We start from the raw sequence: 130,885 nt of genomic DNA, 5'->3' as shown, positions 1-130,885 counted from the left end.
AAGTCACATACTGAATTATGCCAAGTGACAGAAGGGAAAATGTCTGCATGGAGCAGAGTCATGCTCCCACAGGGAACCGGCTTCCTTGGCACATCAGTGTTTTCAGGCGCTAGTGACCCTCTGAGTGAGAAATGGAAAGAAGAATGATGAGCCAGATTTTCAGACAGGCATGCACAATTAAACACGTTTGAATGTGCCTTATTTACACTTGTAAGGAGTTATTTGTATTTCTCTCCTGAACAGTTTGAGCCTACTGTAACCTTCCTTAATAGCCCCACAGGTTGCTGCCCTCTTCAAGGGCTTCATTAGCTTGACCTTGCTTTCATCCTTTGTAGCAGCGATGCAGCCCCTGAGTGGGTAGAACAGATTTTGGCCAGCTGTAAGGCATGCACAGTAGTCACAAGTTACTAGGGGAAAACCATGAGATAGATGTGCAATATACATACAATGCAGGATCTATGTATGAGCATGGAGCAAGAAGGTGAGAGGCTGAGTGCGTTTACTAAAGGCTTCTGGCAGCATGTGTTTTAGGCTGTGATTATGATTAGCATTTTCATATGAAGCTTCTCTCCCACTTCAAATTTGCAAGGCTGTACGCATGGCCCATTGCTTCTTAATATAACAAACATCAGTAGAAATTATATATGCTCTCATGACTTGGCGTACACTTGAATCCAGCTTTCTGGGTGGGGAATAACTGATTTTGATGCCTCGTATGACCACTGATGTTCATGACATTCTTACTCAAGCACACTTGTGGCAGAACCATGATTTTTTTATACAGGTGGAAAAGTTTTAGTCTGGTTTTGTAGTACCTAGGTTTGTACTACTGTCCAACTTCCCAGACAAGAAGGGAAGTCTACATGCATAAACATGTGTCTTACTGTAGTAGGGAAAATGGTTCATGGGTGCTTTTGCTGAGTTTGAAAACCTCAGTGAAAAGCTAAAGAGCACGGCTGTGGTAAAAAATTGCAAAAAAAAAGGCAAGAAGCAGATACAACTTTGTGGTTTATAGTTTATTTAAAAACACCTGCAAGGGGGTCAGAAATCTTTCTTCTGGATTAAAGAACCAAAACAAGAACTGGAGCAATCAGCAAAATATACCAAATTATTGGCAGAGTTCAATGAATGCAGGTAGTCCACCTGATTTCACTGTCCATCTTTCTGTGGCCAGGATACGCGATAAGATAAAGCAAATGGAAACTCCTCTTTATATAATGGAAAATGTTGATAGGTTGGTTTTTTCTGTAATACTGATTTTTCTGAGCACAACCATGTGTAAAAACCCCATCATCTCAAGAAACTCTTTGGCTGCGTACACCAGTCAATGACACTTAGTCCCATTAGTGGGAAAATGGGCATAACCACCTAGGGAGTCTCTCTTCAAGGAAACAGAAGCAGCTGTTGGAAGACCAGCTGAACAGAGTCTCACCTCTTACTCAAACTAGTTAGAGATTTTGACCAACAGTGTGTTCTCCTTAACCACAGAAAATCTACTCCAAGAGGATGTTCCCGTTATGGGGAGTTACACAAAAAATATCCTCAGTCTGACCAGAACGCTGGTGAGAGACCTGTAAAATCTCTGGTTTCACAGTTCTTTCCTCCTGGCTCACTCTGAAATGACAAAATAGTGCATTGAAGGGCAAGATGGCTATTGATAAAGTGTTAAGAGTGCAATGGAGATGATACAAAATATCTTAAAATACAATGAAATGGGGCTTAACAATAGTTAGTTTGTTAAAAACAATGAATTGTAAAGGAAATTGGTAATGTAAATAATTGATTTAGGAAATAATAAAGACTTGCTGGGCTTTGCAGCGTGACCAGTCTACTGGATCCTTAATGAAAATATGCATTTGAGAGCCACTGGGAGCTTTCTACATTGGTATGATGGAGGAAAATATCCCATGATATAACCCTAATGTGTATTAGGTTTTCATGAATCAGAGAGGTTCTGGCTGATGAAGGTACACAAGGATAGCTAATGCTAGACTAGCTTGCACTCGCTATTTTGGTAAATAGTATATTTGGAGAAGAAACATCAGAAATGTCTTAATTCTTCAGAATTAATTCCTAAACAAATGGCGTAATTTTTAGGCCCTCTGAACACAACAGAACAGATGTGTAGCCCACTGAAGATTATCCATGCAAAAAAGTTAGTACACAAGTTCTAGAAGAATGCAAGGTTGTCTTTCAAAAGCTTTTTCCTTTGATGCTTCATACTGTTAACATGCAATGGAAAGTGGGCACAAGTAGCTGAGAGCAAGCCTGTTACTCAGTGGAGAGAAGTTTTAAACAAGAAAAGATGAAGCCCACTCCCAAATTGCCTTTCCCTCAGGACAAAACAGACTCAACATTGTTTTTAAGACTTCATAGAGGCTACTTGTCAGGACTTGCAGCCAAAGTAGCTCCCTTGTTGCTTCTTTTTAGGAAAAAAAATTGAGATGGGAATGGGTGCCTGAACGCACACATGAGCAGGGTCAAGTCTCAACTTGGCATTGCTGCTAATTCACCTGGGCTTTGAAGTGCCCTTGATTCCAGAGATGGGACTAAGCACAGACAACATCAGCGTACTGCTGCTGCAGGGAAATCAGGCTAAGACACGGGCCTCTGGCATACGTCTCCTGAATGTTAGCCGAGGTAGAAAAAACGTACACCATTTCCTGCAGATTCTGACAGTATCCTGAGCAGGGACTGGCTCTGACCATTAAAGTGCAATCCAGTCATTCTAAGATATACCATCTATGTACAAAAAATACTTACTCTCTGGGGAAAAAAAACCCTCACAATGGTTCTAACAGATGTACTGCACAAAGGACCTTTAGGCTTGATGATCAACGACCTGCATGTGGAAGCTGCTACCGGTCCTCCCGCAACTTTGGATGGATCAGCAACATAAGGTGTGCCCCACTGTACATCCATTCCAACAAGCAAGAGGGTCTGAGCTATGAAGAGTCGCCACGCAGGACTGATTTGGGCTAAGCTGCTTTGTGGCTAGATCAATGTCCCCACCTGCAAGGAGTATACTGGGGTTGGATTCCAGAAATAAGTCTGTTGCATGGGAAATGTGAACCATCCTATTCAGCACAGTTTGTGAAAGTAGGAGCCATCTGTTAGAGTGTATAGAAGGCTGAGAAACACAGGATGTTTACTTGTATTCAGATGTGCAGTGGATGTGCCTTGTACGAGCAGACGTTACAATACTAATAAAACAACTGGGACATTAAGCTCAAGAGAAAAGCTTGTTTTATGTAGTAAAATTGAAGTTGAGCAAGATAGAAAGCATTACATATACACATGCACACACGCATATACATAATCATTTAAGTAAAGGTCAGCAGAAAACAGGCCAGACAGAAATTCGGAACAAATATGGCACTAACTTTGAGACTAGACCGACTGCTTTCCAAGGTGCTTTATGGAAACCACTTCCCAAAGAAATAATCTACAAAAGGTAAGATAAGGAAGGGTCTAGTTTCAAAATAAACTTGCATGGCAAAATTATGAGCTGAGAGAGATTAGTTTAGATAGACTCTCCAAAAGGGGATTTGGCATTACTGACAAAACTGAAACACGGGTGCGTACACGTGAATCCAAGACCTCTAAAAACGAGACAGAGGCATTCCCTTATTGCTGACAGTGACCACCAAGACCACATCAGACACTTGAGAGGGAACTGGGCTCAGGTGTCTTCAATTGCAGGAAAATGTCATACACAATGTGAATAACTTCACGCTCCTGTGAATGATAACCACCAAAGGGGAAAAATTCCCATGAGAGTTCAGAGGATGCAAGCAGAATTTTGCAAATGCTAGGAGAATGAATCCAAGAAGTAACCAAAGATGCAGATGGAGACGCTGGCAAACAGCATTAGCAACAGCTAAGGTTGTTTTTGCCAACAAAGGAAAAAGTTAAGTATAGTAAATCAAATAAAATTAAACATGTAGCAGCAATAGATGCCCTACTTTTTTCTGCAGATGTCTTTTACCATTTTTTTTCCCAGGAGATAATGAGTATTTTTGTAAATCTCGGTTGAAAGCAGACTACCTTACTTGTATTTCTGTCTAATGGCTTGAATAAGCAGATAACATTTCAGATGGCAAATGTTTTTGCGACTAAAATAAAATAAAGAATTCTGCATACATGGCATTCTGGTTTAAATATCCTGTAAGTGATCACCAGCAGAACCAACACACTAGATGGTAGTTTTCTTGAAGAAACAATTTGAATGGGGTGACAGGCAATGGTACCATATGAGAGCTTTGGCATGCGTATTTGTTACAATTCTGTCAATTTGTTAAAAGCAAAGCAGTGAGTCATAGTGGGGAGCAGAAGACAAGTTAAATTGCTTACATACATGTATCAAAACAGTTTCCTAAGTACAACGATACCAGGAATTATGAAAAAATCTCTAAAGCGTATTCACTGTTGTGTATTAGAATGGTAGCATGTAACTTCCTGTAACATCCCCCCAAAAATAGCTGGATCATATTGGGAAAAGGCCTGAGGTGGGCTTCAGTGGGTGTGGAATTACATTTGATGGGATCAGAACAGTTTGATTGTCAAGGAATGAAATTCTGGATCAAAAATAGTGTACATTGGAAGAAGGTTCAGTAACCCACAAAGGATGTGTTATGCAAAAGATGGAGAAAATTTCTTTTCATGTACTCCAGGATGTGGCTTAAGTAATATTTTAAGGTCCTAAATGAAGCTGCAGTGAGTTTTCAAGAAAGGAACCTAAGATCATCATATGAATTTGACCTAGGTATAAATCAGTGAAAAGAAAAAAATCACATTTTAAAATTGTACTCAGGCAGGCATTGAACAGCATTGCCCAAGAGTATTCACACTCAAGCTACAATATGGTGATAAAATTTCAAGAACTAAGCTCTACAAAGATTACAGGACTAAAAAACTGTCCCAACACCTCATCATTAAAACCCAGTAACCGCAAGACACCGGAATTATTCTACAACAAACTTGCAGGAAGAGCTTGCTTGAATTGCTCTCATTAGCCATTTGTGTACTAAACGCTCTCAATATTAGAATTTCATTGTCTACTGTATTTTTGATGGACGTCAACACATGAAGTACAGATGCACACCTACAGAATTTCCATTAGAGATGAATCTGCTCAGAGGTAGGAGCTCACCTAGAAAGAGACATATTAGAACTAAACATGACTCAGAAGTTCACAATTCCTTTAAATATTTATTTATTCAAGATGAGCGAACAGTCTATGTGATCTGATTATTTTTTATCTGTACTTGAGCTGAAATGGCTGAAGTGGGAGCCACACTTTCTTTTAATGTACTAAATATAGCTTAAGATTAATTTTCCAGAGGTGTCTGCTGGTGCGGCTTGGTGCCTTAGCAAATCATGCTTTTAACTCCTCCTTGCATCTCAAAAAGGAAAATATCAACTCTATTTTTGATCTTCTCTCATTCAAGTCTTGGCTATTGATTCTTGCTATAAATTCTTCCAGGACCCACCTGACGCCGGATGGTGTTGAAAATTCTTTAAGTGTGGGGACTGGATAGCATGTCAAAGAAGCCACTCAATAATGATAATATGCCAAATCTTATCATAACATATCACAGATTTTATATTGGCTCAAATTCTTCTATATTTACTGAGTTATCTTACCCTAAATCTGGTGTCTAGACTTCTCTATAGAACAGATTTTTAAAGTTGATAATGGTGCATTTTTATTTAGTGGCAAATAAGCTTCTAAACTCATTAATGTGTTATATATGTAATGTATGTTGCAATTGTGGTAGCCTGTTAAATTACAAGGACAATTTAATCTCCTTGGTCCCCTGGTGCATCTGGTTTTTAAAATTTTGTTTTATTTGAACCTGTTCATACCTTTTGCCTCTATAACAGGACATGAAAGCTTGTAATATTCCATCTTGCCAGATAACACAGGAACAAATAACACAAAGCAGTTTTGAAAAATAAGTCATTCGTTCACCCATCTCCATTCCATCAAAGATCTTGACAGACCTCTAGCAAACTCAGCCTGAAGTTTTTTCTTCTGAGCTCAAGATCCCCAATATATTAATCCTCTCCTTGTGCGGGAATTGTACCAAGCCATCTTACTTCTTGGCTTTCTCTATATTCTCTTTTCTAAATACAGTCTATACCGAATTACACAGTTAAAGATAAGGATGCATGACGGATTTGTGCAATGGTATAATGATGTTTCCTGTTTTATTCGCTACTCTTTTCCTAACCTTAGCATTCTTATCTCTTTTTGTCATCAAGTACTGGAGAAGCTTTAATGCCATTCTTTCCCAGTATTTCCTAAAAATCAGTTCTATCAATGTGCTCCTTGAAAGTGAGACATTCTTGTCTCTTCAACTAAGTTTTTAAACTTCCAGCACTTGCACAGAAGAACACCATTTTTGTTCTTGTTTCAGTTATCCATTTTTGTGTGGTCTGCTTAGTCAGGAGATTATTTAGGTGGTTCTTTGCTATTTTCTGTCGAAATCTAGTAAATTTCTGTCTTTTTCTAGGATTCATAGCTTTTGGATATCAACTCCAGCTCCTGTCTCATGTGAAGTCTTTTCTTACTAGTCATTTGTAGGGCACCTGTAATTCCTGTACAGGGTCATGAAAGAACTACAAGCCTCCTTACTCACATAATTTTCTCAGTGGTGAAATTATCCTGTTTAACCCTGACAGCGGATCTGGGAAGATTTTAGAAAATGCTCTTATATAGGGTAGGATGGCCCTGCAGAGGGACCTGGACAGGCTGGATCGATGGGCCGAGGCCAACTGTATGAGGTTTAACAAGGCCAAGTGCCGGCTCCTGCACTTGGGCCACAACAACCCCATGCAACGCTACAGGCTTGGGGAAGAGTGGCTGGGAAGCTGCCTGGCCAAAAAGGACCTGGGGGTGTTGGTCGTCAGCCAGCTGAACATGAGCCAGCAGTGTGCTGAGGTGGCCAAGAAGGCCAACAGCATCCTGGCTTGTATCAGGAATAGTGTGGCCAGCAGGAGCAGGGAGGTGACTGTGCCCTGTACTCGGCACTGGTGAGGCCGCACCTGGAATACTGTGTCCAGTTTTGGGCCCCTCAATACAAGAAGGACATTGAGGTGCTGGAGCGTGTTCAGAGAAGGGCAACAAAGCTGGTGAAGGGTCTGGAGCACAGGGCTTATGAGGAGCGGCTGAGGGAACTGGGGTTGTTTAGTCTGGAGAAAAGGAGGCTGAGGGGAGACCTTATCGCTCTCTACAACTCCCTGAAAGGAGGGTGTAGTGAGGTGGGTGTTGGTCTCTTCTCCCAAGTAGTTAGCGATAGGACAAGAGGAAATGGCCTCAAGCTGTGTCAGGGGAGGTTTAGATTGGATATTAGGAAAAATTTCTTCATGGAAAGAGTGGTCAAGCATTGGAACAGGCTGCCCAGAGAAGTGGTGGAGTCACCATCCCTGGAAGTGTTCAAAAAACGGGTAGATGTGGCACTTTGGGACATGGTTTAGTCCAGTCTACCCTTAATTGGTTTAGTGTGGACTTGGTAGTGTAGGTTAATGGTTGGACTGGATGATCTTAAAGGTCTTTTCCAACCTGAACGATTCTGCGATTCTATGATTCTATAACCTTTCTTTTCCTGTCCTTCCTATTTCAGCAGTATTCCTGCAGACTCCTTTCCAGTGCTCCCCTGCCGCAGCCTCTCTGCTGCCGTACCCCCGCCAGGGAACAGACAGCAGCGCCGGCGGGTGGCACCCGCACGCCTTGCGGCAGGCGCGCAGGGGACTACTTTGTTTTGCCCGGTGTGAGGGGACCCCGCTCACGCAGCGGACTCGCAGGAGGGTTTGTGTTCAGACCTGTGACTAACTCGGCCGCTTCCTTCCAAGCAGCTTTGCTCCCGACATCTCTTAACAACTTGTTCAAAAGCTCTGTGGAGGTGCCCTCGGCACCTGTACAGCCCTTCCTCTGCCCATCTTCGTACCACAAGCTTTGGAACCCGTCAGGACATATTTTAAACTTGTTTTAAGTGCTTTAAGACTCCCCCTGATGTTAAGCATTCCCTACAATACCGCGCTGAGCTACAGACTACAAAAGAACTCTTTCATTTGCCGTAATTTGAAAACTTTAAACTTAGAAGTATCTAAGAGGTTAAGGCTGTACCCTGAGATAAAGAAGATAAGGCAAGTTGAAGAAAATACAACACGAATACTTGCTTGTTCTCTTTTATAATGAAGAGAACAAGAGATCTCTGTCTCAGCCTACTCTGTCCTCAGGGTCCCTGTACTTGGGGAAAATCTCAAGTGTTTTTATCAACTGCTGCTGTAACCAGGAGAGACGCGCCGAGCGCGGGAGGGAGCTGGGGGGTACTTTGCTGGAGGTGCGCGAGAGCAGCAGTTCATACACTAAAAGCACCGCTGGACACCTTAACCACACGCTGCTATTTTACTCATTTTATTTGTTCGTTTTGGCGTGTGGTGATGTAGAAAGCTGGGCCACAGTAGAGGGTGCTCACTGGAAGAGGATGGCTTTATCCTGGCCGATCTCCAACCTTAGTGATTCTGTTCTAGCTTCACTTCCACTAAAAAATAACCCAGCCACCAAGCCAGGACACATGAAATTATTACTCGCCCCTGAAAGGGTTTAGTGGTGGACTTGGTAGTGTAGGTTAATGGTTGGACTGGATGTTCTTAAAGGTCTTTTCCAACCTAAACAATTCTATGATTCTGTGATCATAACAGCGTATACATTGGCTTATAACGCATTAGATGCGGAGACAACCGCAACGAGGAGACGTGATGGCAAAGGGAAGCAGACCTCGCTTCGCCTGAGATTTCGGACGTACCCCACCGGCACAGGGGCCACCTGACAGGCGGCGTTTCAGGCCCCGTGGGCGGCGGCCCCGTGGGCGGTGCCCGGCAGAGAAGCGGCGGCGCTCCAGAACCTTCTGCGGCGGTTGGGGAGCGGCGGTTGGGCAGCCACAGCTGCCGGGCAGAGGCTGGCTGAGCAGCGTGCTGCCAAGCCCCCCCGAAAGCGGCACAGGCAAACAGGCGGCGAGGGAAAGTTAACAAAAAATTCAGAAACTTCAGCTTAAAGGAGTGCCCGGGGCCTGAAGGCAAGTGAAGATGCTGGGGGAGGGGGACAAAGTCAGAACAGCGGAGAGAGCGGGGGAATAAGCAAAAGCAGCGTCGCGCGAGGAGGAGGCAGCTAGCCAGCTGCAGAGGCGAGCAAGCTCCTACTTATCTTGCCATATTGACTACAGAAACAGACTTCCAATGACGCGGTGTCTATAAACAGAGAGGGAGAATTAGTTCCCATTCGGGTTGTTGTGTCTATGACCCTAAAATCCTCACCCCACGCACGCATCAGGAATTCGGCTCCTGAGGGCACTGACAGCGTTATCGCACAGCTGATACAAGGAGGAGCAGCAGGCAAAGACTCCACGTAATAAGCACTTGCTTATTATTACAGAAACGCGGTACTGCGATTATAAATGTTGCCCAAAAGTTGGACATACCATTCCTCCCCAAAATGTAAAACATAGGACTCAGAAGTCAACTGCAGGGTAAACAGACTAAGTAGAATGCTTCTTTGTTACACGTTAATTTGATTCAAAAGTAAACAAAACCACTCAGATTGTGCTGTTTCAATCAAATGGATGGAGCAGGACACTTACTTTGATGCAGTATTCCACTGTGTTCATTTTTGTTAAAAGATGTATCAGAAAAGCCTTGTTCGCATGCTGATTTGCCTCTTCAAACAGCACTGCTGCTTCCTCCATAACACTTTCTCTTTCTGGTCTTTTTCCTGCTGGTCTGAATAATTAGTTCTCTGGGGAGATCAAGTCTTTTCTTGCTTACTACTATTGGAACAGGGAATATCTGAACTAATCCCATGGTACCCCTTATAATGCTCCTTTTGACATATAGGAGATGCTTTATGTAGCATTATGTGACCCTTACTATAGACAAATACATGTCAGATGTGCTACGTGAAACATTTACAAGCTCCAGCTAGACCCATTTATGTTTACCACTCAATGGAGCAGGGTTTCCACAGTGGTATCTATGTACCAATCCTGGGTGATAAGCTGCTATGTAAAGAGCAGAATGCCAATGTGGATGTGAGCTCTGTATTCCTGCCTGGGTGGCCATAACAGATGGTCCATAGTGGAACTTCAGCTACACAAAAAAAAAACCCCAAACCAAAAACCAAAAAAAACCCCACAAAAAAAGGCACAAATCTGAGTCACTGGTACAAACGCTCTGTTTTGGAGGACTGCTGACTGCTGTTCTGACTGTTCAGGTGCTAAAAAGGACAGTGCCTAACTGGTGAGGAGCTGGCCCTGAAAACTCCTTTCTAAGCAATTTTTAAAAATCCCTTTTGTAGGACGGTAAGGCAGTATATCTTTTAAAAAGGATAGCCTTGTCTTGTGCCTTTGATAGCAGTGGAGAAATACTCATCAAAAGAACTTATTATTGCCTGTAGATTGCCAGGAAGGGTTGCAGGTATTGAATGCATGCATATTTTTTTATATATATGCCTACGCACTTGTATGCAAGATGTTGGTCATGTGAACTTTATCTGATGAGAGTTAATTTTTATTCTTACGATTTGATATTCTGTATATTTATACAAACACATATATAAATATATACAAATACACATCTATGTAAAACATGTAGTATTTCTTTCTTCTCCATCTCTGCTTGGGATTCATGTAATCATTTTTAGAGTAGCGATTTTTACAAAACACAGGCTAAACAGAGAATAGGAGAAGGACAAGGAGCAGTGCCCTTTTGAAATATTACGAGTTTTACATTCAGATCTTATGTTGTGGTCTTAAATCTCCTTACAGATGGAGACTTTACAGACCACACCAGAAAAAAGAAAGCGACGTCGAAGAATATGGGAAGCCTACTCTGTAAACTTCGGTGGCCAGTTCATAAAGAAAAGGTAAGATTTCTGTTTATTCACTGACAAAGCCTGTATTTTTCTTGACTTGTTACCATACAAACATCACCTGATAAAAAACACATCATAAAAATGCTTTACACAATCAAAATGGACAAAACAAACCACATGATGCATTTTTCATATAAGAAATAGACTAGCTGAAGGCATTATTTACCAGCTTGTTCAGCTATACTGAAGAACTAATTCCATAGCTATTATACAAAGACAGAATGAAAAGTAAAAAACTCTGTGCACAGGATGGTAGACTTGGACAGCAGTCTTGATTTTTACCCCTTCTATGGCAGTTACCTTAATAAATACCCACATCCCATGCTTCAGTTTTAGATTTTTAGTGTTTCACAAAGATGGATGTCATTTCATACTGGGGAGACCAAAGTACAACCATGTAAAATGACATGCTCAACTTCACCTAAAAAGCCAGTCTCGCCATCAGACTGTGCTAGAACTTCCCTCTTGCAGAGTACGCTATCAATAACTTTCCAAGCTGCTCACTGCACTGTTCAGTCCAGATCAAAACCAGCAGAGGACAGTGAATAAATGTGAGAATTCAAGTATGTCACTGACAAATGCAACTAACAATTAAGTACATATCACAAAGCAAAACACGTGCATCTGCAGGTTCTGTCCCTCATTGATGGGGGCAAGAGGAAGTTACACTGGTTTTGCCAAATTTTACCTTATATTAGTACAGCCCCCCCGCCCCGCCCTACATTCTTTGTTATCAACCCTTGTTTGCATTTAGATTATTTTAGCTGGTTTGGTTTAAGTGAATTTAAAAGTTTTAAATATTTACAGATATGTACAAATCTCTCTTCTAAATTTAGAGTTACACAACCATTCTGTAACCGCGGCACAGTTCAATCTTAGTTAAGTTTCGTTTTTTAAATACAATTCTTCTGAGAAATGCAATCGACTTACAAAGGATGACAAATTCTACAGTTTTCTGACTTAGAATCATGTGGAATTTTATTTTAAAAGATGTCTTGACTGCTTGATTGTCCATCTGTCCAGCAATAAAAATGAAGAGAGAGCATTAGGGCTGCTGCAGTAAATAATTTCTCAAGTAGCATTCCTGTCTACTTGAGGGAGAAATAACTGGCTTGGTAGGTTAGCAGAAATGGATGCGGGGGTAAAACAGGTCAGCAAAATTGTGACTAGATCATATTGACTCAAAAGTATTTGTATTGGCACGTGTAAACAGGAATGCAGTCTGTGACAGGCATGACAGCAGATGCTGGCATTGTTGAGGCCTTAATTGTAGCACTGTGTCCAGTCTCGGGTGCTGCGGTTCAAAAAAGATGTGAATGATTTTGAGACAACACAGGGAGAAGAAATAAGCATCTTGAGAGGTTTAAAAATGTGACACACAAGGAAGGATTGAAATGAAGTGGAATTGCTTAGCCTGTAAGTAAAAAAAAATTAGGGGAGACGTATTTCTTAAGATATGCAACACTGAGAGATGAGAGGCAAAACTGTTCACATCCATTACAGTTAAACTTCAGTAGCGGGGAGCTTTTATTTTAACCAGTGTTCCAGGTTCCTCAATGCGAGCCGGACCAGGGAACTTACCTGGCTGAAAATCAGCAATTTTGAAAGTAGTTTCACAACAGCTTAAATCACCCTAAATCGAGTCTGCCACAGACCCCACCTCCTCCGTTATGCCAACGTTGGTACTCACATACCCTGAGCGGGACAAAAACCAGGTATCCTTGGTAGGATCAGCCCTGTTCAGAGGGTTCGGGCACTCACTACCTGCACAACCGGCGAGGGCGTGACTGACCCATCAAAGCAACCAGCTCTCCAACTGCCCTTGAGCTCATTTCCTAAAAAAATTACTGTACCTCAGAGGGTTTTGGTCATATCAACACAGGAGGACTGCTGCTCATCTGAGTAAATTTTTTTTTTTCTGTCAGAAATACAGGGGAAACAGTGGATAGTATTTTCAAACATAATAATCATATTAACACCATTAGTTGTATTTTTTTTGAAAAAAAAACCAAAACAAACCAACCAGCAAACAACAATCCATCAAGTAAATAAGTTTAAAACAAGATTCATGTATGATATTTAAGAGTACTATTTACAAGCACTCGTTGTGCTGGCCCCTATACATATAAATACACTTGGGGCGGGGGGGGAAGGGGCAAACCGATTCAGACAACGATCATACACTGGCTAAAGAAACCCAGGGGTAAGAGGTGCAGGGCTGCGGAAACCCTCTCACCGAGAAGCCGCTGCTTCCCGGCTCCGCTCACGGTGCAACCAAGGCAGCCGCGGGCCGTGCCCGAGGCGGTTCGGTGCCTCCGGCGGCCCCTGGCACAGCCAGGCCGGCCCCGGGCCCCGGGGGGAGGCCCCTCCCGCCCGCGGCCCTCCCCGGGAAGGGGGCTCCGGGCCCCGCGAAGAGGGCCCGGCGCGGCGGGACGGGACGGGACGGGGACTTTACCTCAGCATTAGCAGCGTTTTACCTCAGCACTACCGGGATTTTTACCTCAGCCGAGGGGCCTCGCTCTGGCGGCGGCCGGCGCTCGTCCGCCTGCCCCACGGCCCGCAGCGGGACGAGAAGGGCGATGGCGGCGATGGCGGCGATGGCGGCGATGGCGGCGATGGCGATGGCGGCGGCGGCGATGGCGGCGATGGCGGCGGCGATGGCGGCGATGGCGAGCCGCTCGCTGCCGCGCACCGCCCCGGCCCGGCCGGCACCGCCTCCTCCCCCGGCAGCGCTCCCCTTTCCCGGCTGTCCCGGCGGCGGCGGCGGGCGCCAATGAGGCGGCGCGTCCCGGCGGCAGGCTCCAGTGGGCGGGCGCGGGGGGCGGGCCGCGGGCCGGGGGGCGGTGGCAGCAGGCTCGGTTGTGAGTGAGTGAGTGTGTGTGAGTGAGTGCCATGGCCGGAGCCCGCTGAGAGTGACAATAGGAGCGAGCCGGAGCGCGACCCCGACGCCCACCGGGACCCCCCCTCTCACCTGAGCCAGCCGCCGGCGGAAGAGGCCTTCCCTGCCCGCGCAGCACCGCCGCGCCGCCCGCCCGGCCTGCCCCCCCCGGCCGCCCGCACCGCGCCCGCCGCTCCCCCTCGGCTCGGCCCGCACTCGGCTCCCCCCGCGGCCCCCCCCGCCCCCCCGCCGCCTCCTCAGGGCCCCTCCGCAGGGCTCCGCCGGGAATGTGAGTGAGGCAGCAGCCATCGCAGGCAGGGGGCCGCGCCGAGTGCATGGGACTGAGCGGAGCCCGAGCAGCCGCCCGCTCCTGAACCCGCCGCCAACGCCGCCCTGCGCTGGGGAGGCCGCCAACGCCGCCGAGGCCTACAGGCTCCTGCGCCGCCGCCGCCGCCGCCGCCGCGGCAGGGACCGAGCCCGGCGCGTACCACACTCGGGCCGCCGCCGCCAGGCATCGGCCGCGCTCCGCCAAGCCCGGCTCAGGCCGCCGCCGCCTCCCTCCCGTCTCCGGCTTCTCTACCAGGAGGGTCAAGGTAACTCCATCCCTCCGGCCCTCCGCGGGGGAGCGGCGAGGCGGCGGCGGCGGCGGTGCGGGGAGGAGGCGCGGGCGGGCCCGGGCGGCGGGGAGGAGGCGCGGGGGGCTGCGGGGAGGACATGTTCCAGCTGCGGTGCTCCGCGGCTCCCTTCTGCAAATGACAGCCGAGAGCAGCAGGCGGGAGGCGGCTAATTACACCTCTGCTTCCCCGGGCGCGGAGCGAGCCCCTGGCTCCCCTCCCCGCTGATATCCGTCGGTATTTCCACGTCCGCTCGCCTCTCCGTGCATCGCACCCCCTCCCCCCCGGGGACCAGCGCATCTGATGTGCGTGGCTTCGTATTTACCCAAATACTTCGGGGAATAAAATAAGATCCCCCGCTGAAAGGGACAAGAAGCGGTGGCTGGGTTTGCAGCTTTCCCACTCGCACACAATAAATAATCTCGGGCTTCCCCCCCCCCCCCCCCCCCGCTCGTTGAAACTGTGTTTCACTGCGATAGCGTATTCAGGGGAGCGAGTGTTCATTTGGAGAGATGAAAAAAAGATCAGTGTTTACTGTAAGGTTGTTAGGCTGGATGTAGTCTTGTTGAATTAGAATTAGATTTTAATAATTTATAAAGCAGGTTAGGGAAACTGTTACTAAATTTACAGCAGAGAAGTGTCAGTAAAGCTTCTTGCTGACACAATGATCCTGCAGTTTAAGTGATCTACTTTAGTCCCTGTCCGTTATTATTTTTTTTTTTTTTTGCTAATTTAATTTTGAGAGAGCGTGCAAACATTTCTGCAGACGTGGTTACACTTTAATGATGCACGTGATGAGGAGGTGAATCTTTTTGGTGAGATGAAATAGGGCCAACCAGTTCAGGTTTTAAGAATATATTTTTGCTGATACTTCCAGAATTTGGTTTATGTAACAGGTAACTTTGTGTTTGCGTGTTTTTTGGCGGACTGTTGAAATCTTAGAAGTGGGTTGCTAAAGTACAGGCCATTCTATTTTAGTTTATCTGACTTTTTTTATTTATTCATCTTGGCTGGGGCCTGAATGCCCTGGTGATGGTGGCATTTTTTTTTTCCCCAGATGATAAACAAGACCAGTTTAAGGTACAGGTTCATGTTGCTGACAGAATATTATATTTAGAAAGCGCAAGTTGGTAGTGAAAGAATACCTCAGGAGAAATCAAAAAGATGGAATAAGGTTCTTTCATTATCGTAATGCCAGCTGCACAGTTCTGCTTCTGGGTGCTGCACATGCTTCCTTGAAGAAGCTATGGAGTTTATACTTCCATTTTTGATAGATTTAGTGCGCGTATATGTCATTTTGCATTACATAGTCCTTATCTTTTGGAACTTGTTTACACTGTTGCAATAAATCATACTTTCTAAAGCTTTTCTTGCAAAAGGCAAACCCAAATAATGTCTGTTTCAATTGATTTAATAATTTATGAAGCATACCAGTAACGAAATATTTTAATAAAATAAGTACTCGAAAGTGTTCTCTATATTGTGGAATCAACTTCTTTTAGCGTACGAGTCACTTTGGTAATTGAAGTCAACAGACATTGAGGATGAGTAATGCTTTCCAAGGACATGTTCTAAGACCCTGATCCTGCAAATGCTTATGCCGATGCTTAACTTTGCACGAGTGCGTAGCCTTACTGAAATCATCAGAGCTGCTCTTGTTAATGATCGTGTTGTTAATGCAGACAGCTCTGTTCATTTCAGTAGAGGTGCACATGCTGGCGAAGTTAACTCTGCACAGGGCCGCTTGAAATATGTAGGCCTAAATTCCTCCTGTCTCGTTTCCCTTAAGTGTTACTCATTTATTTCACCAAGATGTGATTGGGCCTTTTTAACAGGCAGGACAAGACTGGTAAATACAATAGCTGGATGGATTAATTCCCTGTTTAAATGTTTCCTTTTGGAATTTCTTAGTAGTATGGGATCAGCTACAGGAGTACTACCAAGGCAAGTTTTATAGGAAGAAGCAATGCTTATTTCTTAGAGCAGCTGATAGAGTTGGGAAACAAACAAACTTTTGCTTGCAGAAACCTTTTTTGGCTCTCTGCCTCTCCCTGCAAACCTTGTCTGGCTTATGCCCTTAGAACAGTTATGGCTACTACACTGCTGTTCTTACAGAAATGCCAGAACGTGGAATAACTATGGGTGAAGATACTCACAAGAAAATAACTGAGCACTTCTAAAATGGAGAAAAAAAGAAGTAATATGTAAAATTTGTCAGTGTTAGTGAAATTGTGAAGCATAGCAGTACTTTTTGCTACGCTTTCTTAAATGCCTGTAAGATCTTGTAGGCAGGTGTGGCAAATAAACTGAATTTTTCTTCTGTCCTATTTTTTTTGTCCTATGCATATCGATGACTAATGCCCCCCAAAATTTGTATCTCTTTGTGTACCCATTCTTTAGCGTGCATGGTCCCTTGCAGAATGAGTTGAAATTACTTTGTCCCAAAGAATATATAGTTTACATACGTATATAGGCTACAATCCTATGTCAAGTCTACAGGTGTATGAACTTCTGTTGACGTAATGATGTTAACATTAGGTCTGAATTTTTCCTGTTGCAGGATTTTTGGCAAATGGGAGACACAGATAAAAAAGTGAGCGAGGAGAATTATCACACTGTTCCATTAAGTTTATTCCATAAAATTTGTATGTATGTTGGTGGGTTAGCTCTCTTAACAGGCTGTCTGGGTGAGTTGTCAGCAGGAGAGTGGTGCAGAAAGAAGAGGATTTTTTAAAAAATTTAGTTTAATCTTTACCCATTTCATCAGTTTGGAATATGTTTGTAACATTTGTTTTCCTTCAGTAGGGATATGTCCTCAGCACCAACTACTCCTCCATCAGTGGATAAAGTAGACGGATTTTCTCGGAAGTCCGTCAGAAAAGCCAGACAGAAGAGGTCACAAAGCTCCTCCCAGTTTAGGTCTCAGGGCAAGCCTATCGAGTTAACTCCACTGCCTCTGCTAAAAGGTAAGATCAAGAATGATTTTTAATAAATAGAACAATTTCACTCTACAGCCAACTTCTAAACTCAAAGTATTCTGTTGCCAGAAATCGCAGGGAAACTTTGCCAGCAATGAGAAATGTTTCATGCCAGAAATGTATGTATTTAAGCTCTACAAAATATTTTATCTGTGACTTGAGGGTGTGGTAATTGTTTGCAATACTTTTGAAACTTTTAAATGCTAATGTTAACCCGTACCATGACTTGAATTTTCAGGGCACTCAGACTATCTGTGAGTACTTTAGTTTGTGAATCCTCAGCAGTTGACGTAAATGAACGATACTTTTGGTAAGGGTAAATTGACTTGTGAGCAGAGGGAAATGGGTTTTTAGTATCTTTTTCCTTGACGTGTGGGTCTGCAACCTGTGACGGTGCCAAATGCAGCCCACAGGCATATTTTGAATGCCCTACAGCAAGGTATTAGTGGGGAGATGGGACCCCCTCTCATACCGTTTGTGAATGGCTAGGTCCCAGCTCCTGGCTTCTGCTGGGTTTTGAAATCAAGAGGTCCCATGAGCTGTAGCCTCCCAAGAGGAAAGATGCTGCCAGTCAGGTCTTAGGCAAGACACTACTGTTTTGAGAGCCTGCGTATCCCAGCTCCGGCTGAGTTTCTGCTGGCAGATTTAACCTCTAATTTGGGAAAGAAAATTATGATCCAGCATACTGCTCTTGAAAGGATGCCAATATCTCTGTAATATCTTGAATGCTTCCCCTAAATCCCAGTTGCCGCTGAATTTCAGTACAAATCCAGGGGCCAAAAGCACCTCTCAGAATTACATCTGTCTGGTGAGGAAGTGGGAATCGCCTTTCAAAAATGTTTCTTTTACACTGAATTCTCAAATGGTTTATTTAGTTTGGTGGATTTTTTCCATTGCTATTCTTCTTTTCTGTTATAAGTAGTGAAAATAAGCATGGTGCTGATAATTCTGGAAAATAGCAAGATTAATAGGTGTAATATTATGTCTGTCCTGTTTTTGCTTTGTGGGCAAGTGTATTTCCCACATTCCCTCCTCTACCTGTTTGACAAATTTGTTAATCAGAGTATTGAAATATGTAATAAATATGTAATTACACTTGGGTTTAGTTCTTAACCCCACTTCTTTATAAGAGAGAAGTTGCAAAAAAAACCCTAACCAAACCAGCCCCCCGCAAAAAACTCACACCTTAGTGTGTGTCTTTTAATTAAGTAGAATTCTAGGATTAGTTCTATGGAGTTGCCATTAAAATATTTGGGACTTCTTTCTGTGGGATACCTGTAAGAATGCGCGAATGGCCATACTGGGTCAAAAGGAAGGTCCATCTAGCCCCACTGCATTGTGCCTGACAGGGACCGCCTTGGAAGCACAGAGGAGCGCAGGAGTGGGAGACCTGGAGCGATGCTGTACCAGAATGCTCCCCGCCCCCAGCATTTCTCAATTTAGGGTCTGTTAGTGCCAGTGGATTGGACTTTGTAGTCTGTAGTGAGCATTATTTTATATAAATTTTTCTTGTTGTTCTGTGACAGTATGATAAAGAAACAAATGCTCCTTTAAAATAATTTTAAAGCTCAGTTTTATACTTTTGCAGGTCATTTTTGATACGCAGGTCATTTCCTTTGAAAATACTAGTTGCTACACTTTATAAGGTGAATGGAGTTTTATCCTTTGGCTTAAATGGCTAGATTACTGGAAAACATTGAGATTTGTATAAATGAAGAAATTGATGTTACAATTATTTCATTCTATTGCATTTATTCCCCATTCAGGGAATAAACTAGGCATGTGCACAAGCATAAGAAAAACGCCTTTGTCTGAGGACCTGATCTTGCAGAAACATAGGCATATGCAGGTGCTTAATTTGACTACTGTAGCTGGTCCTGTGGATTGAGATATAAAACTGTAATAAGATAAAAGAAACAGATGGGGAGCAGAGAGTGTTGGTGAGACATTTATGATTAGTGTCATAATGAGTTACAGCGGTCCAGCTTCAAATTAAGAATCTGATCCTGTGAGTTAGTTTTCCTTCTTTGACTTAATGCGGATTCCCAGAGGCACGGGGATCTACCTGCGTAGATTAATTTCCAGGATTTGGGCCTAACAATCTATCTGAAACAGGAGTGGTGTTGGTCCCTGCTGAAGGGACACTGGCAGTTAAAAATCATGCTACTGTTCAGAAATATTCTTGACCTACGTTAATATTTGTAACATTCAGGATTATTACACCTGAAAGAAGTGAGGAAACGATTGTCTCCTGCATTTTTCATACTTTTCTTGGCCAATTGCCTGAAAGTCCTAATTTTTTAAACTCTTAGGTTTACACTTCAAAGAAGTGACTAGTCCTATTACTTCAGTCCCGTAACCATATGATTTCCAATTTTATACTTATTGTTTGGGTCTTTCAAACCAAAGCAGAGAAGAGATTTAAGCAAAATACCTTTCCAAAGTCTCAGAAATATGACATCAGTTTGGAGATCTACAGTTGCTAACTTTATTTAAACTTCTTGTTTTGGGTAAATTTCAAGTTTGATTAAACCTCTTCAGAAATATTTCAGTACAGGAAATTTTTAGAGGACAGACCTCAAATTCAACCTTAGACGTATTTCATACTCACGATGGAGGGGCTTTGCTGACAAAAACATAGATGCTATGCTTCCTTCTTTTTTTTTTTTTTTTTTTTTTTATAACTACATTGCATGTTGATATTTGCAGGCTGCCTTCTCTCAAACAGCACTTCTATGGACTTTGGTATCTTCTTTGATTACAAGAATCACATATGCGGAAAACGAGATAAATGCTTAGTCCATTCTTTGCAAGTTTTTATACTATGCCTGTCACCATAATGATTTGAGCACCTTCCAGTAGTGTATTAAGTGACGTGACTACACATCTGTCACATCTTATCTGCTCTCATTCCTTTCCCTGGGGGCAGAGGCACATATAGTGAAATGGCTTATTTTGGTAGTGGTTTAATGCAGTCTGTTGCCTTCTGTGAACATACATGCCTGTATTGCAAAAACAGATAGATAAGTCAGTGGTGGTGGTGTTCATTTGGTAACAAAAATGTTTTGGGAAAGAAAAATGGATGAGACAGTATGTTTTGATGCTATGTACAAATCTGAAGCATAACCTGCGATGTAGGAAATGCAATAAAAAGAACTGGAATTTTCAGTATTGCTTATTCCTGAAAAAAAAGTATAGAGAAATTAAGTTGTTACTGTTGTCGTTTTGTTTTGTTTTGTTTTCCTGATTGACAGAAGTGTGTGTATTGTATTTTTTGTAAACAAACATTTAATGTATTTAGAAAATAAGATGTGCCTTCTGAGGTTCTGTTGGGCTGAGTTTAGGCTTTCAAAAGTCACAAGCCAAGAAGCTGCTCTGTCTGCAGTGAAGACTTAACTTTTCTGATAACGTAATTATATTTTTATTTATTGCCTTGTGACTAAATCTAATTTGGAGTTATCTCTTTTTAATATGACTAATGTCCAATTAAAACCAGCCTTTTCTCCTTTGTTTCACGTGTAGACTAATGGGAGGAGAAGTGCATATGGGAGTTGTCTTGCATTTTCAATATGTGTACTCTTACATATGTTTCAGTCTCACATGGAGTTTTTAATGTTTGCATGCTCTTGCCTGGAGTATCTTGCAGTGCATTATGGCTTTTGATTTTGGCTTCACTTTTAGAGAGGCTGTTGGTATCACCAAGGGTGGCAGGTCCCCTAGATAACTGGTTTGTGGCTGAGCAGTCCTGGTGAAGGGGCCTTTTCTGGGAACGAGTGCTTCTACCTCTGTGCCTTAGTCAAACCCAGCCCAAGTTTGTTAACCAAATTTGTGGCATGCCTCAAATCATGCTTGTTCTGTAGAGGAACATAGTGTTGTGTGTGCATTGGATAGGTGTATTATTTTTTGCAGGGTTATTTTACTTTCATTTTGCATAGATAGTCTTTTTTACTTAGAATTCTCTAAAGATAGACGGGCAGGAGTGCAGTGTTAGAAAGCAATTGGTTGGAAAAAAGTATATTGTAGTACTGGACACATGAAAACGGAGCAATTTCAGTATTGCCTGTAAAAGGGGAAGGGGGAGTTAATTTGTGTTTCTGCCAGTATCTGCAATGGTAGGGGAGCGTCCAGAGGATGAAGACATACATATAGATGACTAAAAAGATCATATGCCTTATGAATACATGTTTAGCATCTTGAGAAATTGGACAGAAAACTTGCATGTAATTCACAGTATTCTTCTCATCCCCCTCGCCCTCATTAAAAATATGTGTTAGGTAAAGCAAACCATCCAAAAGTAAGACTGTTGAATTTTAAATCAATGTGTCCCATTTTTGTAATTTCAAGGTGTGCCTATTTTTTCCTATCATCCTCCCACATTTTCCAGTGATCTAATATAATTAGTGTAGTTTACTTTCAGGTTTTCTAAAACTATCGTATATTTTTGTTGAAAACAGCTCAAAGTATGATTTCTATTTTTAGATAATTTTTCTTCATTAAAATAGGCACTCAGAACAGAAGTTCTCTGTCAACAATACCAATTGCTTTGCTACCTCAATATTATGAAATTTATTGAGCTTCTAATACATTTATCAGGTAGTTTCCATGGCATTAAAGAATTGCTGTAGTGGCAACAAAAGAGCATTGCATAGTCAAAAAGGGAAAATATCTTTTCACTTGCTGTTTGCTTTTGATCTTTATATTATTTCCGTATAGTTGAGATTTTATTATACGTTTTTCTTATGAATCCTATCTATAGGTCAAACGCTGGATTTCCTGAATAGTAAAAAAATCCTACCAACTCCAAAAGACTCTTGACTAAGTGAGAACTGCAAGATGTGCACCTCCTTTTTCAAATACAATTACTTTTGATATTTTTTTAAAATCTCCTTTATTGTAAAAAAAGTCTGGCTTTTTCAGACTTACGGATACCGCCTTCAGAACTGTACATGTGGGAAATAGTTATGATTTGAGTTGCAGAAGAAGAAAGATACAGCTTCTATTTTCTGTTGACTTCCATGGGGGTTGGCTGCTTGTCTTTTCTGTGCTGTTCTCCATTTGTGAAATTTGGAATGTTTTACAGACATCAATAAACTGTTAATTGTATACCTGAGCTAAATACTTTCTCCTAATTTATAAACAGGAATTTAGCTTATGACTATTCAAAGTAAAATTTTGCTTTATTTCCATAATTGAAAATAGATCCCAGGACTCCTAATTCATTGTGTGGAAGAAATGCTGGAACTTGGTTTCTGCTGTACATAATCAATGGTGAATCAAGCGTCAGTCTGGAACTACTTTTAGGAATTTTGTGCCCATTCTGGTTGCAATAAATCTGGACATAATGGGCCATCTCTGTGTAAGATTAGGGAACAGGGCCACAGTCCCAAAAGAGAGAGGACTTAGCCTATTTATTATTTTTTCTTAAGATGTATGAGGTTCTTGTAATATGTAATTAATTTCTTCACTTTCTCTTGTGCTCTTGGCAGTTGTTTTTTGAATATATACTTAACTTTCTTTTTAATTTTTTCAACATCTGGTGGTTGTAGAATAATTCTTACCAATAATCTTAAAAGTTTCTGGTTGTTTCTAAAAAGTATTTGTTGGATGGTGTTTAGAAAGGGCCATATACTAATTATATTCTGTCTTTTTGAATTTTTCTTCGCTTGTTATTGTCTCCCACATTTGGAATGTAGAGAACAGGCATGTGTAGAAATGCTGACTTGAAGTTAAGATCATAGTAGAAGAATATGTCCTTATCTTAACAGTGTATTAGTGAAACTGCAGTTGGTGAGAAATTCTGTCAGCTTAACCCTGATCTTCTAATGTTTCCGTTCAGTTGTCTTTATTTATTTCGAAGTCTCTTTAGGTCTGGCAATTTGGTGGGTTTTTGTTTGGGGCGTGTGTGTGTTTTGTTTTGTTTTTTTAACTTGAAGCCTTCAGTGTAATTGTTTTACTTTTGGAATTTCTCAGTCTGCCTTCTGAAACGTTAAGTGATAATCGTTCCCACCTCTTCCTTTTTTTTTTTTCTTTTCTTTTTTTTTTTTAATTTATTTTTAAAGTGAAGTAACTTGTAATCACTCTGTAAAATGTATTTCTGTACTATTCACAAGATTGAGTCTGAAATTTTCATAATTTTCTGCAGGAACGTTTAGACTTTACCATCATGAGAAACTTTTGTTTTCAGTCTGCATTTGTACAGATGTCTCTATAATATGTTTCCCAGTATTATTTATTTCTCTAATAATATTACAATTTTCTTTTCTGTGTCCAAGTGTAACCCTATGGGTTTGTAATAGAACCTCCCGTTTCTGTAATAAGTACCTCCTTTATATTCCTTTCCCAAAGTACCTTTCTTTGACAAATGTAAGTTCTGGTTTAGCCGTGCAATTATTTCTATGTAGTATACGTGATTGCTGAAGTATAGTGCTGCCTTTGTAATTGATTATGATATGGAGCTTTGCTGTTGTGAAAGGTACATTTTCCATATCTCTGGAATTAATGTGCGTATTTATAAAACCTGTGTTTGTGTATATTAAATGTGTAGAATATATACCTGTGTATATAAATAAGTTGTATATATATTTAATGTCATATATAAAGTTTAGGATTTGAGCTTATTTAATTTTGTGTTTTGTTTTTAAAATTCAATACTTATAATGGGATACTGCTACTGTTCATTGGTAGAGCTTCATAGTAAGGAAGCAGTCCCTTCACGTTCATCCGTTGTAAGCTACTGCCTGCCTGAGAGAAGAGCACTTTCATTTATGCTTTCTGGGGAGTGGGAGGAGGACAGAAGACAATTTTTAGATTCAGGGTAGCTTCCTTTCACCTACATTTTTTTTTTCATTCAAGTTATTACTCTTCTTTGGCTCAATGAGGCAAAAATCCTTAGGAGGACTCACAGTTCAGTGAGTTTTGGTACGGTTGGGCATTTATGGATTAGCGGTGGGACCGTGTAATCTTGGTAACTGGCTAAATCACAAATATCCGCAAATGGGCACACGTTACTTCATCAAAGGTTAAGGAAAATCTGTTAGAAAAATACTAGAGTCTTCTTTCAGAAGGCTATGGCAGGGCTTATCTTAGTTAAAAGCTCGCTGGTTGCCAAGTGTCAGTCTCCATTGCAGGTGCAGTTGCATGGGGGTGTTTTCTGGTGGCAAAGCTTCTTCGAGAAGTTCCCAGGCATACACCACAGTGCGCTGCCCCTCCAAGTGCCCGTGGGGCCACCATGTAAACCGGACTGTTAAAAACATTTCGCCTCTTAATTTTAGTGATGTGCTTGATCTTGTGTCCTCTCAAACGGTTAATTCAGCAGAACTGAAATAGTGCTGAACTTTTACGTAGGGTGGGTAGCTTCTGTGGTGTGGTTTTCTTCTTAAAAAAAAAAAGTAAAAAAAATTGCTGCAGCTACAGTCTGAGGATCTTTATCAAGTGTTTTCAAAAGATGAAGCAGCTGTCCAAAGAACCAGTGTAAAATACTTTTGTGCCCTTAGTTGTTGCACTTGATTGAAAAAATTGTCTGTTTTGAACAAAGTCTTGAAGTTGAGCTATAGGGGAATCGGTTTTGATCAGGAGTAATAATGATTTACAATAATGGAAGGTTTTTCACCAGTAGGTTTTTCTAATCGATAGTGATGTGTGTATAATTTTGAAAATGTATATATTCTTGCATTTGTTTAATATAACAATATTTTTTCAATCTCCTGTAGAAAGTTTATTTTTCAAGTCACAGTATGTCTGATGCTAACTCTGTTACATTGAGTTGTATTGCTTGAAAACAAAGTATGTAATGTAGTGATTTTATTTTAAAACACATTTTATTTTTTTATTAATGCATTTTTATTTAAAAGGGTCATTATTTTGCATTTATGCCCTTTATTAATTTGTACCGCTATTTTTTCCTTTCTGATCTGTAGGACAGGTTCTTAACCGTGATATTTTCCTTGCATGTAAACTGCATGGTCCTTCCCCTAGCATCTGCAAGAGTCTGGGGCAGAGAAGGAACACAGTGTAACAGAGTTGATGTACCTGGTTAAATGGGTAGAAGGCGAGAAAGTGAAAGGGATCCTTTCTGGGTAGCTTCCTAAAAGAGAAGATAGAATAGTAGATTGCTGTAAAGTCTGTTGAACATTGTTGGACATATTGCTAGCTCTTCTGTAACAGTAGCTTCTTGTGTTCCCTGATCTGAAGAGCTTGTTCTAATAACTTAATGTTGGACTTCAGAACTGACCAAGTTATAAGAGAGGTGGAGGAAAGCAGTTTGTTATTCTGATTATAAAAGTTTGTGCATAATTAGGGTTTTTTTTTGAAGATTTTTATGAATTTAAAAAGATGTATCTGCTGCAGAACATCAATTGCAGTCTTAGCTTTCCTTACTTGATGTGTATTTTGCAGAAGCTGAAGTAAATCATCAGTGGTATCTCAGGGATGATGAATAAATGCAGATAACTGTGTGTACCCAGTGGTAAAAGTATTAATTTTAGGACTTGACCCCCCACTTGGAGATAATGGTTAAGTATTCAGATACAGTAATTTTTATTCAGAAAAATCAGATACCTTCATGAAGAAAAAGGTTAAGCCGGAATTGTATGTTGACTGGAGAAGTACTTTACAGTCAGATTTTGATTAAGACAATTAAATAAATGTAACTTGCATAGTTATCCATTTTATGCTTTTTATTGTGAATAGTGGCTAGGTATAAATGTAGTTTGTATAATGGGAGAGAAGCGTTTCTTTAGGTATTCTTTTATCATAAGGTTAAGAAGAGCTATCATTAGAATTGTTATTTTTAATGGGTTTCTAACTCTTTTTGAGAAGCGTAAAAAAAGAATGTCTAGTGTCATTAAGCAGAAATAACTCTGTTTTGTGTTGGTTGTGGTCTGTGGTTTTCTGTGGGATTCCTGGAAGATTTTCAGGAAGTTTTAGGGATACACTGTGTGAGATCTCTTTATTTTTTCACCATGCTTGTGTATCTACCTGATCTGAGCTGGCCTTTTGTGGCTTGGGATTTCTGTGCCTCTTTGCAGTGTCATTAATTTAATTTAATATTATTGTGACTTTCTTGGCTTCTTTTTTGTGCGTGCTTGTACCAAACTTGAATTTTCAAGTTTTAAAATGCAGGTGGCAGTAAATTGGTTTGTTGCTTTCAAGGTTTTGAATATATTGTCATATGGATTACGCTGTAAAGGAAGATTACTGCAAGGTAAATTTCTCATATTACAAATTGTTATTGGGGATAGTCAGAAACTGAGGAAAGGATGATTCCAGACTTTGGAGGAATTAAATATTCTGATTCTTCTTTTATGTTACCCAATAGGATGTAATGCGAATGCATAAACTTCCATTAGTTTTCTTTGCCAGTTTAGCTCATGTGCTCTCCGCTTTCGCATTGCAACAGCAGGGCATAGATGTTATATGCAGATCGTTTCTAAATAAGAAAGTATCTAGTTAAGGTGTTTTCTGACTTAAGTTTTGAACAGTTAACCTTGTGTGTTTATAGAGAATGTATTTTCCCCTTTATGTGGAAACAAAAGTGCAAAAGATGGTGATTACAGCTGAGACAGTACTTGAATCACTGTAGAGAACATGACTTATTTGTTGGATATTGTCAGTGTTACCAAAGGGGAATAAATTTGGCAGCTTGTTATCTTTGGTGCTTTCAAATAAAATTCTTGGGATAGCTTTTTGAAGAAGTTGAGGTGGTACTGTGTTACTAGTCATCTTTGTTCTCCTTCACTGTCCTTTATTCCAGCCAGACCATACTTCTTTCTTCTTTGGTTGTTCTTTATCACTGCCTTCCTTACTCGCACTTTCTACTTCTTCCTGTAACCTCTGACGGATACAATTCACTTACTTTTCCACAAGAGGGTGATAAAACTCACTGGTACATATAAAAATAAGCACCCCAGGTGGAGTGGGTTGCAGAGCTTATTGAAAATCTCAATATAATAAAATTAACTATATTTATAAAGAAAAAAAAAATTGTCAGTTCATCTTCCTAGGCTCCATCAGTGTGTTACAGTAGTTGTTTGTCTGTACTTCTGGAGGCAAGACTAGACCTGTCAGGATGGAGATCCACCCTGTGAAGAGCATGCCAGCTCCATCCTGCCTCTGTTGCAGTAATTAGACCTTATTGCAAGACAGTCTTCCCTTTCTGTTATTCATGCAATAATTTTCCTTGTCCTTTCTCCTCCACGCACCCTCTTGATTTTTTTTTTTTTTCTTTTTTCCCCCCCTTCTGTTTATTACGAGCTGAAGTGGAACCTCCTTCCCCACCAATGCTAAGAAACTACAGTGGCTGAAATTTCTACTCGTCTTTTAAAAGTGCAAAAAGGGTGAAAAGGCAAGGCAAAGAGAGGGAGAAAATAGCCACCACTGTGATTTGCCTCTAATAGAGGATCTTAGTAGAAATCTGTATCTGCTTTTGGCAAAACCTAGACGTAACAGGTATTTTACGCAAGATTAAAAGCCACTCTAGTTTCTCTTTTTAGGACTAGAAAGGGTGATGGAGAGAAGTGGTTATTAGTCCTGAGAAGAGTAGCTCTAGAATTGTCTGTCTTAAGTGATGGAGATTGTGGCTGAAGTTCTGGCACCTGGGTTTGGCTCTTGGAAAAGCGGTGCAATTGTCTCGGGGTATGTTGGATGGCAAAGGCACGGGAGCAGACCTACTAGGTATGTGGGGGAGGGCTGGGATGCACTTTGAGGAAGAGGCAGCGTATGAAGGTGGTTGTTAGCCTATAGTTTGGATATCATAAACTCAAAAAAAAAGTGTCAGTTGCTGTAAACTGCTTTAGAGTATCACCTGAGCTGCCAGATTAAATCTCGTTAGCCACAAGTAAGAAGAACTATAGCGAGTCCATTAGTATTAATGAGGAAATGGGATCCATACTGTGGGTTAGGCATAAGCTAAGCAGTGAAAAGCCTCCTGGAAAAATTCTAGACACTTCGTTGTGATGAGTCAAAAGGAGTCCTGGCAAGGAAGGAGAAAGGAACAAAATGCTTGAGGTGATGTTTACGCCATCCTTCCATTAACTGTGAAATTTCAGGTCACGGAGTGAAAATTCTCACTCTTCCTTAATTTCAGGAAAAACAAATAAATGCCCCAAATAATAAACAAAAAAGATGCAGTCTGTTAAGAAGAACACAGCCACAGAGTCAGTGATCTTAATATTTTGTCTCCCTCTAATAGTAGGAAATTCCAAAGGCGGGAGAAATGTCTTGAATTTCCCAGGAAAAGTCTGTTCCTCTTCTTTCAGTGTCCTCCTCCACATCCATTCAACAAACAGCATTTGGAGTACCTTGCTTCTTGGGCAAGAAGGGCCAAGTTTAAGGTTTGGTTCAGGTATCTCTAAATCTCAAGTGGGACAGATTCTTCCAACTAACACACTTGAGGAGGACATCCCCACCTCAAAGCAGTCTTTCTACAAAAGAAAAAAGAGACCCCACAAACCCCAAATCGTTGTTAGAACTTCTGTATATGCTTCTGAGCTGGTTCTGAGGGATTGTAAGGGAATTGGAGAGTAAGAGTATTTTTCTTAAGTCTTCAGGGTATTCTCCTGAAGGAATGCCATAGTATCTAGAAACGGAAGTAAGTGACCAGAAGCAGGTTTTGAAGTATGTCTAAGCAAGTTTCTTTTATTTCTTGCTTGGTAAGAAACAGTCATTCCTGTTGCAGAAACATTCTTAATCAAGGATTTTGCAGAGAGGAGGACTAACATGCCCTTCAGAATAGATTCTGAGGTGACCCCATTTGACATGAGTGCATTGTTGGTCTCCCCTTGTTTTGCACAGTTGATCCTAGTGTGAACAGGCATTGCACCACAGCAAAAATTCATTTGAGAGCCAACATCTTCAAAGTTATTTCACTTGTGGTGAAGTGTGCCAAAACTTCATGGTCAATAAAAAGCAAATGGTTTGGAAATGAACGTATTTTCATGTTTATTTGGTTTTGGGTAAGTATTACACTTCTGGATTAAAAACCCCTGATATTTCAAATACAATGCAAAAGCTCTATGACAATACATAATATGCAATAATAAAAGACAGACTGTTCTTTCATTACAGTCGGTCTTTTTAGATAAAGCATTCAGTACTTGATAATATTTTTGCCCTTGTAGTTTTAAATCTTGAGCAACAGCACCTATCTCACGCCCAGAGCTGCAGCAAAGATCGTTGAATACAGTGCCCACCCGCGTGTGCGTTTCGTTTCGGGAGAAGAGTCAAATGGGTGGAAGGGAAGTAATTCAGCCTTGCCCCCACCCCGTTCCTGGATTCAGTGGCTAGATAGACAGTGCCTCCCCCTCTTTTGAGCTCGTGCCGCATTTGTGGTTAATGCAGTTTTTCTGCATTGTTGTTTCCCAGGTTTCTTGTCCATATTGAATATCTATATTTGGGATTATTTTTCCCACATGTATTAGTTGGTGTTTTTCCAAGCTGAATTTCACTTTGTTTTCTGGCCATGTAAGGAATTTGCTTAGGTTCCTTTGTATTATTTCTGACTTTACTGCTATTCAAAGTTGCCTATTTAATATCCTCAGAAGATGTTATCTATATGCTATTTTAATCGTATAGATCATTAAGGAAGTTATTAATGTCTGGACTAAATTGATTCTTATATCTCACTGGCATTTCTTTCCAGTTGCATACTTTGAGATTTTTATCCTTTTATTTCTAGACTTTTCAGTAGCACTGTGTTTCTCTGCCTCTCCTACCCCAAAAAATTGCAAATGGATACAAACGTAGGACTTCTGGGGAAAACAGAAGTGTGATTCATGGTGGAATGGAGTAAACTTTGTGAATCCGACCACAATCAAAATTTAAGCTGTATTATAATCATTGCATATATATCTTCACATTGATTTCAATATGCTGTCTTTGTACTTTAATTTGTACAGTAGTAGTTCTTAAATGATAAATTATTAAGTAAATATTTTCCTAGTGGAATGTGCTTTCTATTTTTGTATATCATCTTGAGAACAGAATGTGATTCCTTTCTGTAGGGTCAGCTCTTTGAAATACTTGCCTGTGTTTGTTCTAACTTCATAATCTATAATCCTCAATATGTGTTTAATCCACTTTATCTTCTACAGAACTACATCTCTGGAATAGGGAAGAATATAGTATGATAGATAGAATTTAAGGGTATGAAGTTTGGGAAGATTAAGTCAATTTCTGATGTCACTATTGATAGGCTTTGGCAAATACCAGAGGGAAGAAATGACTAGTTAAGGAAATTAAATACTACTCATATTTTCATTCCTATAGAATGAACAAATAATAAGTAACAAAGAAGTTTTACAGTATTTCGTATCTGGAAATGTGATAAAATTGAAGATGGAATTCACCACCTGGCTAATCTTAACCATCTCTTATAGTGTTAAGGGAAAGGAATGGATTTATTTTCTTCTGATTCTTTATGGTTATTATGGGAAGTCAAATTGAACTTAAAAATGTTTACCTTCCTATGTATGACTGCGATAAAAATCAGAGTGCGTTTCTTAGCACTGACCACTTGAGATTGTGTGGATACGTTAATCTGGAACAAGTTTAGCCATGGATTCAAGGAAGGGTGTATGTGTGCATGCACGCGTGTGATTTGAAGTCTGTCTTTGGGAGAATGAGTGTGTTCTGGTATTGGTTAGTGGTGGTTTTGTGCAATCCTTAATAAAACCAGCACACCAGATTGTCAAAGAGCATCTGTTGTGATTGCTTCGTTAGAATAATCGAAGTGAAAAACTTGAAAAAATTACCTGTAGCCTACATGTATTACTAGGCAAAATGTGACCCTTTAACAAAGTTATTGGTGCTGTTGGGGGGTGTCTGTTTTGATGGACTATGCATTTTGCAAGTAGGAGAATAAAGGAAGACCAGTCATCAACAATCAGCTATCAAAATTTCAGAAGATTTTTTTAATTAACCCCAAACAAACTTTATTTAAAACAACTATTTTTTTTTTTCCTGTGTGAATTTCAGGTAGAGTATTTCGTTAGGTGAGTATTGAAGTGTTAGATGCAAATAGAGTTGACTTTTTTTTTCCCAAATGTTGCTGTTGCTTTTGTATGTTTTAGTAACTGAGAGCAATTGAAGATTGTTAAATAAAACAAGTTGTCAAAGGTCAGGTTTCTGTGTTTGTCTAATACTAAGGTATTAGGTACCATTTGTCAGGGGATGATGGATTTCTCATTTTGCCTAGTGACAATCTGATTTTACAAGGTCTTTGGGTTTGGGGGTGTGGTGGGGATAGTGATCATGTTAAATGACAAACTTGCACAGCACAGGTTTTTGTTAATGATGCCACACTACCTAGCAGGCCTGGGTTCAAACAGCACCAGTACTTTTTTTTTTTTTTTTTAAAAAAGTAGTTGGTGTTAAACACAAATATTCCTGATTTTGTGTTTTAGAAGAAGATGATCAGCCATGTTAAGTAAACCTGGCACATCAGTCCTTATGTTTGTTGTTCTTACAAATCATTAGGAACATGCATAACACTGATAACCCCACATTCTTATAATACTAAACAGAAGGAAAAAGTTAGTGTGGAATTTCAGCGTTCTACATTTGTAAAACTTCTGAGAATCCTTAGAGGAGATGTAAATTGCAGGGAAGCTTATTTACATGAGTAGAGATTTCCTTTATAGAAAAAAAAGATACCATGTAAAGCAGCATGGTCCTTGTTTGTTACTTGCCCTTAAAAATGATTCCATCTAATCCATTCCCTGGAAGGGATGGGAACTGGCTAACAGGGCAGCAAGTGAATCTGAGCACAGAAATGTCTATTACTGCACCTGCATATGCCACTGCGGTAGCATCCGTGGGGCTGCAAGGAGGAAGGGCCTGCAGAACTGACCTTCCACTGCTGACAGAACTTCATTTTATTTTTTCCAGTGAGGAAATAAGTGGGAATTTGCATTTTTTTCCTTTTAGACAACGAGAAGTTTTCTACCAGCTTCACTGCTTAACTTCATGTTGTGCTTTCTGTGCTGCCATACCATTTCCAGTAAAAGAGCAGTTGCATGGAGACAAAGAGGCTGCTGATTTAAGTCTCAATAGAGAAGTCTGTTAGGCTTCAACTGTGGGAGGATACTAAATGTAGCTAAGAGGTTGGCAGATGCTACCTGGACCAAAACTGCTTGAAAATATTAAGCAGCTGTTTAGTAGGTTTGCCTAAAAACCATTTAATGACTGGAAGAATTGCTGGGAAAAATATGATGGAGGAGTTTTGGTTTAAAAATTTACTTAGTGTCTGGATGTAAATTGCTGTTTGTGTTGAATAATAATTAAAAAAAAAAGTAGAGTTCAGCTACAAATATTTTGCTAGTGTTGATGTGAGGGGAAAAAAAATCCAACCCCAGCCCTTCTTTCTCTTCCCACCTGTCTTACAATTTTTTGGTAAATTATGTCAGTTTATGCAACATTTTGGCTTTCATTTTCAAAGGGAGCGATACTGTTTCTGATTATGTAAGTTAAGCTGAAAGCTGTGGAGTGTTGTCTTCTGAAGTTTTCAGAAAGCTCAGTATCTGCTGCTATTAATGTTTTTCTAAGCTATAACACTGTGAAAATTTACCTAAAGGGTTTATTTTGCGCTGCAGCCTTTGAGAGCACCAGACGGCGGCCAGAAGCGAGGTGGTGGGACTGGGCCTGAATTTCTGCCGGGTGCGTGCAGAGCTGCGTGTATGGCCCAGGAGGGGAAGCTTTCTTCATCCTGCGCCTTCCTCATCCCTGCACTGGCCTCCTCTGCAGGTTGGATCGTCCTGGGAGCTGCCCTGGTTTCTCACCTTGTTGCCAAGCCGGAGTGTAAATGCTCTTTAGCCATATCTTTTCTGACCTGTGAGATGCTGTGTGGGACGCGTGAAAAGAGCTACCCCAGCATTTTTGGTTTGTTTTTCCTTTTGGCAGGTGGAGAGGGGAGATAAAAAAGTTGTGTGAAGCTGTTGTGCTGTGTGACTAAACGCAGAGAAAAGGCCTAAGGAAGCCATTGCTCAGGACCAGGGTAGTTAATTTAAGCGGGGAGTATGAACTTATAATTCATTTCTAAGTGCGGTTCCCTTTATGAGCTGTTCCATGGGGAGAGTTGATTACAGGATCTCTGTGCTGGGTCATTAAATAGTTAACATCAATGGAGATATGCTTCAGAAGCCAAGATTTGCACACGTGTGGGTAGAAGCATTTCCAGTAGAACACATCTGATACTTAACCTGGAAAAAAGTCAAAAGAGGTGATTAATGTTTTGTACCTTTGGAATAGGTTTAATTTTGTGTGCCTAAAGCTTCCAGCAGGTGCTGTAGAAACTTTGGGGGGGGAGGGGGAATCTTTTCAGCATGTCCCGCCTGTACTTCTTCATATAGAGCCAGAAAATAATATTCAAATGAACAAGAATCTCTTGATTGTATCAAAATGGAAAATGCGGTTTTCCATGGCCTAATTATTCCAGAAATGGCTATTTCATTGTAGGCAAATTTAACTTTGCAGAAATCTCCTAGGTTTTGGTTATCTGAAAGAAAAAATAATTTTCTCTTTAAAATTGAGGCAAAGAAATAGGAAGAGGTTTTTCACAGAGCCTGTGTTGATCTCTTGGCTTACTAGTTCTACTTCTGATGGAAAGGGGTTTTCAGTTTTCATAAATACGTTCTTTGTCCTTTCCTTACTATTTTGTTTGTTACTACGCTATACAGTAATGTGGCTAAAATTTCTGTACACACAGTTTCATAAACTTTCAATTTTTCTTGTAGAAGTTCTAAAAGATTTCTGAAAGAGTGCACTTTCACCTATCTGAAATGGTTGCTTTAGAACTTCTCTGGTGGTCCCTTGCTGTTTGTCAGGGGTGGGTTTTGTGCCCTGGATCAGCCTTTTGCTTTGTCCACAAACACCAGCCCCAATTTGGCAGAGTTCTGAGACAGCAGAAGATAATTTTGTGTGTAACAGCTAGATAGGGTTATCGTAATTAAGAATGATCAGGCATTTTAGCATCTGTTATTAACCAGAGTGTGCGTGTGTCATCCTCAGAGAGCAAATGGGGATGATTTGTTTCCTCTTAGGTGTGACAGAGGCATCAGTGTTACTCCTCTTTGTGGCACTGGTAAGGTCAATACTAGGGTATATCATGGGGTCTGGGACTTGGCATACTTGAAGAAGCTATAGGAGAATAAGAGAGATACAGACCCATTAAATGATTGAAGACCTAGAGAAAATGCCTTATGCAATATAATTTAAAAACAAAACAAAACAAAAACCCAGCTGAATAGTTTATCAAAAAGCTTGAAAGCAGATACGGTCATAGTGTCTTATGGGGAGAAAATACTGGTCAAATACAAGAACTAATGCTGTTGGCTAAAGCCAGAAATTAGGCATGCGTTTTTAATAATGAGGAAAAATATGTGCTGGCAGGAATTACTTAAAATGATGTAAGATGCTCTGTTTGTGTGCTTTCAAGTCAAGAGTCGCAACTTTTCTAAAAGTTGTATTTTAGTTGAACACAAATTACTGGACTTAATTCACGGAGGGTTGCTGCATTAGAAAATCTCAGGGAATGTTTCATTTAGGTTAGACTATCTGCTCCGGTAACCCCTTCTAGCTTGCATTTGTCTAAATCTGCAGCCATAAGACCCCAGCCATTTTAGAAGCTTTGAAGGAAAGGCAGTAAGGGATTTGGGAAGAAAAGCGAGGCTTTCGTGAATTAGACTAGCTGGCTATTTCCTTGGAGGAATTACACTCTGTTGTTTCCTCTGCTCTGTCTGTCTTGGGTGATACTCTTGCTAGCTGTTCAGAACTGCTTGCTCTTTTTGCTGCTCATCCTGAGACACTGGGTCGTGATTTACAGAATGGATGATGACTCAAAATGCAAGTGAACTTGGTGGGAACTAGTCCTGAATACTACTTGGTGCTAAGTAAACATTGAGAAAAATCAGGATGTCTCAAATTGGGCATTGCAAATTAATGGATACTTTTAATCCGAATCTTTTTATTTCTCGGTGTTCTTTTAAATTAATATCTTGTGAGTAATACAGCATGAAAATGACAGTCAAGAGATAAAAATTAAATATGATGTTATACAAACTCTTTAAGATTCGCTGCTTTTATTACAGCTAAGTAACAGAAAGATTGCTCTAATCTTATTTTAATAGAAACAAATCTGATTGAATTCTTTTTGTTTTTCTTTTAAAAAATCACAGACTGTCACACACATTTTTTCAGAAGTCTTGATTAAAGGTAATGATGCAGCCTAGTGAAATTCAGGTATGATCCAGACTGGACCACTGTTGCTTCATTGGCTTGCCTTGAGTGTGAAGTCTCTTCCTTCTCAATCAGATTTTTTTTTTTTAAAGTAATAAAACTTTTAAATTAATTATTCTGGTTTTTAATTCATTATTATAATCCACTATTTCATTATGCAAAATTAATTTTTCTTCCTAAGAGTGGTGTGCTGTGTCTTTTTTTTTTAATTGTTTTTACTGAAATCCATAATTTATTTTGTTGCTTCAGCAGATCTGTTTCTTCTCATTAGCACATTTTAGCAGGCCTCACCAGGTTAAAGTAGGGCTGTAGATTTAAAACAGTTTGAAACTGCGCATCCTGCTTAAGCTCTTCTATTCTCACACTTCGTTCTGTCTGCCCTGAGCACAAGGATCTCTGCACGCCCTTTCTCCCCTCTTTCTTTACCGCTGGGGAGAACACTGGTACCACGTGCATTTGGGATCTTCATCGTCAGCTGGAAACAGTTCAGTGACAAATGCCTTCTGTGTTTGCTTGGTATTCCCTTCCTTGGGTCAGTCTTAGGGAATGTCGAACAACTTCTCCCAATACTGTGAAGTGATATTTTACAGAGCCAAAAAGTTCATCGGTGTGGACTTTTGGTATGGTTTTTCCACTAATTTTCTGATGTATCATGCAGTAATTTATTGTGATGTGTTACATGTCCTTATGCCAACCTTTGCCCTTCATAGGCATTTGCCTTCCCATTTCCAAACAAATGTCTTAAAAATAGTCAAGCAGATCGTTGAAGGTAGAAGGGAATGGCTGCCCTTACAGAAACGAGTGCAACCTCATGCTGATTGATGTGATTTAAAAAAAAAAAAAGAAAAAAAGGGGGTTTCATGGCTGTTTTATATGAACTCCCAAAAACTCGCTTTTTGGTTTTTCTTTTTTTTTTAAAATGAATTTGGGCAAATGAAATACGATATGCTGATGAATCCAAAATTTGTGGAGATTTGATATGTACTTAAATACAAGCAGTGAATTGCTGAAATGAAAGCTGTTCAGCGTATCTTGTTGAAAAATGGTTATGCTCTCTGAAAAGAAAGGATTGTAATTTGAGCCTGCCCTTTTAAGAGTTTCCTCCAACGTTGTTGCAAGGTAGAGTTTGAAAAAGGAAGTAATTTGTGAAATGTTGAAATACACTTCAGTGTCAAAGCAACCGAAGAATAAGATTACTCAAAATAAATAGTTGCTCTTATTTTGAAAGCGTGTCAAAGTGGAGGAGCTTTCTTTATGCATAGTTGCTATTGGCTGCACAAAACCCTCATTTCTGTGGCTAATGATAGATAGGAATATTAATAATATAATTCATGCCTTGTCATATTTTGCTGCTTAATCATCTTGTTTGGCACTCCCCTGGCCGTGCTCTGTGTGGCCATAATTCAGGAATGAGAGCTCACTCGGGCACTGGCATTACAGTCCAGTAATCAAAGAGGCTGGGATTATGCAGATAATGAAAGGACTGGCCAGCGTGTGTTTACCCATGAAAACTGGAGTGAAGTTAGAGCCAGTAAACAGCCGGGGAGCTGCCTTCCGCGCCGGACGATGGCCGTCGCTCCTACGTCACGGCGCCTTTAAAGATCCAGGGTGGGTAAGCAGAAACCGAGAGCGCTCTCGGGTTCAGGAACGTGTGTCAGCAGTATTACTTGAAGTTTCTGCCGCGAAAAACTTAATCTCTTACAAGTCTTTACTAATGTTGTCTCTTGTGTGCTGTTGCTGCTGTCAAAAGTAGTATGTCAAGGAGGTTGCTAACATTTTGTTCGAAAATACTTGGTTTATAAGGAAATAGTTTCCTGGACATTAACATAGATTAGAAAGATAAAGAGGGGCTATCACATGAATCTGAATGCAAGTAAAATAGAAAGCCAGTATATTTTTTTTTCCCTTAATTTTTTTGTTAACAACTACAGTTTTAAAATCTAAACCTAACATTTTCTCAGAGGCTAGCGCTGAACCTTGTGATTCAAAGTGTTGCTATCTTTGTCTGGACAGCTTTTTTTTTTTTTTTTTTAAAACTTTGGAGTAGAAAGCAATTGCTTGTCTCAATACTGAAGGTGGTTGTAGTTGGGGGGGACTGTAACAGATAAAATGATGAGAGGATAAAAGGAAGTATCTAAAACAAATGAAAGGGGAGAATAAGTTTGGTGGTTGTGTTGTGGGTGTTCTGTTTTTTTTTTTTTAAACTCAAGAAACCCTTTCCCTCTCTTGGTTTATAAACGGTGTTTCATCTTCAAGTAGCGTAGGTTCTTCCAAGATACCCATGGATTTTGTGAAGTGGTTTCCATGCTCTTGTCAATGCATGAATAACAAATAATAGAATGGGTGGGGAGGACGTTGATTGTAATTTGACTTAAAAGCATGAATGTTTTGACCTCAAGGATTGGCAGTTTGAAAAGAATGATTTGCTGTGCTGTTTGTGTGAGCGTTGGGTTGTTCAGTGTTAATCACCATCCAGTTATGAATGTAATTCACTCGTTAGACAAGTGAATTAGACTATAGGCTAGTGTTGGACTTTTAAACGTACCTTCAGTAAGCACTCACATTAAAAGGAGGAATGTTCTTTAGAGTGCTACGTTGATGGAAGGAAGCAATACTCATCTTGTGAATGTAATGAAGGTAAGGTTCTTCAAGTTGTAGAAGTCTGAAAAAATAAAAAATGTTTATTTTTTTTTTATTATAGTTTCTTATGTGCTTAAAAGATAGATTTCCTGAGATACTATTTTGAGTGACTACTCATTGCGAAATTTTCATGCACAATCAAAGGATAAGGTGTTGGGGGGTTTTTGGTGTTGTTTTTTGCTGTTTGCTTTTTCTAATTGTTTATGGTTTAGGTTCTAAGTTTTGAGTAGGATGCTTTTTGGTTTGGTTTATGACTTGAGATGGCTTTCTTTAGCCAGCTGTAAACTTTCATTGAGAGGACTCGTTTAAAAATACTCTGTCTATACATGCTGTAACTAAAGCAGTGGACTTGGAGGAAAGCTGATCCTTATGTTTTTTGAAATGGTACTTTTATTTGGCTTGTATGTACAGATGTCTGATGAGCTTTATGAGACAGTGAGTGGAAATTAGATCAACTTATAACCTGATCCTATATTCAGAATTGTTCTAGCCTTGAGAGCCCTAAAATCTGAGGAAGCATAGAATCAGTCTCCACGTTGTAAGAGTTTTTCCTGCATTTCAGAATTAAGACCGTTTTTTGTGTTATTCAGAAAGAAGTCCAATTTGATTATATTAGCACTTCGCCCAATTAAGGAGTGCTGAATCAGGTTCACTATCTGAAAGGCAGGCACGTAAAGGGAGATGTGTGATAACGTCTGTGCTACTCTGGCTAGTGTGTTACATGGTGACTTTAACAAGGCTAGGGCTGATCTCTGTGTTAAACGATGTTAAGAGGGACTCTATTTGTATTTTAATTCAAAAAAGAGACTGCAGTATATTTTATTTTTTGCACAACTTTTTGCTGAAGTTAAGGCAAGTTTTGAAGTCATTGAACGTGCCAGGGCCTGAGTTGGTTCTCCAATTGGAGGCAGAAATTATGTGCAGGATAAAGGTAAAATTGACTTTTAAAGACAAGTTAGAATTCCACTTTCCCAAGTTTTTATGTGAAAGTTATAAATCCAGAAGGTTTCATACCAGTCATGTGTTCTTAAATATTTCATTAGGGAAAAAAAATACGTGTTTCTGTTTGGTTTAAGAAAGGACAAAAGCATTGTTTATTACGCATAATAAAAAAGAAGCTTAATTTCAAAATACCAGCCCAGCGGGAATTTTGTATGCCTCCTGTTAGCTTCCATATTTTACCTTTTGGACATTCAGAAAATGTTAGGTGTTTTAATTATTATAATTCAGATGTTTCTTCTGGTCATCAAATAGTTCTAAAATTCTTCTCTTATGGATTTCAATGAGTTCATTACTTATATTAAGAAAACAAACTCCCCCTCCCCTGCCCCCCCCCCCCCTTTTTTTTTAAAAGTGCAGGAAGCCCAGAAACATAAAATGGCCCATGACTGTTATCTTAGACCTACCCAAAAGTAAAGGGTTACTGGCAGCTTGCTAAGCAGTGACGAGAAAAGGTAGGATGATCAGGGGAGGGGGAAAACCAAGGGAAGTTGTTGCTCAGTCACAGAATCTGGAAGCAGAGAGGAACTGGACAGACCTGTTGTGTAGGAGGGGCTGGGCTGTGTCGGGTGCAGTGGAGGGGATTAGAGCTTGCAGAGGAACGGGGAGAGCAGGAGCGCTGCTGGAGCTAATTTATCCTGCAAGTGAAAGAGGAGGGCAGTGCAGGCAAACTGTTTGCGGCATCTGAGCCTGCTCGAACATCTAAGCCACTTTCCCTCAACTTTTTTAACTCTGAGCACTTTGTAACATTGGAAAAAGAGGAAGAAAATTCCAGGATTACTTAATATGCTGTTACTTGGAGATAGTGAGGATGTGGAGAAATGATAATAAAATTTTATTCCTGAACAGGTGAAGTACATTATTGTGCAGTAATACAATTGTGTTTGCCTTACAAGTACTTTAATCAAAAATACTGATGCATAAACTTGCATCTGTCTACAAGCTGGTTGAATTTTTGAGTAATTTGATTTTTTTTTTCAGGTGATCTGAGCTATTGAAGGGAGGGCCAGGGGTAAATACTTGCACCATGAGTACCCTAAGGTGGTGCTGATGCCTCCAGGAAGGATTATCTCGTAGTGGGAAGAGTAGTGCCTAAAGCAGAAGAACTTGCCATTTTCCCCTTTGTTGCACACGCAGCCTTTTTTCATTTCCTCTGCCTTGCTGAGAAATGAAACCTTGCATTAGGCCAAGGAAACCTGTGTGTCCAGGTAAGGCTGTGTGCAGTGAGAGAGGACAAACTGGGCTGCTCTTTGCACGCTATCTGAGTGAGAACAAACAACTCAGGAGAGCTCACCCCTCTCTGGTAGGCCTGGTTGAGTGCAGGAAATGACACTGAAATGGCAGAAAAGCCCCATGAGCAGTAGGGACCTGTGAGTCCAGGCCAGGAGGGAAGCATGCTGGATGGATACATGCCATGGAAAGTCAGCGGTGTCCTCTCCTGCGGCTGAGCACGGCCCAGGGCGTTTGGACTGACTGGAGCTGAGTACCACCGGAGATCCCTTGAGTCTCCAGGCTTGTCACAGATTATAGAATCATAGAATCGTTTAGGTTGGAAAAGACCTTTAAGATCATCCAGTCCAACCATTAACCTAACATTACCAAGTCCACACTAAACCAATTAAGGGGAGACTAGACTAAACCACATCCCAAAGTGCCACGTCTGCCTGTTTTTTGAACGCTTCCAGGGATGGTGAGTCCACCACCCCTCTGGGCAGCCTGTTCCAATGCTTCACTACCCTTTCCATGAAGAAATCTTTCCTAATATCCAATCTAAACCTCCCCTGATGCAGCTTAAGCCCATTTCCTCTTGTCCTATCGCTAACTACTTGGGAGAAGAGACCAACACCCCCCTCACTACACCCTCCTTTCAGGGAGTTGTAGAGAGCAGTAAGGTCTCCCCTCAGCCTCCTCTTCTCCAGGCTAAACAACCCCAGTTCCCTCAGCCGCTCCTCATAAGGCCTGTGCTCCAGACCCTTCACCAGCTTTGTTGCCCTTCTCTGAACACGCTCTAGCACCTCAATGTCTTTCTTGTATTGAGGGGCTTGTATTTCTTTGAATATTTGAAAATTTGAATTTTCTTGTATTATCGTAGCTCTGAGGCTGACTCACCTGCCTGCCACACCTACCTCAGAGATCGGAGGAGAGGAGCCTCATGTAAAATCACCAACAACCATCAGGCCTTGGTCTGTGCAAAAACTACTTTGGCTATGCCTGAACATCCCATGGAGAATGTATGTAACTGGGAATAACCATGTCCTGTCCCATCACAGTTGTGTCCACAGCTAGAAACTCCCCTACATTTTTCCAGCGTTTTGGATCAACAAGCAGGAGGTTTGGGAGTTGGAGGAAGAGGGAGAGGGATGCTCTTAAGCTGGTTTGTGGGCCCAGGTTGCCTGGTGCTCCTGTGATGGGCTCTGCTTGTCCTACGGGGGCTTGCTCTCCCTCTGCTCACTCCCCCCAGACACTGAATGTCCCTCACAGTGCTGTTGCGGGAAGCAAGGATTCCTCATTGGTTTTCAGGCACCCTACATTTGAGCCCAAATAGATGTGCATGCCTTTTCTATAATATAATTAACTTGAGTTCTTGCTGTATTACTTGTGTCCTCAGTCTGGGCCAAAGCTGTGCACAGCCATACAGAAGTGTTTATTTAAAAGCAAAAATAACCTCAACCAAACCAAACGAATGTAAGAGTGGGAAGTAGGGATGTGCAAAGCTAATGGTGGTGGTGGTTTGCAGGGCAAGGATTTTGCAGTCTTCTGTACACGTTCATTCTTTTTGGCAGAATCACATTTAAAGCAGATCCTTTCTGCCTTCATTTCAAGTTCCTTTCTCAGCAAAACAAACCATCATAGAAGCATTCAGTTTCTCATTTGCAGAATAAATGATTTCAAGTTCTCTTGGGTCCACATGGAAAAAGTACTCCACCGTTTTACCGGATGCTGTGTTCTCCAAAACATCCCATTTTTTTTACATGGCTGTTTCTTAATTATCCGCAGCTGAAAGCCCTTCCCTTTACTTTTGGCAGCCTATGCAGTCTTTATGGGGTGGAACAGAATCTTTCTTTCGTCCTAGGAAATAGTATTAATCCTGCCAGTATTTAACTGAATCCAGGATTACTAATCTGTCGAAAAGCTCTGCTTTTAGTTTTTACAGATGATGTTCAGGACATCTGATAGTTGCATTCATGTTGTCAAAAACACATGCTGTGTTTGTCTATGTGGTAACCTCAGAATTTCTAGAAGGGATTCATTATATTACTATAAAACGATTGCAGTCTTCATTAGTAAAAATGAGTCAAGTTCTCTTAATAAAATGGTAATTTTCTCATTTATGTTCTATATTTCTGAAGTAATGGCTTTTAAATACTCAGCATTTAAATTTGCCTTTCTAGTGGAATAAGAAAGTATTACAATGACTGCAAAGTAATTTAGAATTAATTTAGATTATTTAGTCATTTACTTTTTCCAGTGTTTTCCTAGTAAAAGCTGCCTAACTAGTCTGTCTGTCTCATGATCGGTTTTCCCTGTTTGTACCAATTTGGTTGATAACTACGCAGAAGCAGAATAGTTGGGAGGAAATTCCAAGATGCTTCAACTTAACTTTTCATTAGCGAAGTGATTAAGAAGCAAGCAGGGCTCCCTGAGTAGTCTGGAACATCATTTTGTAGCTGTGAAGCCAGCTGTTTTATGTCATGTATATAAGAAAGAAGTCTGTGTGGAAAAACACCTGTTTCAGAATGGGTTGCTTATATTGTCATCGCTTGTTTCGCTCTTTAAAATTTAAACTAACTTTACATGGGTTTTCTGTCTTTTTTTTTGAGTAGATCATTGGGAGTTTACAGATTGGTCTAGGTAATAGGTGGGGGGAAAAAAAAAGTCTGGTGAATAGGTAGAGTACAGTTGATCTCTAGTGCTACAGTTATCTCCTATTTTATGTGGTGCTTCCTTACAGGATTTAGAACTTTAAATGCATAAAACTCTTATGCGGCAGAGTCATTACTTTAAAAAAAGTGTGGGAATGAAGTTGCTATAGAATCTTAGAGGCTGAAATCTGGTTAATTGGTATTAAACTCTGGGCTTCATCTTGCATGGGAACAAATTTACTGGAAGCTTCCTCATTTGAATTAATGCAAGTATGAGGCATAGAGATTCCTCAATGCAGCAGCTCAGAAAGAGTTACTCGACTAGGTTACTTTTCCAGTTGTGACTAAGGGGCCAATTAGCAGCATCCGGAATGAGACGGCAGCGCCTAGGTAAAAATAGACGGCATTTGGAGAAGCTGGGGGCTGTTTTGGAGAAGGTCTTCAGCTGCAGACTGAGAGAAGCAAGACAAAGAGGCAAGCTTCAGAAAGGAGTATTACAGACATGATTGTGAGAGAGGCTGTGAACAGGCAAAGGTAGGAGCAGCCCAGAGAAACGGCAAGGAGTCATACCAAATTGGACTCAAACTGAAGGGCCTCTGCTGCCGAAGGAATGCCTGAGCTGGGTTCTTTGCTTCCTTCTGACAAGAGAGATAATGCTAGCATTGATATTAAAATGAAGCAAGCTGTTACATCCTCTGAAAATGACAGGAACCAGAGGAGTGGGTGTAAAGCTTGCTAGAGTGTTAGGTCTTATGTTAAGGATTGGTACTTTGATGCTTCTGTCAGAGGAGGGAGTAAGGCGCACAGAAGTGCTGCTTCAGTAGGTTCGCTTGAAGGCGATTAGTTGACTACTGCCGGAGTCCCTGAGACCAAATAATTGAGTAATATGCAAGGTACAGGGAGGGGAACTTGATGGCATGGGATTGTATTTTGCTTTCTAGCCTTTACAGTTGTAACTTCGCCCTGTGACCGCAACAGTTTTGATGGTCCTTCTCTGTCATTTCTGTAGGATACTGAAGCCACTGGATTAGTATAGTTTAAAACTCTGTTGTTCTTCACTGACCTACTTTGACTGCACGTTAGGTATTGGATTGGGAAAGGACCATCTGTGTATGTGCCCGCTGATACAGCCTGAATGTAAAGAGAATGTAGAATGCTGTCTGCCTTCTCTTGATAAACTTCAGTCCACTGGAGGTAATTACAGTAAAAATTAGCATTTTAAGTAAGTGGCATGCTGTACTTGTCATTTAATAATGTATTAGTGAATTTGCTATTTCATGAAAAATAAAAGAAGGCAAAAAAGGAGGCACCTGAAGTCCTATCTTTAAATACGCAAAGGATGTGTGTAAGTTAAGAGTTCGTGGTAGTGGCCTAGTAGTGAGCCTGTTACTTCCTGAAAAGCATGGGCAAGCTAGAGAATGTACGATCTGTGTATTCATATGGCCAGATACAAAGCATGTTTGCTGTACTATACATGCTTTCTTGGTCAGTGACCTGTACCTGCAAAGACTCTATAAAAATGCCTTTGAAAAGTTATGCTAATTCACCAATAGTGTATTTGGATCAACTCGCTTAATGAGAAGGAGCTTTCAGACTTAACTGTGTAGGTATAAACCTGCAAAATACACATTTTTCCCGCTGCATTTTTCTCCATTAATTTTTCGTGGAATACATAACTGATGAGATTGCTCTTCCTTTTCTTGATTAGTAAGCGATGAGCTTTCTGCCAATTAGAGCAAAGGTGTAATCACAATTCTAGTGAACCAAGGTAACACTCCCATTGACTTCAGTTTGGCCAGGATGCCAACTGAAGATGCAGTTTGTGACCACAGTACAGCTGAAGATAAATGTTGTTGGTAATCTAATTTCAGCTTATCATGTTCAATAGAGAAGCATCTTAACTAAAATGAGTAGTTTGGAAGAGGTAGAAAGGGTAGCAGTTGATGATGAAGAGTATTGTTTGGTAACCACAGAGGAAAGGTTTTAATTATATTTAATGCCTAAACTGTTATGTCTGGTTAATATTTGTAACAGTCTAAAGTAATAAAGTTTTGCAAAGTGACTTGGCACACAGCCGAGCAATACTTTTGGTTACATTAGTTGCATGACATAACCTTCTCTGTGTCGTTTTCAGTTTTCTCAAACTTGTTGACGAATCTTAAGAACTTAATACAAAAGTCTTTCTTTGTAATGGGTCAAATATTTATTTTTAAAAGTAATATACTGTGGTCGACTGATAGGCATATTGTAGAGGGGCTAAGTAATCTCTAGAGAAATTAACTTCAGGTGCCAAGGCCCAGTGATCATCAGACAGATTTCTGTCCAGTAGCAGATGGCATTTCTGAGAGACAGAAATACCTGTGACTGATATGCATGCATGCAGGTAAATATATTCTGCCACAGGAAAACTGCATTTTTTCTATTCAGTGTTTTTGGAAGAGGTAAAGACTGTATGAAAAAATGTCCATGCACATTACAGTAATGCAAGGCTATGATAAGGGTTGTTCTTTAGACAATTACAGATATTCAGAAATAAGGTCTTTGTCCTCTAGAACCTTGTGTTGGGGAGATAAAATGTCTACCCCATTTAGGATTCAAGCAGCAAAAAAAAGTTGCTGTTTGAAAGACAGAGAAGTAGCCTAATACACTACATCAGTCAGAGTTCCAAGTTTTAGCAAAAATACCCAATTTGGGTGTAACAGAGCAGTGAACTCTGAATGTGAATGATTACTAGTAAATGAGTCTTTCATTTACTTTGTTTTAAAACTGATAATTTTAGATGTGCCATTCAGTGATGGAAAAGATCCTATTTTTAATGGGATAGGTGGTATTTTTACATAGACCTATGTCATGATAATACAAATAACATAAAATATCTGGTGTAATGTAGACTAACTTCACAGGTTATTGGTGAATTGTTCCAGATCCTGAATAATCTGAAGATCAAGTGGTTGCTGTAGGAATGGTCCAGAATGGGGATATGTGTCTGTGCACCAGGGAATGTGGGAGAGCTCTAAAGTAATTGCAAAAGCAAAATAAAATAAAGTAGATTTCTTTCTTTCTTTTCTGTCATTTAGACAGATCTACTGGACTTGGCAATATGAGAAAGGGTGTTCCCTTAAACTAACAGCTTGACTAATTTGAGCTATTGTCATAAGGTATTGAATAACATAGTCTGAGCCTTACAGATGACCATATCTCAGGGCAGCTGGTTGAGCCTAAGCACTAGAAGGCCTTATGCAAGGAAAATATCTTGAAGGAGGGAATGATGTGGTAACCGCCTTCCTTGACAAATAAACCACGTGGATTGCTTGTGGATGCAAAGCCCTCGTGTAGCATCTTTGAGTAATGCTTTCTAGTTTCTCAGTTGGCAAGGAGATGTCGTCCCAGTGTGTAGATCAGGATGTACCTTCAGGTTTTCCCGTGTTTTCTCGTGGCTCAGCTGGGATGTAGCAGGGGTTATGTTCTTGTGCTCAGGAAACAGAGATGAGCAGTGAATGCTGTGGCTGGTGTTCCTGAGGGGCGTGCTGCTGCAGATGCATTTCCCCCTGCGACCCTGGCTTGTTTTTGGCATAACATTGAGTCCAGCTTGAGGTGTTGATTCTGATCTCGGAGGATCTTAGTGGGCTGAAACTAATATTTAGAAGACTAAATGAATAATGAAGGCCAAAGCCAGTAAGTTTGTTCTGTTGTGCTGGAGCTTCTGCAGGAGGAGAACATGTGTAAGAACTTGAGCTTACTAGGGGGTCCATTTGGGGACTGTAGAATGAACTCCCAGTTTGTTTCCGCATCTTCCATCATAACTTTGGGGTATGATTGTTTAATCTTGTCTCTTTCTTACACAGACATGGCATCTTTCATGTGTGCGGTTCCATAAAATTCTTACTCCATGGCACACATTGCTCCCTCTTTGGAGAGAATTCAAGAGAGCAAACACACGATGGACAGTTGGATTGCATAGTGCATTACTGGAAAATACTGGGAGGCTATTGTGGTAAACTAGCATAGAGTAGAATATGTTTCTGACTAAATTTATACTACCAAATGAGAAGGGAATGGAAGTTATGTTTTCAGGGTTCAATTAAACTCTTCTAAATGTATAAATAGGATTATAGAATTTATGTTTTGTGTGTATGTATATTATTTAAGTTAATAAATGTAAATATTTTTAAATATAAGCCTGAGCCCTTAGACAGTGGCTTGCATATGTGGCATAGCTCTCACTTAATTACTTCTCTCACTGGAGAATGAAGTACTCCTGTGACTTCTGGGATAAATTAGTGGGTCAGTATCAAGCAGAGTAGCAGTCTTGAGCTTATTTGGATGAGAGTTATGTTTTGGGTTTCCTATGCTCTTGGTTCATTTTTTTTTGCTAGTGTCTTAAGTATTTATGAATAAATTTCATAGAGCAGCTGTGTAGTTTGAGCAAAATGAATATTGTATATTTTTATTTGGACAGATGGCAGTTTCAGAGCACTTACTAAGCAAGGTATAATTTTTGCACTCTTACAGGAAGCCTTTACAGCTATATAATTTTATCATGATTTCATTATGTACTTAATGCACCAAACAAATAAATTCCAATGCAAATCCTGAACTGCCTTGTGACCGCAGTTAGAATGAAAGGTAACTGTGAGATTGCTGTCACATGTTTGTGTTCTTATATTTAATGATCGTTACAGAGCAAAAGCTTCTCATGTCATGCAGAAAAAAACTGTGATCTGATAAGAATCTTATCAAAAGGAAGACAATAATCCTCTTAAGGATTCTTCTGTCTTAGGTCAGCAGGCCGTTGTGGGTTTTTTGCAAAGGTGTTTCTTAGTAGCCTGGAACTTGTAAACATTTTTCTGGGTTTTAGATTTTTTGCCATCCAAAGAACCTGGAAACTATGAGGTGTTCATTATAAATTGCCAGTCTTGCCATTTTCTGATATTTGCCATTAATTTACAATGCAAAAAAAAAATTGCACGTGATGTAGCAAGATAAAGTTGAAACTGCAGTGTAATCGATCATGCTTTCTAAAATTAACAGAAACAAAGTACAAGATAAAAGCGATGTGAGCATAGCATGACAAAGTTGAAATAATGAGCTGAGACTTGCATCACTATTGTTTGGAATTCCAGTGCTCCACTAAGAACTTAGGAATGGATGGACGATGGCAGGGTCCTAGAGAGTAGCTAGGCAATTAAAAATACACAGAAAAACAGCCTGAAGACCTGTTAGTGATTTTAAAGGAAAGGAAGACAGCAGTCGGGTGACCCAGTGGAGCAGTAAGTTAATATTGTGTAGTTTTGCTCTACGTCTGTAATTTGAGAAATCACTTGGAAAATGAGATGTCTGTTCCTGTCTCTGGTCTTCCTGATGTGTTTTAGGGTAGAGGAGCTGAGCAAGTACGCAAGTTCACCTTAGTTTGGATTTGCATTTGCTCTACCTGTACCTTTTGCTATTCAAATGTCTACAGAAAAGCCTGACTTTAATTCTAGTGTACAGCTCCTCCTGGTAACAGCTGAAAGGAACCAATGGATGATTCCGCACTGGAGGCATTACGAGCTAGAACTGAGCAAAGGTGTAAGGAGTAATACTTACTAATCCTGTAGTCTCAAAAAAACCCAACAGCAAAGATTTTTCACGTAGAGTAAGTCTTGTGTTTGTAATGGAGCATGATGTTAAAATTCAGAGATCTTAAATCTGTGGATATTTTGATTCTTAGACTAAGGATGTTCCAGCACAGCTCTGGGAGCTCCAAAGCGTGAGCTGATTGTACTGGGTTTTAGTGTTGTGTCCCAGCATAGTATTGGGTTGTTTTTTTACACACCTAGCTAAATTAACAGGTCAGTGCCTAAAAAGGGGAAAAAAAAAAAACCAAACCAAAAAAAACCCAAACCCAAAACACCAACAAACAAAAAACCCCAAATCAACCACAAATCCTGAAAGTAGACATATGTTTATATAAATGTAGAAAGTAGATGATGAACAGTTTCTGGTTTTTTTTTTTCCTTTCCTTTTTTTAAGAACATTTAAAATCCATACCTGATTTCCCCCTCCCCCCTTGGAGAACACTTTGAAAAGTACCAATGATGTCTTTCATATCTGACAGTAGAAGGTCAGAGAGAAGGTGTGGGGCAAAGGTGTCCTGATCATTTATTTCTTCACTACCTCAGGTCAGTATTCTCAAGTGGCAGGACAAACATGGACAGCAGCTCTCTCTCGTGACTGTTCAGCAAACCTAGTCACTTCGATTCTTCCGAATGAAGGTTAGCTTTGAAAGTGCAATTCAGTAATAACCTACTTAAAACAAGTAGCATAAACTTTCTGAGCGAGTATAAAAGAAACTTGAGTCAGTCCAGGAAAATTGGCCACAATAACTCTCAGTGTTTCAGCGAAGTATTTTTGTCTTATTTTGGGATTTTCTGCCACGTATTCAATTTAGGAAATTGAAATAACATTTATGTGTATTTTTGCCAGGCTTTTTGCTTCCCAAAAAAAAAAAAAAAAAAAAAAAATCACTAATCATTGCTTTTGAAATATTAGTAAAAATTTGGGGGGAGGGGGGAGAAAGCAACTGTCAAAACCTGTGATCAGCTTGGGACTAAAAAATAAGTGTTAATTTGATGTCCAGGCAAACTCACCATAAATCACGTAGTGGGATATATTAAAGATGTCACAGAGTGTCAGCAAGCTGCAGATATGTAGCTGCTTGATCAGATCTAGCTCCTAACCACTAACTCATTCATTCTTGTTTCGCTTAAACACTTTGAGCTCTTATTTTTTCCTCCTAAAATATTCTGCTACTTTCATTGTGTTACCTATTCCCCAAACATTTTTTTTCCTCTCTGTCTTTTCCCAGCTTCCTGCTCATGCTCTACCTCATTCTGTTTCTTTCTTGGTCTTTTAATACTTTTTTAGTGTTGTTGCTTTGCTGCCTTTGGCTTCCCACTCTGTCCCCTTCTCATAATATTCACAGCTGCTTTGCTGTTCTTCCACCTCTTCTGAAATTTTTTGGTACGCTCATCCACTTGCTTTTCTCCCATCAATTTTTCTCTAAAATTTGTGTCATTTGAATCCTTTTCTGTACCTTCTCTGCTATCTTCTTTAACCTGAATCAGTTTTGGCTTGAATGCACTTGTAGATAGAACAGGTAACCTTGTCTTGGATTACCCCATTAGTCTAATCTCTTCCCATTTACTGAAGAACTAATGAGTGGGGGTTGAAAAGTGTTGTCGATTTACCTACGAAGGAAGAGGGCATTGCTGCTTGATTACAAAAAGACATGGTTACTACTAAGTGGTGATTATTAGTACTAGCGTGAGGGTCACTATACTAGCAAGTATCTTGTGAGTCTCTATTTTTGTGGGACCTAGAACAGCGATTGGTTTACCCAAATACCCCGGTAATCTCGTCTAGCATTAGCTGCTCGCGAGTTGTGACTGTCCGCTATATAGTTCCTCATGTATTGGGTTTGTGTGGCAAGGTTTTGGGAGCGGGGGGGCTACAGGGGTGGCTTCTGTGAGAAGCTGCTAGAAGCTTCCCCCATGTCCGATAGAGCCGATGCCAGCCAGCTCCAGGACAGACCCACCGCTGGCCAAGGCTGAGCCCATCAGCAATGGCATTAGCACCTCTGGGATAACATAGTTAAGAAGGGGGAAAAAACCTGCGCAACTGCAGCCAGAGAGAGGAGTGAGAATACATGAGAGGAAGGACTCTGCAGACACCCAGGTCAGTGCAGAAGGAGGGCAGGAGGGGCTCCAGGCGCCGGAGCAGAGATTCCCCTGCAGCCCTGGTGCAGCCCATGGCAAGGCAGCTGTGCCCCTGCACCCATGGAGGCCCACGGGGAGCAGAGATCCACCTGCACCCAGGGAGGAGCCCACGCCAGAGCAGGGGGATGTGCCCAAAGGAGGCTGTGACCCCGTGGGGAGCCCGCGCTGGAGCAGGCTCCTGGCAGGAGCTGTGGCCCCGTGGGGAGAGGAGCCCAGGCTGGAGCAGGTTTGGTGTCAGGGCTTGTGACCCCATGGGGGACCCACGCTGGAGCAGGCTGCTCCTGAGGGGCTGCACCCTATGAACGGGACCCACGCTGGAGCAGTTCGTGAAGAGCTGCAGCCCATGGGAAGGACTCACGTTGGAAAAGTTTGTGGAGGACTGTCTGCCGTGGGAGGGACCCCGCACTGGAGCAGGGGAGGAGTGTGAGGAGTCCTCCCCTGAGGAGGAAGGAGCGGCACAGACGACGTTTGATGAACTGACCGCAACCCCCATTCCCTGTCCTCCTGCACTGCTTGGGGGGGGAGGAGGGAGAGAAAATCGTGAGTGAAGTTGAGCCCGGGAAGAGGGGAGGGGTGGGGGGAAGGTGTTTTAAGATTTGGTTTTATTTCTCATTACCGTACTCTGATTTGACTGGTAATCAGTTAAACTGATTACCCCAAGTCAAGTCTGTTTTGCCCATGACAGTAATTGCTAAGTGATCTCTCCCTGTCCCTATCTCGATCCATGAGCTTTTTGTTATATTTTCTCTCCCCCATCCAGCTGAGAAGGGGAGTGATAGAGTGGCTTTGGTGGGCACCTGGTGTCCAGCCAGGGTCAACCCACCACACCTCGATTGCTTATTGTTAACTGAGATACTTGATATAACTCTGTTTCATAACAGATTCATCATGTTAGTTTAGTGATGAGTAAGAGAATCCAAAGTTGTAAAACCTAGGGCACCCTGGAGGCTCTCTGCTCCCTTGAGGGTGGCACATCATCGATGCTAATTTGCATTAATACAATCATTTTGCAACAAGTATGGATGTAATAGTATTCTGCTATGGCTTATCAGTAGCTTTGACAACCAAGCCTGTGGTCTTTGTCCACTTCCAATTTGAAAGGTGTCCACAGCACAAACACCATTGGTTGTAGTCAGTGGTGGAATGAACAAGTGTTGGTCATAGATTGACAAAGGGTAGCCTGAACGGATTTTCCTTGAAACCTTGACTGCCGTGGGTCTGGATTGAGCCATATGGGTGAGAGAGAGCAGGCTTAAACTGTTGCCTGCACCGTGCCTGCTGTGGAAGTAGACAAAAAGTTTCATTGAAATTTCATAAACTTTAAAAGTATAGTTTTTAAACGTATGCTTTATTGAAATTCTTTTTATTGTCAGTTTCTTTTTAATTCTTGGTCTTGTGGTGAAGGAAACAGCAGCCTTTCATCCATATGTTCTATTAAGGGGCTGAAGCTCATAAGATTTTACATACAGGAGTAAAGGCAGAATTTTGATTAATAGGTTTTAAAGTATATCTACGCTATAAAATTTTGGCAGTGTGTATGGCTAAGAGTGTATCTATTAAGGAATATCCCCTGTTGCTTGTAATGCTACTCCGTATGCACTCAAGGCACTCAAGTCAAATGCTAGACCTATACTGCTTTCAGACTACTCAGCCCAGTCGAAAACCTCTGTGAAATGATCGGGGAGTATTGGCAAGCAGTAGAGGGATTCACAGTATCCAGGATCCCTGCGAAACTACCCAGGAGACTCCCACTTGATAAGAACTTGTTCAGTTAGATCGGGGAGAAATTAGCGGTGAGGGAAGTAATTCTGAATTTTGCAATAGATTATCTGAAGAGACACTGATTATCAGGAAAGGTGGTGGAGTGTGTCCTGTGTTGCGCTTCTAATCGTGCATTTTGAATGTGCTGGAAACAGTATGTTAATGTTGCGCTTTTTGTGCGTGTTCGCTCTTGAAAGTCAGCTTGAGTTTATTCACGCAGCAATAAATACAGTGGGACAATGTTGGTACTGCTTAGACTTTATATATTTGGAACACAATGCCTAACTGCTGCCCTGCCTGTATAATTACTAAGAATAGAGAATGGGTTGGGAAAACAGCTTTGCAAAAAGCACCTATTCTAAATGAATGATTACTGACTTCACAAAGCATTCATAATATTGACAGCCAGTCAGGAAAATTAAATAAATGCAATCAGGATAGTGATTACTTTTCTCAAGAAGTGTATGTAAGAAAGAGAGGGCAAACATTTGTGCTTCTTGCCATCTTAAGAGCAATATTATACTGTGAAAAGTGGCTTATAAAGATGTGGCTCGTTAGGTACTGGGGTATATGTATGACAGGACCTTGAGTTAGCTAAAGCTTTGAGCTGAGTGCTGCCAGACCTTCTCTTGAAGTGAACTTCTCAAAGAAGGCCAAAAGGCTTTCAAATTAAAATCTGCAAGTTTTATTTGAATAAAAACTAGAAAGTTAGCTTCTTACAAAATAGAATCTTCGTAGTGACCTGAGGGGAAGAGATGTAGACATAAAGAGATTTATCCACAACTGCCTGCTTTGTGCAGGTAGGTCCTTGCTTCAGTAGTTGGTTATGCTTAACTTGGTGGCTTGGTGAGTGGCAGTGAGGGCTTGGTTTGGTTTTTTACAGCATTTTTGGCACAAGGAGATTCTCCTTAACTAGACAAATCATAATCCTAAATTTATTTAATAACTGGAAGACAGGGAAACTGAAGAAGAATTGGGGAATTATTTTACCATCAAGCTGATAAGGAAAGAATATAGGAAACAATCTTGGGGGGTGGAGGCGAGTGAATACTGAGTTCTCAGATGCTGGGAAATTACAGGGAAATTCTTAAAATTATTGTGAGTAAAAAAGTTACTATTAATCTCTCTGTCCCCCATTCTGGACATACTTTGGTTTTAGTATGTGTTTTTATTTTTCACACTTAATGTGGTGGTGTTTGCTTTTACTAACATACAAGAAGATGATGCTAGTTCTTTATGCAAACATCATCATCAAGCTAATTAGTAACAGCAATGTATATACTGGAAGCAATAGTTATTCTGATGGCAGAATAACAAAATATAATATTTTAATGATTAATAAATGTTCTGATAGTACATATGGGGGTGCAGGGTAGCTTGTGTGAGCATATCCTAGTTTTGCTTAATATTTTATATGTAATCTGCATCATTTGTCTTGTTTTATTTTAATTCTAGGCCCTATACTGTCTTGCTTCTGCAATCCCGTGACTTTTCCTTACAGTTGCCGTGCTGGCTTAAGCAGCTCAGTCCTTCCCCCCGTTTTCACTTCTTCACTTCGCGGCATTATATCCTTCATCGCAAAACTACAGGCTGAAGTGCATCAGGGAACTGATCCAGGTGTTCAGTATCTCCCCCTCGGTTTTTTATTGCCACTGAGAGGAGAACCATAGCTCAGTTCTCTGGATGCACCTTTGCTGGTCTGATGCAGAGTTTTACTTTTCTATGATCCAAAATCAGTTACTTGTAAATTATTTTAATTAAAATATGAATGTAGTAGAAGCATAAATATTTTTAATATATGTTAGAGACTTGCAGTACAAGTATGCTATCAGATTTTTATGTCTTTATTTGATAAAAGGATGCAGAAGGCAGAGGCTGCAGAGATGACTGATGAGAAGGGATGGGCTGGTTGGATTAGGATTATTTTGGAAAAAGGCTATTAGGACAGAAACTGAATTGCCTTGGCCATTTTAGAATTAGTATTTCAGCCCTTGTAACAATTGTTGGTCCATGTCTAAAAAAAAATTACAGTACTTTCTGTCAATTTTTCTGATAACTTTATAATACACTTGATTTTGTTAAAGGCTCTGATTCTACCTTGATTATCATTGTTCAGATGTATTAGTACTTGCTTTCACTAAGCCAGTTTCCTTTGAATCTGTGAATACTCAATGTATTTCAGAAGCTCTGTACGGCTTTAAATGGCTAAAGAGAAGACTGACAAGCCTGAAAATGAACTTGTAGCAAAGACCACCTGAAAATGAGGAGCGTTCTCACAGTCATCCAGATGGAAGTTTATCTTTCTTTGAATTTTGATTTTAATAAAGGTATACCCTCCTATGCATTAGACATAAATCACACACATGCCACTTAGTAGTGTCACTTTGATTTTATTTGATAGATTATTAAAGTATTACAGGTATTTATACAGATTTATTAGAGCAGTTGGTCAATTTTCAGTTCTTTCAACTGGAAGTCGATACAACGGTAATATTGCAGGTTATTAAATTTTGGGGCCTAAGTGTTTGGCTGTGCATTAGCACAACAGTAAAACGTTGCAAAATTCATTGAAAGCTCTGAGTATCCGTCTGCTGAGAAGAAAATGATTTGCTGTTTTTCATCAATTAACTGTGAACACCTGTAAGGAACTGCATGTTTCATTTCAAGGCATTGCATTAAATATTGAGCTCCACAGCAGAGCTGAACTAGGTCTGTACCCCAAGTACCAGCGCGCTCCCTGCTCCAAATAGTGGCATGAGGGTGGCTGGGGAAGTCCATGTTCAGTGATGTTTTGATAAGGTTTGTACAGCTGTGAAAGAGGCATTAGAGGATTAAGGAAAACAGCCGCCCCCCCCCCCCCCCCCCCAAAATATGCAAACACATGAACAAAAAGCACCAAAACCAACTACTGGCATGGCCTCTGTGGGAAGGTGGGAAAATGGAACAGTGATTTTATTGATTTCTGCTGCCCTTTTCTTGTGCTGTGCATATTAGGACCCCCTAAAATTTACTCTCGTATACTTTTCCTGTTTCCAAGTAGAAAAAACTTGCATTAGGTATTATCCTGTTCCCAAAGCATGCCGAATTCCCAAGAACAATGAAGCTTTTCGCAATTTCATTTTGTAGTGTGAATGGCATCTTGCTTAATAAAGAAAAGCAGATATGACCAGAACAATTGGGTTTTGGGGTTTTATTTCGTGGGGCCTTGGGGGTTTGTTTGTTGTTTGTTTGGTTTTTTGTTGTTTGCCCCTCTAGTTTGCATGGCTCATTGACGTAGTAATGCTGGCATGAAATTCATGTCGTGTTCTAGAGTGTTTTTTCTTGAGAAGAACTTAATTACGTTTTTTGTTTTGTTCCCACACCTCCAGATGCTTAACTGAAGGAAAAAAAGCAAACAAACTTTTATTAGGTATTTTAATGCTTTAGTCATTTTTAAATTTTTATTTAATACTGACCCTACCTTAAAATGAGTGTAATCTTGAGTCATTTGAGTCTGGTTATAACTCGCGCTGAATTGTATCTTAATGGATTCCCATTTGATTTCAGCCTGTGTTTTTCTTTGACTAGGATCTCCTTGTTGGCCACACTAAATGCATGCAGCCATGTAGAACACCACAGCCAAAACCCCATTATGTTCATGTAACGTCATAGACTTTATTGATACTGTTTACATGTTGTCAAGTTCTAAGGTGGATTATAGATAGCATAATAAAGAGTGGAAGTTAGAATTAAAAATTATACTCTTGAAAAGTAAGTGATTGCACTTTTATCCCCTTTTTTCTGGTTTGTATTTACAGTCTGTCTTTTGGAAGAAATTGTTGATCAATTAATTGTTGCCTGCTTGCTTATAACAATGGATTCTGATGTCTCTTTTCCTTTTTTGTATTAATTGAGGGCAGGTAATCAAGAAAGCGGTAACAAGTCAGTTTGCAAGTACTTTGCTTCCCCAGGCCCTTTATCTCCTCTAAGGCTGTAACCTTAGAAATTTGCTCATAGAAGTGGTCTTTGTTTGTAGTGGGTGTGGGCTAATGACTTTCTCCGACTCCTTGACTTACCTTAGGTTTCAGCGTTGCCTGCTGTATTCATCTGAACTCATGTGAATGACACCTGGCCAGTGGAACGGCTTTAGGGTGACCTGGTTTTGGGACTCGCGGCTTTCCAGAGGTGTGGGGGAGGACTGTTCTCCTGCGTAGCTCTTCTCATTGGGGTTCTGCAGGACCACGTTTCCTGCATCTTCTGTGCCACAGATGAATATAGCCTGTGGGAACGTGGGGTGAATAATTACGATGATACAAAGTGTGGTGTCATAACCAGACCACTTCTTTTCCCCCTTAACGTGCTTTGGACAAAGTTTACCCAAACTTAATGAATATGAGATTGGTGCGTGCTGCCTGGTATCATGAGTTACACTTTGCCAAGATCTTGGTTGTTCTTTGCGGGTTGCAGTTTGTTAACCTATTGAATCCTGTCACTACTGCAGTGTTGTAAGCAGAAGAAGGTTGAATAAACTGTTGTGCTTTACCATGTCGGGTCAGAAAGCATGTAGCATCTTTATTTATACTGCAATGCATATTTATTCTTTCCAGTGTTTAAGCAATGCAGAGAAGAGTTGATGTGAAATGCCTTGGTGTCCTTGCATCTCTATCAGTACTTTTTAAAACTATGCAGCTGTATACTATGACCTTGTAATATTTCATGGGTCTTTTGAACTTGAAACTATTAACTGTTGTGTACGTGGTTTTAATTAAAACAGATTCATGGTATTTCGTCTTTAAAACTACTATACAACTACTAACAGCTTCCAGTGTTTACCAAGTATTCCTTAACTTGACATACTCTTGTGTCAAAAATAAGAAGTTCCATCTTAGGCTGGCATTTTACTAGTATGTCCAAGTTTTAAGAAATAAATACAAATTCTTTACTCTTAATTTTTTTTCTAGTTGAAATCAGCAAAATTGTTCATTTATGTGTTGTATTGTGGCCTGGAAGGTCATTTGCTGGATTCTGGTGCTGACAGAGCATTTGTGTCTTTAAAAAAAAAAAAAGTAGATCAAAGGAAGTGAAGTGCCCTCTAGTCTGAGGGCATACCTTCAGAGTAAAAATGCATATTTCATTTCTGCAAATTTTTGCTATTGTTAGCCTCTCGTGTACATGAACATTGGATAAACTGAGCTTTCTGTGTACTCTTTTGATGGACTTGGTAAACTAACAGACCACTAAACAGTTGACATTCCTTTTCTTATTTTATTAAGTCTTTTATCTGCTGAGAATTAAGAAAACAGAGCAAAAGTAGTTAGTAGTACATTCTGCTTACTTTATTGGTCAAGCACATACTATTATTTTGTATGAAAATACTCCTATTGATGCATGTTATGTGTTCACAGTACAGCAAAAAATCCTCACTGTGTTTCAGTAAAATTGGTTTTGCTATGGAAGGTGTCAATATGGGGGTAATGATTGAATCTGAAAACTTGTTTGCAGAATTATAGTCTTGCTGTGTATTCATATATGTATTCATGTATATTCATATAGAGTTATAAATGACACGGTGTTTTTAGAAATATAAATTAATTGAGCTTGATCTGTTTGACAGTTCTTTCATCCTTCTTTGGAGTGTAAGTTAACAATGGTGAATGTCAGCCTCCATTGAAAGCAGTGGTCTATCATAGAGTTAAGTCTTGAATGCTGTTGTGTTTGCATTCTCCACTTCAGCCTGGACTTTTTTGGTGAACTTTATTTTCTTAATAGTGGGTGATGATTAAATTACTTCTACAACATGTTGCTCAAGATCTCAAACACACAATAGTAATGCAGTTTTTATGAGGGGTTCGTTTGTTAATCTGAGCTCTGTTTTACAAAGATTGTATGAACGCTGCTTTCCTTTGAAATTGATCTTCAAAAAGAAATCCTGTTTTGTGTAATAAGATGCCAGACTCACAAAGATTTCCTTTCTTGTTTCATAGACGTTCCATCTTCAGAGCAGCCTGAACTGTTCCTAAAGAAACTTCAACAGTGCTGTGTCATTTTTGACTTCATGGACACGCTTTCAGACCTTAAAATGAAAGAATACAAGCGCTCCACTCTTAATGAACTGGTGGACTACATTACAATAAGCAGAGGCTGTTTGACAGAGCAGACTTACCCTGAAGTAGTTAGAATGGTGAGTTCCTTCTTTCTCATGGTCTCTTTAAATCCACTTGCCATTCCAGTTACGCATTGTGGGCGAAATTGAACCCTGGAGTAGGTGGATTAAATGAGGCCTTTGGTTTGTATTTTCTACTAGACATCACTTGGGGATAATTCTCCAAAGACAAAAATACTAATTTTTATATATGCTTAATTAAAGTCAAGTAGATGATGGTTATTATAGTGTCACAAATGTATGAAAGGAAACCTGGATTGTTTCCTGATGGAGAAAGCCAGCAGCCATAAAATCAGAATCCCTCACACTTCTCCCCACCTACCCTCCCTCCTCCCCGCCCCGTATAAATAATCGAATAATTTTTTGCAAGTTTCTTATCTTTCTTTGAACTTTATCCAAGGTCTTGAGTGTGTACTTTAGGTGGAGATAGATTAAAGTGTGCATGGATAATGATTTTTAAATAAGAAATGCTAAAAATGTTGTATAGGATCAGTGTGAAGATTTCCTGGTTGTATTACGTGGATTCATATCAGCTGCCATTAGAGTGAGCAAGATTACTTAACAATAAAGCCACGCCTTGTATATATGAATTGTCAAATCATAGTGTTTTCAGTGTAAAAATGGAAACAGTACCAGATGCTGGCTATATGGTGAAGAACGTTCATTGTGACTGGCAAAATCAATCACTGCTTTAAAATGTTTGTTCTGTACTACTGTACGGAACCCTTATAACCTGTTATCTAAATGAGAAGTCAGTTATTTAAATATAGATTTGGTGTTGTTGGTTTCCTAATGGTACTATGAGATCATGGAATCCACTGGCTATGTGCTGTAAGAAGAAAAACATGAATAGATTTTACATTGCATTATATATGCTCCTTACTTCTTTTCTGACACACAGATACATGCTGTGTTGCTTCTCTGTAATATTTAGAAATAGCTGTAAATTGTGACAGAATCATCAAGCAGTTAATAGTGAAGAAAAGAAAGAGAATTAAGGGTGTATGGAAAAATCTTAATATGGCTTCTTCGTGTGTATGCATTGTCAGAAAGCCTATAATTATGTGATCAGATTCTTCTTCTCCCCCACCCTCCCTTTCTCCCTTCTGTACTGGACCAAACTTGTGAATGAACTGCTTTTCAGTCTGTTGTGCTATTTGTTCAGCATGTGGTCTAACACATCATTCAAGTACCAGTTTGAATACAGAATTACAAGTTCTTTGCTGAATTCTTTTGCTGGTGCTGCACTGTAGTATCTAAATGGTTTGCAAATGTTAGTTTAATCTTACTTGTACCCCTTGTGATGAACACATTGTATCATACCCTTTGTGTAGACAGGACACTGATGTGCAGGTAACATCAATAAAATTGGGTACTTTTTCTGTGTGTAGAAAATGCCTCCAAACTCACCTCCTGGGAGAATTCGCTATTTTATTTTTAGCATTTCTGTTATTGAGGTTGTATTCTTGCATTGACTTTGGTTATAGTTGTTTACTGCAGCAAAATTTGTATAATAAAGGCTCTGCAAGTTAGCGTTGTCTTAGGTTGGGCCCCAAGAAACAAGAAGAATTTGATCTGTAACTGCTCATAAAGTTCAATTTGAATCATAAATCGTAACCTATGAAGCAAACTGAACTTGAAATGTAGAAGAGATGCAAAACCCCTTTGCTAGCATGTCCTGCTGTCCCTGCAGTCACTTACGTTGATTCACAAAACTGTTTTTATTTTAGGCAATGCATCATTTCCTTAAATAGTTTGAAAAGCATGGGTTTAAATGATTTTCTTAAATATAGTCTGTAACTATGCTATGGAGGAATCACTGGAAGTAAAGATACAGTGTGAATTTTTCCAGTGGATTTCACAGATGTTTATTAATGGAGCTGCACGAATTCCAGTTTCAGCTTAGCTTATTTTTGATGGAAAACTGTTCGATCTTCTTTTCTCCGGTATTCCCCTGGTCCTTTCATTGCATCATGCCCTTCTTCATCTTACTTTCTTCTGCCTTGCATTTGGTCTCCAGTGCTGAACTCAAGCTATGTTTTCTCTTCAGTGCCATGGTATTTAAGCAGGGGAGGAGTTAGAATATTCTCAAGTCCTGTATCTGGCTACTCAGTGGCCCCTGACTGCCCAAACCTGGATTTTTTACAAATAAAAAGATGCCTAAGTAATTAGGGAAGTGGACATGTTTTTTCCTAAAGAATTTCCTGAGAAAGTTGTAATATTTAAATTTTGTAAGAAACTCTAGCCTGCAACAGACACCCGTGCTTTGATGAAGGTGTAAGCTATCGGAAAGCTGGAGTTCCCTAATTGTGCCTGTCGCAACCCGGGGTGTTCTTGGTGCATGTGCTCTTGGAAGAACTCTTCGGAGGTTGTATTCCATGTGAGCAGGATGCTGTGCTCTGGTATTGAATTTATGTGAGTAAATCTGTGGCAAATGCATGAATGATTTCTGTCGATCATCCCAATGAAAGCTAATGCAGGTTTTCTACTAAACCGCATCATCAGGGCTTTTGTGCGTTGCAGTTAATTGGTATTTTACAGGTAGACTATCTGGTAAAAATGCTATTTTTCTGCCTGGTCTTTGCCTATAAAAGCAAGACTGCTCCATCACTTTGAGTACAGTTATACAGGCCCTAGAGGGAAAGGTAGGACTTCTAATATTACATAAAATAGGTTTTCAGCACGTATTGCCTGATGAAGAGATGGCATTAGTCACTTTGTGCTGCAGCATTATGTTTGGTGTAACTTGTTCTTTGCAATAAGCTCATGTTCTTGTTTCAAGCAGAATTGTGCTCGTGATTGTGTACTGAGACAGACTTAACTGTACACAGTCGCCTTTGTGAATGCAACTGCCACCTTTATCTGCTTTTGAGGATTTTCATGTAGGTCTCCAAGTGTTCACAAAGGAGCTGTCACGTTGACGATCTCTGACCTGTCACGATAGTGAAGAAAAAACCAGCAGTATCTATGTCCTGACCAAATTAGCGTCCCCATTGACTGCCCGCCACAATTGTCACGGGAGTGTTTTGATTGAAAGACCAGTGTCTTAAAACTCATCAAAATGGAGCACAAATATTTTTTGTCCCTTTGGAAGGTCTCCTCCCTGTTAAGTTTAGTGTTTATGAAACCAGGAATTAATGTTTCTTGTTTGGCCTTTTGGGCGACTGTAATTTGGAGGTGAAGGGAAGTACTGTAAACGGGGAAAACAAGAAGCCGTTGTGTGAGTTTTGGCATCATTTAAAAGCAGAAAAAAAGGCTATCAGTCTGAAGCTGATATTTAAAAAGTTACTAATATTTATAAAGAAGGATTAATGGCTAAAGTGCTTTCTTATCTTAATTATGTAAAATGTCCGAAACAGTAATATCTGTGGAAGAGCCTTTTTTTTGTTTTAAAGTTTTATAATGTATGTATATATTAGTTTTCTCTCTTTGTGACCCAAAAGGAACTTGGCTTCACAGATACTAGGATAGAAAAAGGTTGCCTGTAGAATTCTTCAGAAACTCTGAGATTTTTAATTACTTCTAAAATGTGGTGGTGTTATGAAGTAAGGGTTTGAAAAACAGTCATTTGTGGCAGCCACCATAACAGTTCCTGGATATTTTTACTGCCAGTCATCCTAAATTCATGCCATTAAAACCTTAATCCCTAATTGTAATATCAGGTATTTTCATCTGGTTCTCTTGAGCATATGATACGATGTTGTATATAGCTAAATGTGAAATCACTTGGCTATTTGTCGACCTGTGTGCATGTCCGCTTCTTTAAACCACTCTCTTTAGCTTGATATATACAGACTTGTTTGGCATGTTACTCGTTATTCAAAAAAAGAAAATAAAATTGGATTTACTAATGGCCACCAAAGCAAGCTTGCAGTCACTTGCAGCTTGCCTTGTCACTGTCATCAATATCATTTGATGGGAAGAGCGGTTGGGATTTGTGTTAGTGGCCATAAGCTGGACAGATTTATTCAGGAGGGTATCGCTCGGTGCGCTTCCCCTGCAGTTTGATGTGTTGTTCAGAAGGGCATATGACATTCTTTAGAATTAGGCTAGTCATAGGAAAAAAGGCCCTTGCCAATTAAACCACGCTCTGCTAAGAAGGAAATGCCAGTAATATGATTTTATGAGCCAATAATTGGACACTTAATCTAAAATTTACTCCTGTCTGAGCAAAATGTGGAGGCTTAAATTAATGATGCTGATTTTGCTGGTAGATTAAGCAATGGTAGTTGAATGAAATAAATGGTTGTTATTTTCTGTGGTAACCTAAAGGGTGTATGTAGCAGAGCTTTTTGTGTTTTCTGGGTATTAAGACATAGATTGAGGAAACCAATGCATTTAAAAAATCGGATGGGAAAAATTGACAAGCTGTTAAGCTGAGAAATCTGGATGAATCTCTTTGTTGGTGAGCGATATTTCAGCTCTCCTACTTGCTTCTTCAGAAAGTGTAAACCCAACCCCTGACGTTTACCGTGGTGTTTATGCAACATCCGTGGACGGTTGCCAGCCCGTAAGAGATGGCTAATGAATCTTTTTGGAGATGTACCTTTTAGAATGGAATAATATTACTTTGTTCTCCTCTCTTTTAAGTGCAGAAATGCCTTTGGCTTCCTGTTGTTGTCTTTATCTTTTCTGTAATGATGAATCAAGTAAAATAAAACTGTAATCTTTATAGCCAAAATGAAACATCATATTAAATGTCTTGTGGCTCAGAAGCTTGTGTTGAGCAACACAGTGAAAGAAACTTGGTTAAATGAATACCCAAATAAGTACCAAAAATTGCATTTGAAAGGTCAGATTCGGATTTTTTTTTTTTTTTTTTTTTTCCTTTCTTCTTTCTACTGACATGGATCTAGAGGGATTGCATTCCTTTTTCTGCAGGTTTGTCTCAACAGATGTGAGGACAGAGTCTGATCAGGAGTTTGTTTGTGACAGACCTTTTAAACATAAAAAATATCTTGTTAAGCCATGAATTTTTTAGCATGTTAAGGAACCTATTTTTAGGACGTTTGCTAGCTGTTAGACTTTATAGGCATTATGAATTTCCTTATCTTCTATAGCTTTAGCTATAGCTTATGACTAAGTATGCCACCCTGCTTGCTAAATGTTCATTCTGTTTAGGGTTTTCTGTGTTAAAATGTTCTTGGATAGAGATTTTTATGCAAGTGTACCTATATTCAGTCTTACCTTTTTGATTTAGCAAAAACCATGTGCATATGTTCCTGTTGGTTCTTGTATTAGCTTTAAAAATATACTACTGAATGCCATTTTGAGTTTAAGGGAAATAAATGAAATCATATACTCTTACAAGAATTGACAAATAATGTCTCCTTTCTAATATGAATTTTATGTAACTTCAGGAATTCTGTAAAATATTAGGAATTAATCTTAAACTTAACTTGAATTAGTACAAGTTCAACAGATTGTTTTGAAACCATCTGAAACGCTGAAAGATGCAGTATTCTTTGACTCCCCCCAAAATGGACTTTGATTTAAAATTGTCATGTAGATGCAGCCATGATAGAACAAGCATGCTATCGAAGTTTAAAAAAATTAGACGAAAATCATACTGTATTTTAAATTCTGTTCTTATTTCTTTAATGTCAATTATGTAGAAGCAAGAAAAGAATCTAACTTTGGTTTCTGTTATGTATTATTTCCAAATTCCTCTGTGAGATGCTTTTTATTATTCACATTCTTTATACACCTAGTTTGTACAAAAACCACAATGCTTATTAAAAGAAGAGGCTCCAGTGTTCTGTACTCCTCTCAAAAAATCAGTTGGAGGCAGCTCCTCTTGCAGTAGTTGTCCCTAATAATTTTTCCCGACAGTATGTAATTACATTTACCCGTATCCATTATTCCTCCTGTTGGTTACATAGGCCTTTCATTCGTCAGACTTTATCTGCATAATAGTACAGTGACTAGGTCTAAAGCAAAGAAATAAACTGGAAAAACATTTTTGTTCCAAGCATTGTGTTGACTGCAGCTTTTTTTTCCTTTTTTTTTTTCCTTTTTTTTTAAGGAGTGTACACACACACACACCCCCACCCCCCCACCCCCCCACCCCATTTTGGCTGTGTCATCTTCTCAAATACCTTTCAAGCATTGTGTCTGTAGATAAGCACAATGTGAATCTCTGGAAGATTGTTTTCTTGGGTTTTTAATTTTTTGTTTTGCTCTTCAGTTTGGAGTCCGAGACAGTATGAATTTTGTAATGCTGTCTAGAGTTCAAGTTTATGTCTTGGCAGGCTTTTACTTCATTTGATGCCTACCCTAGAGATGAGGGGCTCTTTCTGCTGGTACTGTGTGCTTTAATTTGTCCAAGATATTTGAGTTACTGCTATCATTTTTTTAGATTGTATACAATTCTATATTGTATATAATTGTATACAGAATTAGGTGGGCACACAATAATTAAATAACTGTTCCCCTGGATCATCGCAAAATGTAGTTACATGGAGATAGTGATGAATGGGGTTATTACTGGTAGGGTACCCTGTTAGGGTTCAGGTCTGGGTGTCCTAGAGCGGAATTTCAGAGCTCCAGTTTCCGGCAGCGGGAAGGTGTACCCAGGGGTGCTGCCCGGGGATGGCTCTGTGCCAGCACTTCGGACTCGGATGTGAGTGTGCTCTTGAAGTGGGTCTCCCCTTTGTTCTCATTGCACTTTGATGCTTGTCATAGAGAAGTTTTAAGGTTTGTGAATTTGATTCCTTTTGGATAAAAAGTCTGCTCTGGGAGCGTACCTAACGCTCTCCTACTTGCTAACGGGCTTCAATGCACAATGACTAGAAAGAAACTCCTCCCTCCAAACGTGCATAGCATGGTCATTACACCTGAGCACCAGCTCTTCCATTCTACAAACTTGCTCCTATTGCACTCCTCTGCCACCTTCTCTGCCAGCAGCAGCATGGCCTAAGGATCTCAGTTTGACCGCTTGCTCATCTGTATGGGTGGAAGCTGCTACCACCGCTGAAGTGGGTGATGGTAAGCTAACAAGTTTAGGAGTCCTCATCTAGAGCTAAATTCTTGCAGGTTATTGATTGAATTTTTAAAAGATATAAAGGTCAAGAAAATATGAGAAGAACTCTTCCCCCCACCCCCACCCTGTGATCTGGATTGTTGACTGTGTTCGCCGTCCAACCTAGTTCATTTTAACGTAGCCAAGTCAAAAGTAATGCTGCTGAGCAAAAAGAAGGCGTGTAGTATTAAGCCCTGAAAGACTGGATTCACGCAAGCAGTGGTGCAGAAAACGATCTGATTATTGTATCTTGACTATCTTAATATGAGTTTCTGATACAGTGCACTGTTCAAAGAAGTGAACGTTGATAAATTCAAATGGCAACATGCAAGAAAAAAGAGGGAGATGGTCTGGCTTTTTAAACATAGCCCAGTACACTTGTGCACAGGTGGCAGCTCAAAGGAAGGAAGCAAAAATAATCATAGAATCATAGAATGGTTTAGGTTGGAAAAGACCTTTAAGATCATCCAGTCCAACCATTAACCTACACTACCAAGTCCACTCTAAACCAATCAAGGGTAGACTAGACTAAATCATGTCCCATAGTGCCACATCTACCCGTTTTTTGAACACCTCCAGGGATGGTGAGTCCACCACCTCTCTGGGCAGCCTGTTCCAATGCTTGACCACCCTTTCCGTAAAGAAATTTTTCCTAATTTCCAACCTAACCCTCCCCTGGCGCAGCTTAAGCCCATTTCCTCTCATCCTATCGCTAAGTACTTGGCAGAAGAGCCCAACACCCACCTCACTACAGCCTCCTTTCAGGTAGTTGTACAGAGCGATAAGGTCACCCCTCAGCCTCCTCTTTTCCAGACTAAACAGTCCCAGTTCCCTCAGCCGCTCCTCCTAAGCCCTGTGCTCCAGACCCTTCACCAGCCTTGTTGCCCTTCTCTGGACACGCTCCAGCACCTCAATGTCCTTCTTGTATTGAGGGGCCCAAAACTGGACACAGTATTCCAGGTGCGGCCTCACCAGTGCCGAGTACAGGGGCACAGTCACCTCCCTGCTCCTGCTGGCCACACTATTCCTGATACAAGCCAGGATGCTGTTGGCCTTCTTGGCCACCTGGGCACACTGCTGGCTCATGTTCAGCTGGCTGTCAATCGCAAGATTAAAAATAAAGAAACCAACAACTGACTGGATTCCGAAGCTCTATCTTTCCATTTAGCAGCACAAAGGTTGAGAGGTGTTATATCTATATAAAAATACCTATATATGAATAGATATATACTGCATATGCAAATATATATACAGATGTAGAAGAGATCTGGTGGTTTAATGAGAAACAATGGGGAATCAGGCAGATTCAACCTTGAAATCAGCAGCAGTGCTGTAGTTAGTAGTAAAACTTTAGGAGAAGAGAGCTGGTGGAATCATTTATAATCTTTTAAGATAAAATTAGGTATTTCTTTTTGTAAGCGGTACTTCAGTCAAACATCTGGGAACAATTCAATGGGTTATATAGAGAGATTACAGCTGAGTGACTGCAGTAGTCACTTCAGGCTCTAAATTATGTAAATCCATAAATAATATTAAAAAAGCCACATATGCGGATATATTTCAGAAGGACAAGTTTAGTGTCTGTTCCAGGGGCCACTGTTGTTTCCCAGTTAGGATGGCTTCACATTATGGCTTAATTACGTTTTGTTTTTACCACATTATGTTGTTAATATGCACAGTAGTTTAAACATTGTGTGTGCAGAGATACTCGGTTTCAATTTCATATATACATGGCATTTATTTGGATGGTTCCACATACTGGTAATAGAAGAACAGGTGTTCCCTCTGAGCTAATCGGGTATTCATTTATCCTGTTTTTATATAGCTAATGTATTAAGCTTCCCTGCGTGTATGTTTGTTTTCATTTCAGGCTACATTCAGGAAAACCATTACTGATAAAAATCTTTGTTTCAAACAGCACAGAGTAGGAGTGCTGAGCTGAAATTGGATTTGTGAAGTGTTTCTGTTAGAGCATCATCATTTTTATAGCACTCCAGTGAGGGACAAAGAGAGGACTTCTCAAAACATTTTTTCCAGACTTCAGACTTAAGCCTCTTAGTACTTTCTTTTCTAAAAGTTATTTCAAATATAAATGTGGTGATAAAATCGGAGCTTTCTTGAAGCTTATTACTTCTAAGTGTATTTTCATAGTTTTCAGAGTTCTGGATTGCCAGGTACCAGTTGTCAGATCTGCTCAGAACTTGGAGCTCATTCGGGGGCGGGGGGAGGGTATCAAAGCAGCCTCCCCTATCTTCTTGTTTGTTTGTAATGAGTTGACATTGACCTGGAATTGCCTGGAAAACTTCTTGTCTTGCTTCTAGTTGGAGTTGTGCCTTACACACCGGCATGGAGCTTAGAGGTGTCTGGGCATCTCCAATTTAAATGTCTGTCATTTCGGCATTTCCAACTTGATCTTGGAAATTTTAGATTCAGTGCTGATGGGTAGATTTTACTGATTTGTTGAATTGGTTTGTGGCACTTGGGTGTTCAAATTCTGCGTAATGGGGGGGCAGTGATGTACTTTCTGTGCCCAGTTTGGTGTGTGCTTCTGAAAGGGACGGTCACGGAGGGCAGCATGCAGGTGTCTTTGAGGACATAACAGGGGAGATCTGTCAGGATACAACTTTCTAGAATATCAAGAGTTCTGGTTTGCTTTACAAAAACATCATCTGGGCTTGGAGGCGTTCCTAATCAGTGGAAGGCAGAAGTTGGTATGGATCAATAGTCATTTGTGTTGGCTGTGGGAGAGGAATCATCCGGGACTGTATACGCAGGCTGGCAGGGGTGTCCTGTGGCTTGATGGTCCAACAGAGCTCAGAAGAGAAATGATTCAGCTGTCCAGCTGAAGGAATTTTGGCATGCTGCTTGGGCCCAGGGATAAATACTGAATAGCTACCTTATGCCTTTCTGAGAAAAATTACTCTTTCCAGATTTGATGTAGCGTATTCCTGCCTTTGTGTGGGGCCTGTCAAAGTCTGTAACGTACAGCTGGGCAGTTCATGCATGGAAGAACTAGAGGCTTATAAACATTAGCCACCCAGAGGCTACTGATTTAGATAAGCGCGCTCTAAATCGACACTGCATGTAAATAAGCTATCATGCCATGTTGTGGTGATTAATGTAACTGTAATGGCACACATTATCTTTTAAAATTATGATAACCTGGGGAAGTCGCTTAAAGACAACCTGTTCTGTCTGTCCTTCTTAGGAGAATATCTGCATTTTGGCTCCATATAGCTTATCTTTACTCCTAATGCTAAAAAAGGAAATGAAAGCGAGCAAACTGTATAATAGAACCACATTCTGACTTGCATTGCATGTACTCCTGCATGTTAATTTTCTTATGCAAAAAACCTGCTTTTTAGTTGCCTTGAGACTGGCCTTTTTTTAATAGGCACTCTCCAGAAATCATACTGGTTTTGTTACAAGCTCAAGATTCAGGTGTCAGCGCTGGCACTTAACTAGTTGTTGCTGAACGCTTCATACTTCTGTCATGCTGTTAAGGCCCTGGCACTAACTGCTTGAGGCTTGGTTTGACTTAGTTTAAATCTTAGAGGAATTTGTCTTAGTTAGCTTTTTGTTCTGAAAGTATGTACCTTTCCTTGCAGTTTTACTTGTGCCATAATTCAGTATTTGTTCCAGTTTCTAAACACAACAGCTGATGAATGCTTATGCTTTCTCTGATCTGTTGGTACAACTTTCATTAATTTATGTATGGTTAAGTTTGCAGAAAAATTTCTTTCTTGTTTCAAATGAAGTTTAAAGCAGGAAAAAAAAATAGCTGCGGAATGCCTTTGGTTTTGCTAGTTGCCTATTTTGGTCCAAATCCTGAGAAAGCTGGGATTTTTTAATGTGAAGCATTAACCAAAAATGCTTCAGTAAGTATTGCAGAATTCCAGATGTTTGGATCCAAGGCACCAACAGGTACATTTCCCCCTTTTTACTTGGGAATCCTTTGGGCTGTCTACCCTCTTTTGCCCTGTGCTCTAACACAGAAACAACTCTGTCCTGCTAATTCTGATCGTTTTCCTCCTCTCCCTGCTTTTTCATATCAGGGATATTAGAAGGAGGAGCTCACGAATCCTTGAGGAAAGACAAACTGTAATATGTGTGTATTCCTGGAATAGTTATTTGACTTTTCCTCATGAGACCAGAAAAGTCTTTTCCATGGAGGGGCTCTTGAGAGAAGTGAATGAGTCAGGGGAAGAGGCTGGATAAGAGAGAAAAAGAATATCCGCTAATCAGTGCTAGTAATCCCTTGGCAGGTATGCACGCAGGGCAGGCAGAGTTCCGTATCTCTCAGCACAGGCTGTCCTAAGTGCTGTATCTGTTCAGGTTGAAAGCCATGCGACTGCAAAACATGAGATGCACGGTGAAGGCTTCTATAAAAGTATGTTTTACTCTAACTGTAGTGAAATACACCCTCTTGTGGCAAGAAGAAAAAAGTCCAAGCAGAAACCCGTGTGACCTCTTTTTTTTTTTTTTTTTTTCCCCCCCTTTCCCTTATGCTCACTGATTACTCTTACTGCCTTACTCTTCTTTTGTCTCTCCCTTGTGTTCAGTGAATATTCCTCACTGGTGTGCACCACTTGTGCTTTCCTACAGTTTTCTGTTGCTTCATCTTTGTTTAGCAGTACCTGAATCTGTTCTGTTTGTCTTGCAAATTATGAAACTTCACTCTGCCTATCTCAATCTGGTTTTATCAGTATTTGGATTGTATTCAAATGCTTGGCTTTAAAGTACCCTTTCTTAGTAAATTGCCAACATACTGAAAATATGCCTTACAGACTAACTTTAAAACATTTACAGGAGTAAAAGGCTGGAAAAATAAATAAGGATGGATACTAGTTTTGTTTCTTAAATAGCTTAGTTTGTCTGAACTACTATGAAGGGGTCATGTATAAATGGGATTAGGAGATAACATGCTGCTTTTCCCAGCTGTTTGATTAACCAACTTAGCGATGGGTCAAATGCAGTAGCAGAGTGCAAAGAAGGCGCATCACCTTCAAAGTGCAGAAAAAGCCCTACAGCGTGTTTACAGTTTATCAGATTTGCTGCATAATAAGCTGTACACTCCATTCAGCACTATAATTAACCCAGGAAAGCACTCCAGTTCAGTCTTTGCTGATAGCATGAATCTCACAAAGCCAAGCAGTCTCAGCAAAAGACCTCTAAATAAGATTAAGCAAAGCGAACCAACCGTGAAATAAAATGTAGGCTAAGTGACGAGCAAATACTATTTGTTGCTTGCATTTAGTACCAAGTTCTGTACTTGGCATGAGGTGTCCAGGCATATAATGTGTGAATAGCACTGGCAACACTTAACAAGGGCTGACAGATGAGACCTTAAGCAGATATTGTTAATGTTTTCCCTGTGCAAAAGAAAGTAACCAAGTGTTGTATGAAAACACTTGTAAATGCATGTTGATGGCATTTCCCGCAACTCCTAAATGGCCATAGCTCTCAGGCCATTGATGCCCAGCAGGATTGGGAATTACATGTTGGTGGGCTCATCTAGAACATGGTGGACAGAAATGGTGGCAGACTGGGTAATGCTGGGAAGCAGTGGAAAGAAGAAACAAAAAGACCTGGAGAAACGAAAGCCAAGGCTGGTGGTGGGTTTGTAAAGTGGCAGGTTCCTTAGACCTGTACTGTTGCTGAAGAACTTTGTCAGGCAGCAGGCAAAAAAATACTGCTTATGTGTGGAGGACAGATAGAGTAGGTATAGACAGTACAAGAGTCCTGAAATCTAGTACCTATTTTAAAAACGGATCTCATCATTCTTCCTTTCACTTTTCAGGTATCTTGCAATATCTTCAGAACTCTCCCACCTAGTGACAGCAATGAATTTGATCCAGAAGAAGATGAGCCCACCTTGGAGGCATCATGGCCACATTTACAGGTTTTTGACGATTTATCTCAGAAGAAAAGCTTATCATTGTTTAATGTGTTGAATAATTTTCGGAGCTTTTTTTTAACCTGTGAATCAGAACTAGTCTGTGAGACACTAACATTTATAAATATTGTTCATGGCTATAATATAGGACCTACAAAGACAGGAGAGTACTTTGTGAAATTTGCGAAATGTTAAAACTTTCTTTCAAAATTGTATTGATGGCATCCCTCATATTCCTGTTATCCTTCATTGATTTAGAAATTACTTTGCTTTCCAAACTGCTCTGATGCACAAGTGTTTTTCAGCAGCTTCAGCAAGAGCATCGTGGGCGATGATACTGCTAGCAGTTTTGCTTTACTGACGTAGTTAATTTTCATACAAAAATACACAGGTGCTGGCAGCTGATCAGAAAAATGAATGAGTATCTATGTCCCTATCCAAGTCTTCCTTCCTCTCCCTGGGTCGAGGTTTGCTTTCAGGTGTTTGTAGCAGGATGCGTGCTCACTGCTGTGTATCATCCCTTCCTCTGTACCTCAAGTGTCAACGCAAGGTGTTTTGAGCAAAGCACATAAATTCGTTTTGGAGAAAGAATCGTTGATGCTAATGCATTAAATTCCTTTATAGAAAATATAGATACAGATCCTGCCTGTGTTAGTCAGGACAATGATTTATACCACTAGTAAATTTAGAAGAAGTTTGCCTGAGCAACAGTTTGTGGAGTCTGGGAGTTTCTGTGAGCAAAGGAGTACGATTGATCTCAGCTTGAAATGAGGATTTTATTTGACATTTGCATGCACAATCCTTGCCTGTGAGCAGTTTGTTTCATTCTTTTGTCCTCTCAAATTTAGAATCTGTTGAAATGTAGGTTTTATCCCTCATTTATATTTAAATTTCACAAAAATAAAAATCTCGAAAGCTTCAAGGCAGCTCTGAACAGCTCTGCCTGCCTGGAAACCGCATAGGCGTACGTGTCTGTTATCTTATGTTCATTGACACTAGTGCTGTAGTTTTAAAAGTCATTATTTACATGGAAATGATGGAATTTCTTAGCCAGTGGATGATTTACTGTTGTCAGGAAGAAATGCACCAAAGTATTTGTCAGGAGTTGATGGGATTGATTTCCTGATGATTTAATATTAGTTATGTAATCTGTTGCTTTTTCCATTTCATATTTTTAAACCTCTCTCTCCCTTTTTGATTTCCTATTGTTTCCTTTTAGAAGTCAGAGAACACTGACATAAAGCAGCAGCAGCAGCAGTATTGCAGCATATTGGTGTTTGCATGGAAAAGTTTAAAATTATTTTAAAATGTAGTTTTTAGCTTCCTTTCAGTGTCAGTATCCATACTCACTGAAGTCAGAAGGGAAAAAGTTTTCATGGCTGCTCTTCTTGAAAAGGTTCAGCAAAGACAATTGTTAGCTGGTAGCTCATCTGATCAGTGACAGGTCAGAGTTGCTGTCTTACAAGGCCACAGCAGTCCCTGTTTCACTTCACTTCCTTTTTGCCTGTTTTTTATACTCTTCTTTTTCTCCACTAAATGAAAAGTCTGTTGCCGTCCCACTGAACAGTTTAGGCAGAGATGGAATTGCATGAAAGTAAGCAGGTTTTCTCCAGCCCTGAGGCTAATCTTTACAGTAAGTTAGGAACTTCGGAATAAATTCTAGTTTGTATTCACCTTCTGTGTTTCAAGTTGCAGTAGAATGCTACTCTAAGCAGTTTCTAATTTAATTTAAGTATTTCCAACTGTTTCACCAATGCTTTCAGAATTGTAATGTGTCTGTATTTGATTTGACTTCAGCAGTTCAGAGGGCAGTTTAAATGTGCTTTCCAATTACTCCAGGAAGCTTTAGAAGATGATAACAAGCATTACAAGATGGCAGTGCCTGTTCTTGGTGATGAAGTGTCTTTGACTGGAGTTAAATAAACAAAACTAACTTAAAAAGCCCATGTAATTAATTCTAACTGTAAAGAAGGAATTTGATAAAGGAGAGAAATCTTTTTCATCTTTTTAATCTTTTGCTCTGTGGACAAATAAGTATCTTATTTTCTAGCAAAAGAATTTTGGGGAAATACTTCAAACTGTAAAGAGTAATCAAGTCATAAACTCAACCATGTTTTGTTTTGTTTTTTTTTCTTTTGCAGCTTGTATATGAATTTTTCATACGATTTTTGGAAAGCCAAGAATTTCAGCCCAGCATTGCCAAAAAGTACATAGATCAGAAATTTGTATTGCAGGTAAGCTGATCTGTCTTCTTTCGGGCTTCATTTTCCTTTTGAAAAAAATTTCTTTAAAAAGATTTTGTTTAGAATTTGAAAGTAACTTTATTTGCAACAGAAAAAGGCTAAACAAGCATATACAATGAAAGTTTTCAATCTACCGAGATAGGGGAAATGCGTGTGTGTGTGTGTTTATATGTCAGTCTCTGTTACTATAGATATATGTACAATAGTTGGTTTAGCTCCAGTTTGGATACCTTAATCAAAATATTTGACTTACTGGTTATGAGAAGGAGCTGAAACGGTAACTGTTGAAAAATGAAAAGTTTACTGTCAAGTAGTCTAAAAATGCTGCTATCTAGAGAGACTACTTAAACACCAGTTTTAATGTGTCTTAATATTGTTAAAATATTTCTGTTGGAAGGGGAGAGTATTTCTCACTTCTATCTCTGCTGAAGAGCTGGCAACAGGGGCAGAAGTTCATTAACAAACCTATTCCCAGCGCAGTACTGAAAACAGCGATGCTATAGTGGTCGGGGAGGAAGTAAATCAAAAGGCCGTATGAAGTTCAAGCTCTACTAAAAGCACAGAAGAAGAAGTAGCACCAATAATAACCAACATTGGCAAAGAATGGGTAGCTTTATTTTTGTAGTTTGCTTGCCATCGTTATGGCTAAATGGAAGAGATGGCCTCTGTGGCAGTCAGCTGGTAGCCAGGTATTTTACACATACTTCATATTCCTCCTCCTTGTGTACAAGCTAGGCTTCTTGTGTGCTTTGGTACTTCACTTGATGCTACAGTAGTTGGCCGTCTTTACGGAGGTATTTTTGTCCAGGCCTTGACAGATGCCAGAACAGAGATGGCTGAAGGAAGATGTTTTCTGGGATAAGCCAGGAAACTCCACAGATAGAACTTTTGTCTTCAACTTTCAGGAATAGGCTCGTCTTGTGTTTTCTGTTCCCATTGTGAATTTTTGTATAATTGCAAAGTCAGAAAGAACGTCATGTTTAATGGTGTCTATAGCTTGCTTTTGAAATTGAGGAAATTTAGACAGATTCCTATTTACATAGAAAAGGGAGTTTCCTTGTGGGCTGAGACTTGAATAAAAGCCAAACTGCAAGTGGCAGGAGATACTCAGCATTTCTGAAGACCTTTCTCTTACCCCTTTGTCATGGAGCTTTTATTTTTCCCTGTAGTGCTCAGGCAATAAAAGTACTGCTTTTACTGTCCTTGTATGTTACTCGTATGAAGAATACCTGAAAGAGAGAGCAATTTTGATCCTTAAATTTAGAGATTCAAAGAAGGGACTTCAGTTTCCTTATTAATATCACGAGACCTTCTTCACCCTACAAAAGCAATGGGATATACTTACGTTTTTATTTTATCCATCTTCTAAATACAAGAGCGTTTTTCATCTGGATCAAACCTCTGTGGTGGAGTTTCCTTTTTGTTCACCTAAATACTGATCTGAACAAGGGGGTGTACCAATCTGATCACCCAGTACCATGGTGGAGTAACCATCCAGTACCTGGTGGAGATGTAAAAATATGCGTGGGTGTAATCACTCTTGACAGGTTTTTCCAGACTGATTTTTTTTTCTTTAGATATAGCAGGGTTGTGGTAGAAGGAGTGCTTGTGTTCAAAATCTAGAGAAAATAATTCCTAGGTGCTGCTGAACTTGGTCATGACTGGTGGCATCTCACTCACACCCTTTCAAGGCATTCAGACCTGTTACAGTTTGGCACAGGAGAATGGGTCTAAAACAAGGGGTTTGGTTTTTTTATTAGTCCTGTTAGTCTTTAATAAATTTACTAAATGAAAGAATATTATCTACTGAAAGAGGGAAATACAAGATTTTGAAACCTGCATATCTGAAAATGTATGATACGGCAATTAAGAGTTCAAAAGCATTCTGAGAATTTGTAAGTTCTTGCCACATGGTTAGGTGATGCATTTTTATATATTGCTATGCACAGCATGTCAATTTAAAATTCACATTTTTCTATAAAAAGTTCTGTTGAGCCTTATATATACATGCAAGTAGATATATTTCTGTGTGTGTAAGTGTTTGTGTTTAGCCTGTAGGAACTGGGGTGTCCTTCCACTTCTTACTGTATTTGTTGTGTGTCTAGAGTAACGCCTAAGAATCTGTGACTACAGATCACTTACATGGGAAACCAATTTGAGTCTTAGGAACATTAAGCATGTTTGGTGTTTCGTTGCAGTGACAACGCAAGTATGACAGTCTTTGAAATCAGCTTCCTCTCTAAATTAACTTTTGGGTTTTTTTTAATTTGAGGAACTTTAATGAAGTGTTTCTTGGCAGTAAAAATGCCTATATGAAAAAAACCACAGTTTTTTTAATGGGCATTTTTCAATCTTTTTCTTGTTTGCTTGCTTTTTGCTTTTGTTTTTTGAATACAGTGTGTTTCTGGCTTTCAGCTGTATGTTTTGATAAAATGCTGTACTTAACAGTATAACTGTTCATTTCTAAAGCCTGCTTATATACAGTCTGAAATGGTTGGCAGTGGTTGCTAAGAGACATACTATGCAAATATATCCACAAGTGTCTGTGTTATGTAGGTTGCTATTTTGGAAAATTTATTGCCCTTTTCTATGTATGTTTAGTGTCAGAATAATCACGTAAATTATGAAAGTCTTGCAGCTTAAAAATAAGACGTTATTGTTGAAACTTGATAGCAAATTGGACATATCAAAATAATTTTCTTTTTTTAAATTTAATTTTATTTTATTTTAAATGAGAGACTGAGTCTTAGTTCATCAATGCTTCCACAGAGGGTCTGTATAACAGAACTGGAAATATAAATATTTTGCTCCTAAAAGCAATCCAATAAGAAAATTAAAAACATAAGCATTTCCAGCTGTTTGCTGTCTTTGGGTGAAATTTGCTCTTTGGGGAAGGATGGGGTGACTATTTATTTATTTAACTGTAGAACTAATTGAACAAAGCAATGTGTTTATAACCTCTGGAGGGCAGCTGACAAACCTCATTGTTTCCTCATGAAATTCCTTACTGCAAGGAAGAGACAGTGGGATCTCATTACAAGCTACAGAAACATTCAAAACAATGAAGAAGAATTTGTACCTCAGTTCTAAACCTGGATGTTAGAAAGCAAAATCTCAGACAGCTTAACAACTTTTAATCATCTTTTTCTGTCTTTTTTTTTCTTTTTTACATCCTCAAAGTTGTGTAGCAGTTTAACAGAGATCAGGTAGTATACATACACTGACATATCTACTTATAATAGGTATTTATAATTTATCTATTTGTGAGTCCAAGATAGTTTTGTTTTCTGCCATTCCTGTAACAATTTGCTGACAGCGTCTTACACATTTGTAAGACCTCTTTGGCAAACTCTTCGTTTCTCCTGCAAGACAGGTACTGGTTGACAGTTACTTTCTTTTTCATGCAAGAGAGATACTGGTTACTTATGATTACTACCTTAAACTTCTCTGTTTTCTGTGCATTTTTTGGGGGGTTGAGGTTTTCTTGGTTTTGGTTGGTTGGTTTTGTTTGTTTTTAAATAAAGTTTACCTTCTAACTTATTCCAGATGTCCGCCAGAATAGCCAATGTTGTGGTGTCAAAAAAGATGAAGAAGAAGGGGTAGGGGAAAGCTCATACTTTTGTGGTAGAGGAATGAAGGGCAATGGAACAGAGATCTGCAGGGTGATATTCCTGCTGCTCATTTCATGCCTTAATTCTTAGAGGCAACTGCAGGTGTCAGTGTTTCGGGATTTATTTTGTACAAGACACCAGATGGCGTTCTCTTTTGACTGAGTACCACGTAATCATTTTGCTGTTTTAAAATCTTATTTAAGAGTTACTTAGTAAAGGTGGGTTTTCTGTTGTTGGGTGGTTTGTTTTGTTTTGTTTTGTTTTGTTTTGTTTTTAAACTGGATATTGAAGTTACCATTTTGTTCAACCTGGAGGATTAATTCTCCTGGTGCTTTGATTTGTGCCGATTGGTGGAGAACCTGTAACAGCAGATCCAGTGCTGGCATAGGCTTCACTGTTGAGTCTTTCCACAGCATGAAGGCCATGCAATTACTGGGAAGGCTTAAGACCTCATAATATAAATTACAAGCAATTAGAAAAATGTGACCTTGACACAATGTTGTGGGAACAAAATATTAGAGTAAATAAGGATCTTCTAGTTTTGCAGAGTGAAGGAATGGTGGATGGTAAGAGGCAAACTGTCTTATTTTGTAGATATGAGAGCATCTAAGAATTTATTTTATTTATTTTTGAGGAGAAGGAAGGCAGCAGTTTGGAGCCAGTTAATCAAAAGTTCATTAGTTGTTTGAAGATTTCCAAAGTTTTGTTATGTCAGAGGTGGAGATTAATAGACTGAGTTTCGTGACGTTGTACTGGGGTTACAACAGATTTTTTTAATACTGTATTTCTACACCTTGGGTAACGTGCATATCACATTCTTACATGCATGTGCTTTCATGAATTTAACTTTCATACAGCAGTCTGTGTGTCATATTTGTCAAATGTCTGCTGTTTCAGTTCTCTTTTTCCTTTAAACACAGCTGTTGGAGCTGTTTGACAGCGAAGACCCTCGAGAACGAGACTATCTAAAAACAGTCTTGCACAGAATTTATGGCAAGTTTCTGGGTCTTAGAGCATTTATCCGAAAACAGATTAATAATATTTTTCTACGGTAAGTTGTGGGAGAAGGTACTTTTTGCTTATGAACATTTTAGGAAACCGATATATTACTTATATTTAACTTTTCTTTTTTTAGATTTGTTTATGAAACTGAACACTTCAATGGTGTAGCTGAACTGTTGGAAATTTTAGGAAGGTAAACGAGTCTATTTATTATCTATCTCAAACTTCCCTTCTGGACACATTAGAATAGTGTTGGATTTGGAAAAAGTATTACTGTAAGCCCTGATTCTGAAAACAGATGTGCACACATGCTCCTCTTTAAGCCCATGTGCAAATCTCTGTCACATCTTTGCCAAGAGTATATAACTGGATGCAAGTTACAGCCAGTGTTGGATTGAATTTGTGTGTGTGTGTATGTGTGTGTTAAATTTTGTGCACTTTTACATGCTGCAGAATTTTTTTTTTTTTTTTTTTTTTGTGAGCACACTAACTGTGAATATTTTGAGTAAATCTAATTCTGGTAAGTTAATTACTCAAGAACACCTTGCTTACATGAATTTACAGACCACATAGACAAGGTCTTATCTGTTTGGCAACAGGTTTGTGCAGCTGTTTGTATGATTATTCCTCAGTCAGAGCTGAATTGCTAGCTAGATATGTACTGCACTGCTAATATAAAGCAGGACAAAAGGCAGCACCTGTTTACAAATGGCATAAGCCTGCTATTTGTAAGCAGGTGCTGACTGTTAAATTATTTTATTCTAGAAAGTGCTTGTGCAGACCTCAAGAATGTTTTCTGTGATGGTAACACTAACAAATATTTCTCTTCTAATTTCTAGTATTATCAATGGTTTTGCTTTACCTCTTAAGGCAGAGCATAAACAGTTTCTGGTGAAGGTGCTGATCCCTTTACATACTGTCAGGAGTTTATCACTCTTCCATGCACAGGTAGAAATTATAAAAATATTTTCTGCTCAGTTAGAATGATTCTTATTTTTTAAGGTGGCTTTGGAAATTTAATGGCATAGCACAAAAAAGGTGGGGGGAAGGTTTTGAAATGTGGAAAAAAAGCAATAGATTTTTTAAAATTAATTTAATATGCTTTGTATGATAAATGTCTTGCCTCTCTTCTGATTAGATAATTAGAAGTGTAATATACATCTGTAATATTTTGGGGATTCTTTTTTAGTAGTTAAACTCTTTAGGTTTTTGTCTTTGCTATTTTCTCATTCTCACAAGTTTGCCTTTCCCATTTGCTCTCCCAAGAGGATGTTTGGGTTTCCTTAGTCTTGTGCTGTCAAGGCTCTTCTTCACCCTAGCAACTTTCTGAATACTAATACCCACATTTTTGCATAATTGTTAACATTCTCCCTCGCAGATTTCTTAATACTGCATTTATGCTCTCATATATCTTTTTATACATTCAGCTTTCATGACGTAATTTTTCCCCTCATAAGTGATACAAGTTGCCTTTCTCTCTGATATTCAGATAGTGCAGTCTTTCTTATGCTGATAAAGCTGTGCTTTCTAAATATGTTATTCCAGGTTTTAGCGTGTGTGGGCTCATCTTGCAAGAGTTTTCATGATTTTGCTAACGTATAAAATGTGTAAAAAGAAGCCGTTTCAGAGAGTAACAAGCTTCAAAACTTTGGTTGTATGACTGTATTTAGAATTCCAAGTTGCTCTGATTTTTATTGTATATGCTACTTTGTCACCCTAATTTTTTTTGTAATGTGTTCTGTTGTTTCTCATGAACTGAACTGTGAGTAGATTTGCACAATGCAAACTATGCATCTCAGTTGGATGCAGTTTGAGAAAGCTGTATAGCATCTTGTCTTGAGTCTTTTTAAAAATTGTTTCTTTGTGGTTTCTTTATGGAAGTGTTCTAACTTCATTGTCTTAAATCATTACCTCTTCACAGCTGGCATATTGCATAGTACAGTTTCTGGAGAAAGACCCCTCACTCACAGAACCAGTAAATATTTATTTCTTCTTCTTCTTTTTTTTTTTTTTTTTTTTTTTAAATAATCATAAACAGCTTACCCTCTTGAGAGAAAAGTAAAAAAATCTAACTTTTTTTTCCTTCTAATTTAGGTCATTAGAGGTTTAATGAAATTCTGGCCAAAAACCTGCAGTCAGAAAGAGGTAAGTAATAAGCTAGTGCTAACAAAACATAAGAGTTCTGTTGTTCTACAATATAATAGGCAGGGAATCTTCAGATATTTCCAGGTAGATAGCACATGCTGTGGTGGATCTTGGTATTAATTCTCGTAAGTGACTTTCCTGTACTTGAATTCTGGTTTTTTTGGACCGTTTTGACTATGAAGAGAAAAGTTTGTTAATGGTGGTTTCTGTTCACAAAATAAGCACTTGTTCTTCTGCAGAGAATTTATTTTTGTTTTAGAAAGGAGAAAATAAAGATAGTTGAGGATAAATTGGAAAACTCTGTTAGATTTGGAATTGTTTATATGTGAGGATAGTATTTTCCCAGGGAGGATAAAAGATATTTTATTGTCTGGTGTTTACCTACTACACATGTAAAAGATGCAGTTAGACATTTGCATTTTTATTTCAAACTCTTGATGCAAATCTGAGTTTCCCTAATGAGATTTTGTTACACAGCAAAACCATTATTTTGAATATTGCTTCCAAAAATGAGGTAAAATTAAGAGACTTTCCTTAGTTAACAAAGTTTAAGCCTTGGCCAAATTCTTTGTCTGTATGAGGCTAGGTTTTCAGCGTGGATATACCGGTGCAGTTCTGAATTTTGTTGTAAAGGTCTACTTTAAATACAGTATTCGTGCACACTCATCCTCCTTCTGTTGAGACTGAATCCAGAAGCTGCAAAAGGTAGAATTGATCACAGTTTCTGAGAGAGGGTCTTGCTGAGCTAGTGAGGCTTCCATTTCTCCCTGAAGTGGTAGAATTTGAGGGTTACCAGCATTTTGCTGACCAAGATGATTCAGAGGTTTTATATTCAACACTTCCTTCCTTGTCTTTAGGTCATGTTCCTAGGAGAGCTGGAGGAAATCTTGGATGTAATTGAACCATCACAATTTGTCAAAATCCAGGAACCCTTGTTTAAACAAATTGCCAAGTGTGTCTCTAGCCCTCATTTTCAGGTCAGTGGTAGAGGTTATTGTTTGTATAGGAATGTATAGTCTCAATTTCAGACATAACACACCCCCCCACCCCCCCCTCCAAATATGAGTATTATTTTAAGTTGTGTGGTTTTAAATACTTGTCTTCTGATTTCTACGGACGAGGGTATGTTTCAGTGGAAGCTTATTTCTGAGCTCCATGAATAACTTGTTAGATGTATCTGGGGTCACAGCACAGAACTGGCCGTTCTGAGCCACATAAGGCCTTAAACTGGATCCAAGCAAATTTTGAATGGCCTTCAGACTGATAGAACACGCAGGATGTATTTGCTCCCTTTTTTAGCACAGTATTGTGCAGCATTCTTGTTTTCCGACTTACTTCCTTCTCTAAGGAGGTGTCTGCTTACAGGTGATATGACCCATAGCCTGTTTTCTTCAGATTGCTTAACGGAAAGAAGGGGAGTGGATAGGGTTTAAATTGAGTAATACGTGAAGAGGAGATAGGATTCATGGCCTGTAGTGTCTCCGTATTAAGCTAGGTGACCTATCCTGGCACAAAGGAATACATAACTGTTTTGGGCTCCTCTTTGGACTACATTTGGTTTTAGCATAATTTAGATCAGTGTTTTCCCTCTTACCCCTGCCCTGAGCTCCTCCCCAAGTTGACTGTCATCACTGGTACCTTCCCCACACTTAAGATCTCTCCTCCCTTGTTCAGCCCAGCTACTGGGCCTTTCCCTGTCTCCTTCCTCTGATATCCCAGCACTGCTCTCTCTCTTCCTTCCAACTGCAGTCACAGGATTGAGGGAAAGGGGCGATAGGAAGTCTGTCTGCTCTCCCTTCCCCTCCACAGCTGCAGCATTAATGCAGTGTCTGCACCTGGTCTTCAGTGAGTAACAACATATTGCTCAGGGGAAAGAGAGAGTTGATGCTGGGGGATCTGAATTAGAGGATAAAAACTTAATTCCATTAATGCATGTTATGCTACTGATTAAAGTAGAGTTTTAATTCCATACTTAATGATTCCTGTTAATTCATCTTTGTGAAATTTCTCTGTGATTTGTTTTTCCTTCAGAAAATTACAAAATTACATGTGTCTGAATTCCTGTTAATATTTTATTCCTTTGACTCAAAGGTGGCCGAAAGAGCGCTGTATTATTGGAATAATGAATACATCATGAGTTTGATAGAGGAGAATTCAAATGTTATACTTCCCATCATGTTTTCCAGCCTTTATAGGATTTCTAAAGAACACTGGAATCCGTAAGTTTCTGTGCCATTGCACTTTATCTTACTATTTGACATACCACTGATAAACTTAGGGAATGTCTGCTGAAGAACATCTGAATGGGAGAGATCCACATTCAAAGCTGGCTTGAGCAGGTGCAATGCTGTTAATGCCAATATAAATTAGACTATACTTGAGCTTGCCTCAAAATGTTTTTAATTATCTGGTATATGTACAAAAATCAGTAGCTTATGGGATAAAAACAGACCTTCTCACAAGTTGGAAAAAAGAGAAATTAGATGTTACATTGTTATTGAAGAAAAAGTGTTGCTCATCAAGCATTTCTCCTACACAGCTTTTTATAAACTGGTTTAACGTCTTAAGCCTGGTCGTAAATTGTTTAGAGAATATCGCTCGACATTAATAAAGCTTTGTGGCTGTATCATGGCTGATACTGATACCTCTGGTAGACCTCTGGCACTGGCATTTTTCTAAACAGCTATGAAGCGTATAGACATCAGTATATTCTTAGGTTGGGTTGTTTTTCTAAATTTATTTAAATACAGCTGTTCTCCATTACACACAGTAGTAGAGCAGTTGCTTCATATTGATATCCTCTTAATTCAGCATTTTTATTTTTGAACTGAGTGACCTAGTAGAAAGTGTTTTAATGAAAAATACTATTACAGTTAGATGCCATGTATTCTATACTTCATTTGAAAAGTTTTTCTAAGTCAAGATGGTTACCATTTAGTAAACACATTATTTTTAATGAGCTGTGGTACTGTCCCAGTTGCTTTAAGACCTTACTGTAAAGTATTTGTAAAATATTTCTTCTTTTCAAACATTAGTCTTTTTGTTCTGTACCTAGCCAGGCCCTCAAGTTTGTGTGCTTACATGACAAATGTAATGCTACTGGAAAACTTCTGTAACTTATACTGGTCACAAAAAGACACTTTCCATGGCATAGTACTGCATTACCAATCTCCAAGCTGCCCGTGCTCCTGCCCAACCTTTAATACTATGCAGTGGGATGCTTCTGGTAATGAGAATATTCCAGTATCCAGTTCACAGAGTTCTCATATCTGCAGGAATTTTGTACCTTTGACGCACAAGCCAGGTTAAGATACATGTAAAATAAAGAAGGTATTTAAAGAATTTTTATGTTTATAAGAACATTTTTAAACATAGGCAACAAAAATGAAAGTTTATTGAAAGAGGTGGATGATAGACAGGGGTGCGTGGGAAATGACATGTGGTTTGTCCTCTGTATAGGTTAGCTCCAAAGGTTCCTGGCGCCTGTAATGTTGATTCACTGCCTCCTGGCCCAAGAGCTGCTTCTGAATGTGACAGCCATAGTAGTGGCTCAGGAACTGGGATCTCTTGATTGATAGTCTGTTCCAAATTATTTGAAAGTTTTTTTTTTTTTTTTTTTTAGATTTGTGTCATGGTTTAGCCCCAGCCAGCAACTAAGCACCACGCAGCCGCTTGCTCACTCCCCCTGCCCCAGTGGGATGGGGGAGAGAATCGGAGGAGTAAGAGTGAGAAACACTCCTGGGTTGAGATAAGAACAGTTTAATAATTGAAACAAAATAAAGTACAACAGTAGTAGTAATAATAACAATATAATAACAACAACAACAATAATAATAATATACAAAGCCAGCGATGCACAATGCAATTGCTCTCCACCTGCCAACCGATACCCAGCCAGTTCCCGAGCAGCAATCGCTGCCCCCGGGCCAACTCCCCCCAGCTTATATACTGAGCATGACATCCTATGGTATGGAATAGCCCTTTGGCCAGTTTGGGTCAGCTGTCCTGGCTGTGCCCCCTCCCAGCTTCTTGTGCGCCTGGCAGAGCATGGGAAGCTGAAAAGTCCTTGACTAGCATAAGCAGTACTTAGCAACAACTAAAACATCAGTGTGTTATCAGCATTCTTCTCCTACTAAATCCAAAACACAGCACTATGCCCGCTACTAGGAAGAAAATTAACTCTATACCAGCTGAAACCAGGACAATTTGTTTCTTTCCTTTCTCCCTTTTCAGTTGCTTTGTTGTTTCTTTATCTTGAACTCTGCCAGAAAGGGAGTTTGACCTCTAGATAATCAGACTATTGGCAGACCCGTCTTACTTTGGAAATTCTAGTATATTTTAGGTTAGTTACCCAGTCAGATGGTATAAAAGAGTAAACTGATTTTACCTTTTTTGAACATTTGTGGTACAGAATGCCTTTGAAGCCTTTTTGAAATTATTATTATACATAATTTCTTCCTGTATGAACAGATCATGCCTGTCATGTTTTATGCAATTGAACAACTTGAATTCAAATAAGCAGTGGTGTATTGGCTCTCGGGTAAGGTCAGGAACAGCAATAAGCAAAGTAGGCAGAGGTGAGAGAGATAGATTAAAAAAATACTTTTTTTTTAATATATCTATACACACACACAAAGTTTTACACAGATACTGCAGCACTCATCCGAAGGATTTGTGGGGTTTAAGAGTTTTTTGCTGTACCAAAGTGAAAATGAATATGAAATATATGAGTACAAGGAAATCACCCTTGAAATACAGCCTTGTATTTTGGATAGATGCACTGAATATTCAGCTTCATAGAAAAATCATGAGGAAATATGAATCGCTCCCATTTCATGTTTAAATTCTGTTCCTTCTGCCAGCATTGATGATTTGAATCCCTGGAGTTGCATTCGGAATTGCTCCACAGCATGAGGGAAGAGTCTGTAGTTAGATGTAATAGCTTTCTGTTGTTACCTGTTACCCTAGAGTTTTGGTTTTCTCCATTTAAGTAGTCAGTAGAGACATGAAAGCTGATTCTCAACTTTAAAGATGTTAATCAAAAGTAGTTTCACTGAAATCAAAGAATTTACATTATCATACTTGCAAGAGCAGAATTGGTCGCAGAAATGCCGGTAAGAGAAGACATTTTTATTTCACATTTGATTTTGCCTGAAACTAATAGACTCCTTTCTTTTTTCATGTTTCACAGGGCTATTGTGGCTTTAGTCTACAATGTGTTGAAGGCATTTATGGAAATGAACAGCACCATGTTTGACGAGCTGACAGCCACTTACAAGTCAGATCGTCAGCGGTAACTTTTTAAAGCTTTTTTTGTCAGCTGTGCATAAGGCCTGCTGCTTAGTTTTTCCCTTACCTCAGATGCAATTGCATAGTCTCGCACATAACAGACAAAATGCCTCATTTCCCCCCTTGCATGCTCTTAGCTTTCTCCTTGCAAGATGTAAGATAATATCATGTACAGGTTGTTCTTTACCCCTTATGCAATACAGTACCCATTGCGTTGCTTGGGAATCCGCATTTCTCATGGAATTCCTTTTGACTCCACATTCCAAAAGACTTAGATGTATCAAGATCTTCAATAATAAAAGAAAAACAAGGATTTAAAGGTAACACTTTGCTTAAAGACTTCAAAAAAAGTTCCACTGAGGTTTGGAAAGAGACATAAGGGAAAACCCTAAGGTCTGATTTTCCAAACTACTGTTCATAGGCTAGATGTGGTCTTAAAGCAAAGAGGCATCTCTCAACCCTTTCATTTCTTATTCAGAGGTCTTGCTGTATCTGAGTCTTTTAGCATGCAGGATCCATCAGATACACCACTCATACAATCCTTAGTTCTACCCTAATAAAATGCTTTTCGTCTTTTCTCCTGTTCTCCTTAGTCTTCATTTTCCGATTACAGTGCAGCATCTTTTCTCAAAAGTTTCAGTTTATCCAAAGTGTCAGGTGAAAAAAATGAGGAAACTTCAGGAACTCTGAACAATTTGCAACTTCATTTAAGTTACGTGTTTTCTGTGACTCAGGGTTCCCCCAAGCAAAGCAAAGGGTACTGTATTGTCGTCAGACCTTGTTAGGTTAGTATAGTCTCTGAAGTCTCTTGGACGCTATGTTTTTTGAATTGTGTGACTGGAGTCACACTGCCCTTCTGTTCTGCTTCCTCGCTGTAAAATACAAAGTTTTATACATAAAAAATATACACTTAACGGGTTAGTTCATTAATACAGTATTTTACTTTTAGAGGCTTGCATATATATTTGAGCTAAGACGCCAGATGAATTCTAGGTAGGTGTTGATAAGTAAGGCTCAATCTGCTAGTGCAGTTGAGACAACACTGTGCAGCTTTCTCGCAGAAAGGGCAGAGAATCTTAGGACTGCTCATCTAATCCAGCCATTTACTGAAGGAGCTTGGTGACTTAAACGAATTTGTGATTGCACTTTTCCCCCTTAAGATGAAAAACTCCGCTCTTACCAGGACCAGACATTGTAGTAGGATGTCCCGTGTCTGGATAATGAGTGAGGTTTATTGACTGAACTGCACAAAGAATTTTTCTTGGACCTAATGACATTGTATGTCCTCTCAGAGCTGGTGCTAACCATTTCACCATTTTTATTTACTACTTAGAATTTTAAAACATGTAAATACCTGAATGTATAAACTGGGATATTTACCTTAATGTTTACAGAAAATCTTTAGCATCTTAATAAAACGGCATTTCAAAAGGGTAGCTTTGATACCACTTAAAGCTTGAGGAGAAATACGTTCAATATTAATGACTATGATAGGTCAAATAGGTAAGTTGGATGAGGTGATCATCCTCTAACAGTCTTTAGGTAAGCAGGCATATATTTCATAATGATTAGAAGATAAGTATCGGTAAGTAGCCTGAAAATGTCAGGCTATTTCACTTATATTTAATTTTAAATACTTTCTAGTGACAGTGGACTCTTTCTTTCTTTTTTTTTTTTTCTTCTTTTTTTCTTTTTTCTTCCTTTTTTTTTTTCCTTTCCTGTTCAGGGATTTATCTGAAAGTTGTTTGTATTTTAGTATGTTTCAAAGACTCTTGGTATATTAAAATTTCAAATCAATGAGCCAGATGTTGGCATTTTGACTGAATCAAGATGTGTAGGAATGTTTCTAATCTGCTGAAATATTTTTCAAGAATTCTCTAATGTGACTGGCAGAGAATCTGTCTCTCTATAATTGTTAGATTTCCTTTTCATCTGAACCTACAAGGTGATTTAATAGAAACTGAAAGCATTTTGTACCTTGCAGTATCAAGGAGATTTAAAGTAAGCTATGGCAGAGAGAGGAAATTTAGAAAGCAAATAATGCAGGTAAAGCAAATGTTAGGTTAGCTGTTTAATTTTATCAAATCAGCCATTAAAGTCTGTTGTTAAAGCAAATGCTACATAGATCTTCTTGTAAATCTTGTAGGAATTTGGTAAGGAAAAAAAGTAAATCACTGAAAAAAAGACACATCTTGTAATTTGAACTTTCCCTTGGCTGGTGCCTAAGCTATGTGAAAGCCACCAGTCAATGCAAGCAAGAACAGTGATTCTAAAAGGATAAAGGAATGCTTGTTCTAGAAAGTGGCTGTTATTTATAAGATTAGAAAATACCTTGCTTAAATAAATAAACTTGAAAATAATTAAATGCAAGTTAGTCCTGAAATGTTAATTTTATAAGAATGATATATTTGTCCCATAATAAAAGTCCACTGCATTTTTTTCTTCTGTATTACAAATTAGTGTCTATGAACACTGTCACATTGTTCAGCTTACGTTGTATGTTCTTTTCCTACTGCTTTGTTTAGTGATATTTATGTAGGTAACAAAAATTTAAAAAGAAAAAAATATTTTCAAAAATTAAATGTGTGTTAGGAAAATTGCAGTTATGCTCAGCAAAATTAGTGCTGCTCATTAATGTCACCTACATATTTTTTAACATAAATATTGTACAGTCTTCTCCCCTGCTAACTCTTTGTTTTATCTCATCTGTCAGTGAGAAGAAGAAAGAGAAAGAGCGTGAAGAACTGTGGAAAAAACTGGAGGATTTGGAATTAAAGAGAGGTCTTAGACGTGATGGAATAATTCCAACTTAACAAAAAAACAAAACAGCATTATTAACCTGTGGAGTCACACATTTATGTAGTAGAAGATGGAGCAACAGTTTTCTGTATTGTGCAACTTTACAGTAGATTTCACATTTGTTTCATTATTACAACAGCACTGTATATACCTGTCTCTAAGTAAAGGAAAAAAATAAGGACTTTAATCCAAAGTTTGGACAGCAGATGGACTTCTCAGAACTTTGCAAACATAGTCATTGTTTTAACCCTTCTTTAAAACCAGTCTTCAAAGATCTGTTGATGAAAATTGCGATGTCAAATTCCATTGTCAGGACCTGTTCCTTATTTATCGTTAGCAGAGAGTGTAATACGACTTTCAAATGTGAACAATCTTAAAATTTAGCTTGTCTTTCTGCTAAACTGTTAAGTGTATTTATAGTAAAAGAGAAAAAAGGCTGTCATTTCCTTATGAGTTTGTGTAACATCCTCCTTCTCTGGATAACTTTACTGTAATTTGACTTTTTTTCCTTTTGCACATCTTCATAAGTTGAATGTCCATTCAGATCAGGGCCATGAAAAACATAGGTCCTGAATAAAAGTTCTGTTTACTGGTGTGAGCATTTTTTTAGTACCAGGCTGTCTCTGGTGCTTCCTTAATTTGAACGTTAGGAGTTAAAAAACAAGTAGGTGATAAACATAGTAGGAAAGGGAGCTTTGGATTCATGCACCTATTTATTGCAAATCCAAATTAGTGTCCACAATCCTTTAAAAACGGGCAGTAGTAACACCCTGGACTTCAGTACCTAACCAGTATTAGTGGTATGGCATTGGACACACATACTGGAGTTGTTTTAGAAATACTAATTGCTAAATTATTATGGTATGTTTTTATTGGACCATTTTGAAACAATAAAGACAAATGCTAAACAGTGCAAGCATGAAATTGATCTCCAGTGTCATGGATCTAATTGGAAATTGAGTTGAGATGGCAGTTTGGACTGTTTGGAGTTGTTGCCTTACTTTTTAATATGTATTTATGAAGTGTTCCGGCAAAAGAGGATGTAGCCTCTAAGAAACGTATTATAGTGGTTTTGTGGTTCTAGTACTATTACTCATCACAGTACCAGCCCTATGGTCTTAGCTGGAAAGGATTCTGGATAATATACTTCTGCATTCTCATCTGGATGCTCATTCCTAACTACTGTATTTGTTACCAAAAGTGGTTCTACAAATGCTACTGAAAAAAATTCTGGAAATCCTAATGTTCTGAGTATTAATAATAAAGTTTAAAATGCTTTTATATCAAAGGTGCATTGTGACCAAATTGTTTAAAACAAAAGAAAAAAAAATACAAAAACAAAGAAGAGGGCTGTATTATAAGTATACATTATTGGCTATCTGCTTTGTATTTGAAAGTGGAATCTTACATCTTTGGTAGGTAAAATGCTGATAAGACTTATGTACAGTATATATTTAGCTAATGCAGTTGCATTATTATATACCGAAAGGTATGTGTTTCAGGATTTTTCTCCAGGATGCTTTTGAACTGTTATAGACATATGACAACAGTGAATTGATAATCCTAAACCATCAATCCAGCAGTATTTACAGTATAAAACTGAATTGTTGTTCATGAGTCTTTGTGATAGTTGCAAACATGAATTTATGACCTGTTGCCATTGATAGAAATACAGTATAAATACAAGCTTGTATATTTTTCTTCCTACCATTTAAATATACAGTAGAATTTGAAGTTTTCATGTTTTCTGGCACGGAAAAGAGGTAAAAAAGAATTCCCTCCTAGACTACTGACTGTTTCAGGATTATCAGGTCACAGTTTGTACTCCTGGGTCTGCGCACACAAATGTTGTAAACGCAACGATTTTGTAAAAACTTGACACTGTTAATTCTGGGAAAAAAAAGCGGAACTAGTCATATGCAACACCAAACACAACATGGTTTAATGGGATTAATATGAGCTTCTTTTAAGAACACTGGCTGGGACGCAATGTAAAGCAGGCAGTTACTGTCATAGTTGAAACATTTTATTTTAAAGTGCTGAGCAAAGGTGCAAGCTGAAATACTGAAGATTAAATAAATTTATAACGAAACATGTCCCTTAGCCCATTGATTTTGACAGTCTTTTATTTCTGTTACCAAAAAAGATTTGCTAGTGTGATTTCTGTGTGAAATGATGATGCTTTACAAGAGGGTGGACTTAAACTCATGCTTAAAGACTATGTTCAATTGTGAAAAACTGAGATAGAATGGAGGCAAAAAGATTCATGTTTTCCACCTGGTGGAGTAAAACACAACAATGTGAAATTAGAAAAAGCACCTTGTCCTGTACTTAGAGTTTAGGTGAGTGTTGTTTGTTCATAACTATTTTTGGTTTTGACATGACTTTCTGGTATTGATCATACAAAACTGATGAGAACCTAATGGGTTGCAATATTTTGTTACCTCTGATGTTACCTCTGATGTGGGGATAGTGGGGAGTATCTAAAGTTTATAGATGATTTATCACTTCCGAGAAGGAATGTTTCGTTAAAGTGAATGAGACGATGTGATATTAGTCACTTGACTCTAAAAGGCTGATACGACACTAGGTTGCACTGTGTGATGTACGAGAAGAAGCACTTGCCACAATGATACGACCGTACCCCCGGGATCCACTGTTTGCTGCAATCCAGATGCGATGTCCTGCCGCTCTGCAGAGCTCCCATTGGTATCAGTTGGAGTTGTAGGCAAAGAAGAAGGCAGCGTATGGGCCCAAGTGTGATCAGTGCGTCTATTTAATTATGCTTTCATTTGCTTCTTGAGTTCCAGAAACTACCTTTATTTGTGTAAATGTTTTTATTAACTGCTTGTACAGCAGTTGTTGGGTGGTCGCTCGTGTCCTGTACCATATTGGTTTCAGGAGAAAGGATTGAATGCTCTCTGGTAACAGGAAAGAGCTGCGTTTTCAATACTAGGGCATTGCATCGGGTCATGGGGATATAATAACTGTAAAAGTAAAGTTCCTCTCATATACTTTAAATCGAGCACATATTGCTTTCTTCATTTTGCAAGTCTCCCTTATTGTTTTCCTTTCATTGCTTTTGAGTGGTTTTTGTCTCTCTTCCAAAGGTTGGAATGCTTTAAATAAAAGTATTCTAATGCCATTGGAGCGTTCACTAGCAGGGTTACAGCAAATTTAATCTTGGTTTTGTTAGCATAAATAAAAGGATATAATTTATTTTTTTTATCCTCTCCTATATTTGGAAAAATCGAGGGTGTTAGAGCCAAGAATTGCTTGAGTAAGAAATGCAGCAGCTGTACTTACATTATACGCGCGTAAGTGCAGCCTCAGGCTCTCTCACTCTATGGAAAGGAAAACGTATTAGGAGCTTAAAAAACCTCTTTATTGTTTTGTGAGGAGAGGGAAAGACTAGATTCTTCTCCCCCCAGGTAAAACTGAAATAATTTGCTTTTAGTTCTGTCTTGGAAAACTAAGATGGCCTTTTCTCTTAATTGTGTAACCATACCATCCCAAAGCAGTTGCCCTGAAATAAGACAAAAGTGACAATGTGCAAGATTGAAGAATGTTTTTATTTACATGTGGCTTTTTTATTTTGGCTCACCTGCTTCCCTCAGCAGCTCTGGAGTGAGCCGCGAATTAAGTTTTTCTAGTTGGTATGTGCAGCAGATTTTGTATAGCCCAGTTTTTCGTTTTGAAGTCTATGAAACAGTATCTTGAATCAGAATGGAACTAACTTTGATTGAAAACTGTTATCCAAGTGTTGCTTCCCATCCACAGAAGCATACACTTTTTATCATGACCTCTCTGAATACAAGTTTTTGTTATTTGGATCACTTACTGTAAATATGTTGTATTCATAACCTCATGTAATGATGAGGAGTTTTCAAATATAAATAGTACTGATACATTTCTTGTTGTTGTCCTATTTTTGATTGTAGTATAGCGAATGACCTGTCATGCTTTTTTGTTTCAAGGTTAGCATTAGATTCATAGATCTTAATATTTTAGCATTTCATTGTTTAAGCAGGAGAGGGCAGCAAAAGTTCATTTTTCCCCATAGGAATGCTCTGGTCCATTACTGTTTTTAAACTTAGATGCATCTAACTATCTGTGGGTAGGGGGGAAAAATGAAACATTTTTTATATCTATTAAAAGGTGCATATGAAAATATATAGACTGGTCCAACCAGACTCTGAAAATGTCTTCTACTCTACATCAAAGTAATAATAAAAGAAAAATACCTTCCACCTCTGGATAAAGTACAAGCAGGTCTTAAGCTCTTGGATTCAAATGTCATTCTTTGGAAATAATTTACTTTCTTAAAAATGGTATCAAAGAAACTCGAACTCAATGGTGCTCCCAGCTATAAATGTGTAATCTTCCTCCTTTGCACATGCTCAAGAGGCTCTGTACTGTGGGTGCATCTAAATAAAGAAGCAATGAAGTGTTTTCCAGGTGCTTGGCTTTTTTTTCCACCTCCTCCCGTCTAAACTTCATGTACCTTTTCAACAGCGGACTTCCAGTGATCTGATACCCATTCGCATGTATTAAATGTAAGGACACTTGTCTGAGGGAAAAAAAACCCGAACAACGAGGTGGTAATTTAAGTTTCTGCCAGAATTACCATAGTAAATGCTCAGTTTTCATTAAGGTTTGCTTTTTTTTTTTAAGGTCTTCTCATGATGATGAGCATCCTCGTACTGCACGCAGCCGTGCCTGTGAGGGAGGTAGAGCAGTGGATACAGAAAAGAGGCATTAGAGCCACACAATGTTCTTTATAAACCCTTTGAGCCTTACACTTCGCAGCTGGTGAAGGAACTTGTTCTTTTGTAGCATCGTTCTACTCTTTCAGTCCTCATGCTGCTCTGCCTTGCAGTTTGGAAGCAAAGAGAAAGGCTTAAGGCTGTTACGTACGTGGGAAACACCCTCTGGAGACAGCCATGGATAGAGCCTGCTAAGGGGCAATGCTGGTCAACAGCTTTAGCAGAAGCACAGTAGGTACGGATGCTGCAATAAAACTGGAGAGAAGATGTATTGAACATCTCATTTTAAAATATCAGTTTCTTATGTGAATTATTCCAGTAGCCTAATTCATAAAAATTCTTTCCGTTTTGATTTTTTCCAAATTAAATTTTCAGCAGTTGGATCTGGCGTGCCTTTGTCAGAAGAGCTCATTATCACAAATCTCTTTAAATACTTGTAAGGCAATCTTCAGATCACTTAACAGCCTCATGTCTCTTTACTTTCTTATTGCAAGGCAGATATTTTCCAAAGAAGTAAAAAAAAAAAAAACAAACCCAACAAAGAACGTGCAGTAAGTTGGCCTTCAGGGTAGGATTTGTCTTCAGTATTTGCAAGTTAGAAAACAACCTTTAAAGGATTGGAATTAAAAACTTAAATTTGTTTCCTGCTTTTGGTAATGATAATTGCTTTGCTAATTTTTCATCCTTGTCTTTCCTTCTCAGGAATGTTTTCGTCTCACATAATAGCAGAGCACCTAGTTTATCTTACATTAAATTTGGACCCCAGATCACAAGTCTGTGGCCTACAAAAGTAGTTTTGTGTGCAGGTAAAAACTGTTCCCAAGTCTGTATTCAATTATTGCTTCAATGTACAGTAAAGTAATAGCTTGGGTGTTAAACTAGAAACTGGTACAAGGTCTTACATTATGATTTCGGAGCTATCTATGGTTTTAAAGATTAAATGCTGAAGCCAAAGCCAATATCCTGAATTTGTTAGTAAATCCCTTGAAAGAAAGTGTACCAGCCCACTGTGAGTAGTGACTGCAGGCTTTTCTGGAAGTCTCCATCACATGAAAAACTGTCACATGGAAACTTTATCTTTTACTGTTTTTCTGTTGTTGTCATCGTGTCCCCCCCCCTTAGTTTTGTCTATTCAGTGCTCCCACCCCTGAAATCACTGAAGGTGTGAGAAGTTAGGGATCACTTGGGAAGGATGGAAAGCTTGCGGTACATTTAGAAACGTGTTTTGTATTGCTGGACAGTTGCTCATACCTCTGATACACACTTGAAAATGTCTGGAAACTTCTCTTGCATTATCCCTGAATCTGGGAAGGTCTTCCAAAAAGAGAATGAGAAAGGGATACTCTATACAGTTTCTGAATCTTGTTTTCAAAATTCTTACTTTGTCACCACCTGGGACAAGTTTTTGCCTGTGTACAAAGCCTCTGCACTTCACCGATGGAGAAAGCAGCAGTATTTAGAGAGCATCTGGCTAGTGGCGTGGTGCAGTGAGGACACGTATGCCAACCTGCCAGCCAAAGCAGAAGGAAGCTCAAGCAGAAGTGCCCTGACAGCCAAGGAAGGAAAGGCGTTGCGTTTGTAGACCTCCAGCAACAAAAGGCAGAGGTTACCTGCAAACCGCTTTCAAACTGAGCAAGCTTGGGTCAATTTTGAATCTTCACCTCCTGGTGAAGCAGATGTGGTTTAGCTCTATAAGCAAACTGATCAAACAGACCAGCTCAATTTTGGATATCTTTTAATACTAATTCTGCAACATGTCCTGAGTAGGACTACAGCCTATGCTCATCTGACATCCCTATGACGATGCGATGACTCCCTGCTTTTCTAGATGTTACTTGGGCTATGTAGATAACGTGCATAAGTGGAAAACCGCTGTATACTTAACCATCTCAAAGCAAGACGGGCATCTGCATTATACAGTCGCCCATTTTGGGCATCTTGGAGGCCGTAAGCTGACGTCTGCAGCTGACAGATCTCAGAGTAAACTGAAACTTGGCAAAACACACTCTTGATTTCTGGAGCAAGGGAATGTGCAATTCAGACAGTGCTAATTAGTTTATTAGTCCACAGACTATTTCACAAACACAAAGGGATCTTACCGCTGTTTGCTGCCCATGACGCTCATCAGACAGTAATTGCCGTGGCTAGTGATTATGCACTAGATTTCAAACGTCAATTCTGGCCAGACAAAAATTACTCTCAGGGATGCAAAGGAAAGAGTATTTCCCACTGTAGCGTGGTGCCCCACGCTGCCCCCCTTTCTCCTCATGCTGCCGAGTGATGCCAGCCTCCTGCAACAAGGCTCCGCAAGCACAAGCGTGAAGGCTTGCACTGGACTGAATTTAAGCAAAATTTGTTGTTCTATTCAACATTGTCATAAGGGGGACAGGACTGGTGATGATGGACCCGTGGGTATTTTAGCCTTACCCATGCAAATGCCTTTCCATGTGGTTAGCTAAAGAACTGGGAATTTTTTGAGAGATCTTGTGGAGCCTTGTTCTCACCAGACCTCGCAATGTAACTTTGCTTTAGCAGAAACTGTGTTGAAGCTTTCTCTCAGATGCAATTCTATTTCTAGAATGACCTTCAATCTATTAAATCCCCCTAAAATTTCCAATGTGAATCATTAAAAGACCCCTCCCCTGCTTCAAATCCCATTGCTATCTATTTAATTATTCAGAGTTTGTTGGTAAAGTACTTTGAAAATGTTGAAATCAATACCTTTGCTCCAGTATTTAGAAATGCTTTTGCAATAAATGCAACAGAACAGCTAAAGTTATAGCAGATAAGGGCTTTGATTTGGCACCCTAATGTAAGATCACCCTGGGAATAATATTTTTTTCTTCCCTTTTTCTTCCTCTGGCTGACCTATTTGTTTTCTTGTGCTGTACAGCTAATCCTGCTGATGGTAAATTCAGATATGTGCAACACAGAAGCCAAATGAGAGAAAAAAGGAGCTGCTTCAAGAGCTGTGCTTCCAGAGGTCTGTGTAAGTCCTCCCTGCAGCACAACCTTCAGCACTCTTCCCTCAAGCCCTCTGTGCATGGAAATCAATGTCCAGTTATCCCCCAAAGCTCCTAGAGGTGTAATGCCTTAATTTAGGGGTATCTCTGATCAATATGTGCAAAGATCAGATCCTCACAGGCTGTGTAAACCTTTTTGATTCTTCTTCTAATATGGTTTAGACAGGCCAAGCATACACAAGAATTCTTGCTGGTTTGTAGGTTTTTGCCAGAATTTGGGAGAGCAGAGGTGGCTGCTTGTCCCATGGCATTTTAGTCCATCGGCTTTCAACTTTTTTGACTTCTTTTTTCTCTGCATTTTCATCTGGTTTTATCGCAATGAGTGTGTGTTAGTAACTTGCCATGCAGTCCAAATGCACTTCAGTAACAAAGATCAGGCAGTTCCAGGAGAAGCACAACTACTGACGCCTGGCAGCCCGTGTCTCTCCTGTACGGCTTTGTAAGTACGGCTTGCAGGAGCCAAGTCCAAGGCGCTGACTCTTCTGACACATGGTTGAACTTAACTGGGACAGAAGCTGCGGAGAGGAGAGGAGAACTGCCAGCAGTCAGGTGCACGTGGCACGAAACCACAGAATTTATTTCCTTAGGAAACTTTACCATAAAGGGATATGAGGCTCCTTGCCTGGATCATGAGAAGTGCTATTCCAACAGCAGCCCCCTGGTTTATATCAAGTGCTTCAGACTTGACCAGACCAAGAAGGGGCCCTAGCACTCATGTGCAGGAGCACGCTGTCCTGCAGCAGGTATCAGGTATGTGTGGAGCCTCCCCTTTAGTTTAGGAACTCAGTGCCTAGGAAAAGAGGTTAGCTAAATTAGTTAGACTGTTAAGACACAGCCCCCTGCCCACCCCTTTTTTTTTTTTCCCTTCCCTTTTAATCAAGCATAATTTATATCCCTGGATCCTGCTTTTGGCTGGGATAGAGTTAATTTTCTTCTTTTCCACTGGGGGAGAGTGAGCAAGCGGCTGTGTGGTGCCTAGTTGCTGGCTGGGGTTAAACCACGACATCCCGCTAAATCCACCATCATTACACCGCTTTCTCTTTTCCTAGTCTAAATTACCAAAGCAGTTTCAAATAGTTGGCAACAAAATGTATGCAGTATATAACTTAATGGAACAATATCCAACCTATTACTGGGATTTGAAATCTAACAATTAAAAGTAAATGCCTGGATTCATTGTCTAGGAAAACAGAACCTATAAATAAGCAATTTCATGTCATGCCACTATTTTCTTTTGATCAGGCTTCAGTTAGTCACTGACGTAGGATATTCTGGTTTGGTTGCATCATTATTGTAGCAGGGAGTGTTAGCATGAAATCCAGATCCTGCAGTAATAAATAACAACTCAATTTCCAGTGCTTAAGCTGTCGTTTCTGCCTAAGCTTGATTTCATGGGATGACTGACCGACCAACCTTCGTTTATTATGGGAGGATAGTTGCAAGGAAGAACTGGGATAAGTGTTATATCTCAGTGCTTTATTGAACAGGACAGAAACAGAAAAATCAGATGAAAGGGGAGCATTCCCTTACAACAATCTTTTTCAGTAGCCAGGACGTGCAAAATACAGGTAAGGCTTAGGAGCGGTGATTTCAAGCTTGCCTGGAAATCCTAGCAGTCAGTGAAAATTGTGTGACCGTACTTCCATGCTGGCTTGTGTCCATCTGTGCTGCCTGACTTGGCAGTGGTTGAAGTCCCCAAAACACAGCTTTGAAATGTATTTTCCTTTACTGTAACCTTGAATTGTTTCCCGTGTGTTCGCATTCTGTCATTCCCATCCATTATCCTCATCAGTTTGTTCATGCTAATACATTTTCCAAGTAACGTCTTACCGTCTGGAAATATCTCTTTGCAGAATTGGGGTGGTTATCTTTTTTCCTGCAAAAAGCAGACCAGGCAGGTGAGAGGAGAAGGGTTTCTGACATCCCTGTGCCAGCGGGAGGGGAGTGTGAGCGATGCAGGGAGGACTTACCTGCTCTGTGCGGCTATGCTTCCTCCCTGCCCTGGGTCCTGCCGGGAGAGGGCCGTGGGGTAACCCGCACCCACTCCCCCTGGGCTCCCCAGTCCTTAGGTTTTCCATCTCACAACACGCTTCCCTGAGCGCCTCGGTGACCGGACACCTCCTGATCCCTCCTTGCCCCAACGTGGCATGTGCCCTCTCTCATTCCTTTTCTTCCTTGTATCAGAGACCATCTTTCATCCTGTCCTGAACTCTTCCCTCTCCCTCGAGAGGCAGCCCTTACTCCTTATTGCCAAATCCACTGCAGCCTCAAACTGCTTGCCTCTGACCTGCAGCTCGTGTAGGCTCCAGCTGGTTTGCTTGAGCCTGCTCCCCCTGCCCTGCAGAGCTCGTACCTTCATTACCCACCCTGCTGGGGGATCCCCCGGCAGCTTGTCCTGGTTTCGGCTGGGGTGATAGAGTTAATTTTCTTCCTAGTAGCTGCTATAGTGCTGTGTTTTGGATTTAGCATGATGCTAACGTGATAACACAGTGATGTTTTAGTTGTTGCTAAGCGGTGTTTATACTAAGTCAAGGACTTTTCAGCTTCCCATGCTCTGCCAGGTGCACAAGAAGCTGGGAGGGGGCACAGCCAGGACAGCTGACCCACACTGCCCAAAGGGCTATTCCATACCATATGGCGTCATGCCCAGTATATAAGCTGGGGGGACTTGGCCAGAAGGCAGCGATTGCTGCTCAGGGACTGGCTGGGTATCGGTCAGCGGGTGGTGAGCAATTGCATCACTTGGTTTTCCTGGGTTTTGTTCCTCTCCCTCTCTCGTTGTTTCCCTTTTCATTGCCATTATTTATTTATTTATTTATTTTTATTATTGTTATTGTTGTTATTGTTATTGTATTTTATGTTATTTCAATTATTAATTTTAATTATTAGTTTATATTTAATTATTAATTAATTATGTTATTTCAATTAATTATTAAACTGTTCTTTTCTCAACCCATGAGTTTTCTTACTTTTGTCCTTCCCATTCTTTCCCCCATCCCACCGGGGGATAGGGGGGAGGATGCGCAAGCGGCTGGGTGGTGCTCAGTTGCCAAGTGGGGTTAGACCATGACAGTCCTTTTTGGCGCCCAAAGTGGGGCTTGAAGCATTGAGATAATGGCAGATCTGACCAGAGCGTGTTAAAATAAATTTGTTATACGCATCAACCAGCTGGGTTAGCTCAGTTGGTTAGAACATGGTGCTAATAATGCCAAGTTCACAGGTTCAATCCCTGCTCACTGCAGGGGGGTTGGGCTCGATGATCTCTCAAGGTCCCTTCCAACCCAAAGCATTCTATGATTCTATGATTCATCATATTAGTTTAATAGTCACTGGTCACAACGTTGTTTTATTTGTTTGCATGGTTGTATTATGTAAATCCTCACTTGCAGTACTGTATTCCCTGGGGTGCTGTTTAGCACCTCTGGGAGATGGGTCAGGATTATCATTTTGCTGTACTGCGTAACATCGGCTGATGATACAATAATATTACTGGTCAAAAGACTACTTTGGTAGCTGTAGTTGGTATTGCTGTCATCTCCGTGCCTCGGGCGCCATCTCTCGAAAATAATTAATAATGACACTCTTCATCTTCTCTCCTCGGAGAACCAATCTATGGGGAAGAGAGGGCGGGATGCTTTCCCCCGTTCTTTCACCTTCCCTTTCTCCTTCAGGCTAGTAACACCAGCTCTCGAGAATTTTGAATATCCTTGGGATGTTCAAGCCAGCATGCTCCTATTGCTATGTCTCCTGAATGTGTTTCAGGTCTTCTTTAGGGTTAAACAACTATTTAAAAAAAACACCAGAGATCTGCCCCGAGGCTGGATGGTCATGGGTGGCACAACATGTGGGAGAATACGGGCAGGTACTTAGAGAACGTCTCACCTCCAGTGGTCTGGAACTTCACTCCCAAACAACTACAGGATCCTGATGAAGTGATAGAATGCTTGAGGGGGGAAAAAAAAAAAAAAAAGCCATCATTATTCCAAAGAGGCACAACTTACTGCACTGTGCTGGGCCTTGGCTAGTAGCTACCAAACACTGCTCCGTATTATACAGCATCCTCAGGGAGAGGGAAACCAAACCGACAGGCATTGCAGCTACTCCAGCTCCTGCGACCGGCACTGCAGCTGAACCAGGGAACCAAGCCATGCCGGTATCAGTTGCCCCTTTACACAAGAAGAAATATTGGAAGTGAAAGTCAGCTCATTTAGTAAGGGACAATGAAAAAGCAGGGCCATCACAAGAAGAGGAGGAGGAAGAGGGAGAACACATAAATGAGACGGAAACCACCTGATCCCTATCTCTGCATGAGCTGTGAGATATGTGAAAAGATTCCAGCCGTTGTCCAGGTGAGCACATTGTCACACAGCGGCTCTGATGCTGGGATAACAGGGCCAGTAGCCTGGAATTACAGGGAAGGGAATCCAAGCAGCTGGGATCCCTTTCTAGGGAAGGGGGCATTGACAAAGTGATTGGAAAAGGGGCACAAGTCCTCAGCCTCTGGAGGCAACTCCTGTCAGGCATGAAGGAAAGGTACCCCTTCAAGGAAGCTGTTATATGTCACCCAGGCAAGTGGACCACCATGGAGAGAGGTATCCAGTACCTGAGGGAATTAGCCATGCTGGAGGTGATTTGCGGTGACCTGGACAATGAACACGTTATCCAAAGATCCAGATGAAGTCCAGTGCACACGACCCATGTGGCGGAAGTTTGTATGGAGTGTACCATCATTGTATGCCAACTCATTGGCAGCACTGAACTGCAAAGATGAACAGGGACCAACGGTGGATGAATTGGCTGGCCAACTCTGGCAATATGAAGAAAGTCTCTCTTCTCCCTCCTCTCATCTGTGGAGAAACTGTCCCAGGAGGTCCAGCAACTCAAAGAGGATAGGTCCTGCTCCCCACCTGCACGGACCGGTACCTCAGCTATTAGGTTTCAACATTCTCCTGCTCAAGGGAGAGGATATAGAGAGTACACACCATGGGGCACCCTGTTTTTAGGTTTTACCTGAATGACCATGGAGAGGACATGAGGAAGAGGGATGGAAAAATCTACCTCGACCCTAGAGGCACGGGTATGTGAGTTGCAAGGAAAAACAATCACACAAGGTGGTTCTTCCAGGAAAATTGCTGCTCCAGTTTCCAGTGGGCAGTTCCCCAGACAGAGTAGAAGGGCTGATCTTACTCCTGATTTTAATGAAGGAACTCCTGACTTGTATTTACAAGAAGCAGGTAATGAATACTATGACCAGTATTAGAGGGGCCCTGCCTCCAGCCAGGTGGAGGAAAGGGACAACTGGGTTTACTGGACTCTGTGGGTTCGATGGCCTGGCACATCAGACCCACAGGAGTATAAGGCTCTAGTGGCACACCTAATGCCATCAAGCTATAGAGGGGCAGAACCCATCTGTATTTCTGGAGTGACAGGGGGATCCCAACAGCTAACTGCACTGGAGGCCAAAGTGAGCTTAACTGGGAATGAGGGGCAGAAGCACCCCATTGTGACTGGCCCAGAAGCTCTGTGCATCCTTGGCATAGACTACCTCAGGAGACGGTATTTCAAGGACCTGAAAGGATTCCAGTGGGCTTTTGGTATAGCTGCCTTGGAGATGGAGGAAATTAAACATCTGTCCACCTTGCCCAGTCTCTCAGAGGACCCTTCCATTGTGGGGTTGCTGAGGGTCAAACAACAGGTGCTGATCACTATCACAACAGTTGCACTGGTGGCAATATCGCACTGACCGAGACTCCCTGATTCCCATCAATAACCTGATTTGTCGACTGGAGACCCAAGGAGTGATCAGCAAGACTCGCTCACCCTTTAATAGTCCCATATGGCCAGTGTGGAAGTCTAATGGGGAGTGGAGACTAACAGTAGACTATTGTGGCCTGAATGAAGTCACACCACTGCTGAGTGCTGCCGTGCTGGACGTGCTAGAACTTCAATACAAATTGGAGTCAAAGGTAATCAAATGGTATGCTACAATTAATATTGTAATGCATTTTCTCAATCCCTTTGGCAGCAGAGTGCAGGCTATAGTGTGCTTTCACTTGGAGGGGCGTCCAGTACACCTGGAATCAACTGCCCCAGGGGTGGAAGCACAGCCCCACCATTTGCCATGGATCGATCCAGATGGTACTGGAACAGGGTGAAGCTCCAGAACACCTGCAATACATTGATGACTTCATCGTGTGGAGCAATACAGCAGAAGAAGTTTTTGAGAAAGGGAGGAAAATCCAAATCCTGCTGAAAGCCGGTTTTGCCATAAAACAAAGTAAGGTCAAGGCACCTGCACAGGAGATCCAGTTTTTAGGAGTAAAGTGGCATGATGGACATCATCAGGTCCCAATGGATGTGATCAACAAAATAACAGCTATGTCTCCACCAACTAGCAAAAAGGAAACTCAAGCCTTCTTAGGCGTTGTGGGTTTTTGGAGAATGTGTATTCCAAATTACAGTCAGATCATAAGCCCTCTCTATCAAGTGACCCGGAAGAAGAACGATTTCAAATGGGGCCCTGAGCAACAACAAGCCTTTGAACAAATTAAACGTGAGATAGTTCATGCAGTAGCCCTTGGGCCAGTCTGGGCAGGACAAGATGTAAAAAATGTGCTCTACACCACAGCTGGGGAGAATGGCCCTACCTGGAGTCTCCGGCAGAAAGCACCAGGGGACACTCGAGGTTGACTCCTAGGGTTTTGGAGCTGGGGATACAGAGGATCCAAAGCCCGCTACACTCCAACTGAGAAGGAGATACTGGCAGCATATGAAGGGGTTTGAGCTGCTTCAGAAGTAGTTGGTACTGAAGCACAGCTCCTGCTGGCACCCTGACTGCCAGTGCTGGGCTGGATGTTCAAAGGGAGGGTCCCCTCTACACATCATGCAACTAATGCTACGTGGAGTAAGTGGGTTGCATTGATCACACAACGGGCTCAGATAGGAAACCCCAGTCACCCAGGAATCTTGGAAGTGATCATGGACTGGCCAGAAGGCAAAGATTTTGGAATATCGCCAGAGGAGGAGGTGACACGTGCTGAGGAGGCCCCACTGTATAATAAACTATCAGAAAATGAGAAGCAATATGCCCTGTTCACTGACGGGTCCTGTCGTATTGTGTGAAAGCATCAGAGGTGGCAAGCTGCTGTGTGGAGCCCTACATGGCAAGTTGTAGAAACTGCTGAAGGAGAAGAGGGATCGAGTCAGTTTGCAGAGGTGAAAGCCATCCAGCTGACTTTAGATATTGCTGAACAAGAAAAGTGGCCAGTGCTCTATCTCTATACTGACTCATGGATGGTGGCAAATGCCCTGTGGGTGGCTGGAAACGTATCCTGTGCCCCATGCCACCACCTGCAAAACTATTCTGGACCTTGAAAAGCAAGTCTTATGGTGACATGGCACCCCAGAAAGAATTGAGTCAGACAACGGGACTCATTTCTGAAACAACTTCATAGACACCTGGGCCAAAGAGCACGGCATTGAGTGGGTGTATCACATCTGCTACCATGCACCAGCCTCCGGGAAAATCGAGTGATACAATGGACTGTTAAAGACTACCCTGAGAGCAATGGGTGGTGGGACATTCAAACATTGGGATACGCATTTAGCAAAGGCCATGTGGTTAGTCAACACTAGGGGATCTGCCAAACTAGCTGGCCCTGCCCTATCAAAACTCTTACGTGCTGTAGAGGGGAATAAAGTACTGCCCTGAAAGACTATTTTGACAGATGGAACCCAAAGTCATGGACTGAATGAACCCAACAGACATTTTAGAGAGATGGCCCATAGACTAAGGGAATGATATCTGTGTGTATATATCAAAAGACAGGAAAAGCAGTGGTGATTAACTGGAAAGTATTGGAAAGTATGGGACCTGGGCATGACATAGATGGTATAGAATAAGAGGTGGATATTCTCCTGGTTTCAGCTGGGATAGAGTTAATTTTCTTCCTAGTAGCTGGTATAGTGCTGTGTTTTGGATTTAGCATGATGCTAATGTGATAACACACTGACGTTTTAGTTGTTGCTAAGCAGTGTTTATACTAAGTCAAGGACTTTTCAGCTTCCCATGCTCTGCCAGCGAGGAGGTGCACAAGAAGCTGGGAGGGGGCACAGCCAGGACAGGTGACCTAAACTGGCCAAAGGCCTATTCCATACCATATGATGTCATGCTCAGTATATAAGCTGGAGGGTTGGGTTGGCCAGGAGACAGCGATCGCTGCTTGGGGATTGGCAGGGCATCAGTCAGTGGGTGGTGAGCGGTTGCATCACTTGTTTTTTCTCTGATATGTTCCTCTCTCTTTCGTTGTTTTCCTTTTCATTACAATTTATTATTATTATTATTATTATTATTATTATTATTATTATTATTATATTTTATTTCAATTATTGAACTCTTCTTTTCTCAACCCACGAGTTTTCTTACTTTTGCCTTTCCCATTCTCTCCCGAATCCCACTGGGGGATAGGGGGTAGGGTGAGCGAGTGGCTGGGTGGTGCTCAGTTGCTGACTGGGGTTAAACCATGACACAGGTCAAGTCATGCCTCTCACCTGGCTCTTCTAGAAGAAAGACATCCTCTCCTCTGCTAACACGAGGATGTGAAAGACCTGAACATAGCAAGTCTTTAAAAAAAGAGAAAATTGTATTATTTTTACTTTGGGTGCACTTATACTTGCTGGAATGATGGAGATCTTCCCTCTTCTAAGTACAGAAACATGATGAGACAGATTAAGTACAGCTCTTCCGTAAACTGTAGGACTTAATTCTCTTCCTGCCAGAGTCAATGATGAATGTCCTGTGGCTGTCACCAAAACTAAAATAAAGATCTGTGAGGAGATTGGACAAATCTGCTGTGTCTATATGGGAAACTAGTCAGTACTAACAGGAGTGATGTGGACTCATTTCCTCTTCCTGCAGTAAATTTATCCTATTAATATCATCTACTATTGTGCATATATTAGCTGGGTGACTTCTAGAAAGGTGTTATGCATATAAGCTTTAGAGAGTATGTGTGATCCCAGTTTGCTTCCTGCCTGCCTTACAATGATGCACCCATCAGCTCCAGAGAAAAACTGAATAAATTTATGCCACATTATTTGCGAACAGTACGTGAGCATACAATTAAACACTTAAGCGCATACAATAAAATCCAACCCCTTGATGTTAAGTAGAGACAGTTTTTCTAAGGCTGTCTAGACACAATGTCTGCCTACAAAAGAATTTGGTTATGAACAGGGCAGCATTGTTCAAAAGATTATATTCTGCTACTGGGGAAATGGAAAGGAATTTTTTTGCTTTCAAGAGCAGGGAACTACCCTTTCCTTATGCAGTTGTCATTTCATGACCAGTGTTACTAAGGTACTGTCTTTTCTCCTCTGAGACCCTCCATTATTGTTACTTACCTAAGACATGCTGTCCTGAGAAAAGAACTGCTTACCTAGTCTCTGATGTGAGAAAAAGTGGAAATTAAGCAGTGTAACTTCACTTTCTTTGTCTGGAGAATACCAAATGCATACAGGAGAGGTATTTTGTACAGACTACAGTAAACATCAGGATGATGCTGAGAAGCAAGGTGTGCACTGTCTGTTTTGGCACCTTGTAATGGAAGTGGACTGACATTTTGTAGACCATGGAGGAAGGTACCTGGCACAAAGTGCACTGCTCTGATCCACAACTGCAGAAGAGAAAGGACACTGGGGAAAAAATGTGGGTTTGGAATGAAGTTTTGTAATTGGGAGTGCTACAATGAAGTGAAAACAAAGACCAGGCAAAATCTGTTCCAACACTTATCTTCTCTCAGGGACGATCAGATGTTTAAGAAATTAGGGAAACAAGTCATTTTTGGACATGTCAAATCTGTCCACAGCCAGGAAAATGCTTTACTCAGTTGTCCCAATGTATCAGGACAGGGTTGTCATAGCTATGTCAGTCAAAGGCTGAGTTCTGGATCTCTTGCTCTGACTGCCTGTGCTGTTCTGGTGGTGGGACACTATAGTTTTGTCCCACAGGCTAGCAATTTCTTGGGTATTGATGAGTGATTCACTGATGCAGGGTTAGTGCATCTGACATCTCCCCAGCAGCAGCCCTAATGAAATGTCGTGCCATAGGATAAAAATTTGGAAGGAAGGGCACCCTGAGAAGTTACCTGTCCTTGTATGTGACTCTTAAGCTGGCCTCTGTGTGAGGTTTAGAGAAGCTGGGGTCCTTCTCTTCAGTGCTGAAGACAGGGTAACAGAAGGAGTGGGGAGCTGTATTTAGTGCCTCCAGTCATTTCCTACTTCCATCTGCCAAACAGGTTTGGCAAAGGAGTGATTCTGAATAAAGGCATCTCTGGATGAAATGCCACAAGCCTTCTTTAGGCATGTATGAAGATTCAGTGCCAAATGGATTCAGTGATAAAAACCCCTTGACGATGATGACAGCAAGACCAACCCCCAAAGCAGGGTTTCTCGGACCATGGTTTGAAGTTTCCGCATTCCTGTGATGTGGAGAATCAGTCTCATTCCAGAATTGCCCCTGGGTCAGGCAGGGAGACTGAGTGGGCAAAATCTTTGTTGCTCAGCCTAGAGTCACTGCCCGTTTCTTATGTATTAGAAGGAGGTTTGGGAAACCTTTGCATGGACACAGTCCTGCACATCCAATCAAACAACCAACATGGGGGGAAAGAAGAGATTAGCCAATTTTAATCAATCTGTCAACACTGTGGCTCCTTGGATTAAAAAAAATGAGGTGATTTCTCAGTTGAAAAAGACTGTGAAACTGTGATGCACAGAAGCTGTCATTGTCACTGGTCTTTTTAGAGACACATTGCTAGTTCCACCAAAGTTCTCCATGCTGTGCGGAGAGTATCACCCAAAGCAGGAAAATTGATAACTGTTGGACTGTGGCCCTCGGGTTTTACTGGTACCTGTGCCCTTTCAGCACCCTGGGGCCAATCTCTGTTGGGATGGTTTTCTAAAAAGAGTATAGGCCAGCATAGCTTTCCCCTTTCAGTGTCAGTGGAGGTTTGGCCATTGCTAACTTTTGTAAATTTAACCTATAGCGTGCGTTGCTCTTGGGTGACGCTAAAGGGCCACGGGTTCAGAAATTCAGTTCCATACAACTGGAGCCTGCAGGACATCTGATCCCTTCACATCATCATCACTGACGCTAATTAAAGAGGCAAACCTTAATTTTAATTTTCTAGCCTTATGTTTAGGGTCAAACCCAACATTTTATTATCTTTCCAGCTTAATCTGTGAGTCATTTGTAATGCATTTTCCTTATAAAGCAACATCTGTATGTTGTATTCTTTACATATTGAAGGGGTTCAGAGCCTTTTAGTATTTCAAGTTGAGTGGGACTCCCTGGGGTACAGTTTGGCACACTACTCTGAAAACATACCTCTTAGTCGTTTCACTGCTGGGTTTCAACTTAAATGGCTGATCAAGGATTTAAACAGCTGGATTTCAGCATCTGTTTGCCACATGCCAGTTGCCAGCAAAGCAAGAAATTATCATACTGGGCCATGATTTACATTATTGACCTTTGAGCATGAGAGGATATAGCAGACATTTTCAGAATCAAATACAGTATAAAGCCCTATGAAGTATGAAATTTGTCTTGTTAGGTTGTCGGATCTTTATAAATTAATCTCTGGTTCAAAAGTGTCTGTAAATGACAAAAGCATTTTGTTTTTGTCAGGATTTATCTGTCTAATCTAATTAAAGTAGACATAGCTTACAAAGGCTGCTGAATGTAGAGCACTCTTGAAGAAAAGCAGAGGTGTGTAGCAATAGCACCAGGAAATTGAATTTGTGGTACTCTTTCAGTTAATCTGTATCGATTAATCCATATGCAGAAGACTACAGGCTCTGACCTGAACTTTCAGCTCAAGTATCAAATTGTTACCACTGTGATATCAGAATTTGTAAATAAGTTATGAATTATAATGATGTGTTCCCAATGGCAGAGAGCTGTTCCCCTCCGGGGCAGAGCTGTGTTTCAGAAAGCCGTGTGGGTATCAACGTACTTCCATGGACAGGGCGTTTGCTCGTTCTGTGCTGGAGGTGGCATTTCACAGGTCATGGCATGTGTGACAGCATGAACGCTTTGCTATGCGATAGTGTGCCTGCTGTTTGCTTGGTTTATAAGAGTGGGTTTGAGATGGATTGTGAATGAGAGATGATATTCAGGATTGGTTTATGATAGTTGTAAAAAAGGGGTGCTATATGCACTCTCAGCGTGGCCTCCGCATTCTTCTTTCACAAAGAACAGGCTTAGCTCTCTCCAGCTGTGTTACAGCAGAGTTAAAACGGAGACCCCTGCAGAAAGGACACAGGCATGATTGCAATGAGACAGTTACAGAGTGATGTGGCCGTGGCAGTGATGCTCACAGGTGAAAGGAGGAGCTTCATCATCTCTTGCTCTTCTCGTCTCCCTCGCCTGGTAATTCTCCAGTTGCTGACAAGTTGGTGACCCCAGATAGACAAGAGCAAACTGGCAACCCTACGGTCACCTAAGCTGTCTGTATGGTTGTAGAGTTTGTTTGTCAGAGGCCTGCTGGAACCTATTTTTCTGTATGACCTTGTGTCTCTGTGAGCCCTGCTGGTCCCATGACATGTGATGACTCTGCACCCACGAGGAGCTTGTTAAAATCAGTGGGAACAGGGTGATGCACTTAAAGTGGAAATAGTCTGAGGACTGACTCAAGGTGTTAACTGAGATCCACATTTCCCCAGAAGGTAAAAAGAGTTCAGGCTGGAAGATTTGGTTCTGTCTGCTGCTGAAACTTCTTGCCTGTTACTGTCTGGGTCTGTGCTGTGCCAAGGTTTGGTTTGGCTAAGTGCCTCTCTGGGGTTTAGAAGTCTTGTCATATTTGTTTACCTGGCTGGATTTTCATTAGTTCAATAGTTCTATTAGTTTATTCTAACAGGATTCACAGGAAGAGACGGTAGCTTTGTTTCAGGAGACTTCATTTCCAGCTTTGTCTAATTTGTAAACTTCACGCATCACCAAGACAATGTTGGAAACAGAGCATTAGCACTGGTGGTGATGCATGTCCAAACGAGGTGTCTTTTTTCCAGTGCACTGGACATGAACAATAGGGAAAATAATGAATTAAGATAATGTATCTTTGAACTTCTGTAGTTTTGATTAAGAAGCTTCATCTTCAACTTTTGAGCCCAGAGGATAGGATTAATGGAGCTATGCCATTGCCCTCTAGTCTGTCATAAAAGCCTAAAATGTCTTTTCAAAAGACCATTAGAGGAAAGCTATGGAATGCAGAAGTGATGTGAGTTACAGTGGTTATTGTCAGTCACATATAGTTTACATAACATCTATATTTATTGGAGAATCTTTTTCACATTGCAATGAACTCAGAGCAGATGTCCAGGCAATTACCGGCTGTGCAATTAGAGAGCCCAATTCTCACCCACTTCAATGTTTAGGCAACTCACCATAAATGAACAGTTTAACAGGCAAGAAAATGTGGCCACGGTTGAGGATGGTGTAAAGGTATACATGCTTTCAAAAGCGGCTGTGAAATACTGAGAAGCACATTACCAGTAGTGTGCAATATACACAGTTATTTCGTACAGTTTTGTTAAGGCAAAAACAAGGTGCAAGAGTAAAGCGCTGCAGTGTTTAAAGCCTGCATTCCAGATCCTTAAAAATATAAGGTGAAACACGGTGCTATCACCTCAGAGTAAGTGTCTACTGTTCTGTTGCTTATAACATTTCTGTCCAGGTTGTCTAAAAAAAAAAAGTATATTGCATATCAGTCTGTCAGCCTATTTACCTTAATTATTTTTATTTCTGTCAACCCCCTTGGCTGTTGTCCTGGTTTTGGCTGGGATAGAGTTAATTTTCTTCCTAGTAGCAGGCATAGTGCTGTGTTTTGGATTTAGTAGGAGAAGAATGTTGATAACACGCTGATGTTTTTAGTTGTTGCTAAGTACTGCTTATGCTAGTCAAGGACTTTTCAGCTTCCCATGCTCTGCCAGGTGCACAAGAAACTGGGAGGGGGCACAGCCAGAATAGTTGATCCAAACTGCCCAAAGGGCTATTCCATACCATATGACGTCATGCCCAGTATAGAAACTGGGGAGGGTTGGCCGGGGAGCAGCGATCGCTGCTCGGGAACTGTCTGGGTATCGGTTGTCGGGTGGTGAGCAATTGCATTGTGCATCGCTGGCTTTGTATATTATTATCATTATTATCATTATTATATTGTTATTATTATCATTACTATTTTACTTTATTTCAATTATTAAACTGTTCTTATCTCACCCCAGGAGTGTTTCTCACTCTTACTCCTCCAATTCTCTCCCCCATCCCATCGGGGCAGGGGGAGTGAGCGAGCGGCTGTGTGGTGCTGAGCTGCTGCTGGGGCTAAACCACGACAGCTGTTTATAGCAAATTTGACAGAATGATAATGCTTAGTATTCTTCAGGTATTATGAGTGTTGTGGATACATGTCCATGTTACTGCCCTCCTGAGCAAGAGCTGCAGTACTGTGGCAACCCCTGCCAGACATCAGGGAACCCATGTGTCAGTTTTGATACACACATCCACAGGAGATGTCCTGTCTTGGGGATCATAGAGAAACCTCTTTTTGTTAAAAATGGTTTTAGATCAGTTAATGTTCCTTCCCCCACATTGTAACAGCATACCAATCGTTGTTTATATGGATGGTTGCTTTGCCTATTTGGGTAGCTTCATTTGGCACTAGTTCTGCAGGTGTTGCTCAGGCAGTTTTCCTGGTTGAGTTTCTCCTGAGACAGGGTGAAGTGTTAAACAGAGAGGAATGATAACCTTGGAAGCTGTCATATAGAGGGTGCCATTTATTTTCACACTCAACGACGTATTTGCTTGCCTTGTAGATGGCAGAAGGGCCCAAAACTTGGCAGGAACGAGGGAGTTACTCAAGGAGTTCATGCCAAGTGAAAGTCTGTGTTCTCTTGGAAAGTTTGCACATCTCTGTATTGAGGATGAGCTTTGCATTAATTAGACCCATTTTTATATAATTTCAGGGCATGCTAGTCAGCCATGGTCAATTGTAAGTTTACGTGGTAGCTGTTGTTTTCAGAGCCTTGTTTTGCCTTTTTTTTTTTTAAGTCTTAAATTTATACCTTTTCCCCAAATTTTTTTTCCAAGCTCTGATCATATAATGTCTTTGGCATTGGCAAACCAAGGAGAGCAATCCGCTTTTCCCCTAATTAGTGGTATTTTGTTCCTTATTACTAGGAGCTGTGCTTTGCAAATACACCTTTCCAGAGCAAAGATATGGTATCCTTAAGAAAGGAGTCTCCTTACTTTCCTAAGGACCATGACTGAGGCTTGGGGTTGTGCCTTTACTCTCTTCCTCATCTGCTCCAAATATGCGGTTTTCTTTTTTCCTGATATCACTGTATATATGATAACTCCTAAATCTTCAGGAAACTCCCCAGGAATGTCCCTGTTCCACACAAATGTTTCCTGGCAGTCCATTTTTGAGAAATGTGTCTTAAGGAGCTCTTAGTCTTTGCAGCGTGCAACTTGCTGACACTGTAGAGTATGACTCCTGAATCAGTATTTGCACTGCTTAGACTGGGACAGATATCAGGGAAACTGGTTTGCTGTAGCACTTTTTTTTTTTTTTTTTTTTGTTTTTAATTGAGGCTATCCTTGCAGTATTGGGTCAGGGTCAGGGTGTATTTTGTTGAAACCTGTCCTTTTCTTCACCATGGAGATTCTTAACTTCAAATTTGCCTTTACATTTTTCTTTCTGAGTTTTTCTGCCAAACATTTTGGTCAGAATTTAAGAGTTGACAAATTCATTTTCCTGAGGTACCACATATATAATAAACACATAAACCCGGAATTTTAGTAAATGTATCCAAACTATAATACAGACTGTTCACCCATATTATATAAAATCAGGTTATGATCAAGAAACTGAACTGAACCTTCAGTTCTGCTATGGATTTATCTTTATTGGAATTACCTTGGTTTGGGTGCAATACCTGTATATTAGAGATGCTCACTACCAATTTTTAGAAGCTTCAGCTCTTCTAGTGGCTGTAGGGCCGTCAGTACATCTCTCCTGGATTGAATTCATCATAGCTACAGGCCTTTTTCAGCAGACTAGTGTTATCTCACCAGGTCAGATGTGCCTCAAGCAAACTGTGGATTAGCGTTTTTTTTCTTACTGTTAAGCCTCACCCTTGGACGTCATTTCCCAGGTCTGGATGGAAAAAGAGGAGATGAATAGTGTTTGAGAGTTTCCTTGCAACGGCACTGCTAGTAAGGCAGTGTCTGTGCTGGAGCATCTATGATATTGCTGCAGTCAGTGCAGTGCTATTTCACAGCAATTCAGATCTCCTGAGCTAGATTTTGCAGGTCTGTTCATTGGGCTCTTCTGCCATTTGTAACACAGGTACCCCCACAAGCAGCAAGAAGTAATTATCTTTTCTGTAAGGTGGGTCATTCCCCTAAGTACCTAGTGTGGTGTGCTTTACTTCCACAGCAGCCTTGATAAATCCTCTTTTTTGACTTCATTCTTCTCACCCCAATGCTCATTCAGCCGGTGCCGGTCTGTGTCGTGTTAAGCTCAGGAAGCAAAATGATCAGAAAGTCTTCTAAAGCAGGAGGAGGGGCTTTGCATGCCTGAGACCTTCAGCCAGGACTGGTGCCCCGTTGTTAGTAGGAAGAGTCCATGTTTATCTAACTACCATCTGAGAATACATTTCCTGATTGCTGCATTGTGCTTTCTGTACTTACAGTTGGCAGTATTCCTGTCGGAGCATTTGTATGAGCTTTACTCCCTTCCTTTGATTTTAATTTACAGATCAGCCATACCCTTTCAAGGTTAAACCTACTTTGTCTGTCCCCTTGCAAACCAATTCTTCACATTCTTTAAGAAATGTAGCAAATGACAGAAAGTCATACTCTTAAACAAATACACAGCAGCTGTGGGGAAGGATTAAAGAACGTACTTGTTTGTAATGCTGTTTTAGGGACACAAAGGTTATCTTTCATTTAGAACTACCAGCAAAGAGCAAACAACCTATTGAGACAAAGTCTAACGTTAGCTTGTACAGGGAAAAGTGATTCTGGTGCTAATTTTTTCAGTGAGTTCATCAAATTACATCTAGCATACATAACTTCATCTCCTACCTGATAGTTTTATAACTCATTCTGTTCTGACCTGAATCGTAACCTCTCTTGTGAGAGTTCACCTACTGTGAACTTGGCCAGCAAACCCATACCACCTCGTTTCCTCATCCATTTCTCCTTCTCTCTTACTTTTGAACCTACAGCCACCTTTCCCGACCTCTCTTGTGTGCAGTGCATTAAATATCTCCTGTCCAGTCACTGTCTTTGCTTGCCTGAATGGCTACCAGTTTCTTCTTGGCCTGCCAGCTGCCTATGAGGTTTTGCTGCAGTACTTACTATGTGCATCTACTCAACATTGTTATTTCCCTTGGTCCGTCTCACTAGATACCACATCTCAGATCCTTTCTCAGGACCAATCCAATTCAAACTTCTAGTGCATTAGCTCCCTATTCCTTACTGTACCTCCTCGCCTACTTGTACAGCCTTCCCCCTCCAACCTCTGTTTGCACAGTAATGTTACCTCAGCTATCTGAGGTCCTCTCCCTTCCACACTCTCTTTGATTTCTTTACTTGCAGGACATCTGAGGAAAAGCATCTATAAGACCTCCACAAACTGTTTTTCAGTTCCTTCTCCAAGTTCAGCAATGCCATTGATGTCCATAAGAAACAGATGAACTGAGCTGACATGAAAATGTTTTGAACATTTTATTCACTCCTTCACAAAATTTTGTGAGAAATTTTACTTCTGCTAGAAAGACCTAGAAATCTGGGGAAACCCAATAATGCTACGTTGGGGGGGGGGGGGGGGGGAATAAATCTATGTTTTCAACCTGAAACTAGAAGTTTGGCACCTAAAATGAAAAGCAACAATTATTCATTGGAAAACATGGTGGCTTATTTATTTATTTTAAAATGCTACTGATAATTTTTTTTAACCTACTCCAAATGCTACACAAAATATTAACATAATAACTCTCACTACTGCTTCGCTTGTGCATGAGCTCTCACCTTTCCCCCCACTTTTTGTTTTTCTCTGTTTCTGAGTTGTGAAATAATCAGGATACAGACAGGTTGCTCACAGTACCTGGAATATCTTGAGACCTGGCAAAATATAAATAGTCCTTGTAGAAGGTTAGTACTAGGAAAAATACACTAGGGCATGTTTGAAGTTGAGAGGCTCATCATTGAAGGGCAAAGATGGAATTAAAAATTCCCTGCATGGCTGAGGATATGGGTGTTCATGTTAATTAATCTGTTTGGGTAATTTTAATTTGGGAGTTTTAGGTGGTGTTGAAGTGAACAGCACCTGGTATTGCTCTGCTTTCCCTGCATGGGAAAGGAGATAGGGAAAGACAGCATGAAGCCACATCCAGAAGTCAAGGAAGAGCCTATGCATGCCCAAGGTCTCCTGTAGTGAGGGAGTCCCCCATGTTTTAGGCTGAGAGCCCAGCGGTCTTTTGAACAAGAGAAGTTGTTTTTCAGAAAGCCTCTTGGAGTGCACAGGCTGTATATTGGGACCTCTGCCAATGACAGGTCAGTAAGGGGCCCGCTCAGGAGCAAAGCATCCTCCCTGCTGGCAAAACCTCCCAGGAATGCACCTGGGAACTGTGCTGTCCTGCTGAGAGCAGCTGGAGTCACTGGGAGTCCAAGGTGGGCTCTCAGGAATTGCTAAATCCAAAGCCCTCTCAGGATTTCCTGGGAATTGGTTGGATTAAGCTCACAAGTACTTTATAACCACTGATGTTACACATGCTGGAGGGGCTGCAGCAGGGTCCTGTGGTGGCTCTAGTGCGAAGCCTATGAGATTCACTTGAGGAGCAGACAAGGCTGTAAGCTACCAGTTCTCATAACCCTGACACCTTAAACATCTTTCTTGATGTCTGTGTTTTGCCTGTCCAGAATTCAGAGGAGAATCCACACAAGCCTGAATGGATGAGTGGATGCACAATCAGTCCTCATGAGGTGTGTTCCCCTGGTCAATCGCTTTCTGTCTCCTTCTGTGTGGCTCAAAAAGGGAACAGGCAGGATATTCATCTTTAGAAGTTTTATCTATATGCCACCTGTTATTTCAAATAAATTCAAAAGATCCAGGGAAAGAAAAAATATGCAGCTTTTAAATTTCTGATGTACACTGAAGGCCAAGTGTATGTGTACGTGGTATATTTATTAATTAACTTAAAAAAACCCACGAAACAATAAGGCAACAAAACTCTGCCTGGGAAAAAGCCGACATTTGTGCTTTTCATGAGACATGATGCGAATCCTTCAGAAATCAGTGTCTGTCCCATGAACAGACAGGATTTTCAAAAGAGAAAATAAGTCAGAGTCTGCAATTTGTCTTTTGTTTCACTTTATGACGTTATTCAATACAAATGGAGACAAGAGAACAGAATCTTGGTTAGCTGAAGTCAATGAACCCAAACTGAATTACACAAACCGAAAGTCCAGCACCTGTTTTTCTAATCCATAGAAGAAGAGGGATCTGTCAAAGCTGGTTGATCTGCCATCTGGCATGTATTTCCTGTACCTGTCTCTAATCTGGGGCTGATTTTTGCTGGCACATTTCCAGAATCAAATAAAGGGAACTTATGATGAATATTTTCACTTTTACCTGCTTTCTCTGCAAGTCAAGAACTTTTAAAATGTACTTTTTTTAAAAAGCCTTTAAAGGTTTCTTTTCTAGCTTTATTTTTGGTCAGCAAAAATTACAACAAAAAAGTTTTAGTTTTGGGGTTTTTTTTGTGGAAAGTTGCTGGTATTTTTAGATCAGTGGCAAGATTTTGGCTGTTCCTGTTGACCTCCCTGTGATCTGATTTGGCTTTGTATCTCCTGCTTTTCCGTGCTGGTTTCAATGGGAGAAAAAGGTGTCCAGGACATGTCTGGTGATCACGTCTACGGAGACAATTACAGTACCTCCAGTCAGTATTCCTCCTCCAATGTCCCACCTGATAGCTTTTCAGTTGAAGCTGGAGTCCTTTGCTGCCAGCAAGACTGTGAATAATAATGAGCAAGAATACTGGGAAAGATCTTAAACACCCTCTCCCTCCCAGATTCAGGACAGTTTTCAAATTTGTAGTAAAAATTCTGTTCCTTTCTTCTTCGTTCTTCCCTTCCTCTTGCAAAAAAAAATCTCTTTTCTTTAAAAATTTTTTGTTTGGTTGGTTTAGTTTGGTTTTCTGTTAGGTGAATTAATTTTCTGAAGCAGTTGATTCCCATGTCATGATGGCAATATGGCAGTAGCACTTAATGCCTGCTCTTCTTCTGTGTTTCAGGAGGTGTTTGTGAAGGCCTGGAGGCTGAGGTTGGAAGGAGGGACTCCTGTCACACGTGGATACTCATGGCTCAAGAATGCCCTGCACTTGTGTGCCACCCTATCTCCATGTGCAAGGCTTAGCCCTCTCACTGCAGGCTCCAGGGCAGAGTCTTTGTGTGGCTGACAAAGCCTGACTCCTGATAGGGACCTCCTGTGCTGCTGCATTAGAAGTATGTGGTTAAGAGGAGTACCTGTTGGGAGGGAAAAGGGAAAGGAGGAGAAAAGTTAGGATGATGGCCTGATTCGGTTGTGTTGGTGTACACACCAGCATATCCTGTAAGCTTAGATAAAGGTCTGCTGCAATGTCATCTCTAAAGAGGGGACAGTGGCTCTTGTTTATGCAAAAGGTCCTGAGATGTTATTGTGAGGCTCGCTTGACTGTGGGCAATTGCTTCCCTATTTCACTTCTTCCAATCACCATTTCCTAATTTAGACAGAAAAAGCAAATCTTGAGGGTGAGTAACCAGCCTTTTACGTGCCAGCTTGTGTACATGTAACCAGTGTAACTTACTGACCGTGGAAATAGCAGGGCCACATAGTAGCAAGAAAAACAGCCAAGCAGTGGCTGCTCCAAGCTGAATAGTGAAGTACCGCAAGTGCTCTGTGGGTGCCCAGGAGGTGTTAGGATGCGTATGAGCCCTGCTGCTGCACCAAATGCAGGCTATTGATCTAGGAAGAGAAACAAGGACCCCAGGCCATGGGTTATTCACCCTGAAAGAGGGAGACCACCTATGTAACACACCTCGTTTGGTCCTGAATGCTTCAACATCACATTTCCTCAACGTCTATTTGCTGGTTTCCATAGCGCATACTACAGAAGGCCTGAATACAACCCACCAGAAGTATACATTTGATACTTGTAAGGTAAATTTACAAACTCACAGTAGTCACTGTTGCATATCTGATGAGATGCATTTTCTGAACATCAACAGATGCTGTTTTGTTTTGGGATTTTTTTGTTTTCCTCTAAAACATCGTAGGATGGGGTTTATTTAAATCAAGTTTTTTTCTGTGTTTTCTGTTCTCAAGGCTGGGTTGTATTGCCGTGGCTGTCTTTAACAGCAGCACCCTGAGGGGTCTGTAATTGCTGACACTCACTGTGCCTTTTCTGGATGTGCCTGGGTATTGGGGCAGTCAGCGCTGGGATATCACTGTCCAGCGGCGAGCCGGTGGCAGGGAAGAGAGGTGACTTTCCCGAGGTCGCTGCGTGAGCTTATGGCTGCACTTCCCTCACCCGCTCATGTTTTATAAACTCACTGACCAGCAAGTTTTTCATAGTACCAAGGTTCCTCGGCTTCTCTCCGTACTATGAATAGCTGAAAATTGTGTTTGCGTGGCAAAGGCAATGGACACGATTTCCAAATTTCCTTTGCACAGTGCTGCTTACCTGTGTGACAGCTGCCTGGCTCGTCAAGAGAACATTTGCTTTTCTTGCAAACTCACACCTCCTCCCCCGATCTCTTGCCCTTGCTTGTACAGAGATATTGAGTGAAAAAAGGTCTTACGCAGTTGACAAAAATACAGGTTTTTGTTCACACAAATATTTGCAACGTCTCCCTTCAGGGTGTTTACTCAGGGCTTGTTAATTAGGGGCGTAATGATTATTTCAGAGCCAGCCTCCAATCTCCTGCAAAGGTGTTGCAACTCCACTACAAAAAGAAGACCCATTTTGCCCCAGTGCATGCTCATTATTTCATTTACCAAGATACTCCTTTTGTTTCAGGGCTGATGCTATGAAACAGTACCCTTTAGGCTAATCGCTGTTGGAAAGGAGAGGCTTGCTTTACAGTCAATGACTTTGATGCCTTGGGTAGTTCAAGTAAGGATCTGCCTCTGTCTTGCCTTGATTGACAAGAGCCTTTCTATAAATTTGAGCAAGTAAGCAACCCAGTAGCAGCTGCTAGGGCAACCTACTGAGCACAAAACTGACAAAGATTGCTGTGCAGGTCTCCTGCTGCTCACTGTGACGTCCTGAAACACCATCTACAATTTAAAACTGCAAAAGGAGATCTGACTCCAACAAGTTAGGTGAGTGTGCTTCTGTGTTTGCTCTGTGTCATGGCACCGGCTCATGAATAAAGCAGGAGGTTTTGCTAAAGTGGCACAGAATAAATTTTCAAATTGTTCTGAAGTTTGTCTCTTTTGCTCTCAAAAGACTGCTTTTAAAAATAAGGAATTTTAGCTGGTTGTTTTTATTTTTTTTTTACTCCATTGAAGCTTATACATAAACAGACACTCATTTAATCACATGTAAGTCTATAGTGTATGCATGGCCACATATATGAAGGGTTCACTGTAGCAAACTTCATGTGCTGATCTAAAACTCTGACCAGCAAATTTAAAGCATTTGATTTAACGGGAGCCTAGAGACTCAAACATCAGTCAGGCAAAAGGTAGGCCAAGCTCATTTAACTTAAATGTTATCCAGCTGAGAACACAGCCCATTGCACGCAAGTCTGAAAGGAGCTGACTTTGAGAAAGTTACATGTCAAGTCTGGGGTTTCTAGGTGGATGTTTTTAAATGCAATGCAAGTATGTGAGGTATAAAATGGATCTTGTGGCTTTGAGCTGCTTTCCAGCTCTCCTTTTTTGGACAGAGAAAGTTTTTCAGAGGCTGGTTGCTTTCTTCACTGATGGTTTGAGATAGAAAGGCAGCAAGTATCAGAGGGACTTGGCTGATGCTGGGCTGCTTGGAAGGTATGAGGAGTTCAAGCCTCCTCTGGTCAACTTGGCTACGCCCCCTCCATCTAACAATCTCTGTTCACTGGCTTAGCAGCCTTGGTTGGGTCTGAGCTGGCTGGTGGGGCAGTGTGTGCAGGAGGGACAACCAACAGTTGCATTTGCCAATCTGACTGCAGCCCTGGGAGTGGACTAGCGCAAGTCCAGCACTCAGGATATTGGTAATGGCAACTCCAGTAACACTTTTGGGATGTGCTGATCTCTCTCCAGAGATTATAGCACAAATTCAGGGACACTTGGCTCCTGCAAGGTAAGTGGGATAAAACCAGGATTAAGTGCTCTCATCAAAATGCTGGTGTTACTGCAGATCTAACCCTGCTGAAAGCATGGAGCTGCAGCCATGCTGCTTCCTCCTCATGCAGCAAAGTAGGGAACCTGCCACCTCCCAGAGGTGTGGATGACAGACAGACAAACAGAGCCCTTCCATACTGACCCTGCCAGGGCCAGTACTGCCAAGGTTTTCAGCCAACAACACGTGTGCACTGAGAGAGCAACCAAAGGCCCACCCAACCATTGGCCTGGTGCAAGCTCAGGGCAGCCCAGCTGGGGTGGTACGAAGGCATTTGCTGCAAAGTAAGCTTGCAATATGGAGATTTCAGTGGGTCTGAGGCACTGGCAGGTGGCTGTATCTCTTCCAGGCAAACCCTACTGCTCTGCAGGGAATGTCTGCATGCTGCTGCTACTGTTCCCCATGCTCATTCAGCCCGACAGAAGATGGGCAGATGTACAATAAGGGGTCACCCTCTCCCAGAAGGGGCAAGTCTTAGTGAAAAAGTGTAACAGAAGACTTCCTAGAAGGTCTAACTTCTGTTAGAACTTTTCACTAAGACTTTCCCCTTCCGGGAGAGGGTGACCCCTCATTCGTATATCTGGTCATCTTCTGTTGGGCTGAATGAGGACGGGAAACAGTGTGTCTGAGGGGAGGAAGGGGCACCCCAGCTCTGGAGCTGAGCCTGTGCACTTGCACTTCTTGCCTCCTGGACTGCGCTGGCTCTCCCAACCCTCCGCTTCTCTCCCTTCTGCCTCAGCATGAAGCTCCACTGCGTGATCCTGGGCACTCTGCTTCTGCTGCTGCTGGCCGGCTGTGGGGGAGCACTCAAGACCTCCGCCATCGACCTGCGCACCTTCATTGGCTGCGCTGTGCGTGAGTTCACCTTCTTGGCCAAAAAACCTGGCTGCAAGGGGCTGCGAGTGACGACAGATGCGTGCTGGGGACGCTGTGAGACCTGGGAGGTGAGGCTGTGCCTGGGGCTGAGGGTGGCTAGCTGGCACTGACATCCCTGGTTGGTGCTCTCCTTGCCTAAGAAAAGCCTTCAAAAAACCCCGCACCAAATATTAAATAGCTTGCAGCTATCTATGAAACAGGCAAGGGCTGTGTCCCACTCCATGACCCCCTTGCCACCACTGTCAGCAGCAGAGCACTTTGCCATAAGTTGTTTCCTCCCTCCTTCCACTGCCTCAAAGGGGGACGCACATCATGTGATGATATTAATGAAGCACTTATGTAATACTGTTATCATGCAATTTGAAAGCCTCTTACAACTTAACACTTAAGGAGAAGAGGCCTTTATTACTTTACTGGAAAAAAAATTCCTTTGAGATTAAGATGGAGCTCCCAATTGATGGGTAATGTATTTTGTTCCAAAAAACAAATCCCAGAGATAATGTCTGTTTCTAATTTGGTCCTGTTTTAAGTCACAGCCCTGTATAAATATGAAGTAGTTACAATTTGGGGGGATACAGGGGCAGAAAGAAAGAGCATAAGTACATCTACATACACGTCAGAGAACAAGTTTCTGACTGTCTTTGCCTTTTTGCCACTGGAAGACTAAAGGGCCAGACCCAGTTTAATTTATTCAGGAAAGCTTCGAGTGACTCCAGAGGGGTTTTGTCCACATAAAGACAAGAACTCTGTATAAGTGAGCAGAGGAGGAGCCAGGGTCTGTGTGCCAGCTCTGACTGCTCTCTTTCACTGTGTGGTGGGACGAGGGGAAAGGCCACTGGTGGCCAGATTACCCCGGTGGGATAAGGTTCCTTCGAGGGACCTCTTGTCACCTGGTTCCCCCTACTCTCAAGCTCCTCTGGTAGCACAGACCTTGCAGACACTCTTTCTGTACTGCAAGACCACTGGGATGTAGTTAAGCTGAATGCATCTGGCTGTAGGCTCTAGAAAGCACCATGATGTATTTGTACAGCTTCTAGAAAGCACCACGATGTACTTGGATGGGGACATTGGTAAAAGGGAGGGTGTCTGAGTATCTTCTTGCTGAAATGTTGCATCTGTTCTTTTCCATGCCATCATTCTTGGTTCCCAGGGCAGGCACAGAGGGAAAGCGCAGAGGGAAAGAAAGAAAAAAATAAAATGTCTCCTGGCTGTGTTACCTTACGCTGTTTCCCACCTGTGCAAGGGAGAGTATTACAGTGGAATCCCATTCCTATTTGCACTGCCCCTTCTTGGAGTCTTTGGAAAATGGGTGCTCCTGTCAAGGAAAAACTCCTTTTTCACCATAAGCGATGCCACCATGATACCACATGGGAGTGTGGGTTTCAGGGTCTTCAGGCTCCCATTGTCTCCTGATGGCTGAGGTCTCTGGCCAAGCTCTTTTTTCTCATGAGGAACTGCAGACTTAGAATCATAGAATCATTTAGGTTGGAAAAGACCTTTAAGATCATCCAGTCCAACCATTAACCAACCACTACCAAGTCCACCACTAAACCAATTACGGGTAGAGTAATAATTAATTTCATGTTTCCTGGCTTGGTGGCTGGATTATTTTTAATGAAAGTAAAACTAGGAATCATTAAGGTTGGAAAGGATCTCTAATATCATCATCCAACCATCAACCCAACACCACCATGCCTACTAAATCATGTCCCAAAGTGCCATGTCTACCCATTTTTTGAACACCTCCAGGGATGGTGACTCCACCACCTCTCTGGGCAGCCTGTTCCAATGCTTGACCACTCTTTCCATGAAGAAATTTTTCCTGATATCCAATCTAAACCTCCCCTGATGCAACTTGAGGCCATTTCCTCTTGTCCTATCGCTAACTACTTGGGAGAAGAGACCAACCCCTACCTCACTACAACCTCCTTTCAGGGAGTTGTAGAGAGCGATAAGGTCTCCCCTCAGCCTCCTCTTCTCCAGGCTAAACAACCCCAGTTCCCTCAGCCACTCCTCATAAGGCCTGTGCTCCAGACCCTTCACGAGCTTTGTTGCCCTTCTTTGGACATGCTCCAGCACCTCAATGTCTTTCTTGTACTGAGAGGCCCAAAACTGGACACAGTATTCCAGGTGCGGCCTCACCAATGCTGAGTATAAGGGGACAATCACTTCCCTGCTCGTGCTGGTCATGCTGTGCTGGCTGCTGTGCCGAGAGCATCCACCATGGATTACATCCGCTGGACTTTGTGGGAAGTGCAGCCTGACTGGGAATACTGGTCTGGCTGAGAAAAACCAACCATTTGACACCTGGATGCACCTCTACTCTTAGGCAGCTCATGCACATGGGAGGCCTTCCAGCAGAAAGCATTTTCTTTGATGGAAAATCAATCCTTTTGGAAGAAAGCAGCTGCTTTTAGCAAACAAGCTCATTTGGTCAAAACACTAGTATTCTGCTGAAAACCAGCTTTTTGGATAGGCTTTTGTCTTCCTTCAGCAGCTTTAATTGGAGCTTTATGCTTTGAACAAACAGAAACATGCACATATACCCACTCCCCTCCACGGCAAGGCTCCAAGAGGCAGGTGTTGAAGGATGTAACCTAAAACTTATTTCCATGGCCTCTTCCACCTGATCCAGTGGCTCCCCTATTTACACTAAATCCCCTTGAGGAAACTGGGACTCCAGATGTTTGTCTTGCTTCTTGCCTGAGGCCATCATTTCTTCCCCCACCAGAAGCCAGTGCTGGAACCACCTTACATTGAATCTTACCACCGTGTTTGCACCTACAATGAGACCAAGATGATGACGGTGAAGCTGCCCAAGTGTGCCCCCAATGTGGATCCCTTCTACACCTACCCGGTGGCCATCCGCTGCAACTGTGACATCTGCTCCACTGCGACGACCGAATGCGAGACTGCCTGAGCTTTCCTTTCCCAGGTCAGGTGAGAAGGGGCCAAATTCTTCCCTGGCTTCATACCCCTGGTACCTCCAGCATTACAGAGGGTGTAAGTCAGTCCAGAATTTGACCTCATCTCTTAATGTTCCTAATCATAGACTTCTCTGGGCAGGTGAGGCTTAATCCTCTCTCCTCACACTGTTCAAAGCATTATTGCTGTAGAAACATAGTACACAGCCTTCCAGTAGCAAATCCTGCGGGAAGAAAAAAATTGATGCAGTTTCCCTTCCTTACAGGCTTTTCACACCGTATGACCTTTCTTCATGCACAAAGTGCACATGGACTAAACAGTCACTGGGGGGTGGAAACAGGCCACAAAGGCATTACAGCCTGTGTAACAGCCTCTTTATTCATCTTGAGTTTTAGCTCCTTCCCAGTAATGTAAATGCAATTGCCAACATTTCTGCCACCTCACCCCTGCCATTAGTTCTTCTTACCCTGAGGTCTACCAGGAGTAACAAAGAAAAGGCCCTAAGGCCAATGAAATGGAAATGGTATCTGAATTGCTACCTTGAAATAAGGGTGATTGCATACACAGCCCTGACTTAGCAAAGCACTTAAGCTCATGATTAAGTGTTTTGCTTAATATCAGTGCACTTTTACAGTTAAGCACATATTTCAGTTATTGGCTTAATTGGAGCTATTCTGTTGAGAAAAATCTTGCCTTACAAGAGACAATTCCTTGAAAAAAGAGAGGAATACATTAAATCTGTAAAACCAAAAGTGCATATTTTCCCATCTGCTTTTGTCCAGGGATAGAAGCAGAATTGACTTCATATAAAATCAGCAAGACTCTGCAGAGCCCAAGCAGTCTCTCCTGACAATTTCCAGAGTTAGAGGGACCAAGCCAAAACATGACGATTTTGGTTTGGTTTCAGCAAGCCCCTGGCAGAGATGATGGGAAAAAAGGGGCTACGGAGGGCATTCCCACACTTCCCTGTGCTGCTCAGCTCCATGGAGACCTGCTCCCCTGAGGATGCACACACACAGCTGGGTGGCAGCTAGACATGCTCGCAGGAAAGCTGTGGAGTGGCCACCAGTGTGGTCAACATGGGTGGGACAAGTCCAGGACAGGAAAGAGAGCAGACATGCCAAAGGATGGGTCACACCTCCTCAGACCCACTATTTACAAACTAGGACACACCTGGGAGCTGCTGCAACAGCCCCCCGGTGGCCACAGCCATGTAAGTGCCTTTGTCCTCTGCTTCCCACCTGCAGGACAGATCCACGTTCATCCCTCATTTGTCCCCTGAACAAAATGGGAAATTATGTGAAAGCAGGAAGATTTACCAAGTGAGAAGGGCTCGCAGGAGCTTACAAAACAAAGACACCTTCTCAGATAGCTATTAGGAGAAAATTGCTGCTGAGAGTAATATCTGCGCCTGCCTTCCCCCAGTTAAGTGTCTTGTCTTCTGGATGCAGTCACCTTCATTTCCAGGGATGCATGCTTGAAACTTCTCCAAGTGCCCTGCCCTCACTAAGACAGACTTAATTTAAACTGTAGTTTATTATTTGCTGTCACTTTCTTTTTTTCTGTCTGTGGAATTGTGAAAGCTGCACTGTGGTTGAGTAGGAAGGAGGTGATTTTATCACTCTGCTTTCTGTAATTCTGAATAGAGACTGCTGTGTCAAACAACAGCAGGAGCAGTTTGCCGCTGCTGCTGAGGCTAACTGCCTTTAAAAAATTCCTTGTGTTTTGTTTCAAATTGCATCTCACAATCCATCTGCTCTTGTTATTGTTCTAACTGGCATCACAACTATTATGGGAAACCTGCAAACTATTTTGTGTCCTTAATAAACCTCAAAATTGTAGTATTAAAGCAATTTAAAGAAATCTGTCCCTCTTTATTTATGTGTGGAGGTTTCTCATGTAGAATACGTATATGCTCCTACAAACTCTTTGCCAGAGCTATGAACACCTGCAGAACATCTCCTGGATGCTGATGTGAAGTCATTTCCTTCACTGGATTTCTCTCATGGAGTCTGGCTGTGCTATCATCTCAGGATTAGAAGTAGGGTTAGAAAGTGGCAAACTTCCTTCCTTTGGAGCCGACAGGAAATATGGGCTGTACCCAGATATGGTGAGACAGTAGAAACCCCAGCAAGTGTTCAGAAGGAAACACTGCTGGTGTGAAGGAGGGTTTTGACTGATGCAGTAGCAGCCAGACTGAGAGGCGGAAGAGGAAGAGTGGGAAGGATGTATTGACTGAAACCAAGCTAACATTTCTAGCCAGTCTTTTAAGGAGGAGAGGAAAAGTGAATGGAGATGCTGTGGATTTGCTGTGGGTGACAAAAGTACAGCCAGTGCCAGAGCCCACTAACCCATTTGACTCGTGCACGTCCCTCTTTGTCCAGCTCTGCTGGGTTCCCACAAGTGGGGCACACCCCAGTGAGGTTCAAGGAGCCGGCTTCATTCCTGCTGCTGGTAACCGCAAATCTGGGGCTTTTTTCCGGAAGTCCTTACACTACTACTAGGTCTTTATTCTGTTGAATTCCCACCAATTTCGATCGTTGCAACCAGGTCTTTTGGCTTTCACATCCTTTATGCTGCAGCTGGGATGGTACGTCCTGCTCAGAATCTGCAGGCAGTCAAAATAGCCCACACATTTCAGAGCATGGGAAGCCACTTCCCAGGCCATCTTCATCTCCCTGGGGACATCTTAGTGCTCCTTAAAGCCACAGATTTAAATCTTACCATCCCACCTGTCCGAAGCATTTGAACAGCCCTTCTGTCTTTGGTGCTGTCCTGGTTTCGGCTGGGATAGAGTTAATTTTCTTCCTAGCAGCAGGCATAGTGCTGTGTTTTGGATTTAGTAGGAGAAGAATGTTGATAACATGCTGATGTTTTTAGTTGTTGCTGAGTACTGCTTATGCTAGTCAAGGACTTTTTCAGCTTCCCATGCTCTGCCAGGCGCACAAGAAACTGGGAGGGGGCACAGCCAGAATAGTTGATCCAAACTGCCCAAAGGGCTATTCCATACCATATGACGTCATGCTCAGTATATAAACTCGGGGGGGTTGGCCGGGGAGCAGCGACCGCTGCTCGGGAACTGTCTGGGTATCGGTTGTCGGGTGGTGAGCAATTGCATTGTGCATCACTTGCTTTGTATATTATTATTACTGTTATTATTATTATATTGTTGTTATTATTATTTTACTTTATTTTATTTTAATTATTAAACTATTCTTATCTCAACCCAGGAGTGTTTCTCACTCTTACTCCTCCGATTCTCTCCCCCATCCCATCGGGGTAGGGGGAGTGAGCGAGCGGCTGCGTGGTACTGAGTTGCTGGCTGGGACTAAACCACGACAGTCCTTTTTGGCGCCCAACGTGGGGCACGAAGGGTTTGAGATAAGAACAGATTAACTAGAGTGTATTAAGGAGTCTGTTAACAGTTGCCGGTCATGATATTAGTTCATCTGATCTGTACCATGTTCTTTTCTTGGCTGTGCATGTTAAAGCTTGGTGTTGGTCTGTGCATTGCGCTATGCTCTGTAGTGATTAAGGATGTTTTGATTGGGAGGTTCCTTATCAAAATCCTGACCTTGAGCATGGTTTTGTATCTGGGTTTTATACACAAGTCATTACTGTACTTCGGGTACCACCTCATGGAGAGAGTTAGCAATTATACCTTTCCCTCGGAGACGTCTGTTGTGGAGGAACTACAGAATGGCACCTTCATTACCTTATTCTATAATGCTTCCTCCCTCATTACAGAAAGTTTTCAGTATTTTGAACATCCCTGGGCAGTTAAGATACTTCTATTGATACTTCTTGGGAATATTGTTTTGGTTTTGACAAAGGTTAGTAAGCAATTTAAGAATATCATCCAGAGATCTGCCCCAAGGCTGGAGAGTTATGAGTGGCAGGGTGTGTGGGATCGTATGCGCAAGTACCTAGGGCAGTGGGGACCTCCAGTGTTTTGGAACTTCACCCCTGAACAAGTGCAGAATCCTGAAGAACTAGTAAAGTATTTGGAAGAAGTATGTTCTCACCCTGGCAACTCCAAAGAGACACAACTCATTGCAACATGCTGGGGACTGGCTCATGCTTATAGAGCCCTGTTCAACACTATTCAGTACCCTCAAGGGAAAGAGAGGGTCTCTGGATCTGATGACAAAACAACAGGCACTGTGGCTACTCCAACCACAGCCATGAGCACTGTGGCTACTCCAACCACAGCCACAAGCACTGCAGCTACTCCAACACCCACCACAGGCACTGCGGCTACTCCAACCCCAGTGGCAGGCACTGCGGCTAAACCAGAGAACCAACCTGCGCCGGTATCAGTTGCCCCTATACAGAAGAAAAAATACACAAGGAAATCAGTTCGTTTAGTAAGGGATGAAGATGAACCAGGGCCATCACGAGAACCAGAGGAGGAAGAACCCATAAATGAGATGGTGACCACCCGATCCCTATCCCTGAGTGAGCTGCGAGATATGCGAAAAGATTTTGGTCGTCATCCAGGCGAGCACATCATCACCTGGCTGCTCCGATGCTGGGATAACGGGGCCAGTAGCCTGGATTTAGAGGGTAGGGAAGCCAAGCAGCTGGGATCCCTTTCCAGGGAAGGGGGCATTGACAAAGCAATTGGAAAAGGGGCAAAACCGCTCAGCCTCTGGAGGCGACTTCTGTCAAGCGTGAAGGAAAGGTATCCCTTCAAGGAGGATGTTTTATACCGCCCAAGCAAATGGACCACCGTAGAGAAGGGTATCCAGTACCTGAGGGAATTAGGCATGCTGGAGGTGATTTACAGTGACCTGAATGATGAGCAGTTAACCAAAGACCCAGATGAAGTCAGGTGCACACAATCCATGTGGCGGAAGGTGGTACGGAGCGCACCAGCATCGTATTCCAACTCGTTGGCAATACTAGCCTGGAAAGACGACGAGGCACCAACGGTGGATGAAGTGGCTAGACAACTCCGGGACTACGAAGAAAAGCTCTCTTCCTCCCTACGGGCCTGTGTCTCGGCTGTGGAAAAACTGTCTGAAAAAATATGCCAAGAGTTCCAACAACTCAGAGAGGATCTGTCCTACTCCCCACCTGCACGGACCAGTGTCTCAGCCATTAGGAGTCAACGTCCCTATGCTCAAGAGAGAGGATATAGAGGATACACACCACGGGGCACCCTGTGGTTTTACCTGCGTGATTATGGAGAGGACATGAGAAAGTGGGATGGAAAACCCACCTCAACCTTAGAGGCACGGGTGCGTGAGTTGCAAGGAAAAACTATTAGGAAAGGCGGTTCTCCCAGGAAGATTGCAGCTCCAGTTTCCAGTGAGCAGTTCCCCAGACAGAGTAAGAGGGCTAATTTTACTTCCGACCTTGATCAGGGGACTTTTGATTCACATTTACAGGAAGTGAACAGCGAATACTGTGACCAGTGTTAGAGGGGCCCTGCCTCCAGCCAGGTGGAGGAAAGGGACAACCGGGTTTACTGGACTGTGTGGATTCGATGGCCTGGAACGTCAGACCCACAGGAGTATAAGGCTCTAGTGGACACTGGTGCACAGTGCACGCTAATGCCATCAAACTATAGAGGGGCAGAACCCATTTGTATTTCTGGAGTGACAGGGGGATCCCAACAGCTAACTGTACTGGAAGCTGAAGTGAGCCTAACTGGGAATGAGTGGCAAAAGCACCCCATTGTGACTGGCCCAGATGCTCCGTGCATCCTTGGCATAGACTACCTCAGGAGAGGGTATTTCAAGGACCCAAAAGGGTACCGGTGGGCTTTTGGTATAGCTGCTTTGGAGACAGAGGAAATTAAACAGTTGTCCACCTTGCCTGGTCTCTCAGAGGACCCTTCGATTGTAGGGTTGCTGAAGGTTGAGGAACAACAGGTGCCAATTGCTACCACAACTGTGCACAGGCGGCAATATCGCACCAACCGAGACTCCCTGATTCCCATCCATAACCTGATTCGTCGACTGGAGAGCCAGGGAGTGATCAGCAAGACTCGCTCACCCTTTAACAGTCCCATATGGCCAGTGCGAAAGTCTAATGGGGAGTGGAGACTAACAGTGGACTATCGTGGCCTGAATGAAGTTACACCGCCACTGAGTGCTGCCGTGCCAGACATGCTAGAACTTCAATATGAACTGGAGTCAAAGGCAGCTAAGTGGTATGCCACAATTGATATTGCTAATGCATTTTTCTCCATCCCTTTGGCAGCAGAGTGCAGACCCCAGTTTGCTTTTACCTGGAGGGGTGTTCAGTACACCTGGAACCGACTGCCCCAGGGGTGGAAGCACAGCCCCACCATTTGCCATGGACTGATCCAGACAGCACTGGAACAGGGTGAAGCTCCAGAACATCTGCAGTACATTGATGACATCATTGTGTGGGGCAACACAGCAGAAGACGTTTTTGAGAAGGGAAAGAAAATAGTCCAAATCCTTCTGAAGGCTGGTTTTGCCATAAAACAGAGTAAGGTCAAGGGGCCTGCACAAGAGATCCAGTTTTTAGGAATAAAATGGCAAGATGGACGTCGTCAGATCCCAATGGATGTGATCAACAAAATAACAGCTATGTCCCCACCAACTAGCAAAAAGGAAACACAAGCTTTCTTAGGCGTTGTGGGGTTTTGGAGAATGCATATTCCAAATTACAGCCAGATCGTAAGCCCTCTCTATCAAGTGACCCGGAAGAAGAACGAATTCAAATGGGGCCCTGAGCAACAACAAGCCTTTGAACAAATTAAACGTGAGATAGTTCATGCAGTAGCCCTTGGGCCAGTCCGGGCAGGGCAGGATATTAAAAATGTGCTCTACACTGCAGCCGGGGAGAATGGCCCTACCTGGAGCCTCTGGCAGAAAGCACCAGGGGAGACTCGAGGTCGACCCCTAGGGTTTTGGAGTCGGGGATACAGAGGATCCGAAGCCCGCTATACTCCAACTGAGAAAGAGATACTGGCAGCATATGAAGGGGTTCGAGCTGCTTCAGAAGTGGTTGGTACTGAAGCACAGCTCCTGCTGGCACCCCGACTGCCGGTGTTGGGCTGGATGTTCAAAGGGAGGGTCCCCTCTACACATCATGC

The 130,885-nt window shown here is 41.0% G+C and overlaps 2 protein-coding genes across 5 annotated transcripts; both read left to right on the top strand.

Annotated features, from left to right (window-relative positions):
• The first annotated feature begins 14,375 nt into the window (after positions 1–14,375).
• PPP2R5E (protein phosphatase 2 regulatory subunit B'epsilon) lies at positions 14,376–89,870 on the top strand. 4 transcript variants are annotated; one of them, XM_075713214.1, is made up of 14 exons: positions 14,376–14,404; positions 17,231–17,391; positions 58,615–58,811; positions 71,615–71,716; positions 73,852–73,944; positions 78,485–78,615; positions 78,700–78,759; positions 79,406–79,514; positions 80,488–80,541; positions 80,661–80,711; positions 81,569–81,688; positions 82,803–82,930; positions 85,903–86,004; positions 88,714–89,870. In XM_075713214.1, exons 2-14 carry the CDS (start codon positions 17,235–17,237, stop codon positions 88,811–88,813), a joined length of 1,404 nt encoding a protein of 467 aa, XP_075569329.1. In that variant the 5' UTR covers positions 14,376–14,404; positions 17,231–17,234; the 3' UTR covers positions 88,814–89,870. The 4 variants fall into 4 exon arrangements, with proteins under 4 accessions (XP_075569329.1, XP_075569328.1, XP_075569331.1 ...); XM_075713213.1 differs by having other exon boundaries at positions 17,228–17,391; XM_075713216.1 differs by having other exon boundaries at positions 17,228–17,391; positions 85,903–85,997; positions 88,714–88,794.
• Positions 89,871–120,749: 30,879 nt separating this feature from the next.
• On the top strand, positions 120,750–123,805 carry GPHB5 (glycoprotein hormone subunit beta 5). Its single transcript, XM_009492505.1, has 2 exons — positions 120,750–120,953; positions 123,617–123,805. Exons 1-2 carry the CDS (start codon positions 120,750–120,752, stop codon positions 123,803–123,805), a joined length of 393 nt encoding a protein of 130 aa, XP_009490780.1.
• The last annotated feature ends 7,080 nt before the right edge of the window (positions 123,806–130,885 follow it).

The sequence above is a fragment of the Pelecanus crispus genome, chromosome 6, assembly GCF_030463565.1.
Source record: "Pelecanus crispus isolate bPelCri1 chromosome 6, bPelCri1.pri, whole genome shotgun sequence".
Lineage (NCBI taxonomy): Eukaryota > Metazoa > Chordata > Aves > Pelecaniformes > Pelecanidae > Pelecanus > Pelecanus crispus.
This window is presented reverse-complemented; position numbering and strand designations above follow the sequence as displayed.

Excerpts from the sequence above, each read along its gene's own strand:
- GPHB5 (XM_009492505.1), top strand. The coding sequence starts at position 120,750 with ATGAAGCTCCACTGCGTGATCCTGGGCACTCTGCTTCTGCTGCTGCTG. Across the intron at positions 120,954-123,616 it reads GACGCTGTGAGACCTGGGAG|AAGCCAGTGCTGGAACCACC; the intron begins GTGAGGCTGTGC and ends TTCCCCCACCAG.
- PPP2R5E (XM_075713214.1), top strand. The coding sequence starts at position 17,235 with ATGTCCTCAGCACCAACTACTCCTCCATCAGTGGATAAAGTAGACGGA. Across the intron at positions 79,515-80,487 it reads TATCACTCTTCCATGCACAG|CTGGCATATTGCATAGTACA; the intron begins GTAGAAATTATA and ends ACCTCTTCACAG. Across the intron at positions 81,689-82,802 it reads TCTCTAGCCCTCATTTTCAG|GTGGCCGAAAGAGCGCTGTA; the intron begins GTCAGTGGTAGA and ends TTTGACTCAAAG.